This window comes from Salvelinus alpinus, chromosome 30 (assembly GCF_045679555.1).
Source record: "Salvelinus alpinus chromosome 30, SLU_Salpinus.1, whole genome shotgun sequence".
NCBI classification, from domain to species: Eukaryota; Metazoa; Chordata; class Actinopteri; order Salmoniformes; family Salmonidae; genus Salvelinus; species Salvelinus alpinus.
The window spans coordinates 32,120,593-32,247,692 of record NC_092115.1 but is presented as its reverse complement, the minus strand read 5'-3'; the positions used below and the strand labels follow the sequence as shown (position 1 = coordinate 32,247,692).

Here is a 127,100-nt window from a genome sequence, read left to right as displayed (position 1 = left end):
GTGTGTCCAAACTTTCGACTGGTAATGACTAATGAAACAAATACCAAACGTTTTTGGGTGGAATTTTTCTTTAATTGGAGTTGTGCAGTTGTGAGTGAACAGGTAGTACAGGAGGGGACTAAGCACACACCCCTGAGGGGCCCCAGTGTTGAGGGTCAGTGTGGCGAATGTCTTGTTGCCCTCACCACCTGGAGAGTGGCCCGTCAGGAAGTCCAGGATCCAGTTGCAGAGGGAGGTGTTCAGTCCCAGAATCCTTAGCTTACTGATGAGCTTAGAGGGCACTATGGTGTTGAACGCTGAGCTGTAATCAATTAACAGCATTCTCACATAGTTGTTACTCTTGCCCAGGTGGGAGAGGGCTTTGTGGAGTGCAATAGAGATTGTGTCATCTGTGGAATTGTTGGGGTGGTATGCTAATTGCAGTGGGTCTAGGGTGGCTGGGATGATGGTGTTGATGTGAGCCATGACCAGCCTTTTAAAGCACTCCATGTGGGTGCCATGGGGCGATAGTCATTTAGAGAGGTTACCTTGGCATTCTTTGGCACAGGGACTATGGTGGTCTGCTTGAAACATGTACAGTGCCTTCAGAATGTATTCACACCCCTTTACTTTTTCCACATTTTGTTGTGTTACAGCCTGAATTTTAAACAGATTAAAATTGGATTTTGTGTCACTGATCTACACACAGTACCCCATAATGCCAATGTGAAATTGAGTTTGTAAGAATTCTTCGAAATTAATAAAAAACAAAGCGGAAATGTCTTGAGCCAATTAGTATTCAACTCCTTTGTTATGGAACGCCTAAATAAGTTCAGGAGTCAAAATGTGCTAAACAAATCGTATAATAAGTTGCACGGACTCATTCTGTGTTCAATAATAGTGGTTAACATTATTTTTGAATGACTTCCCCATCTCTGTACCCCACACATACAATTAATTGTAAGTTGCCTCAATCGAGTAATGACTTTCAAGCACAGATTCATCCTCAAAAGACCAGGGAGGTTTTTCAATGCCTTGCAAAGAAGGGCACCGATTAGTAGATATGTAAAAAAAGAAAAAGCAGACACTGAATAACCCTTTGAGCATGGTGAAATTTTAATTTGGCTTTGGATGGTGTATCAATAAACCCAGTCACGACAAAGATACAGGCGTCCTTCCTAACTCATTTGCTGGAAAGGAAGGAAACTGTTCAGGGATTTCACCATGAGACCAATGGTGATTTTAAAACAGTTACAGAGTTTAATAGTTGTGATAAAAGAAAACTGAGGATCGATCAACAACATTGTAGTTACTCCACAATACTAACCTAAATGACAGAGTGAAGAGAAAGAAGCCTGTACAGAATACAAATATTCCAAAACATGCATCCTGTTTGCAACAAAGCACTACACAATACCCCATCATTAACATATGTGAAATGGCACGTCTCTATGTTTTGTAGTCAAAAAGAGAGGAAGATAAGTGTTTCCAATTACATTATCAACCAATTAGTAGACAATTAATAACTGGTTAAAAATCACATAATGCACACCGATGATGTCTTTGGAAATAAATCTTCCTCTATATTTGTTAATACAAAACATAGAGACGTACTATTTTCACATATGTTGATGTTGGGGTGGTGCTGGAGATGATGAATACGAAGTAGAATGTTTTTTACATTTCCCTTTAAGTAATACTGCAAAAAATGTGGGAAAGAAACAAACTTTTTTGTCCTGAATATAAAATCATTATGTTTGTGGAAAATCGAACACAACACATCACTGAGTACCACTCTTCATATTTTCAAGCATGGTGGTGGCTGCATCATGTTATGGATATGCTTGCCATCAGCAAGGACAAGGGAGTTTTTTGAGGGGATAATAAGAAACGGAATACAGCTATAAGTACAGGCTAAATCCAAGAGGAAAACCTGGTTCAGTCTGCTTTCCAACAAACACTGGGTGACGAATTCACCTTTCAGCAGCATAATAACCTAAAACACAAGGCCAAATATACACTGGAGTTGCTTACCAAGACAACATTGAATGTTCCTGAGTGGCCTAGTTGCAGTTTTGACTTAAATCGTCTTAAAAATCTATGGCTCTCTAGCAATGTTCAACAATCAATTTGACAGAGCTTGAATAATATTTTCAAGAATAATGGCAAATATTGTACAATCCAGGTGTGCAAAGCTCATAGAGACTTACCCAAGAAGACTCACAGCTGTAATCATCACCAAAGGTGCTTCTATAAAGTATTGACTCAGGGGTGTGAATACTTATGTAAATTAGACATTCTCAATACATTTGCCAAAATGTCTAAAAACATGTTTTCACTTTGTCACTATGGGCTATTGTGTGTAGATGGGTAATTTTTATTTTATCCATTTTGAAATCAGGCTGTAACACAACAAAATGTGGAATAAGTCAAGAGGTATGAATACTTTCTGAAGGCGCTGTAAGTATTACAGAGGGAGAGGTTGAAAATGTCAGTGAAGACACCTGTCAGCTGGTCAGCACATGCTCTGAGTATGGTAATCCATTTGGCCCTGCGGCCTTGTGAATGTGTTTTAAGGTCTTACTCACATCGGCTACTGATCACACAGTCGCCCGGCAACAATCACTGCTCTCATGCATGGTTCAGTGTTGCTTGCCTCGAAGCGAGCATAGAAGGCATTTAGCTCATCTGGTAGACCCTTTACACTGGGAAGCTCGTGGCCTAGTTTGCAAGCCCTGCCACATCCGATGAGCATCATCTGCGTAGTAGGATTCGAGCTTAGTCCTGTATTGACGCTTGGCCTGTTTAGTGGCTCATTGGAGGTCGAAACAGGATTTCTTATAAGCGTCTGCATTAGTTTCCCACTCCTTGAAAGCGGCAGTTCTAGCCTTTAGCTCAGTGCGGATATTGCCTGTAATCCATGGCTTCTGGTTGGGAAAAGTACGTACGTCACTGTGGGGATGACGTCGATGCACTTATTAATGAAGCAGGTGACTGATGTGGTAAATTCCTCAATACCATCGGATGAATCCCAGAACATATTCCAGTCTGTGCTACCGAAGTGCCAGCATCGGTTTGTAGTAAGAAAGGAAGGACTGTCTTAGTACTTCAATATGAGATCCTGTTATTGTTGGTTTCTTTCTTTCACCCATTCTAAGGCTTCATTACTCAGAAAAACGGGGAAACATGACAATCTTGAGAAAGAATCCAGGGTGAGGTGATGCATATGTATGGGTGGGAGCTTTTCTTCACAGGCTCGCACAAAAAAAATGTAAACAAAATGGACTGAAACGTCAGCCCCACATTGAGTAAGGGCAACAATGCGAGGCTACAGTGAAATGGCAAGAATAAGCATTTTCTGAGAGCACCATAAGTGTTCTGAAAACACAGGGAAGGGGCTACTTGTGTGTTTTCTTGACATATATGGGATTGACCACAAGCCCCGAAAGAGTAAAACACACAAATATTTCAGGAACTTCGCAGTTCAGTTCAAATAAAGAAGAGTGTTTATACTTTCAGTAGTACTCTATACATAAACATTATTTCTCTAAATAGGAATATGTGCCAGTGGATTACCATCATTACATCTGTTTTCTCTTACTGCACTATTCTTTATTTTGTAAAATTATGCCTCGAAAAACATGAGCTCCTCACTAATCCTCTCACTTTCCACCTGGTGAATTTGACCCAAATTCACATTTCCCCTGTGCGGCCAGGAGACCGGCTTTTTATTGAAGCCTACGTGTAACAGAGCCCACTGACCTTGCAATGTACTTTGACTTGGGAGAGAAAAAGAGGGTCAATTAATCTTCATTCAGGACAATAACTTTTCTTCAAACTTTGCTGTTGTGTTTTCTGTCTTTTCTTTTTGCTAGAGTAGGGTACTCATTGTTTAGAGTAACAATGCATTTTTTTTCTGTAACTAGGCAAGTCAGTTAAGAACAAATTCTTATGTACAATGAAACCCGGACGACGCTTGGACAATTGTGCGCCGCCCTATGGGACTCCCAATCACAGCCGGTTGTGACACAGCCTGGATTCAAACCAGGGTGTCTGTAGTGATGCCTCAAGCACTGAGATGCAGTACCTTAGACCGCTGCACCAGAGTGGTGTATGCTGTGTCAAAATCCACTAGTAAGGGAGTCTGTAGTTTTGTTGTTTCATTTCATGTTTTAACAAACATTATTTATATAAATAGTGGAAAGTAGTGGTGCATAAACTGTACAGTATATTACTAATAGGCAGTGTGATACTATAGTCAAAGGGAAACATACCTGGGAATTCTGGGAAACTGAAGAAAATTACTATAAAGCTGCCGAGCTCAATCCAGCTGACGGATATAATTTCCCCTCCAGTGCACCCATTGTTGTCCATAATGACAACAAGACATATACAGTTCACATTTGATGTTCCCACATAACAAGGTCATAAAACAACAGGGAATTACAATTTCTTGCCTGTAATCCAAAACGACATGTTGTCATCAGGGGACTTGCTCTGGGGGTTATGCATTGCAGTCACTCTGTGGTCATGTTGATAGTGTATACATACACCGCTGGTAAATTTATATAAACAGGTAGACAAACAGTTCCTATTGGCCTGTGGATTACTAGAGGGATGCTTTTTGGTTTGTGTTTAAGTTGGATGTGTTTAGATGTGATGGCTTCTTGTGCTTGGCTGGCTTGCTTATGTAAGGCATTAAGAACCTGCTGTAAGATCACTCCACAGCTAGCTTGAAATGTCGCTGATGGAACTATCCAATCGGTACCTTAGGTATAGCTCATTTGGTTTGGACGTTGTCAAGAAGGGCAGTCACGTGTGTTGCAAGGTAGAGGATCACTGGTTTGAGCCCTGTATGGAGACAGGGACAGTGGAGGAAGCTAAACTGTTAGCAGCACACTGGTGTCGTTTACACTTACGTTTTTCCATGAGCAGTGGCCCCATACAATCTTATTAAAGGTAGACTCCGCGATATGACGAACATGCAGAAAGTAAACAGCATAGTAGGTCCATTTCTGCAACAACTAAGAGCGTTGAAGTGCGAGGCTCAACTTCGCTATTTTGGTCCCCTGGTTCCACACTGAAACAGTGTGAAGCAAACCCATACAACATGCATAGATACTGTGTGTGACGGTGTGAGAACTAAGTTTTGCAACTCGCTCATCTCAATATCTGCGGTGCTGCTCGTAACGCCATTTTGCTGAGTCTACCTTTAACTTCCCGGTGTGGCTTTTTCGCCTTTATCCAGATTATTCATCAGGTCCAGCTGAAATTATAATATAATGACAGAGCTGCATTTTCCCTTTTCCTGTTTTTCTTTAGTAGTGACAACTCCTGTTGTGAGAATGAGTATGAATCTACTGAGTGCCATAAAAATAGCCCACATTGAAATGAATGACATATTTCACAGACCCATATATTATACACTGTGTTTAGATGAATCTTGCAATCTGTAGGCTATTTGACAGTCCCTGTTATCACTATCAATATCCAGCTACCAGCTCCTGCCTTTAGGGGACCTATTCTTCATAGACAAATCCTATAGAAAACGGCTGAAAGCACCAGACACCAGTCCCTTCCTGCCTTTTGCATGATCCGCCCCAGGTTTTAGGGTGGCCCATTGAAAGCCAGCTGTTGCAGAGCGGGGAGCCGGCCCAACGTTTCTCCTCGTATTTTTTGGTTTAGGAGTCCGACTGGCGCTGGCAGATCGGTGTGTGATTGGAGCAGCGCAGAGATTGCCTGGAGCACAAGCCCGACGCACAGACACAGGCCCCCGAACTATAGTCGCATTGTAGACTGTTTCAGCATTGTATTGGCGACTTTCCGAAAGGCTTGACATCGTCGTGGAATACGACTGCATGTTTTATTTTTAGGATATGTGATGATATGCTTCTCATTCGCCTCTTTTAGGCTACAATAACATTGGAGCCGTGCAGTTTTTGAATTCATTGTGTCCAATCGAAGGGAAAATGTGGATGCGTGCGAGGGGGATATGGGAAAAAAACTATTGATTAATAGTTCCGAACAGCATCTCGCTAAGGAACAGTTTGTCCGGTCCTTGGGGACGCATGGACTTGGAGAGAGAGATACCTGCCACAAGAAACAACACGATCTGTCCCTCGTAATTGGAGCATGCATCGGAACCACGGACGTCTTTGTGTTGCCCGCTGCGTATTCCGAGTTTGAGGGGGGCCTCTAGCCTGCTAAAGGGGTGACCACTCTCTCCGTGTTCCTTCAATGCCAAACCGAAATATTCGTCAAACACCATTTGGGACTGTTCACCTCAAATGTAAGTATTCAAACATTGGCAGAGCATTCCATCATCGCGTCTGTACGCTTGTGAGCCTGTTTGTGATAAAGGTGGGAGTTTTTAGAGGCTGAGTTGAGAAAATAGACACTTCATTCCTTACGATATCGGTGTGGTACAAGTCACTAACTGACATTTTATCGAATTTCACTCCATTTTAAAAACACTTACAGATTGCTTGTTATTGACATCGCTTGAAAATAAACCAGTCTCTGTGAAAATGAGGTCTGTCTGCTACTGCATTCTATAACATACCAGCCTAAAGATTGTACATTCTGAATAAATGAAATAATTGCATTTTACCAGACATCAGTGGTTCTCACATTAAGCGACTCCGGGCCATGGGTTATATACGTATATATAAAAAAGTTGCATGAGGCTTATCCAGATGTGGTTTCTTCAACGGCCATCGTTGCTCTGAATTTGATTCAATTCAAACTATGAATGAGAAAAAAAATCTAGGCTAGTTATACAATGACATGCAATTAATTAATGGATGGATAAGAGGGCTACTAACTGAAATATAGTATTATGTGTTTTATTATGTCTGTCTCGAAATGAGGCGTTCTTGTTCTCTCGGTTGTGATCATTAGAATATATCTCACCTGTGATGCTGAGGTGTTGGGTGAGTCACTGTAAAAGAGACAGTAGCATAGTCACCTTGGATTTGAAAGAAAATGACAATTTATGTGCATTATGGTGGCTTGGCTATAATTATTTTTCTAGGTAACACGCTTTCAATTACAGAAGTGCAGTGACACTGTCAAATAAATGTAACATCGCCCATTACATGTAATCCTGTGGACACAAGGACCTAAGTCAGGTGCTGTCTTCATCGACCTCTCCACTCCACGGCTGTAACATGAGATAATTTCACTGAACATGTATAATTCACAGATATCTAAGCCAACCATGTGTGATGACACGCACACACACGCCAGTGCCTTATCTTATTGCCCCTGAGAGCTCAGCATCTCAGGGCTTGTAAGTAAGCGTTTCACTGTAAGGTCTACACCCGTTGTATTCGGCACATGTGACAAAAAACAATATTTGATGTGCTGCCGTGAATAGAGAGAGGCCTAGGCTACTAAAGGCATCAAATACAGCATTCGTTTAAGGGACAGGTCGAAATTTAGAGGGGAGGGGGGGCTGGCCCAACTCAAGGTGTCATAAAAAAAATGCACCCCCCCAACATTACAAATATTTTCACATGACCCTCCCCTTGTACGGTAAAATAAATTGCACACCCTCCCCTCCTCATAGAATTAACTCAAAATAATGTTTACTACCGCAAATAACAATAACTGTGGCGACCCTGTTTATAACCCTGAATATTGACTTTGCCACATCAGTATGCACGGAGGAGTTCACCCTCCCTGCCTGTTTCATCACACTACGATCAGAGCTGGCTGCAGTCAATGATCAGCTGGGGGGAAATCAGATTTTCAACATTTTGATGCCATATTTATAATTGTATAGAATATATGCAACACGTTTTCCACCAACAGGTTTATGTGCCAATGCACTGCACAACCAATGTACAAAGCATACCGATGTTGGGCACTTCAATATAATGTTTTACTTGTTCAACACCACAATACGTAGACTATTCCAATCACGACAAACATAACATTTATCTCTCCCTGCCTTGTAGGCTTATCCAGTATCGAAGGCTTAGTTTGACAATCTCCGAGTGTCATTAAACTTTTTGGTGTTCCGTAACAGATGTCTCTTTCCATTCACCAAATGGCCACTGCACAGTTTGGATTTTTTATTCAATTATTTAACCTTTATTTAACTAAGCAAGTCAGTTAAGAACAAATCCTTATTTACAATGACGGCCTGCACCGGCCTAACCCCAACGACACTGGGCCAATTGTGCGCCGCCCTATGGGACTCCCAATCACGGCCGGGTGAGGTACAAACTGGAATCGATCCAGGTTCTGTAGTGACGCCTCTAGCACTGAGATGCAGTGCCTTAGACCGCTGCGCCACTCGGGTTGATTTTATTTGTCAGTAGTTAAAAAAAAAAAATGCACAGTACAAAGTTTTTTTAAGTCATCTGTATTGAACAATAAAGTCGGGGACTTAATTCCATTGTGGTCTATTTTTATACATAAATACATATACAATTACAGAGATGCAGACAACAAAATGCTCAACCTCCAGATGAGTATGAGGGGGGATTTTAGGTACGGTTCTTACAAGCTTGTTTTGGCTGGCCTGTAGCTTATTCTTTAGATGTTTGGGGCTGCTGGTGAACCATGATGTGCAGGCATAATCAAAGTGACATTGGACTAGCGCACTTGCTAGAGTCTTTAGGGTGTCTAGCTGGGTTTCCATCCAATTTTGACAGATTTTAATGTGAATATTCTAAAATCTGCATAGAAACAATATATATGCGCAAGAAAATAGCCGCTCGGTAGGATAATTGTATTGTCCCTAAACAAGATCAATAGCAGAGCTTTTTAAGCTGAATGTACCATGTCTTCGCTGTCATTTCATGCGCAATGATGTGGCTTTTATGTGTGGTATGATTGCTAGTTAGCCTATTGCACATCTGGACAAATGATCTACCAACCACTATTGTCACTATGAATGATGGATAGACAGGTAGACTATACTGACCTGTGGTATAGTAAAAGTTAGCGCTTAGAAAAGCGTAGTTTATAAATTATTAGTCTAATAAACTATATATAACAGAGGTGATGCAGTAGCTTACCTGTAGACACAACACTCAACTCACTACAGGGAGTAAATGTTGTTTGTGTTGGCCCATTCCATTTTCTACACTGGTGATGTGGCCTATTTAACTTAGTCAAATCATAATGGGGAATGCACTTGAAAATATAAGCATTTTTAACAAGGTTATTTGATAAAATACTGGAATGGCCTATTCGTGATGGTAAAATCGAAATCCTGTCTAATTTGTTTTCAGTACCGGTCTAGAAACCGCAGGAGCATCATTTACTCATGTCAGAGTTGGGATGGGGAATTCACTGGGACAAATGTCCCATTGCCCCCCTTCTCCCTACTCCTCCGCTCCCCCGCCCCAGACGCTATCTCTGTATGTTGGTCCATTTGTCCAGGCCCGGGGTCTCCAGGGGAAGTGCCATCTCATCTCACATCAGCTTGAGTGCAAATGGCTTCAATGTATGCTAGTGTGATTTCTCGTGGTTTTTCGTAACTATCAATTTACATATCAAAGTGGCTGCATTTCAATGGCAAGAACTTGAGCTACCTTCCCCCAACCAGTTTTGTCCGGAGAGGAGATGGGTGGTGGTGTGCTATAGAATAAAAATGTTGTTGTTTATTGCAGACAACTGTACAACATCAATATTCTGTGTGTGTGTGTTCTTGTGTTGGATTGCAAATGCATATTTAGTTAGGATTGACAGAGTTGGTAGGCCGCCATAATTCAATCCAAAATCCCCAAAGTAAGTAGCAAAAATAGAAAACTACTCGTTGCCGTGTTCACTTGGGGATTTTGGTAGGAGCTTATTTAAATATGTTGACTTGTGATTAATTTTTACAAAAATGTTAAAACTAGAACATGATTTAAATTAAATTAATTTAAACCTTTACAGCTCACTTTTAGTTTGCTATTGCCTCACATAATAAAAGTATAAAGTAGGGCTATACTTGGGATGAACACCAGAACCCCTCCCCTCAGCTCTTTTATAAAGATACCTCAAGGTGTAACTGCACAATAGGCCTACATGCTTTAAGTGCCATGTTGTGTCATTAGTTTTGTAAAAAAATATATAATTATAATAATTCAAGCTAAAAGGTCAATAGATTTTTATTTCAGGGCTGCTGTGTAACGAAACACAGTTTTTGTTAATTACACGTTTTACTGTAAATCAATACAGATTTCTGGATGCCTCTTCGAGAGCTTTGTGTAAAGCACTGTTTTGAGCAACCAATGGCCTCTAATGTTTCTCTGTTAAAGAGATAATGTTTATTTTCAATGCAATGCAGCTGTTGCTCTTCTGTGAAAGAATGCCTTGCTGAGTGTGGTCTTGCTGTGTTTATTTAATAAAAATGTTTCTTTAATATCTTATCAAACATTACCTAATAGGGATGTCGAACACAACTCATTCTTTCCATTTTCTTTCTATTTCTTCTGGAATTTACATAGCTCAAACCCATTATTTGCAGCTCAGGTTTCTATAAATCAGGGTGACCTATAGAGGAAGGAAGGTCCTAAAAATGGACCCAACTCGTGTATCAAATCAAATATACGGTTCTCTTAGCTACCGCACGGCGAGCGGTGCCGATGCACCAGGTCTGGAACCAACAGGACCCTGAACAGCTTCTACCTCCAAGCTATAAGACTTGTAAATATATAGTAAGTCTCAGTAGCTATTTTGTTAACTATTTAACTATCTGCATTGACCATTTTCTTGCACTAACTTTTATGTCTCATCACATATGCTGCTGCTACTCTTTATTATCTGTCACTTTATTCGTAGTTATACTGAACAAAAAACAAACAACATGCAACAATTTCAAAGATGGGTGGGCCTATGCCTGGCAGCCAGGCCCACCCACTGAGGAGCCAGGCCTCGCCAATCAGAATGGCTTTTTCCTCACAATAGGGCTTTATTACAGACAGAAATACCCCGACACACACACACACACAACCCTCAAACAAACGCGCAGGTGAAGTAGCCGGATGTTGAGGTCCTGGGCTGGCGTGGTTACGCGTGGTTTGTGGTTGTGAGGCCGGTTGGACATACTGCCAAATTCTCTGAAACCAAGTTGGAGGCAGCTTGTCATAGAGAAATTAACCTTCAATTCTCTGGCAACAGCTCTGGTGGACATTCCTGCAGTCAGCATGCCAATTTCATGCTCCCTCAAAACTTGAGACATCTGTGGCATTGTGTTGTGTGGCAAAACTGCACATTTTAAAGTGGCCTTTTATTGTCCCCAGCACAAGGTGCACCTGTTTAATGATCATGCTGTTTAATCAGCTTCTTGATATGCCACACCTGTCAGGTGGATGGATTATCTTGGCAAAGGAGAAATGCTCAACAACAGGGATGTAAACAAATTTGTGCACAGCATTTGAGAGTAATAAGCTTTTTGTGCGTAAGTAGGATTTTTGTGATTTTTTTATTTCAGTTCATGAAACATGGTACCAACACTTTACATGTTGCGCTTATATTTTTGTTCAGTGTTTATGTACATACCTACCTCAATTACCTCGTACCCCTGCATATCGACTCGGTACTGGTAACCCGTGTATATAGCCAAGTTGCTCATTGTGTGTTTATTACTTTTATTATTACATGTTTTACTTTTTCTATTATTTCTCCATTTTCTTTCTCTCTATTGTTGGGGAGGGCCTATAAGTAAGCATTTCACTGTTAGTCTACACCTGTTGTTTACGAAGCATGTGACAAATACAGTTTGATTTGATTGATAGGACCTCAATCTGCAGTTGCTACAACCATTTTTTTTCACGTATAAATGAATGATATGTACCCATTGATTCATGACGAATATAATGTATAAATGCATCATTAGCTTAGTTCAATTGTCGTACCCCATCAGTACCCAAAATATAAGCTTGTTTTACTCCAATGTTTGTAAACCAAGGTAAATGTGAAGAAACACTATATACAGTGCCTTCAGAAAGTATTCACACCACTTGACTTTTTACACATTTTGTTGTGTTAGACTGAAATTAAAATTGATTAAATTGAGACTGTGTTACTAGCCTACACACTTAAAAAATTTTTTTTTTAAATTAAAATTAAAAGCTGAAAAGTCTTGAGTCAATAAGTATTCAACCTGTTTGTTATGGCAAGCCTAAATCAGTTCAGGAATAGAAATGTGCTTATCAGGTCACATATGGACTCACTCTGTGTGCAATAATAGTGTTCAACATGATTTTTGAATGACTACTTCATCTCTGTACCCCACACAATTATCTGTAAGGTCCCTCAGTCGAGCAGTGAATTTCAAACACAGATTCAACCACAAACACCAGAGAGGTTTTCCAATGTCTCGCAAAGAAGGGCACCGATTGGTAGATGGGTTAAAAAAGAAAATGCAGACTTTAAATATCCCTTTGAGCATGGTGAAGTTATTAATTACACTTTTGATGGTGTATCAATAAACCCAGTCACTACAAAGATGCAGGCTTCCTAACTCAGTTGCCGGAGATGAAAGAAACCGCTCAGGGATTTCACGAGGCCAATGGTGACTTTTTAAAACAGTTAAAGTTTAATGGCTGTGATAGAAGAAAACTGAGGATGGATCAACAACATTGTAATTAATCCACAATACTCACCTAAATGACAGCCGGAAAAGATGGAAGCCTGTCAGAATCAAAATATGCATCATTTTTGCATTAAGGCACTAAAGTAAAACTGCAAAAAATGTGGCAAAGAAAATACTTTGTCCTGAATGCAAAGTGTTATGTTTGTGGCAAATCCAACACAATAAACGGAATAGAGCTAAGCACAGGCAAAATCCTAGAGGAAAAACAGGTTCGGTCTGCTTTCCAACAGACACTGGGAGACAAATTCACCTTTCAGCAGGACAATAACCTAAAACACATGGCCAAATATACACTGGAGTTGCTTACCAAGATGACATTAAATGTATGGCTGTCTAGCAATGATGAACTACCAACTTGACAGAGTTTGAAGCATATAAAAAAAGTCTCTTAGAGACTTACAGAGGGATTCAAAACTGTAATTGCTGCCAAAGGGGATTTCTAACAGGTATGAATGCATTCTGAAGACACTGTAGCCTCAACATGGTTAAAACTATACTTTTGATATCATGTATGGCCAGTCCTTGCTTCCATCCTTGCATCCATAGATCTGTCTATGAATTTGAGAGTGGTTAGCTTTTTACAGAAACAGGGGCGGGGATTTCAATTTATTGTTTCAACTGCTGATTGCCAGTTTAATAGCGAAGAAACCTTGCTGTCCCAAATGGCACCATATTCTCTATATAGTGTACTACTTTTGACCAGGGCCTATAGACCTCTGGTCAAAAGTGAACTAAACTCAGCAAAAAAAGAAACGTCCCTTTTTCAGGACCCTGTCTTTCAAAGATAATTTGTAGAAATCCAAATAACTTCACAGATCTTAATTATAAAGGGTTTAAAACTGTTTCCCATGCCTGATCAATTAACCATAAACAATTAATGAACATGCACCTGTGGAACGGTCGTTAAGACACTAACAGCTTACAGACGGTAGGCAATTAAGGTCACAGTTATGGAAATTTAGGACACTAAAGAGGCCTTTCTACGAACAGCTGATTGCCCTCGCAGTGGCAGACCACGTGTAACAACATCTGCATAGGATCGGTACATCCGAACATCACACCTGCGGGACAGGTACAGGATGGTAACAACAACTGCCTGAGTTACACCAGGAACGCACAATCCTTCCATCAGTGCTCAGACTGTCCGCAATAGGCTGAGAGAGGCTGGACTGAGGGCTTGTAGGCCTGTTGTAAGGCAGGTCCTCACCAGACATCAACGGCAACAACGTCACCTATGGGCACAAACCCACCGTCGCTGGACCAGACAGGACTGGCAAAAAGTGCTCTTCATTGACGAGTCGCGGTTTTGTCTCACCAGGGGTGATGCTTGGATTCAGGTTTTTCGTCAAAGGAATGAGCATTACACTGAGGCCTGTGGAGCGGGATCGATTTGGAGGTGGAGGGTCCGTCATGGTCTGGAGCGGTGTGTCACAGCATCATCGGACTGAGCTTGTTGTCATTGCAGGCAATCTCAACGCTGTGCGTTACAGGGAAGACATCCTCCTCCCTCATGTGGTACCCTTCCTGCATGCTCATCCATACATGACCCTCCAGCATGACAATGCCACCAGCTATACTGCTGGTTCTGTGCGTAATTTCCTGCAAGACAGGAATGTCAGTGTTCTGCCATAGCCAGCGAAGAGACCGGATCTCAATCCCATTGAGCACGTCTGGGACCTGTTGGATCTGAGGGTGAGGGCTAGGGCCATTCCCCCCAGAAATGTCCGGGAACTTTCAGGTGCCTTGGTGGAAGAGTGGGGTAACATCTCACAGCAAGAACTGGCAAATCTGGTGCAGTCCATGAGGAGGAGATGCACTGCAGTACTTAATGCAGCTGGTGGCCACGGCAGATACTGACTGTTGCTTTTGATTTTGACCCCCCTTTGTTCAGGGACACATTATTCCATTTCTGTTAGTCACATGTCTTTGGAACTTGTTCAGTTTGTGTCTCAGTTGTTGAATCTTGTTATGTTCATACAAATATTTACACATGTTAAGTTTGCTGAAAATAAATGTAGTTGACAGTGATAGGACGTTTCTTTTTTTGCTGAGTTTATATTAGAGGTCGACCGATTAATTGGCATGGCCGAATAATTTGGGCCGATTTCAAGTTTTCATAACAATCGGTAGTCGGACATTTTGGACGCTGATTATGGCCGATTACATTGCTATCCATGAGGAAACGGCGTGGCAGGCTGACCACCTGTTACGCAAGTGCAGCGTCAGAAGGACCTTGTGGCTGCAATGAGCCAAGGTAAATTGCTAGCTAGCATTAAACTTATCTTAAAAAACAATCAATCTTCCCGTAATTACTAGTTAACTACACATGGTTGATGATATAACTAGGTTAACTAGCTTGTCCTGCGTTGCATATAATCAAACCGGTGCCTGTTAATTTATCATGGAATCACAGCTTTATTCAACTTCGCGAAAAAAGCACATTTGTTGCACAAATGTACCTAACCATAAACATCAATGTCTTTCTTGAAATCAATACACAGAAGTATATTTTTTTTAACCTGCATATTTAGTTAAAATAAATGTATGTTAGCTGGCAATATTAACTAGGGAAATTGTGTCACTGTTCTTGCGTTCAGTGCAAGCAGAGTCAGGGTATATGCAACAGTTTGGGCCGCCTGGCTCGTAGCGAACTGTGTTTCTTCCTAACCAAGACCGTAATACATTTTCCAGAATTTTACTTAATTATGACATAACATTGAAGGTTGTGCAATGTTACAGCAATATTTAGACTTAGGGGGTTGCCACCCTTTCGACAAAACACGGAATGGTTCCGTATTTCACTGAAAGAATAAACGTTTTGTTTTCTAAATGATAGTTTCCGGATTTGACCATATTAATGTATTTCTGTGTGTTTATTATATGTAAGTCTATGATTATTTGATAGAGCAGTCTGACTGAGCGGTGGTAGGCAGCAGGCGGCTCGTAAGCATTCATTCAAACAGCACTTTACTGCGTATGCCAGCAGCTGTTAGCAATGCTTGAAGCACAGCGCTGTTTGACTTCAAGCCTATCAACTCCCGAGATTAGGCTGGCAATACTATAGTGCCTATAAGAACATCCAATAGTCAAAGGTATATTAAATACAAATGGTATAGAGAGAAATAGTCGACGCGTCATAATTCCTATAATAACTACAACCTAAAACTTCGTAACTGGGAATATTGAAGAACTGGGAATATTGAACCACCAGCTTTCATATGTTCTCATGTTCTGAGCAAGGAACCTAAACGTTGGCTTTTTTACATGGCACATATTGCACTTTTACTTTCTTCTCCAACACTGTGTTTTTGCATTATTTAAACCAAATTGAACATGTTTCATAATTTATTTGAGACTAAATAGATTTTTTTAATGTATTATATTAAGTTAAAATAAAAGGGTTCATTGTTCATTCAGTATTGTTGTAATTGTCATTATTACAAATATATATAAAAATCAGCCGATTAATTGGTATCGGATTCTTTTGGTCCTCCAATAATCAGTATCGGCGTTGAAAAATCCTAATCGGTCGACCTCTAGTTTATATAGGGAATAGCAAGCCATCTGGTACGCAACTCCAGAGGCAGTGGATGTAAAAACGTATAAAGCGGTGCGTCTGTTTAGGGGTCAGTGGCCCTGATCATCCTGCCTCCCGGTCGTAAAGTGAACGCAGTACTCCACACACACACACACACACACACACACACACACACACACACACACACACACACACACACACACACACACACACACACACACACACACAGAGAGAGAGAGACTCACCTGCCATCTTCAATCACAAGGGGCCGGTTTGACAGCTGTCTTGTTATGTTTCTCTGACACACTCACTGTCAAAAGCTAGGAACAAACAGATGGAGACTGAGCTAACGGGAGGAAATGAAGGCGACAGGGGTGTGAGGAAGACGAGGAAGATGGGTTTGTTTGATCAGTATTTAGTCTTAATCGCGAATGCCCATCATAGCTTTTTCATCATCCGTCTTCCTCCTTTTTATATCCACTTAGATAAATGGACTGAGACTGGAACAAATTGCATTGTGTTAGGTTAGCTGACCAATTCGATTTAATGTATTCCTTTGGTATTTCTATTGAGAACAGGGCATCGGAAAGGGTCAAAATCTCCCTCACCACCCTCTGTGCTTTAAATGACAGTTAACTTTCCCCCACTGCTTCTTAAATGGATGTTTAATGATATGTTGAGGCCCTGGAGCTGAGCTATAGAGCAAATCAGCCCTGGATATGTTCACACCAAACAGCTCCCTCCTTACTTACCCTCCCTAGTCCTTTCAATACGGAACGCTTTCCCCACTGTTAAGAAAGCAAACCCCCTTGGTGTTGTTGAAGTCCTCGTCTTCCAGAGGGGAGCGGAGGGGCTGGTCGTTTTTTGAGTGATGGATGATTTTTGGGTCCGTGTTTAACCCTTTGGAGTGTGTAAAGCTGTCCCAGTGGGATACGTGTCGCTGGGGTGTGATGGATGGGCAGGTGTCCAGAGGCTCCAACTATCAAGAGATTAACAATGACCTGTGAGTTGCCTGGACCACCTTCAGAGATGCTCTGTGATGCTCTACCACCACTGGACTGGAGGGCATTAGAATAAGAAGACACTGCTCTGAGTCTTGTCTCAGGGGAATGGACACGTGATGTGCTTTATTTGGTGGTCTGACATACCTTCAGGTCACAGGAAGTGTGGCGCTTATAGAGGTCAGGTGGTATGCTTTTGTCTTGGTAGGGTGTATTAGGCTGAGGCCCATCTAAGGCCTGCTACGAATTATGGTTTTTGTTATCAATGATTTCTAGAAATGGCAAGTTTAGAATATGCAGGTCCCACACAATTGGAGTCATGTTTCCCTTTCCTTTTTGAAGGATTGTTCATTTGATTGAACAGACAGACTTACATAAAACTGGACTTAAAGTGTCTTCTCCCAGGACTCTGCATGATTATCTTTGTTAATTTTGGCCATCGCCATCGTTCTTTGCCATCACCATCCACACAGGTTTTAACATGCATCATAACTGGAAATGAGTCTAAACATAAATAAAAAATGCATTGATATGAACATGTATGCGTACATCATTAGCATAAATTCTCTCATCGCATGAAGGTTTGTATTTTAATATTTGCATACAAGTAAGACAAAGAATTTGCTTATCTGAGAGCCAGTCACATTCCATCAAACCAATGTTATTCCTTTGAATTCATCTCTCGGGCCTGTTCTCATGATAGACACATTGAATTTCTATGTAAAATTGTTTCAGAGGATTTGAGCAAATAGCTGTCGGACTATAATTTTTTTAACAGACGCCATGGGCTTTCTGGTCACTGACACACCACCATAATCCAAATTCAGATATAATTATTTTTGGGGTCTGTTTGAGAATTATATATTTTTTGTTATTTTAATTGTTGCGCTTCATTCACACATTGCATAATAAACTCAGCAAGAAAATAAACGTCCTCTCACTGTCAACTGCGTTTATTTTCAGCAAACTTAACATGTGTAAATATTTGTATGAACATAACAAGATTCAACAACTGAGACATAAAGTGAACAAGTTCCACAGACATGTGACTAACAGAAATGGAATAATGTGTACCTGAACAAAGGGGGGGTCAAAAGCAACAGTCAGTATCTGGTGTGGCCACCAGCTGCATTAAGTACTGCAGTGCATCTCCTCCTCATGGACTGCACCAGATTTGCCAGTTCTTGCTTTGAGATGTTACCCCACTCTTCCACCAAGGCACCTGCAAGTTCCCGGACATTTCTGGGGGGAATGACCCTAGCCCTCACCCTCCGATCCAACAGGTCCCAGACGTGCTCAATGGGATTGAGATCCGGTCTCTTCGCTGGCCATGGCAGAACACTGACATTCCTGTCTTGCAGGAAATCACGCACAGAACGAGCAGTATGGCTGGAGGCATTGTCATGCTGGAGGGTCATGTCAGGATGAGCCTGCAGGAAGGGTACCACATGAGGGAGGAGGATGTCTTCCCTGTAACGCACAGCGTTGAGATTGCCTGCAATGACAACAGGCTCAGTCCGATGATGCTGTGACACACCGCTCCAGACCATGACGGACCCTCCACCTCCAAATCAATCCCGCTCCACAGTACAGGCCTCGGTGTAATGCTCATTCCTTTGACGAAAAACCTGAATCCAAGCATCACCCCTGGTGAGACAAAACCGCGACTCGTCAGTGAAGAGCACTTTTTGCCAGTCCTGTCTGGTCCAACGACGGTGGGTTTGTGCCCATAGGCGACATTGTTGCCGGTGATGTCTGGTGAGGACCTGCCTTACAACAGGCCTTCAATCCCTCAGTCCAGCCTCTCTCAGCCTATTGCGGACAGTCTGAGCACTGCTGGAGGGATTGTGCGTTCCTGGTGTAACTCTGGCAGTTGTTGTTGCCATCCTGTACCTGTCACGCAGGTGTGATGTTCGGATGTACCGGTCCTGTGCAGGTATTGTTACACATGGTCTGCCACTGTGAGGACGATCAGCTGTCCGTCCTGTCTCTCTGTAGCGCTGTCTTAGGTGTCTCACAGTACGCACATTGCAATTTATTGCCCTGGCCACATCTGCAGTCCTCATGCCTCCTTGCAGCATGCCTAAGGCACGTTCATGCAGATGAGCAGGGACCCTGGGCATCTTTATTTTGATGTTTTTCAGAGTCAGTAGAAATGCCTCTTTAGTGTCCTAAGTTTTCATAACTGTGACCTTAATTGCCTACCGCCTGTAAGCTGTTAGTGTCTTAACGACCATTCCACAGGTGCATGTTCGTTAGTTGTTTATGGTTCATTGAACAAGCATGGGAATCAGTGTTTAAAGCTTTTATAATGAAGATCTGTGAAGTTATTTGGATTTTTACGAATTATCTTTGAAAGACAGGGTCCTGAAAAAGGGCCGTTCATTTTTTTGCTGAGTTTATAAACAGAGAGAACTATTTTTCTATTCCTTGTAGGTTGAGCGGAAGCTTATTTACTTTGTGTGTGCATTGTCCAAGTCCCGAACATAAATGTCAAGATATTGCTGGCATTTGACGTGAGGAATTTTTTCCATCAGAAGACTGTTATTGCCAATTTCAAATATATTTTTGGGGGGTGGAAAACAATGCTTCCATATACACAGCATCACTATCACCTGTGGTCTTCAGAAACCCCCCTTTCCTCTCCCCACCATGTCTAATGTCCATTTTGCTGTCTGTTTGTGCCACACATGGGGCTCGAGATGGAACCATTATGTTTCCAATGTGAGGAAGCCATTGTCAAAGTCCTTGAACGTTTGATTGGCAGCCCCCTGTCTGTCACCCAATCTGAGATACTATGAGCACCAGGAAATGATGGGAAGGCAACAAATGGAACCGATTATCCAGCTGGCGAGTTCACACTTTCAGTCTTTCATACGGCTCTGTCCATTTTTCTGTCTTTTACACGGCTCTGTCTATCTTGGTCCATGATAGTGGTTGTTAGCCTGCACTGCACTGAACTAGAATGGCCTGATAGACAGCTCTCTCATTGGATATTTATTGAATGAATGTTGTTCACTGCCCAGGTTTTCTGTGTTTGTGTTAATCCAAGGATACTGTTTTTCAGAGAGATTTTTGCAACCATTACCGCCAACAATCAGATGATATCATCTATCTTATTTTGCGCTGATTATTTCCTGTGGGTTGTTGTGGCCTGACTGGCCTCATAACACAGAATTCACTCTTAATTCTATGTACTTGTTTCTGCATGATGTTTGGAAAGAATAACATCCCAACCCAAATGGCATACTGAACAAACCGAACAAACCAAAGCAATTGTCCCATTCAGAGTCAGAGCCAGACTCCTTCATTCCCCCCTTTTTCCCTTCCTCGAGTTGTGATGATTTGTTCCGTTTCAAAAGCGTCCTGAAGACCGAGAGGCTGCAGGCAGAGAGAGATGAGAGGGAAAATGAAAGAGAGAGGTGGTAGAGAGAGAGAAAGAAAGGGAGGGAGAGAAAGAAAGAAAGAGCTAGCGAGAGCAGGGCTCTGTTGTTGATCAGCCAAGCAAATCAGATCTTGATGATATTTGGAGAGCAGAGTTGTGATTGCTGATTGCTCTGGCAGTTTTAATTAGAGAGTCGTAAGCAGCCTGTCTTCTCTCTGCTGAACACAGTTAACTATCAAACATACCTAAATGGAACAAATAATTACTTTGTTGATGGTTAGAGTAACAGAAAAAAGTGGAAATGTTTTTTGGCTATAGGCCCTAATTAAATATTTAATTTTATGTGATTGCAAACAGGATTTTGTAAAAGGTTTTGAGTAGATGATGTACTTGATGTATAGTATATGCTATTTACCTCATGGTAAATGTGCTGTATATAACCCTACCATACCCATCTTAATGAGGGAAATAATGTCATATCAAGCAGAATAAAACGATGTGAAGAAACATGAAAAGATTTCTTTGAAGTTTAGCATACCATACACCATGCCTATAGGAAACCCGAGCTGAATCTTAAACCCAAACCCTTTCCAACCAATCCTTGCTTGCTATAGATTGAACAAGGCTTATTTTCAGCATGCAGGTTTGTGTCATGCGCTCCTGGACCTTTTGTTAGGACATTTTAATTACAGCCGAGCCTGGGTGTAATTGATCTGGGCTTAAAGGGATTTCTCTTTTCACTGAGAAAGGCCTAGTTGTTAATACAGGCCAGTGAATGCTTCCACCTCCACTTACAGCCTATACTTCAACTGTTATGGTGCACACAAAGAGATGCACCGCAATAGGCTGGTCTTTCATTCACTTCCAGTGCCGTTATTTAGTTTAATTTAGTTACTCCTCCAGTGGGTAGCTAGCTTAGCAGTTAAACCAGACTGAAGGCTGCGCAGTGTATAGCTGGCTAGCACAGAGTACATTCACTTTACAGTTGTTTAGTAAGGCAGATTCTGTACTTGATGTGTAATGAGTAAATTGGCCTCAGAGGAGTAGGTAACCCATCAGAGTACCGTTGGAAGTGAGACTTCGTCTTCGCCCAGTTCATCTTTAACTGCAGCAGTGTCACATCTGTTAGGAATGAACTTACATTTACATTACATTTAAGTCATTTAGCACTTCCTCCTCCTTTGCCACCTGCAGTGTCCTCCTCTTACGTTCCTTCTCTTACGGCGCACGTCTTCGCGGTTTCCGTGTTGTCACCCACCATTTTAAATGTTTTATCAGCCTGTTAGATAATGCTTCCCGATGACGGTGAATTATTGATGGCCTTGTTCCTATGAGTGAGACAGGGCAGGCTTTTAACTCTCTGGGCTGCCTGCCTGCCGCTGCCAACCTGCTGGGTGTCTTCAGAGGTAACTAAGGGACACTATACAAACACCCAAAGGAATGATGTAGGCCTAATAGAAGAGGAGGAGAAAAAAGAAGGGGGGGGGGGCTGAAAATACAATAAAAAGAGGGCAGGGCGTCTTCTGTTCCAGACCCAGTCTTCTTTTACAGTAATGGGCTTAGTTACAGAATAAGACCAACTTTGCAGCGAAGGAAAAGCTTTGAATCCACTGCAGGTCTCTTGCTTTGTTTGAAGCATTGGGCTATAGCTGTTTCTTATTTCTCGATTTTGTCTGTTGTCTGAAAGGACAACAAACAATTTTTGGGGGGATTCAAAAGATTTACATGTAAAATTGTGTGTGTGTGTGTGTGTGTGTGTGTGTGTGTGTGTGTGTGTGTGTGTGTGTGTGTGTGTGTGTGTGTGTGTGTGTGTGTGTGTGTGTGTGTGTGTGTGTGTGTGTGTGTGTGTGTGTGTGTGTGTGTGTGTGTGTGTGTGTGTGTGTGTGTGTGTGTGTGTGTGTGAGAAACTCAGCTTACAGTAAAAAATATCCATAAGAAAATGGGCTGGTTTAAGTATGACCCAGCGGTCTCTTGTAGGAATCTCTTTGAAAGCGAGAATTAAATTATTAGCCAGGTCAAACCAGTTTCTTATTTCCTCTAGGAAATGCATATGTTTTATACAGGAGGGTTCAGGATTGGCAATGAAATACAGTAGCTCTAACTTTTCCCTCCCCCAGCTAACTAGCTAGCTCCAGTGTTACTAGTTTACATTCAATAGATATACAGTACCAGTCAAAAGTTTGGACACAGCTACTCGTTCCAGGGTTTTTCTTATTTTTTTCTATTTTATACATTGTAGAATAATAATGAATACATCAAAACTATGAAATAACACATATGGAATCATGTACTAACCAAAAAAGTGTTAAATCAAAATCTATTTTATATTTGAGATTCTTTGCCTTGATGACAGCTTTGATTTGTTTTTGGTTACTACATGATTCCATATGTGTTATTTCATATTTTTGATGTCTTCACTATTATTCTACAATGTAGAAAATAGTAAAAATAAAGAAAACCCCTTGAATGAGTAGGTGAATCCAAACTTTTGACTGGTACTTGGGCTTACATACTCCTTTTGTCACACACTACATTCTACCTCACTGAGAGTGTAGATCAGGGATAATCAACTAGATTCAGTCGCTTGCCAATTTTTTTTCCTTGAGTGGAACATAATTACAAATAATTTCTAGACTGTAATTTGACCGCAAGAAGCCGAAACAGATATGTTTGACTATAATATAATAATTTCAAACCTTGCTTACATTTGTATAGGATCACATGTCTCTTTAGTATGAGTGGGAACAGTTTTCTTAAATTAAAATCACTTGGAGCGAATTTCCATGCGTTTTTAATCTTTTATGTCCAACAAAAATAAACAAAAAACTATTTTTGGGGGGCTCAGAAAACTAGAGGGGGCAAATAAAACCCCACCTGCGGGTCACCAGTTGGGGAACCCTTGTGTAGATAGATAGGTAGAGGCACAGTGTAATACAGTGCCTTCAGAAAGTATTCACACCCCCTAACTTATTTCACATTTTGTTCTGTTACAGCCTAAATTGAACATTTATTCTTTATTCTAACATTTATTCTCATCTACACACAATACCTCATAATGACAAAGTGAAAGCATGTGTTTTGGAATATTTGTATTCTGTACAGGCTTCTTTCTTTTCACTCTGTCATTTAGGTTAGTATTGTGGAGTAACTACAATGTTGTTGATCCATCCTCAGTTTTCTCCTATCACAGCCATTTAACTCTACAACTATTTTAAAGTCACCATTGGCCTCATGGTGAAATCCCAGAGTGGTTTCCTTCCTCTCTGGCGACTGAGTTAGGAAGGACGCCTGTATCTTTGTAGTGACTGGGTGTATTGATACACCATCCAAAGTGGAATTAATAACTTCACCATACTCAAAGGGTTATTCAATAAATGCCGGTTCTTTGCGAGTCGTTTGTAACCCTCGCTGGTCTTTGTGGTTGAATCTGTGGTTGAAATTCACTGCTTGACTGAGGGACATTACAGATAATTGTATGTGTGAGGTACAGAGATGAGGTAGTTATTCAAAAATATTTTTAAACATTATTATTGCACACAGCGTGAGTCCATGCAACTTATTATGTGACTTGTTAAGCAAATGTTTACTCCTGAACTTATTTAGGCTCGTCATAACGAAGGGGTTGAATACTTATTGACTCAAGATGTTTCAGTTTTTGATTTTGAATTCATTTGTAAAAGATTCAAAAACATAATTCCACTTTGACATTATGGGGTGTGTAAGGCCAGTGACACAAATGTAATTCATATTAAATTCAGGCTGTAACGCAACGAAAGGTGGAAAAAGTCAAGGGGTGTGAATACTTTCTGAAGGCACTGTATATTTAACCTTAGTAGGTGTAAAGTTCCTACCACATTACCTGCAGGGGAATCTATCTGTTCATGTCCTGCAGCCAATGTTCTCACCATGTTTTCACATTTAGCAAACGATTGTTTGTGTGTGTACATGCGCGTTAATGCCCGCATCCGTGTGTATGTGGAGGAGTGCGTGAGCGAGAGAACAAGGCGTGGAGGAGGGTGTATTTTAGTGTGAGTATATGAAGAACTGACTGATTGAAAAGAAGAGCTCTGTGTGACATTTCAGGGGTTGAGATGCTGCTCCTCTAACTGACCTTCACTGTTTAACTCACTGTGGGAAGGTCAGCCTGTTAATTTCACTACCAAGCTGGAGAGGGAGGGAGGGAGGGAGAGAGGGAGGGAGAGAGGGAGGGAGAGAGAGAGGGAGGGAGGGAGAGAGAGAGAGAGATCTAGTATTGGATAATGAAACTGACATTTAAAGGCTTTTTCCACTTTTTGATTCTGATTATTTTGATTCTGATTCTTCATGGAACAGAGAGAGGGGTGTAGTATCGGTTAAGGAAACCATAGAATTAGAATACTGAAATGGACATTAACTTTCTTATGATGGTCCAAAGGTCAACCATGGTTTGCCAGTGCTCTGATAAGATACTGTGTAAAACAATGAATGTGAAGAATGTGTCTGCACTGTATGTGTGTCAGCTAGCTAGCCAAACAGTTTTAGATGAATGATTCCAAATTAACTCCCAATATGCCAACAATCCATTCAAACAATGCAGTCAATTCACAGCCACTACACTGGTTCAAATCAGTTGATGATAGGACATAGACAAGTTGTAAATGCAACAAGCACTGAAATTGTATCATATAATAGCACTCAAAGCTTTCCAAGAAAACATAATCTGAGACATGTGTGGTCTGTTTAAATATATTTTAGAGGCAATTTATACAGAAAATTGGTATATAACCTGTATAAACTGTATTTATAATTATATTATATTTTCGGTTGACTATAATTTCATTACACAATTTCTGATACATCACATGCCTTACTATTATTTTCCTGCATAAGTAAAATCAGGAAATGCATCACCTATGCCTCTACTGCCATTCATTCCAATTAGACTAGTTTAGAATTTCTCCCTGGCCAAGATGGCTGCCATTTTCGCCCCATTATGGAACTTTGAGGGTTAATGACATATGCACCTCTAGTAATTTAATAGAATCTCTATGAATGAAACTGACATTTAAAGGCTTTTTCCTCTTCTGATTATTCTGATTCTTCTTTTTCTTCTTCAAATTCATAGATTACATTGTGCTCATTAAGCCCCTGTAACCTTTTAGAAATGGGTCTGGATGAGAAGCTAAAGGCTAAAGATGAGGAGGAATATTTTTAACAGGACATTTTTAAATGTAACATAAGTCGATGTAATGTCAAGACAGGTTCCGAACTTAGTAATTAGGCAATGATAATTCTGCTGGGTAAATATTGTAGTAGTGATGGTGGAAATTATGATGATGAGGATAGTGTTGACTGACTTTTTATAGTTCCCACACTTGTTTCTGCTCATTCAGTACAATATAATTCATACTCCTCTCTGCCTTTCGTACATCAATTTCCCACTCCTATTTCTGCCAATTAATTTTAATTTGTCCACTTTCTGCTAACCACAATATTTGACTTTGCTGTTTTCTCTATTCTAGTGATTTTCTAAAGGCTACCTCTCTCCTCCCTCTCAATTTTGCCATCCTTCCCTCAATTTCGCCATCCTTCTCACCATCCTTCTCACCAATCTTTCTCTCTCACTCTCTCTTTCTCTCTCTGTGCCCGTTGGCACTCTTTATCTATCATTTCAATCTGTTGGCAGAGAGCCTCGAAATTCACCAACCAACTGTCGTCGACCCTATGAATACCATGCAGCTACCTGTTCATGTTTTTCCCCGCTCCCCCCTTCCTGCCCCTGTCCCAAAAATATCTTATCAGCTCCACAGTGCTGAACCCTCCTCCCACTTGACTGTCATGCCTGGCGAGCGCCTATCTCCATCACTGGCAGCCATGACAAGTGCTCTGTCTGCACCACTGACAGAGCTAAGGAAGTGACATAATTTCCCTTAGGAGAGGGGGAGGGGTGGGGGTAGCGGGGGGAGGGAGGAGCGCAGCCCTAACCCTGACAGACAGGGACAGTTAAGACAAAGTGTTCCTGGGTAGCGTTGGGATGCATAGAGGACAAATAATTATCTGGGGGTCTTTATTTTATCAGTCAGTTCCTGTAGATCCCAACTAGAACACACCCTAACCTAGTGTTGTCACGATACCAGAATTTTGACTTCTATACCGTTAACAGGGTTAGTATCATGATACTCGATACCAAAATGATACCACTGCATAAAAGAAGGCATATTAGCCAAAGTCACAAAATGGCAGTTGATCCAGATTGATGTTTTGAGTTCAATATCATTACATTTTAAATGTTTGATTTTTGAATGTGCCCATTAATTAAGCAATTATAAAATCATGCAATCACTTTGACTTCTCTAGCAATCTAACTACATAGCATAATGGTAATCATTTATTTGAATGGTAAATCTCTTGATAAATTGGGTAAATCAAGAAGTAGCCTATAGGCCTATTCACAATACAGGTGAATGCATATTCAGTAGGCGTGTAGGTGTGTGTGTGCATGTGTTGAGTTATTGAGATTGTTTTGGCTGATTCCATGGGGCTACAGATGAAAAACAATCTGTTTTCCTTCCATTTGGGACCGATTCTGCATTTGGTTAATGATGTTTGTCCCCCATGAGACACTGTAGACGCGGAAGCCTATTTCACTTCCTCAAAATCCCCAGAATGAATCTAAGATAACTCAAGAAATCTGTAGTTCGTTTTGGCCGAGGATGTTTTAGTTGCACAATTTTATATCTCACTAAGGTTTTTGGTGCAGTATTTCTCAAGTAAAAAAATGTGCCACGTGTTTTCTTATGTAAACAGTCGGAGCTGCAGGGCAGGCCTGTCTCACTGTCAATGCTATTGGACAGAGAGAAATCACCATAGCTCTTCACCCCATGTTAGTGGGCAAATGGACATCGTCTAATCAAAACCTAACCCTAATTATCCATGGTGTGACCCACGGGTGTTCCAAACTCTGCTTTAGAAAAAAATGACTTTAAGACCCAAATGATCCTATTTACACTTTGCAGTGTAACATTTTGACACTAGAATAACTGTTTCGGACTCATACCGATGCCCCATAGGCCGTTTTCAAAGGGATTTGTTGCTTTTTGAAGTCAGTCACTCTTTAAGACTCAGCAGCATACCACCCTGCATCCCACTGCTGGCTTGCCTCTGAAGCTAAGCAGGGTTGGTCCTAATCGGTCCCTGGATGAGACTAGATGCTGCTGGAAGTAGTGTTGGAGGGCCAGTAGGAGGCACTCTTTCCTCTGGTCTAAAAACAAAAATATCCCAATGCCCCAGGGCAGCGATTGGGAACATTGCCCTGTATAGGGTGCCGTCTTTCGGATGGAATGTTAAACGCGTGTCCTGACTTTGGTCACTAAAGATCCCATGGCACTAGGGCCTCCTGAGTGGCGCAGCGGTCTAGGGCACTGCATCACAGTACATGAGACGTCACTACAGAACCTGGGTTTGATCCCGGGCTGTATGACAACCGGCCGTGATCGGGAGGCCCATAGGGCGGAGCACAATTGGCCCGGCATTGTCTGGGTTAGGGGAGCGTTTGGCCAGTGGGGGGCTTTACTTGGCTCATCACGCTCTAGCGACTTCTTGTGGCAGGCCGGGCGCCTGCAGGCTGACCTCGGTTGTCAGGTGAACAGTGTTTCCTCTGACACATCACATAAGCAGCGCGTTTTGGCGGGTCATGTTTCGGTGGACGCATGACTCAACCTTCGCCACCCGAGCCCGTTGGGGAGTTACAGCGACCAGACAAGATCAAAATTGTGGAGAAAAAGGGGGTAGGGGTGTTAACTCTGGTGTCCTGGCTATATTCCCAATCTGGCCCTCATACCATCATGGCCACCTAATCATCCCCAGCTTCCAATTGGCTCATTCATCCCCCTCCGCTCCCCTGTAACTATTCCCTAGGTCGTTGCTGTAAATGAGAATGTGTTCTCAGCCAACTTACCTGGTAAAATAAGTGTACAAAAAATAAGAAAAAAAGACCCATGACTTCACTCAGTCAGTTCGAGTTTCAACCAAAGATGATCTTGACTTGGAGAGATGTGAGGCGGGGGAGACTAAGTGAATTAATTACGTTTTCGGTGACAATCAGCTTTGAAATCAGCAATATTTTGCATTATGGTTTGCATATTATCATACAAAAAAGTACTGGGTAGTGAATTGTTAACTTCAGCTGTAAGCTAGCAAGCAAAGTTAGCCTACAAAGCTGGAATATTCCGGTGTCTTCTAGCAATGTAAAGTGTTCTAGCCTATAATGGACATTATTTTGCAAACAGTAATTAACAGTTTCAACATTTCTACATGCCGTGTTGCATTAGTTAAGTGTGTTAACTTCTGTGCAGTATAAGTGGTGATATAGCCCAGACTCCCAGTGAGACTTGATCCTCTCTCAATCAATAGACGACGTGAGACACATTTGAAGTACCGAAAGTAACAACAATTCTAGTTCCACACCATTTGTCATGTTCTTGTTTATAAAAAGTATCAGAAATCAGAAGTGTCAGTATACATGTTGTTATTTCTTTCTTGAGTGTAGGCTGTTGTTGTGGGGTGGACAGTTCCCCAAATTAGTTAGTCAGAGAGGGCGAAAGGACTGAAGCATTGTGCCTGTGAGGTCCAGAGTGGAACACATACAGAACACACATGCCCACATCTTTATTTCAACTGAAAGCTTCAAGCTTACACCAGTCCAGGACTACTTACTTGCTCTAGTTGTGTCCCAGTCTCACTTGATATGTATATATGCACTCTTTATTTCTCTCCCCGTCCCTGGCACTAACAATTGAAAATAAATTAACATTCCTGCGGCTTTATTTTGTCCTTCTCTAAGCCTGTTGAGAATACTGGGGGGCGAACCCAGCAGGTCAAGCCATACTCACAAGCTGTCAATCATTCCCAGTGACCCTCCCGCCCATTTCTTTTTCCTCCCTTCCCATTCTTCTCTCCCTCTCCTCTCTCTCTCTCTCTCATCTATTCAGTTACTACCTTCTTAGAAAACCCTGGACCCCCACTCTCGCTCTCTCTAGACTCTCTCTCTTTCGCGCTCTCTCTCTCTGGGCTACTCTTTTGCCGGTCTCCTCCAGCTTGAGGCAGCCACAAGCTTTGTCAAAGAAGCTTCACATTCATTCAGCCTGCTGCTGCCCCAAACAGCCTCGTATTTCATGCTAGGACATGTGGCCTGTCTCTTTCCATCCATTTATTCTAATTACAATTTAATTGCTTGCCTTCCCCTTTGAAATGCTTGCTTGTTTTTTCTCTCCCTATCATTCCTCTGATAACATGAAACATTTGTTTGCACTGTGGTGTTTTTTCTCGATCCTCCAGACTGATGATACATTTGTCTCCTCGCTCTTCTCGCTGTCTATGGGTGGGAGAAAAAGAAAAACAGATGTTCTCGATGTTTGCACGTCATTTTTCATCCCCTGTGATGGATTCTGGGTGTCTGGGATGATATACTGTTAATAGAAAGAGCAAATACAGGAAGAGATTCATTCCTATTCCTTTATGGGGGAACATTGAGCCAAAAAGTACAGATGATGAGTTAATAACTTCTAACGATTCTAGAAGATTTCAGGGTTATTATTAAAGTTGGTTAATGTAGCTGGTGACAGTAAGTCATAACTGGGTTTGGTATACAATTATTACTATAGCTGCTGCCATGGCGATGATGGTATTAGAACGAGATGTGGTTATTCCTTCCTGGTCGAGTAACAAGTAACCTCAATAATTCCCTTGCTGCTTGGAGGAGCTGTGCTGTAGATCATTTGTCCACATAAACACACCATCTCCCAGGGGTTAACTACGCCTCACTTACCTCTTTAAGTCATTTTCTGCTCGAGGAAGCCACCCAGCACCTACCGCAATCTTCCCTTCCTTCCCCGACGTAAAACTATGATACGTCTGTCAGCACTCGCAGAAACCGTCTTCATGTTAATCTGCTAATCCTTTTATCTCAAGTCTGACCAAATCCAGTCCAGAAACCCCGCCAAACAAAACGGCTGGTTGGGGGGGGTGAGCTCCTCAGCTAGCTTAAGGGAGAAAGGGAACATGTTACTCAGCGGGGCGACGTTGCGGGTGGGTCTGAGTAGTACTGAGCAGGAGGAGAAAGGGGCCCCGGGGCAGGCTGTGCGGGAGGCAGGGAGGGAACCCCAGGCTCTGCAGGCCCCTCGCCCCCTGGTGTCTAGTTGGAATCAGCGGTTGAGCCAGCCCAGCAGGGCAGAGGGGTTAGTAGGTAGGGGGTATTGGGGAGGGGTTTACCCTCTACCCCATAAACCCCCTGTCTCTCCAGTCTCCACCGGTCAACCACCATGCGTCCTTCCTTAAACCCCCTGCCTCCAGGACTCATATTTGCGGATGATAAATGTGTAAAGCGCTAGGGGAGGGCGGCACAGTCACGTGTGGCCTCGGTTGGAGGAGGGGGGTAGGGGGGGGGGGGACTGAATGGAAACCATTTTTCTGGTCTCCTGCCTTAAATGCATGTGCAGGGTGACAGGACAGCCCTCACACGTCACTCAGACACCAGCGTACCAGCGATTATTAGCAAGGCTCATGTTGTTTTGGGCCGCTCTGAGATGGAGTAGCGTTTCCACTGCCGCTCCACTGTGTTATCTGATCTGGTGGCCTACTGCGGCTAGATAAGTCATTTCCGAACAAATAATCACATCTCACTCTCTCTATCTCTGTCTCTGTGTCTGAAAGCACCACCTATCTTCTAACTGATATATCATCATAGCCTCGTGTGTGTTAGCTTGGCGCCGCACAGTACAACAGTTTGTGGCAGATTTGACCTCAAAGCAAGATAAATTACCCTTGGGTCTGTAGGCTATGTGCACTATGTTTAGTTAGCCTGTTCAAAACAGGACTCTCCAGCCACCCATAGAGCCATTTTAAAGAATGAATCCATAATGGAGATTTAAATGATGACTCTGTATGCTAATGCATATAGAAGTTCCCAACACAATGTTTTCTATGTGTGTGCTGCCATAAATATATCTTAGCAGTGCATTAGTGGAGCCCAGAGAGTGATCAGAACCGAGCGCTGCGCTGCTCAAATTTAGGTTCATTATAAAATAATCAGGGTAGTTGATAAGTGTCTCTGGAGAGGAGAACACAGAAACGCAAATGATCCTCTCGTGGCGTCCTCCACACTTCAAAGTGTAAAATGCTGCGTACTGTGTTCATGATGACACGTCTGTATGGACAAGGTCACATTCTGGAAGTTAAATATAGATAGTACATCATGAACTAGGTTAAGTCATGTGTACCGGATAGTAGTCTCCTTGGTGTGTTTGTTTTGTTTTTGTGCAGGTCAAGGTGTGTGTATGTGTATTTGCTTGCATGCGTGTGTGTTTGTGTGTTCTTGTTTGCTAACATGTACACTACCGTTCAAAAGTTTGGGGTCACTTAGAAATGTCCTTGTTTTTGAGGGAAAATAATATTTTTTTGTCCATTTAAAATAACATCAACTTGATCAGAAATAGATTGTTAATGTTGTAAATGACTATTGTAGCTGGAAACGGCTGATTTTTAATGGAATATCTACATAGGGGTACAGAGGCCCATTATCAGCAACCATCAACGTGTTCCAATGGCACGTTGTGTTAGCTAATCCAAGTTTATCATTTTAAAAGGCTAATTCAATTACAGGCTCAAATTGGCAAGAAACAAATAACTTTCTTCGGAAACTATTCAGTCTATTCTTGTTCTGAGAAATGAAGGCTATTCCATGCGAGAAATTGCCAAGAAACTGAATATCTCATACAATTCTGTGTACTACTCCCTTCACAGAACAGCACAAACTGGCTCTAACCAGAATAGAAAGAGGAGTGGGAGGCCCCAGTGCACAACTGAGCAAGAGGACAAGTACATTAGTGTCTAGTTTGGGAAACAACGCCTCACAAGTCCTCAACTGGCAGCTTCATTAAATAGCACCCTCAAAACACCAGTCTCAACGTCAACAGGCAACTCCGGGATGCTGGCCTACTAGGCAGAGTTGCAAAGAAAAAGCCATATCTCAGACTGGCCAATAAAAATAAAAGATTAATATGGGCAAAATAACACAGAACTGGACAGAGTAACTCTGCCTAGAAGGCCAGCATCCCAGAGTCACCTCTGGTGTTTTGGGGGTACTATTTAATGAAGCTGCCAGTTGAGGACTTGTGAGGCGTCTGTTTCTCAAACTAGACACTCCAATGTACTTGTCCTCTTGTGCAGTTGTGCACCGGGGCCTCCCACTCCTCTTTCTATTCTGGTTAAAGCCAGTTTGCGCTGTACTGTGAAGGGAGTAGTACACCGCATTGTACGAGATCTTCAGTTTCTTGGTAATTTCTCGCATGGAATAGCATTCATTTCTCAGAAGAAGAATAGCTGACGAGTTTCAGAAAAGTCTTTGTTTCTGGCCATTTTGAGCCTGTAATCGAACCCACAAATGCTGATGCTCCAGATACTCAACTAGTCTAAAGAAGGCCAGTTTTATTGCTTCTTTAATCAGGACAACAGTTTTCAGCTGTGCTAACATAATTGCAAAATGTTTTTCTAATGATAAATTAGCCTTTTACAATGATAAACTTGGATTAGCTAACACAACGTGCCATTGGAACACAGGAGTGATGGTTGCTGATAATGGGCCATATGTACGCTTATGTAGATATTCCATAAAAAATCTGCCGTTTCCAGCTACAATAGTCATTTACAACATTAACAATGTCTACACTGTATTTCTGAATAATTTTATGTTATTTTAATGGACAAAAAATGTGCTTTTCCTTCAAGAACAAGAACATTTCTAAATGACCCCAAACTTTTGAACGGTGGTGTATATGTGACATAGCCTCTATCCGGCGTTTTTGACTTGTATTCTAACAAGTCTCTCTGGTGTGTGGAGGGCGTCTTCTGGTAGTTGAGCCTAACCTTAGCCGAGGCAGACAAAGCTGGCTGGGCTGTTTGTGGTTCCCTTCAAGATAAGGAAGAAGCAGACAAAAGTACCTCACAAAGAAGCTGTGTCTCTAATGGTGTCCTGTCTGAGTCTGTGTGAGCGTGTTGCCTGAGCAACAGGGTCCTCTCTTGTGGGTATAAGGCAGTAGAGCTCTGGGGAGGAGATCGAGGGAGGCAGGGAGTGGAGGGATAAACGGGGTGAAGGTAGTCAGTGTAAACACTAATTCGCTACATGGAAAAGATGAGCCTATAGCCCAGGGATGAGTGCTCTGTCATCCTCTCTTCTACCCAAGAGTATTTCCTGTCAGAAGCGAATAATAAACACTAACGGTAGTCTTGATAGACTGAATAGCTCCAGTATTTTGTCAAACCTCTCCATTTGCCTGTCTGCATGGACTGAATATCTCACTATCTGACTGGTTTGACTGATGAATGTTTGTGGTCATTTTGGCAGATGCATATATCCGAAGTGACTTACTGTTATCACACATTTTCAGTATACATTTGTCTCGCCATGAATATTCACCATTTGTACTGTGTGTTGAATATTTATGGTAATGCATCGCTCAAACCCATCTTGAAAGATGGCAGCAGTGATGACATAGGCTTTGTGATGATGATGTTGTCTCGATTTGCAGCAGTACCCTCCCCCCCCTCCTTTTCACCCCAATCTTCCTCTCTGTATTTTCAGATGAGAAGATGACTGGTGAGGCTTCTCCTAAAACCACAGATCGCTGACTACTCCAAGACTCCTCTGCTTTTTCGATTCTATATCCTACAACCACAGTTGTTAACTAAAGGGCATCTGGAGACCTCTCCACACCCAGCAACAATGGCTCCTGCAGCGTGGAGGTGTTTAGTTCTCCATTGTCTACTGCTCACCCTAATTCATTTCCATTGTTCAGAAGGTAAGTCCTTACATGTCTGGATTTGAGTCCGATACATGATGTGTGTGTGTGTGTGTGTGTGTTGGCATCTTTGTGTGTGTGTGTGTGTGTGTGTGTGTGTGTGTGTGTGTGTGTGTGTGTGTGTGTGTGTGTGTGTGTGTGTGTGTGTGTGTGTGTGTGTGTGATTGTGTTCCATGAAAGTATGTTTGCAGTCTTCTAATGGGAGTGAAGAGTTGTGTTATATGGTGAATTCACTTCCAAGACATTTTATCATTGAAGGTTCACAATAGCACAGGGACTGAGTTGTAGATCTGAGTGCAGTGCACCGAGGCTTTTGTAATTCAGAAAACTCCATTCGTTTTTATATGCAACTTGATAGGATGATTCTGTTCAGTCCTTGCACCTGGAGGCTTCAATCAAAGGAGATGGCATTTTGCCTAACAGAAGAGTTTTTGGAAAGAACTACTAGTGTTTGTCTGTGTGTTTTTTATACTACCCAAAGGCATCTTGTGATGATCTTTTCTTTTCCATGCCTTACTTTAGATTAGTACGTTTGGCTGTCATTACAAGTTTGTCAAACTATTCTCTCTGATATGTTCCCATCGGAGGCATTAATATCGGTTGGTTGGTATTTCTGCTTAATGACAATCATTACATGTCTGTTCGGTTTTACTCTCATTGTACTCAAATCACATGCTAGCGTGCCAAACATTGATTACAGCCAAACGTCAAAGCGTATCAACTCCTGAGATTTCTTTTGAAATAAATATCTCTTTGTCATGTTTTTATTTCACACTTTCATAGATTTCAATAGTTTTTTTTGGTTTTATATTTAAATCTGACTGTGAAAGATGATTTGTTAACTAAAAAGAGATGGGAATAGAACAGTCAAGGCAGGCACAAACATTCAGAAGGAGATAGACTCACTTTGTAGATGTATAGCATTTGTAGACGATACTAAATAACTCAAATCTTTTTCCCAAGAAAAAAAACGACCTCAGAAAAGTTTGAAGAATGGGGCTCTGATTTGAGCTGCGAGATGGTCTGGGCTGAACGGTCCCGGTGATTTTCTTTTCAGGGGAGTTCCTGCTTTGGTATGCAGAAAGTCAAGGTTTTGGGTTTCACTTGACGAAGGCGAGGGATCTCAGGCCTATGAATGCAAATTTGCCCATTTTTATCAAAGAAGGAATGTGTGTGGGTTTTCACATTGAAAACTATGTCGGATCCATCCGTACGCCACTGACCTTCACCCTGTGTGTGCGTGTGTGTGTGTGCCATTTTTTTAAGCATTAACCACATTTCCATGGATGTCCGACCTACAAAAGGCCCCCTCTTAAAAATGACTTCCTCTTTTCAGTGAGGAGGAGATAGTATTATGACGTGACCATGTACACCCAAAACAAAAACATTCCTTGTGCTTTGAAAATCTTTAATGACAGAAAAAAATGAAAAAAATTATTGTTTTGGGGTTATTGAATGCTTATTCTAGGTTTTTGTAACTAGAGGAATGGAGTCAGCACAAATACTTGTGACTGTCCCCTCATTCCATCGAGTTAATTAACGTTTATGAAAAATGCCATTTGGTGGGTTTTCTTATTAGCATAATAGGGACATCATTGGAAGCCATGGTTCAGTGCATGTGATTTTTATATTCAAATATAGCTTTCTGTTTCTCTCTACTTATGCGCAATGCTTTTAAAAAGTTCTAGTAATCACTTCCGTTCTATATTTGCACTCTTTTTTTACTGCTGCTTTTTCAAATCATTATCTAACTTGTATGGCTATATATTGACTAAGTATATCATTCCTGGAGCAGCAAACTGGGTCAGGGATGGTATCATGTTACTCAAGGGTGGTTTTAGACCGCCCAGCCTGTAGATATGAAGATAGAAGTTGACAACCAGATTCAGACCTAGCCAAGCAGCCAACCCTACAAAGGTAGGGCCGAGTTCCTCTCACAATGGCAGTTATTATGAACTTCAAAGAAAAGAAGCCAAGATTTGGGGGGGGATTATGTTCTGCGGTTTATTTTGTGTAGATATTGTGTAGACGTTGTTCTGTTGTTAATACCAGGAGTGGAATAGGCCCCTCAACCGAAACATCCAAACATGTATGAAACAGAAAGAAGAAGATAAAGTGTTTTCTCTTCTTTGTCTGTGTCATCTCTTTGTGTAGATGGGGATTAAGTATAATTCAGGAAACACTGTTTGTTTTGTTCCCAACAAGTGTTTGGATTGCAGGCGATATACAGTTTCTACACCAGGTTCTGTGTATTTGACAAGCATATTAAACTGAGGTGTCAATGTTTGGTCTATTCAAATACCAGCCTTTGTGAAAAGTGCCTAAGGGCTAAAGCAGACAGTGGTGTAATTATTGTTGACCTTGTTTATTCACATGACCCTTGTACATATTGAGAATTAGAGACTAACTTTTTCAGTCAGTGAAAATTGCCAAAATTTAGGCACTCTTATTCACTCCTAGTAGACATGGAGGGCTTCCAATTTTACTTAAACTGTTTGCACATAATTTGAAATTTCACATGCATTAGACTGCATTGCTTTCAATAGCAGATCTTGCCTAAAAGTTATTATATTATTCTATCAACTCCCATACTTGAGTGATTTTATCCTATCAAGATGGTTATAAGGGTCAACTATAGGTCCCAACTCATCAAAATGATTGGACTCAAGCCATAAGTAAGCCATGGCTGTGTATTGATGGAATGGTCTCCAATGTGCCACACTGGTATTTCCAGTTGTCAGAGTGGAATGAATGGAAAGAAAGCATCGAGCCTCGATTCTCCACACTGGCCTCCAGCCATAAACGTCCAGTCTGTCATCTGACTGATATGCTTGGTTTTGTGTTTTTATAATTCCTATCTGAACGGTACGGGTCTATGGCAGGGCTATCATGAATTATCAGTCGAGCCCTGGGAGATTCACAGATGACTGGCGAGACTGCGTGCTGTGAACATGCACACAGAACGCCCTCTGATTTATCCCTTTCCCATGGCACGTTCTGGCCCAAATGGAAGTCTTCCGTGAAACAAGCCGGGTTTTATCGTTTGGACTTTCATCTAGCCGTGACCGCATGGGGGGTGTCGCTGAGAGATGGATCTTAACCATCACATTCACATTCTCAAAATGTTTATTATACTGCAGTCATCATTATAATTCAGTCAATATTGGCTACAGCATATGCTTTCCCACACAATCCTTTCCCTCACAATGCTTTCTCACTATGTCCATCTTCAAGATGAAATGTGTATTTTTGAATGTAACCTTGCAGAATTTCCAATGATTAGGAGAAGCTGGTAAACCTAGATACGATTTGTCCAAAAAAAATGTAATTAAAATGAGAAAAGCTATATTGAACAGCACAGGATTTAGCATTTCATTCTGCGAAAACAAAACACAATATCACCCTTGATGGGGTAATTTAGATTAGCAGTGATTTCCTGAGTGGGTCTTGGGAAACCAAAAGCAGCAACAAGAATGTTCCCGTCTGTCCGTACGCACAACTATGATTTAAGAGTGCAGGCCTTTGGGAGAGGAGAGGCCTAGCTTGCTTTTATTGTGTATTTAGATGTGATTGTAAAAATCCCTGTTATATGGCCCTATGATGAACAGACACTCAATCTATTAGGTTGGAAGTTAAGCCTCCTGACAGGTTGATTTCATTTGCTTAGCATGCCCCTAAATCTTGTTTGCTGGCAGCGACACAACCCAGCTCAATTCACACCCTCAACGTCTCAAGTGGATATAAACACACTGGACCAGATCCCTGCCTCACTTTTTCCACTCAAATGTGAGATCTACAGTTAAAGTAAATGGAAGTTCCTCAGACTCAAACAACCCAACTCAAATAATGGTGGTGGCAAACTAATATTGTTCCCAGTGGTATATACAGTAGAGAGGAGTTTCAGTTTAATTGAACACCCCTGCTTGAATGTAAATTCTTGGAGTTGGTTTTCACAAGTCACTTCCTTCCCAGGCCTTACAAATGTCATGACAAAGTAATGCATTTAATCAAACGTTCATGTCTGCAAAAACACGTAGGCTGTCTTTTTTTATATTCAGCATTAATCATGTATGAGACTTTAGAATAAGGAAGATGATTGAAGGTAATAGCAATATGTCCAATTTTATTACAGTATAATTTCCAGTTCATATGGTAATATTTACATAGAGATGAATTGAAGCCAAGAGTATGTCACATTGTATCAACAATATACACAACATATAGCAAATACTAGACAACAAATAAGAACAAAGAAGATTTATTACAGGTGAGACCAAAGACAAGAATAGCAATGATCAGTGTAAACAATGCAATCTGTCCTATTGCGGCATGACTATTTCTACTTGTGCTATTGAATATTTTAACTTGGCATTGTCAGCAATTTTCTCCTTCATCATGACATAGATTTTAATGTGTCCGGGAGAGTTTACTTTAGAAAACATACTGTTTTTAAAAGACAATTCTCTTAAGGCACTTGTTGGATGCTTGTTTGATGGGGATGGCGCCGGAGGGGAAGGCAGCCGTCTTATCGGCTCTTAACTAACCATGCTATTTTGTTAGTTTTTTTTGCGTTGTTCGTAACTTGTTTTGTGCATAATATTGCTGCTACCGTCTCTTATGACCGAAAAGAGCTTCTGGACATCAGAACTGAGATTGCTCACCTCAAACTGGACGAAGAGTTCTTCTTCAATGAGTCAGACGGGAGGGATATAATACAGACACCCGACCAGGCCCAGATCCCTGTGATTCGCAGGAGAAGGAAACTGAGATTTCGTGGAAAGAGATCTGGGTGCCTTGTGAGGATCAGGCGACGAGTGGCTAATCTGCCCTTGCCTTCCGTCCTGCTAGCTAACGTTCAATCGATGGAAAATGAAAGGGGCGAATTGAAAGCACGTTTATCCTACCAACGGGACATTAAAAACTGTAATATCTTATGTTTCACCGAGTCGTGGCTGAACAACAACATTAAGAACATACAGCTGGCACTCATACACTCTATCTGCAGGACAGAACAGCCGCTTCTGGTAAGACACGGGCCGGGGGCCTATGCATTTATGTAAACAACAGCTGGTGCACGATATCTAAGGAGGTCTCGAGATTTTGTTCACCTGAGGTAGAAGTATCTCATGATAACCTCTAGACCACACTATCTACCAAGAGAGTTTTCATCTGTATTGTTCATAGCTGTCAACATACCACCACAGACCGATGCTGGCACTAAAACCGCACTCAATGAGCTGTATACCGCCATAAGCAAACAGGAAAACGCTCATCCAGAGGTGGCGCTCCTAGTGGCCGGGGACTTTAATTCAGGGAAACTTAAATCAGTTCTACCTAATTTCTATCTGCATGTTAAATGTGCAACCAGAGGGAAAAAAATTCTAGACCACCTTTACTCCACACACAGAGATGCGTACAAAGCTCTCCCTCACCCTCCATTTGGCAAATCAGACCATAATTCTACCCTCCTGATTCCTGCTTACAAGCTAAAATTTAAGCAGTGACTCGGTCTATAAAAAAGTTGTCAGATGAAGCAGATGCTAAACTACAGGACTGTTTTGCTAGCACAGACTGGAATATGTTCCGGGATTCTTCAATAAGTGCTTTAAGGACGTCGTCCCCTCAGTGACTGTACGTACATACCCCAACCAGAAGCCATGGATTACAGGCAACATTCACACTGAGCTAAAGGGAAGAGCTACCGCTTTCAAGGAGCGGGACTCTAACCCAGAAGCTTATAAGAAATCACACTATGCCCTCCGACGAACCAAATTATCAATACAGGACTAAGATCGAATCATACTACACCGGCTCCGACGCTTGTTGGATGTGGCAGGGCCTGCAAACTATTTACAGACACAATCCTACCAGACGAGCTAAATAACTTCTATGCTCGCTTCAAGGCAAGTAACACTGAAACATGCATGAGAGCATCAGCTGTTCTGGACGACTGTGTGTTCAAGCTCTCCGCAGCCGATGTAAAACCTTTAAACAGTTCAACATTCACCAGACCGCAGGGCCAGATGGATTACCAGGACGTGTACTCCAAGCATGCACTGACCAACTGGCAAGTGTCTTCACTGACATTTTCAACCTCTCCCTGTCTGATTCTGTAATACCAACATGTTTCAAGCAGACCACCATAGTCCCTGTGCCCAAGAACACTAAGGTAACCTGCCTAAATGACTACCGACCCATAGCACTCAGGTCTGTAGCCATGAAATGCTTTAAATGGCTGGTCATGGCTCACATAAACACCATCATCCCAGAAACCCTAGACCCACTCCAATTTGCATACTGCACCAACAGATCCACAGATGATGTAATCTCTACTGCACTCCACACTGCCCTTTCACACCTGGACAAAAGGAACACCTATGTGAGAATGCTATTCATTGACTACAGCTCAGCGTTCATTTACATTTACATTTAAGTCATTTAGCAGACGCTCTTATCCAGAGCGACTTACAAATTGGTGCATTCACCTTATGACATCCAGTGGAACAGCCACTTTACAATAGTGCATCTAAATCTTTTAAGGGGGGGGGGGGGGTGAGAAGGATTACTTTATCCTATCCTAGGTATTCCTTAAAGAGGTGGGGTTTCAGGTGTCTCCGGAAGGTGGTGATTGACTCCGCTGTCCTGGCGTCGTGAGGGAGTTTGTTCCACCATTGGGGGGCCAGAGCAGCGAACAGTTTTGACTGGGCTGAGCGGGAACTGTACTTCCTCAGTGGTAGGGAGGCGAGCAGGCCAGAGGTGGATGAACGCAGTGCCCTTGTTTGGGTGTAGGGCCTGATCAGAGCCTGGAGGTACTGAGGTGCCGTTCCCCTCACAGCTCCGTAGGCAAGCACCATGGTCTTGTAGCGGATGCGAGCTTCAACTGGAAGCCAGTGGAGAGAGCGGAGGAGCGGGGTGACGTGAGAGAACTTGGGAAGGTTGAACACCAGACGGGCTGCGGCGTTCTGGATGAGTTGTAGGGGTTTAATGGCACAGGCAGGGAGCCCAGCCAACAGCGAGTTGCAGTAATCCAGACGGGAGATGACAAGTGCCTGGATTAGGACCTGCGCCGCTTCCTGTGTGAGGCAGGGTCGTACTCTGCGGATGTTGTAGAGCATGAACCTACAGGAACGGGCCACCGCCTTGATGTTAGTTGAGAACGACAGGGTGTTGTCCAGGATCACGCCAAGGTTCTTAGCGCTCTGGGAGGAGGACACAATGGAGTTGTCAACCGTGATGGCGAGATCTTGGAACGGGCAGTCCTTCCCCGGGAGGAAGAGCAGCTCCGTCTTGCCGAGGTTCAGCTTGAGGTGGTGATCCGTCATCCACACTGATATGTCTGCCAGACATGCAGAGATGCGATTCGCCACCTGGTCATCAGAAGGGGGAAAGGAGAAGATTAGTTGTGTGTCGTCTGCATAGCAATGATAGGAGAGACCATGTGAGGTTATGACAGAGCCAAGTGACTTGGTGTATAGCGAGAATAGGAGAGGGCCTAGAACAGAGCCCTGGGGGACACCAGTAGTGAGAGCACGTGGTGAGGAGACAGATTCTCGCCACGCCACCTGGTAGGAGCGACCTGTCAGGTAGGACGCAATCCAAGCGTGGGCCGCGCCGGAGATGCCCAACTCGGAGAGGGTGGAGAGGAGGATCTGATGGTTCACAGTATCGAAGGCAGCCGATAGGTCTAGAAGGATGAGAGCAGAGGAGAGAGAGTTAGCTTTAGCAGTGCGGAGCGCCTCCGTGATACAGAGAAGAGCAGTCTCAGTTGAATGACTAGTCTTGAAACCTGACTGATTTGGATCAAGAAGGTCATTCTGAGAGAGATAGCGGGAGAGCTGGCCAAGGACGGCACGTTCAAGAGTTTTGGAGAGAAAAGAAAGAAGGGATACTGGTCTGTAGTTGTTGACATCGGAGGGATCGAGTGTAGGTTTTTTCAGAAGGGGTGCAACTCTCGCTCTCTTGAAGACGGAAGGGACGTAGCCAGCGGTCAGGGATGAGTTGATGAGCGAGGTGAGGTAAGGGAGAAGGTCTCCGGAAATGGTCTGGAGAAGAGAGGAGGGGATAGGGTCAAGCGGGCAGGTTGTTGGGCGGCCGGCCGTCACAAGACGCGAGATTTCATCTGGAGAGAGAGGGGAGAAAGAGGTCAGAGCACAGGGTAGGGCAGTGTGAGCAGAACCAGCGGTGTCGTTTGACTTAGCAAACGAGGATCGGATGTCGTCGACCTTCTTTTCAAAATGGTTGACGAAGTCATCTGCAGAGAGGGAGGAGGGGGGGGGAGGGGGAGGAGGATTCAAGAGGGAGGAGAAGGTGGCAAAGAGCTTCCTAGGGTTAGAGGCAGATGCTTGGAATTTAGAGTGGTAGAAAGTGGCTTTAGCAGCAGAGACAGAAGAGGAAAATGTAGAGAGGAGGGAGTGAAAGGATGCCAGGTCCGCAGGGAGGCGAGTTTTCCTCCATTTCCGCTCGGCTGCCCGGAGCCCTGTTCTGTGAGCTCGCAATGAGTCGTCGAGCCACGGAGCGGGAGGGGAGGGCCGAGCCGGCCTGGAGGATAGGGGACAGAGAGAGTCAAAGGATGCAGAAAGGGAGGAGAGGAGGGTTGAGGAGGCAGAATCAGGAGATAGGTTGGAGAAGGTTTGAGCAGAGGGAAGAGATGATAGGATGGAAGAGGAGAGAGTAGCGGGGGAGAGAGAGCGAAGGTTGGGACGGCGCGATACCATCCGAGTAGGGGCAGTGTGGGAAGTGTTGGATGAGAGCGAGAGGGAAAAGGATACAAGGTAGTGGTCGGAGACTTGGAGGGGAGTTGCAATGAGGTTAGTGGAAGAACAGCATCTAGTAAAGATGAGGTCGAGCGTATTGCCTGCCTTGTGAGTAGGGGGGGAAGGTGAGAGGGTGAGGTCAAAAGAGGAGAGGAGTGGAAAGAAGGAGGCAGAGAGGAATGAGTCAAAGGTAGACGTGGGGAGGTTAAAGTCGCCCAGAACTGTGAGAGGTGAGCCGTCCTCAGGAAAGGAGCTTATCAAGGCATCAAGCTCATTGATGAACTCTCCGAGGGAACCTGGAGGGCGATAAATGATAAGGATGTTAAGCTTGAAAGGGCTGGTAACTGTGACAGCATGGAATTCAAAGGAGGCGATAGACAGATGGGTAAGGGGAGAAAGAGAGAATGACCACTTGGGAGAGATGAGGATCCCGGTGCCACCACCCCGCTGACCAGAAGCTCTCGGGGTGTGCGAGAACACGTGGGCGGACGAAGAGAGAGCAGTAGGAGTAGCAGTGTTATCTGTGGTGATCCATGTTTCCGTCAGTGCCAAGAAGTCGAGGGACTGGAGGGAGGCATAGGCTGAGATGAACTCTGCCTTGTTGGCCGCAGATCGGCAGTTCCAGAGGCTACCGGAGACCTGGAACTCCACGTGGGTCGTGCGCGCTGGGACCACCAGATTAGGGTGGCCGCGGCCACGCGGTGTGGAGCGTTTGTATGGTCTGTGCAGAGAGGAGAGAACAGGGATAGACAGACACATAGTTGACAGGCTACAGAAGAGGCTACGCTAATGCAAAGGAGATTGGAATGACAAGTGGACAACACGTCTCGAATGTTCAGAAAGTTAAGCGTTCAACACCAGAGTGCCCTCAAAGCTCATCACTAAGCTAAGGACCCTGGGACTAAACACCTCCCTCTGTAACTGGATCCTGGACTCCCTGACAGGCCGCCCTCAGGTGGTGAGGGTAGGCAACAACACATCCGCCACGCTGATCCTCAACACGGGGGCCCCTCCTGTACTCCCTGTTCATTCATGACTGCACGGCCAGGCACAACTCCAACACCATCATTAAGTTTGCTGATGACACAACAGTGGTAGGCCTGATCACCGACAACGATGAGACCGCCTATAGGGAGAAGGTCAGAGACCTGACCGTGTGATGCAAGGACAACAACAACTCCCTCAACGTGATCAAGACAAAAGAGATGATTGTGGACAACAGGAAAAGGAGGACAGTGCACGCCCCCATTCTCATCGACAAGGCTGTAGTGGAGCAGGTTGAGAGCTTCAAGTTGCTGATCTATGCATAGTCACTTTAATAAGTCTACCTACATGTACATATTACCTCAATTACCTCGACACCAGTGCCCCCGCACATTGACTCTGTACCGGTACCCCCTGTATATAGCCCCGCAATTGTTATTTCACCCCCCTCTTCAAAGGGGGTGACGCTCTAGACCCAAACAGTTATAGACCTATATCCATCCTGCCCTGCCTTTTTAAAGTCTTCGAAAGCCAAGTTAATAAACAGATCACTGACCATTTTGAATCCCACCGTACCTTCTCCGCTGTGCAATCCAGTTTCCGAGCTGGTCACGGGTGCACCTCGACCATGCTCAAGGTACTAAACGATTTCAATACCGCCATCGATAAAAGACAGTACTGTGCAGCCGTCTTCATCGACCTGGCCAAGGCTTTCGACTCTGTCAATCACCGTATTCTTATCGGCAGACTCAACAGCCTTGGTTTCTCAAATCACTGCCTCGCCTGGTTCACCAACTACTTCTCAGACAGAGCAGTGTGTCAAATCGGAGGGCCCGTTGTCCGGACCTCTGGCAGTCTCTTTGGGGGTACCACAGGGTTCAATTCTCGTGCCGACTCTTTTCTCTGTACATATCAACGATGTCGTTCTTGCTGCGGGTGATTCCCTGATCCACCTCTACGCAGACGACACCATTCTGTATACATCTGGCCCTTCCTTGGACACTGTGTTAACTAACCTCCAAACGAGCTTCAATGCCATACAACACTCCTTCCGTGGCCTCCAACTTAAACGCTAGTAAAATAAATGCATGCTTTTCAACCGTTCGCTGCCCGCACCCGCCCGCCCGACTAGCATCACTACTCTGGACGGTTCTAACTTAGAATATGTGGACAACTACAAATGCCTAGGTGTCTGGCTAGACTGTAAACTCTCCTTCCAGACTCATATTAAACATCTCCAATCCAAAACTAAATCTAGAATCTGCTTCCTATTTCGCAACAAAGCCTCCTTCACTCACGCCGCCAAACACACCCTCGTAAAACTGACTATCCTACCGATCCTCGACTTTGGCGATGTCATTTACAAAATAGCTTCCAGCACTCTACTCAGCAAACTGGATGCAGTCTATCACAGTGCCATCCGTTTTGTTACCAAAGCCCCTTATACCACCCACCACTGCGACCTTTATGCTCTAGTTGGCCCTCGCTACATATTCGTCGCCAGACCCACTGGCTCCAGGTCATCTATAAGTCGATGCTAGGTAAAGCTCCGCCTTATCTGCTAGGTAAAGCTATCACATCATCAGCTCACTGGTCACGATAACAACACCCACCTGTAGCACGCGCACTAGCAGGTATCTCTCACTGGTCATCCCCAAAGCCAACACGTACTTTGGCTGCCTTTCCTTCCAGTTCTCTGCTGCCAATGACTGGAACGATTTTCAAAAATCGCTGAAGCTGGAGACTTATATTTCCCCTACTAACTTTAAACATCAGCTATCTGAGCAGCTAACTGATCGCTGCAGCTGTACATAGCCCATCTATAAATAGCCCACCCAATCTACCTACCTCATCCCCATATTGTTTTTATTTACTTTTCGGCTCTTTTGCACACCAGTATTTCTACTTGCACATCATCTGCTCATCTATCATTCCAATGTTAATTTGCTAAATTGTAATTACTTCGCTACTATGGCCTATTTATTGCCTTACCTCCTCACGCCATTTGCACACACTTTTTTTTTCTCGATTGTGTTATTGACTGTACGCTTGCTTATTCCATGTGTAACTCTGTGTTGTTGTTTGTGTCGCACTGCTTTGCTTTATCTTGGCCAGGTTGCAGTTGTAAATGAGAACTTGTTCTCAACTAGCTTACCTGGTTAAATAAAGGTTAAATAAAATACAAATAAAAAATGTACTGCTGCTCTTTAATCATTCATTCTTATGTATTTTCTTAAGTCTGCATTGTTGGTTAAGGACTTGTAAGTAAGCATTTCACTGTAAGGTTGTATTCAGCACATGTGACAAATAAAATGTGATTTGATTTTATAGGAAGAAAGGGGATCTTGGCTTTATCAAAGGGAAAGTAGGCTATATTGCATCCGTAGTGTCTGTGAAGAAAATTATTGCTATTTAGAGAAGAATTTGTTGCTGACGTTCACTTTACACTGCAGTCGATTTTGTACGAGTTTATAATTAAATTTTGGGCAGCAGTGAATATGATATACACCCCAGATGTTAATTATTTAAAAAATAAAAATTATATAACAATAAAAAGGAGTGAAGTAATTGAAATTAATTATGATAGGGTGAGTGTGTGTGTGTGTGCGTGCGTGTTTGCTTGCATATTTCTGTCAGTTGTGTATTTGTGTTATAACCTGTGCAGGATAGGTTAGTCTACATACTGATTACTATTCTCTGTGTGTGTGTATTTGTGTCTCATTGGGCTTGATTTATTTCCATTATGTTTTATTAGCAGCAGCACTCTTGTTTGTGTACCTCTGTCTGCTAGGTCTGTACACTCTAGATGGTGAACGAACACCACTCTGTAGCATGTAATAGTAAATCCCCCAAGGCTAGGGAGGCTGTGCCATGGAGCATGACCACATTTTCTGTCCAGGAATTAAATGTCACCTCGGGGTGGGTCACCTGCAAACAAAAGGGCTGCTGGGCGATTTGCAGGTATAAACAGGCCAAGATAAGGAACCCTTCTACTGCGGTGCAGGAAATTGAATAAGTGTGGTTAGAGATGGAATAGTCCCCCGAAACAGGGGACTGAGAAACAGAGAGACTGAGAGAGAGGCACAAAGAGCGTTTTTGTTTGCCTGGTACGTTATCAGCATATTCCTCCGTTGAGTGCGCAGGGCTGCCAGCCCGCAATGGCTCCTCATCGAAGTGAAGGAGGGGGGCAGGGAAGCAGGAAGCTGTCTGTCATCAAGGTCTCCCCATCTGGCCAATCTCTTATCAGTGGCCAGGCTGCTTGTTGCTCGTATTGACCGGTGGAGGAGTGGAGGGGGCAAGGTCATCACAGTCATCACACTCTAGTCAATCAGTGGTCAGTCAGACAGTGTTCCAGAGATTGTCCGCCTGTTGGGTTGGGCTACTGCATTGGAATGTGTCTGGATTCTGTTTGTCTCTCACTTCCTTGACCAAGCTCTAAAAGGGTCACCTACAACGACCGTATATGGGATGTTGGAATGTGATTTCTATAAAATGATTATACAACGGGTGGGTCTAATCCGGAATTCTGATTGGTTAAAAGTGCATTCCAGCCGGTGTCTATTGCACAAGTTTCCACTGGCTAAATCTATGACGTTAAAATGCCTATTTACTCTGTTCCATCTGACTGTGCATCTCATCAGCCCAGGCAGGGAAGTTATCCTCTACAGGATTGATGGGTCCCCCTCGGGACGGTTGAGCTAACGTAGGCTAATGCGATTAGCATGCGGTTGTAAGTAGCAAGAACGTTTCCCAGGACATAGACATATTTTACATACACTCAATTAGTATTTGGTAGCATTGCCTTTCAATTGTTTCACTTGGGTCAAATGTTTCGGGTAGCCTTCCACAAGCTTCCCACAATAAGTTGGGTGAATTTTGGCCCATTCCTCCTGACAGAGCTGGTGTGACTAAATCAGGTTTGTAGGCCTCCTTGCTCGCACACGCTTTTTCAGTTCTGCCCACAAATTTTCTATAGGATTAAGATCAGGGCTTTGTGATGGCCACTCCAATATGTTTACTTTGTTGTCCTTAAGCCATTTTGCAACAACTTTGGAAGTATGCTTGGGGTCATTGTCCATTTGGAAGACCCATTTGCGACCAAGCTTTAACTTCCTGACTGATGTCTTGAGATGTTGCTTCAATATATCCACATAATTTTCCGTCTTCATGATGCCATCTATTTTGTGAAGTGCACTAGTCCCTCCTGCAGCAAAGCACCCCCACAACATGATGCTACCACCCCCTGCTTCACGGTTGGGAGAGTGTTCTTCGGCTTGCAAGCATCCCTCTTTTTCCTCCAAACATAACAATAGTAATTATGGCCAAACAGTTATATTTTTGTTTCATCAGACCAGAGGACATTTCTCCAAAAAGTACGATCTTTGTCCCCATTTGCAGTTGCAAACCATAGTCTGTTTTTTTTATGGCATTTTTTTACATTTACATTTACATTTAAGTCATTTAGCAGACGCTCTTATCCAGAGCGACTTACAAATTGGTGCATTCACCTTATGATATCCAGTGGAACAGCCACTTTACAATAGTGCATCTAACTCTTTTAAGGGGGAGGGAGGGGTTAGAAGGATTACTTTATCCTATCCTAGGTATTCCTTAAAGAGGTGGGGTTTCAGGTGTCTCCGGAAGGTGGTGATTGACTCCGCTGACCTGGCGTCGTGAGGGAGTTTGTTCCACCATTGGGGTGCCAGAGCAGCGAACAGTTTTGACTGGGCTGAGCGGGAACTGTACTTCCTCAGAGGTAGGGAGGCGAGCAGGCCAGAGGTGGATGAATGCAGTGCCCTTGTTTGGGTGTAGGGCCTGATCAGAGCCTGAAGGTACGGAGGTGCCGTTCCCCTCACAGCTCCGTAGGCAAGCACCATGGTCTTGTAGCGGATGCGAGCTTCAACTGGAAGCCAGTGGAGAGAGCGGAGGAGCGGGGTGACGTGAGAGAACTTGGGAAGGTTGAACACCAGACGGGCTGCGGCGTTCTGGATGAGTTGTAGGGGTTTAATAGCACAGGCAGGGAGCCCAGCCAACAGCGAGTTGCAGTAGTCCAGACGGGAGATGACAAGTGCCTGGATTAGGACCTGCGCTGCTTCCTGTGTGAGGCAGGGTCGTACTCTGCGAATGTTGTAGAGCATAAGTGGTTTTTAGTGGTGACTTCTTCCTTGCTGAGCGCCCTTTCAGGTTAAATCGATATTGGACTCGTTTTACTGTGGATATAGATACTTTTGAATCTGTTACCTCCAGCATCTTCACAAGGTCCTTTGCTGTTGTTCTGGGATTGATTTGCACTTTTCGCACCAAAGTGCGTTCATCTCTAGGAGACAGAACGCGTCTCCTTCTTGAGTGGTATGACCGCTGCATGGTCCCATGGTGTTTATACTTGCGTACTATTGTTTGTACAGATGAACGTTGTACCTTCAGGCGTTTGGAAATTGCTCCCAAGGATGAACCAAACTTGTGGACGTCTACAATTTATTTTCTGAGGTCTTGGCTGATTTCTTTTGATTTTCTCAAGATGTCAAGCAAAGAGGCACTGAGTTTGTAGGTAGGCCTTGAAATACATCCACAGGTACACCTCCAATTGACTCAAATTATGTCAATTAGCCTATCAGAAGCTTCTAAAGCCTTGACATCATTTTCTGGAATTTTCCAGGCTGTTTAAAGGCACAGTCAACTTAGTGTATGTAAACATCTGACCCACTGGAATTATGATACAGTGAATTATAAGTGAAATAATCTGTCTGTAAACAATTGTTGGGAAAATGACTTGTGTCATTCACAAAGTAGATGTCCTACCGACTTGCCATAGTTTTTTAACAAGACATTTGTGGAGTGGTTGAAAAACGAGTTTTAATGACTCCAACCTAAGTGTATGTAAACTTCTGACTTCAACTGTAAATTATTATTATTTGAATATGTTGGTAACCCGTTGTATAGAAGTGATAATGCCCTCGAAGCCGGTGTTTGGAGGATATGCCTAAAAACACCCGTGCCAATATATCCTCCAAACACCGACTTCGAGGGCATTATCACTTAATTGTACTTGTCAGGAGTTGATTGTAACATGATTGTATTGTATGTCAGGACTCGAATTGGACCTTCACTGTAATGATATGGTAACACATTAGTATTTGTTTTCATTAATATATAGTGTACGGCTTTCACGTCTGTGTTTTTGCATGTATGTGCATGTGGCGTATTTGTGTGAGCGTTTGCTTGCGGCATGCAAGAGAGTGTTCCCCTATCATCTGTGTCTTTTCCTTATCCAGCGAGTGATGCACAGAAGTGGGTTGAGTGCCTTGCTCAAGGGCACATCGGCAGATGTTTCACCTAGTTGGCTGTGGGATTCGTACCAGAGACCTTTCGGTTACTGGCCCAACGCTCTTAACCGCTTGGCTACTTGTAGTCCCCCGGTGCTGGTTAGTCCCCAGTCAGCCCTACTGTTCCAGCCTCGTTATTAAGAACCGATTTAATCCCTGTTCCAGTCACAGTTCCTCCTGACATACTCTGTCAATGTGCCGTACTGAGGGAGCCTCCTGGGCCGGGCTCAGAACACACAAACACACACACGTACGCACACACGCATGCAGGGCCATGTGATGAGGACGGGACCCCCCTTAGGGAAGCACCTGACTGGTTCCGGGACTTGAAGCAGAAAGCCCAGCTGGGGTTTAAATGTGAGGGGTTATGAACGGGGCTTTGGCTTTGAGGACGTTTAAGGATGCAGCACAATCATTCAGGGGAGATAAAGAAACTACGCCCTTGCTACACACAGGGGAGATTTTCCTTCTATATTCTCCTCTTTCTGTGTGTTTCATCAACTCTGTGGAAAACACATGCAATAATATGCTAGGCCAGCTTGCAGCAGTGAACTAATTATTGATTCTCTCCCTTGTGTATACTGAATAGGTTTTTCATAAACTCAACCAAAGCCTTTTGCGATTTTAATGTTTAACGCCTGTGACACATATTTGTGTCTTTGGACGCTGAGACTCTTTGGACGCTGAGACTTCACTTTGAAATGTATACCAAACAAAAAACATTGATTTCACAGTTTGACAAACCATAACTCTATGCACAAGGATTACTTTTAACAATTTCCACTGAACATTTTACAAAAACACGTTTACAGGTAGAACTGTGCAGATAGAAAGTTTGGTAACAGAATAAAACGGAGGGAGATTTTATCATAATTATGTTACTAAAATGTGCATCATTGCATCTCCATGTTTTGTTTTATTTACTGTGTTTCAACGTTGTCATTGTGCATAGAGTTGTATGGTTTGTTAAACTTTGAAATCAATGGTTTTTGTTTGGCATACTGTTTTAAAATGAAAAATGGGAGTCTCAGCGTAATTCTGTCACTGTGGAATTGCCCATTTCTATTTCCTTTACAAAAAAAACCGTTTGATTTGCCGAGCTCTAATAATCCAACAGGCGTTTGGTTTGGATAAAGATTGACAAAAGGAGAAATTTTTCTAAGACATGTTTTTAACATGGTGTCATCCCTGTCATGAAGAGCTTAATTAATGGGTGACCCTGCGTTGGCCTCAGAGGATTAAATGCGTTAGCTATGTAATGATGTTGATCATCGTTCTAAAATGGCTTCCTTTTGATGTGTCTTAAAGGTCAGAGGTCAGGGCAGTCCCATTGACAGAGAAGATGACCTCAGTTTAAACAGGGAATGTTAGATAGTTAGTTATAAACATAGAAATAGAATTTCACCCATCACAGACCCATTGGCGTGATTGGGAATTCCCATTCTTGTAATTCTAGTTCTATGGTTATACTCTTTCGCTTTCCCTCAGATCTTGGAAAATCAGATGTCATCGAGGGATATCTTTAGCTTGAGTTGAGCCTGCTGCTGTCTTTGAAGAACCAAAACAGTCTTTCGCCTAGACGCTACATTGAATTTGTAAACTGTCTGGAACTGTCATGTTTTGCCATTGCTGACTTTGAAGACAACAACAAAATCAGGTTAAGCACTAAAGGGCGCTTGGTGTAAAAATAAGGACAATAGGAGCATCACTCACTCGTGCGTCACTTTTGAAGTGGATTTGAGGTTTAGGTTGGGATTTAAAGGAGGCTTGCAAGTTAGCATGCCTGGAGCACCTGGGCTTGTAAACAGGAGGGAGAAAATAGTGATGAGGGGAAATGGGGATGAGAAATGCCACCTGAGCGTCTGCCGTGACAGGGTCTATCTCAGCCACACACATGTACACACGCCCACACAATATCGCCAATATCTCCAATATTTCCAAGCGCTTAAGAGATGACGGGGGGGCCTGACTCTATCATGCTTTAGTCCCAGTGATATGACAAATCCTTCCCCTTTAGTTCTCCAGAATGAGACACGCATCAACATGCCGTGCATGTAATGCTCTCCTGCAATGCCCACCCACTGTTTTCAGAGGGAAAAAATATAGAAAACACAGTCTTGGAGATGAATGGCCATGGTCATGAATACCAAGAGTGATTTTTGGAACCTGAAGCACCACCATTGTATTTCAACCATATTAAAGAGAGAAATTCCTGAGAGCATGGCTTTCACCACAAATGGACTAAGTGACTTATCCGGTTCTATTTTAGAATGCTTACGGTATATCGGAACCTGGAGGTGTTTGATAGCAGTTATTTGTCTGGGAAAGTAGCGTTTAGCCTTTGGGGTCTGCTTTGCGGTCTTGTCTGACATTGTCTTTAGAAACGATTCCCAGCAAGCTAGAACAGAGACGGAAAGAGAGAGAGGGGGTGGGTGTCATGGGAGATGGTGCCATATGTCCTTGTCGATTGTATTATTGCAGTTTTGGTGGTTGTAATGAAATATGGGCCTGTTGTAGCGGGGTCATGCCTGTACAGAGTATCTCCTGTGCAGATGTTATTTTGCAAGTCCCCAAATCTCCTTCCTCATCTCTCAACTCACTCCCATGTGTTTTAATGTGTGTCTTCCTTTTGGATAGCATTTGTGAGATTGTATCACAGATAGCAAATGGCAGACACCAGCAGCTATGCTATTTATTGTATGCTACTGAGGGATATGAAAAGAGACTTGTATGACATATTTATACAAAATATAATACTTTTCTGTCAGCTTAAGAATGTTGTGTTTACAATTTGAGACTAGTATTATTTAATAAAGAAGGGGTTAATTGCAAGTGCCCTTTAGAAGCCACTGTGATTTTCTTCATAAAAGTACTTTATTTCGAAATGAATTCAGCCTATTGTTTTTTAAATCCTTCCTTGGCCTGCAATCAACAACTTCCATTGAACAGATTAGAAATACTGCAGAGGAGTACAAAGAGAGCAGAATTTGTTTTTTAAAAACATGTTGCTGCTTTGTTCTCACTTGTTAAGTATTCAAATATGCTTTGGATTTTTTTCCTCCTTTTTCTTAATTCCCTTTGGAAAATCGTGACTTCATCTTTGGAAAACATACTGTATGCTCGCTTGCCCTATACTCTCGCTCCGGATATTAGATTATGGAGGCATCCAGCGCAGTTGGGAGGAATGCTTGACTTTGGAAGATTCCCTGAGACATAGGCTACCAGTAATATTGAAGAATAAAACAACCAAAAAAGGCAAACAATTTTGAAGGACTCACGCTGTGTCAGCGGTGGGGCCACTCTTATTCTTCTAAAGGGTTACACCCTGCTTTATCCTGTGGAGAAAGCGTCCCTGTCAAGCCTAGGCCCAGAACAATGGGGGCCAGCCTGGGGGAACAGGTCCATTTGCATGCAGCTGTTTGACGTTTCCACGACCACAAAGACCAATCAAAGAGGCCTTAATGGAGGATGACAAGCGTCAACCAACGCCTAGCTGTGCTCTGTCTGTCTGTCTGTGAAGGCTCTTGCGGCCCTCGCCACTCTGTCTGTATCCCCCCCACCCCTCCAAAACTGGCCCACTTTTTGCCAGACTGATCAAACATTCCGGTACTCTTGCGGCTCCTCAGCCTGAGTCTGAAGTCCTCGTGGAGAGCAGAGGAGGGGAGTTTTGGGGGTTAAAGGTTGTATAGGATAGGCCTCTTAAAGGACAAAACAATCCTGGGAAAATGAGGGGTTAGGATGAGGGGCTAAACATAACTGTGACTGTGTGTCATGGTCTGGTGCTCTGGCCAAAGCCAATAGCTTTATATCAAACCTCAATTGTCTTTTTATTTTTTTCTCTCTTTTTTTCTCAGGGGTTTAAAAGCATCAGACGATGGCAGCGCGCCACTGGCTGGGCCTGTATTTTTCAGATGCACCCATCTGCGCTGTGGTGCCACTTTCAATTTCAAGGGTGTTGATAGAAAACAAAATATGTATTATGGAAAGGATTGTTGCCAGTGAATTATAGGCTGCGTACCGAAAAAAGGAGAAGAGTCTCCACACTTCCATAATACAACACATTGTGAGTCCGTATTTCCCCCCCGTCTGCCTACTCTGTGCTCACTTGAGCTCAAATAGCAGGCTTACCGTTGGCTGGTCAGGGGGAGGAATCTGAAAAGCCTATTTTCTTTCCCCCAGTCAGTCAGTCAGTCACTGACCAGAATGCCTGATAAGGCGTCGCCGTGTCAACAGGGCCAGGAATAGGGGATCACAGCCAATTATGGCACAGAGAAAATGCATACAGCGGTTTCCATGGCAATTCAATTGCGCATTCTATTTAGTATATTATATACTGGCCTGCTGGATGCAGCCGTAGGATTAAGACTGTGGCGTTTATGGAATTTCGGGTAACGATTAATTGTCATGCAAATGACAACAGTTATAGTGATAATTGTATTTTTGTTTGTTTTGAGCTTGTAATGTATCATAATGCCCGCTCAGCCCAGTCAAAACTGTTCGCTGCTCTGGCACCCCAATGGTGGAACAAACTCCCTCACGACGCCAGGTCAGCGGAGTCAATCACCACCTTCCGGAGACACCTGAAACCCCACCTCTTTAAGGAATACCTAGGATAGGATAAAGTAATCCTTCTAACCCCCCCCCCTTAAAAGAGTTAGATGCACTATTGTAAAGTGGTTGTTCCACTGGATATCATAAGGTGAATGCACCAATTTGTAAGTCGCTCTGGATAAGAGCGTCTGCTAAATGACTTAAATGTAAATGTAATAATGCATCTTTGAAAAATAGCTACGACTTACCTAATTAATACAACACAGCGTTGGTGACACCCCCATCTAAAAAATGTATACGCTTGGCTGCTTGTAACTTTTGGAAATGAAGCTTCTTCTGACTATGCCCGTAAAATGATTGCAATTTTACCCTTTTCATGTAAACATGAATAATTGCTATTGGGTAAACTATCTACTTGAAAATAAAGTTGAATCCCTCCCCCCTCTGGAAATAAACTTGTTAAGGCGATTATGATGATAAATTTTTTTTGTTCACGTTATTGTTAATAATTCTTGACCTTGGGACTAGAAGGTTATATCGGACATTTTGGTCAAAATTGTGTCATTAACGTAGTTGCTCTTTAGGTGGTCCTTTACATGTGAGATATGTCAGATAAAAATAAATAATATAGTTTATTATATAATTTTTTGGTAAATTATCTGAATGTTCTATCTGCACAAACACCTTTTAACTTGCTGCTATACGGTTCTATCTGCAGCCCAATCACACAATGATGGATTGTCAATCAAAAATAATTGGATGGAGGGTGATATACTTATTGAGCCATGAAAGAGGAAGACATCACAAAAACAGTTCTGAGATCTGGGACTTTAAAAAAAAAAAATTAAAGAACGATTATCTCAAAACCATATATTTTGCAGATAGAACCTTGGGACTCCCAAGTCCTTGATTATTCATATCATAGGTTCTGGTCCTCTTTTTCAATTACTTAGATTTTCTTTCACAATTTTTCTGAAGAATGGCCGTAACGTAAGCTCTTTATGGTCAAAAATAAATAAATACAGGTGTCTTAGAGCATGTTTAAGGTCCTTAGAGAGGCATTGCTGTTTTTGACTAGTTCTATAGCAATATGAAAACCTCCATGGAAGGGTTATTTTACTAAAATTACAAACGTTTTATTGATGACTAGCAAGTAGTTTACATACTTTGGGTGTCAGACACCAGAAACATATATCAGTTTAGTCATCCAGAGCTAAGCTTTAGCAATGCTGCTAGTTCTCCATAGGATATAGTGTATTTGTCATTTTCACTTTAACAAATGTGTGAGGGACATGAATTCATATATTTGACGATGTGACTAGAAAGAAGGGTATTCTCTTGATTTAATCATTACATTTTTTGTACTTTTCTATTGACATAATTGTAACATTCTGTGCCAGATAGAATCTTATGGCTGAAGCCAGATTGACATTTCAGAGCCACAAGGTTCTAGCTGCGATTGCACCCCACTAAAAAATCTGATTTTCAAAAGACTTAGGATTTCGATGCTCTGCACTTCAGGTAAATTTAGGGTGAGGACCAGAATGGGTGATCAAAAGAAGAATTCACTACAAAACAGTTCAGAGATCTGGAATGTGAAAACTTTATTGCTCAATATCTCAGAACTATGCTTTGGGCAATTCATTATCGGTTACGCGATTATACGGTTATTGTGCCAGCCTTATGTACGATGATTTAATGTTAGTCTGAAGGAGCGATAAAGAGAGAGAGGTAGCCTTGCTCCTTTCTTTACACACACACACACACACACACACACACACACACACACACACACACACACACACACACACACACACACACACGATGTGCTATAGATTTTCCCTCCTGTTTTCTGAACTGTTCTGAACTGCAGCTGGCTGCCCGACATGCTTGTGTCCTGTGGCAGTTATTTTCCTACCACTGCAAAGTTGGAACAGAGAAGTCAAACAAAGTTACACAGAGCCATGAGATGAAAAGCTTTTCACACTTCCTCAAGACATTGACACTCATGCACACACACAAATGTTTCTCCCCCCGCGTAAACCATTTAACTTTTAATGAAAGTCTCCAACATTCACAGTGATGTTCCAAAAAAATCGAAGTGGATACATTGTAAATGTGTCATGCCCGTGTGGCACAGTGGTCTAAGGCACTGCATCTCAGTGCTAAAGGCATCACTACAGACACCCTGGTTCAAATCCATGCTGTATCACAACCGGCCGTGATTGGGAGTCCCATTGGGCGGAGCACAATTGGCCCAGCGTCGTCCGGGTTTTGTCAGTGTAGGCCGTCGTTGTAAATAAAAATTTGGTCTTAACTGACTTTCCTAGTTAAATAAAGGTTAAATAAAAATTACAAATAGAGTACCTGTGTTTTCCATTCTGTTCACATCTGTTCACTTCATTTACACAGGCAGACCAATTCTTTTCACTAATTGGTCTTTTGACAAATCAGATCAGCTCTGAAAAATATCTGATGTGAAAAGAATTAAGCTACCTGTGTAAACGCAGCCAAAGAGTTAAGAACGCTTTGAACTAATGGTTATTGAAAGAACATGATGTGCAGTCTTCAAACAGAAAGAAATTACTTTTTACTTCATTCTATTATTTTCCCCCAAAGGAAACAAAACTAGATTTTCTCAAAACATTACAACTTAAAAAAAAGTGATTTTTCATGATACGTATCCAATTACCGAGAGGTAAGTGAGTCATTAATGAGATCCATGCTATCTGAAGGGAGTGGAGAGACCAGGCAATTTGTCCTTGTGTGCGCCCATAAAAGTCAAGATACTCCCCCTTAATTGATATACTGTTGCCTTATGGCCAGATGGATCTATACTGTACTGGGGAAGAGGAGGCAGGCGAGCCCCAGGCTTAATCAATTGCTAGGCCTCAATTGACAGCAGCTGTGTGTGATCAGACCATACAGTAAACTATAGTTCCCTGATAGATGGCCCATAGCTAACTGTTGGACAGAAGGGAAAGGAGGGAGGGGAAGTTACAGTGAGCTACAGTCCACTCTAAAGGAGAGTTTTTCCATTGAGAAACTTTAAAACCCCATGAAATGTATTCTTTCTGTCTGCTTTCTGTAGCCTCTGCCTGTGTGATAAAGCTGTCACTCCCTCCGTGAGGAATGGCCATGAAACCCGTTCATTCGTTTTTGTGGTGAAGTTGAAGCTGCACGGGGTAGTTACAGTAGTTATAGCAGTTAGTTGGACTACGGCACATACATCTCAACTAAGCAGAATCCACAGACCAATTAGCAGACATGTTTATCATCAGTATATTCATGAATGCACATATATTGTAATCTGAAGTGGTCTCATAGCATTCTGTTGTAAAATGGTTCATGCATAAAAAAGCATTTCCTATTGAGAGCTTGTTTGGTGCCTCATGCTTCTAGTCGAGTCTCAGAAAAACTCTAATCTCTTGGCTTACAGGTGCTTTATATCCACGTTGGTATGCAAACCTTTCTCGACACTCGTCAGTGTGTGTCTGCGACATTTGTGGAACCTACACAGAATACCATTATAATAGAGCAGGGCATGGTACCACTACAGGCTAGAATGACAAGCAAATAGACAGACATGTGAGCCGAGGTCGAGGTCTCAGGGTAGTAGGAGTTTCAAGCCGAAATCACTTCAACTTTGAGCCATTCTTTCAAACAATTGCTAATTGCGTCATGCCCTGGCTGTCAAATTGTGTACGGTTGCAATTAGCAGGCGGGTGCAAAGCAAACCTGGGGTGGTTAGTGTTATTACTTGACAATGCAGAGGAGCCAATGGGAGCGCTGAGAAGGTAACAGGCTGAAAAGAGAGACTAATTAGCAGAGTAGTGCAGTGGCAGAAAACACAAATGGCAGCTGAGCTGGCCCCTCAGAGAGGCAGACTGTTGCCGCGGACAACAGTGATTATTGACAGCTCATGAAGTGCTACTGCCTTGCACTTAGTCCTTTAACGGAACACCATTTGCATTTCTGGAACTTGAGGTGTTTTCTTAGGGATTGGTCTCGAAATTAACTGCATACCTGTTTGTTTTCTTTTTTCTTTCCTTCCTATTTTCTTTCTTTAATGGATCTATTTCTTTCTTTCTTTCTCTCTCCTCTGCTTTCTTTTAATATCTCTTTATATGTATTTCCATGGTATTTATGGCTTGACGTTTTATTGCTTTTAGGGGAAAAAGAGAGTAAAAAACAACCTTTTCAATATACTTTGTTGATGGGTGGAACAAAAACTGATCAAAATAGTTAATTTTCCCCAAAGCACAGATATTTGGCTGGTGTTCACATCTGCTGAGCTCCGCATATAGATTTTTCCTCTTCAGTGTCTTCTATCATCGACACTGTAAAATGGATTAAATTACATTGCATGCTGCTGCTGGGAGATTCAGGCTCTTTTCTGCCTCTTGCTCTACTGATAGAAAAGCTAAACAAGTGAAACAAAAAACAAATGAGGGAGCTTGTACCCCTTTGTCGAAACTAACCATTCAAACTTAATCGAACCATGGTCCTGAAGGAGGAATTGAGAGAGAGATTTTGTGTTCTATAGTATTGTGTTTAGGTGTATTTGAATTTGTTTCTTGGGTTGTTACATGGACTTTTATACAATGACTATACAACTTCGATGTCTTTGCCAGAAACAAAGAGACCTTAGAGAAATTGGTAATTCAATTTAACTGTCTTTTTCCTCATCCTTGTTGTACTGTATGTTATGATTCTTCTGTTTTAAACCGTTGTAAACATTGGACAAGTGGTCTGCAGTTACTAATTAAATGGATTGTCTTTTGATGCTCTGCAGTCTGTACTACCTCCTAAGATATCAAATGACTCCATGTTATTGGGTACTTTTGGCTCCTCTTGGCTCCCATTCCTATGAATGCAGTATATTATAGCAGTTTTGTACAGCACTTTACCTAATATCTCTTTTACGCTCTCCCCCTCTCTCTCATCTCCCTATCCCTCCCTCCCTTTCGCCCAGGGTTCGGTCGTGCGGCCCTGCCGTTTGGCCTGGTCAGAAGAGAGCTCTCCTGCGAAGGATATGCCATCGATCTCCGCTGCCCCGGTGCTGATGTCATCATGATCGAGACAGCGAACTACGGCCGCACCGACGACAAGATCTGCGACGCAGACCCGTTCCAGATGGAGAACGTCAACTGTTACCTCCCCGACGCCTACAAGATCATATCACAAAGGTAAGAGTCAACTGTTACCTCCCCGACGCCTACAAGATCATATCACAAAGGTAAGAGTCAACTGTTACCTCCCCGACGCCTACAAGATCATATCACAAAGGTAAGAGTCAACTGTTACCTCCCCGACGCCTACAAGATCATATCACAAAGGTAAGAGTCAACTGCTACCTCCCCGACGCCTACAAGATCATATCACAAAGGTAAGAGTCAACTGTTACCTCCCCGACGCCTACAAGATCATATCACAAAGGTAAGAGTCAACTGTTACCTCCCCGACGCCTACAAGATCATATCACAAAGGTAAGAGTCAACTGTTACCTCCCCGACGCCTACAAGATCATATCACAAAGGTAAGAGTCAACTGTTACCTCCCCGACGCCTACAAGATCATATCACAAAGGTAAGAGTCAACTGTTACCTCCCCGACGCCTACAAGATCATATCACAAAGGTAAGAGTCAACTGTTACCTCCCCGACGCCTACAAGATCATATCACAAAGGTAAGAGTCAACTGTTACCTCCCCGACGCCTACAAGATCATATCACAAAGGTAAGAGTCAACTGTTACCTCCCCGACGCCTACAAGATCATATCACAAAGGTAAGAGTCAACTGTTACCTCCCCGACGCCTACAAGATCATATCACAAAGGTAAGAGTCAACTGTTACCTCCCCGACGCCTACAAGATCATATCACAAAGGTAAGAGTCAACTGTTACCTCCCCGACGCCTACAAGATCATATCACAAAGGTAAGAGTCAACTGTTACCTCCCCGACGCCTACAAGATCATATCACAAAGGTAAGAGTCAACTGTTACCTCCCCGACGCCTACAAGATCATATCACAAAGGTAAGAGTCAACTGTTACCTCCCCGACGCCTACAAGATCATATCACAAAGGTAAGAGTCAACTGTTACCTCCCCGACGCCTACAAGATCATATCACAAAGGTAAGAGTCAACTGCTACCTCCCCGACGCCTACAAGATCATATCACAAAGGTAAGAGTCAACTGTTACCTCCCCGACGCCTACAAGATCATATCACAAAGGTAAGAGTCAACTGTTACCTCCCCGACGCCTACAAGATCATATCACAAAGGTAAGAGTCAACTGTTACCTCCCCGACGCCTACAAGATCATATCACAAAGGTAAGAGTCAACTGCTACCTCCCCGACGCCTACAAGATCATATCACAAAGGTAAGAGTCAACTGCTACCTCACCCAAGGCCTACAAGATTGTATCTCAAAGGTAATAGAGCAGAAAGGTCTCGTTACACAATATAACCTGGAGTTAGTTAGGGATGTGTGGTATGTGATTCTAGAGTCCAGTCTAGTGATTCTGGATCCACAATTTTTCTATCAAAACAAAGTGGTTTGGTTTGGGTGGTAACCCTAATATTACTAGACTAGCATTTGTGTTACCTTTTCAACTGACCAAAAACAGACAATTTACCCACACTTCCTTGACTTTTTAATAATCAGATGTTTTTTGGGGTATTGTTGTGGAACTCTAGACCGTAAAAACTGGACAGGGGGTCATTCGTAGCAACCCTAGACCATATGCTCTATGCATCCCTTCACCAGTACCACTGCAGCTGCTCAATCAGCCAGCCAGCCAGCCAGCCTGTCCGTCTCAAAAGAGTCACATGAACCTCCTTCTTAATCCCTCTGTTTCCAACATTAGTTTTTTGTTCCAACACTCGTACTGCATTGACACAGCCCAGCACCCAGCCCTGTGCAATGCCTCTACCCCCCCTCATAATACCATTCATATTAGTAACACTCTCCCAGGACATTTAGCTGCAATACTGCCACTAGGCTGCACGCACCACTTTAAATTGACTGCTATGCCGGCCCCAGCCCGGAAGTGTGTATTTAAAGGACCCCAGATTAACGTTTCATAAGTCAGCAAGAACCCCGGCTCACCTACCGAAACATGCCACTACCCTGCCCTGACCTGTGTGCTACTGAGTGTATGTAGTCATCCACCTTAGGAAATAGGTCCTGCCTTATCCATCCGCATCCACAAAAATTCCCATGAGCTCTTGAATAGATAATAAAGACGTCCCATATTTAGCTTGTCACGCTACATTTACTGCAGTGTGTGTCTCAGCAGTTGCACACAGACCAGACAGAGACAAAGACAGAGAATGCTCACCGTGTCCCTTGATTTGTCTGTTAGTGCTCACGTGCTGGTTTAGCCGACCTGGGTTCAAATACTATGTGATATCTTTCAAATGCTTTGAGCATTTTCTCTGGCCTGCTTTGAGGTCCAGATGGGTGGTTTTGCAACAATTCTATTGGTTCTATTGCATCAGACAAATTCAATCGAGCCCAGATAAAGTGTTTGGAATTATATCAAATAGTATTTTATCCCATGTCTGCATTGTTGCCTAGGCTAGAACCCACTGAACTCCACTTCAAACTAATCTGTTAACAAAGGCTTTTAGGAGAGTCAGTGGAGGTGGTAAAGAGCCCAGAGCCCGATCATGCTCTACACCACTAAACCTACTGTAGCTTGTGTGCGTTATTCTAATGTAGTAGATCAGAGGAAATGAGACATGACAATAATGAGTATTGATACAATAACCTGGGGTGGTTCAGGCAGCAGCAGGCAGCAGGTCTAAGCCACAGAACAGCCAGCCTGATGATGTGCTAGTCTGAATCCTGGTTATAATGGATGCTGGCTTAAACAATGGAGATAAATACACTGCATAAAATGAGAAATAGGCTGTTGGAGGATTTGTCTGTTACCATGGATGTCACTATGGGTTTATATGTTAAATATTTGTTTGTCGTTTAGCAGACAATCTTATCCTGAGCGACCCCGTGAGAATCAAACCCACAACCATGGAGTTGCAAGCGCCATGCTCTACTGAGCCAAATGGGATAACTGAGCCACACGGGATTACTAAGTATTTAAATCATTTAAAAGACGCCATCAACCCATTGGTCATAAGCAGGAAAACATACAAATATGAATAACACAAAATGATGATAGGTGAAATTATCACTGTTTCAGTGGACAGAAATCAGTGTTAACACATTGTGGAGGTAATGAGTCATTTTTCTAGAAATTAACTTCTTTGGTTTCATCATTTCTGGTGTCATTGGAGTAAAAATCACAAGACTGTAGCTAGCTAACAGATTAATTGCAGGGATTTGGAATGAAGGGGAAGTTCTGGAGAGTTTTTCACACCCTTTCCCATGCAGCACTAATCTCTTCCCTCAGAGTAGGACAGGGTAATAGCCCTGGGCAGGGGATAATGACATTTTTCTTCATTATTATTTTCTGACGAAGGGAAGTGGATAAGTGTAGCTCACATAACAGACATCACTGTCTGTCTGCCTCCCAGACAACCTCCTGTAATGTCATTGTAATAGTAGTGATGATGGTGATGATGACAATGATCTGCCGGCTGCAGTTGTACATTTGATGATGGGGACAAACAATTAGACAAACAATTGGAAGAAATAGGAGAAAGAATATGATTAGTCTACCGACCGTACATTAGTTGGAAGTAATTGTCCAATATCTCAATGCAAATCGCATACTTATATGCAGGTTGTAATAGGCAGCAAGTGACTGGTTAATGAACACCGCATTTTACGCATGTGTGTCTTATCTGTACGTAATTGTATTACACATGGATTTCCTACAAGGTCACTGGGTCACGGCAAAGTTTTGTAGCAGGTCTGATAACAACCTAATTTGTTCTTGGCTGTCACACTAAAAGCTGTCCTTTTCGGCTTTTGAGGGACAGCTAGGCTCTTTGCTTCGGCGGTGATTCTGAGAGATCTGTCCAACTTGCACGACTTTGCATTTGACCTTCTCAAATATTTATCACTAAACCGGCCTGCAAATTGTTAAGTCGCTATTTTTTGGGGGCTTTAAAAAAACAACAACTTGTCATGGATAACCGTTTGCTTCTGCTGTTGTCGCTGCCTTCTCAATCCTTCAGTCTCAAGAGAGCTTGATTGAAGTGGAGACAATTTCATCCTATATTTATACAAAATCGGTTATTCTATTTTCCTCTCTTTCCCCCTCCATCTCTCACTCTGTTGCACTCGCAAAACACACACACACACACAATTGAAACCGTTTTAATTTAAGGGTCGCACATTCTACTTCATAGCCAAGGTCAACTCAAGTTATAAGGCAAATAACTAGCTCCTATAGCAAAGGCTCGGGAGCCTCCCATAGCAAATAATGGTGAGCATTCTGTGTTTCGGTTGACCCGCTTGAAACAGGCAATTACCCTGCCTGTTGTGTACAATTTAAATTGTTCTCTGTGTGGGTGAGTGGTCTCAGTGGGTATATGGGTCTGATAAGGTGACATTCTCATCAACATCGCATAATATACTCCAGACCGGTCTTCAGCTCTTTACACAGTTCTTCCACTCTTTATTTTTATGTCTGTGTGTGTCTCTCTTTATATCTATTTACTGTTTCTCTCTTTTATTTATTCCCCCCAAATGATTCTTCTCTTCCTCCCTCAACTTGTTAAGTTGACGTCGACAATACAGCATATTGAATCAAGGCCCTACTCTGATGAATAGGATTTTTATATCCTTCACCACAGCAATGCTGCAAACTTGATTTGAATAAGTGTGTGGAGGGAAGAGGGATGTGGCTATGTATTATTCATGTGTTTCTCTCACCCTAATACCACTCCTGGGATGTTATAGTAGTTTGTGTCATTGCTGAATTGTTTGTGATCCATCTTTTCCCAGGTGCAATAACCGTACCCAGTGTGTGGTTGTGACTGGCTCTGATGTGTTCCCTGACCCCTGCCCTGGTACCTACAAGTATCTAGAGGTTCAGTATGAGTGTGTCCCATACAGTAAGTATTCGCCCTTTAATTATGCAGTGCTACTATGTGATGTTTCTTCAACGTATTGTTAGGTTTATTACAACCATTACTTATTTAGTGGGATCCTGTTGGGGGGATATGTGTTATCTTGTGTGTAATGTTTGTTTGTAGTCTATTATTAAACAATATACAGTTGATATCAAAACATATGTAATATTTACTTATTTTTCTTTAAAAATCAGACTCTTGTAACATGCAACCTTTTTTCTGTTATGTAATTCAGTGGAGATTTCCTTTCTGAAATAATATTTTTGCTTTACCTCTTCATTTCTCATCAAATGTTCCTTCCTCTCTTGTATCTTTTCCAAATGAACCTCTATGCTTTCTCTCCTTCTAAGTTTCAGTCATTATTGTTCCTTGGTTGTCTCACTAGGATCTTTCCCTCTTCCGTTTGTTGCTGCACTGCTTTAATGAAGGAACTCAATATTGTTCACTTGCAATTGTATTTTTTGGCTCATTAGGGAAATTTCGCCTGTAACATTAGCAACAAGTTATGTTCTGTGGTTGGCCGAAGCAGACTTTGGAATTTAGTTTAGATTTGTGTCTATAAAGTTTTTATGTAAATACTGCTCCATTCAATACTGCCAAAAATAACTATTTTGCTGTTTCTCTAAGAATTGTATCTGATTTTAAACTGAAAAGCGATTTCAGAAACGCTACAATGTTTCTTTATGTCAAACAATTCATTTGAAAGTACTGTGGCCTGATTATTACCGATGCGGTCAGTGACCAGGCTAAGACATATTATTTTGATGGCAAGAAAAGCATGGAATCGTAATCGGTTAAACAGTGTTTGACTCCAGCCCTAACCTGACTGCTTTCATATTATAAGGCCTAATAATGTCCTATTTTTTCCCTCAGTATTTTTCTTGTTCCCCCAAAACAGGCATCTCTTGGTCCTCTATCGATCATATCCTGTAACCTTCTCTACTCGTGTACCTGGTAGTTGACTCACGATAACCTTTCTCTCCCTCTTGCACTCTTTCTTGTTTGCTTTCTTTCTTTTCCAATGCCTAAAATAGAAGTGGAACAAAAAGGTAAATGAGTGGTCCAGTCTTACCCCCCGTCCCCCCCAGCCCCCTGTTATGTGGTGTTCAATACAACCCTCCCTCTTGTCTCCTCTCTTCTGATTGCCTCTCTAGTCTTAACACCCGCCCCAAACCCCCGATAGGGTGTTGATTGCTACTCTGGGAGACAATTAGAATTTCAAAGGCAATTTTTTTAAAGCAGTCTAGAAGATTGAAATATATTTCTGGTCCACATGAACACATAACATCTTATCAGAACGATCATCACTGACTCATGAGGTGGATTACATTAGGAATGATACCCCCGCTTACCTACTTAGATGAGAGTAATTTTTTATTTATTTTTTTTAAATAAAGTTTAGAATTTTCTTCTGGCTTAGTCTTGTTCTGCTTGGCAATACCCTTTGATCGCACCCATAGCACGTGATGGTCACCTGCCTTTCTCATCTAAAACCAATCCATAGGATTCCAATGGGACACTTGCCATGGCCTCCCTCACCCATCAAAGGTTTCTTTTTTTTGTCTGTTATGATGTAGAGTTCCAGCCTCTACTGTTGTTGTCCTGTCTTATCCCAAAGCTCCACCCTCATCATTTTATCCCAGCTTTGCTGCCACCTCCATCCAGACTATGTCATTTGGTCTCTCCACAAGACGTGAAGTCTTATCCCTTATCATTTTGTCTTCTGTGTGCTTTTTCAGTAAGCATGTGCAGTTTGACCATTTACACAGTCAGTGTCACAAGTTGGAATTAAAACAAGTTCCAGTATACACTTCAGCCCTAGTTACCTCTCCCATCCCTTACATGTCTTGCATTTACAGGTTTTTTCCTCCTTTTGTTTAACTTTTTTTTTGTCCCACACAGTCAACGTGTATGGCAGACAGACTCTATAAAGAAGCAAGTCCTTTATTCACTTCTGCACTTTTATTTTTCCCTCTATTCACAAGCAATGGCACTCAGCGCTAGTTCAATGACAGTGCCACACGTCTTTGTCCCACAATCTACTCAGACAGCAGCGAAAACTATACTCACTACAATACCTTGATGAAATATTTGTGTTGATACTCTGCTTATTTTCTTTACTTAAACCCATCTTTCTGTCTCCCTCTCCCTCACAAGTTTTCATTTGTCCCGGGACCCTGATGGAGGTGGGGGAGCCCACGTTTGTGTTTGAGGCAGAGCAACAGGCGGGGTCGTGGTGTAAAGACCCCCTGCAGGCCAGAGACAAGGTCTTCTTCATGCCCTGGACGCCGTACCGCACCGACACTCTGATTGAGTACAACTCCCTGGAGGACTTAAAAAATGGCCGCCAGACTACCACCTATAAACTCCCACATCGAGTCGACGGCACCGGCTTCGTGGCCTACGACGGAGCCATCTTCTTCAACAAGGAGCGCACGCGCAACATCGTGAAATTTGATCTCCGCACGCGCATCAAGAGTGGTGAAGCCATCGTGGCCAACGCCAACTATCACGACACTTCGCCGTACCGCTGGGGCGGCAAGACGGACATAGACCTCGCTGTCGATGAGCGGGGATTGTGGGTAATCTACGCCACGGAGCAGAACAACGGGCGCATCGTGGTCTCACAGCTCAACCCATACACGCTCCGCTTCGAGGCCACCTGGGAGACGGCGTACGACAAGAGATCCGCCTCCAATGCCTTCATGGTGTGCGGCGTGCTGCACGTGGTGCGGTCCACCTACGAGGAGAACGAGAGCGAGGCGCCCAAGAGCCACATCGACTACATCTACAACACCAAGCTGAGCCAGGGAGAGTACACAGACATCCTGTTCCCCAACCAGTACCAGTACATCGCTGCTGTGGATTACAACCCCAGAGATAACCAGCTGTACGTGTGGAATAACTTTTACATCCTGCGCTACGACCTGGAGTTTGACGCGGAGAAAGACCCTGCTGACGGTACGTCTCAGTCACAGTGTGGCCTGTTTCAGATGAGTCCTGACTTGAGATCTGCATGTGTACATTGAATTTCACAAACCTAATTTCAATAGATGATTGCTGTAAAGTTACAAACACATATTTCAGTTTAGTATACAGCCGTTTGTGTTGTGTTTGTGTCAGGTGCTGAACATATTCCTGTGTGTGTGGGGGGGGTGTATATAAGTCTCATGATGACAGATTTGTTTATTTTGAACACAATACAGGTGTGATTCAGAGAATAGTAGGGTTTGGTTAGTCCTGGGGAAAGGCCTCATGAGTAAACAGAAAATTACAGTTATACCTTGGAACGGGGTATAACTCCCTTAGGGGCTTCGCAGTCTGGCACAAGGCATCCGCTGGAAAGCCTTGCTTCCTTTATTACCATAAGGCAAGCTCAAGCACTCCCTCTCCACTTGGACCCTATCAAATTCTCTAATCTCAGGTCTTATCCCAATCCATTATGAGCAGTGGCCTTGTGAACTTCCCTTTAATGCCCCGGAATGGGATTCTGAAATATTGCACACGGTATGACAGAAGGTTATCCCATCCCCACTTTCCTTTCCTTGCCTTTGGATCCGATTCGGACATCTGTTGCTATGGCTACCCGATCAACCGTGTTGTTGACGGCCCCTCATTTACCCGTGATTGAGACAATCTCCATCATTTTGTGGGGGTTGGTGTTAAAACCCAGAGTTAAGGTTCCCGTGTGGCTAGGTGGCGGTAATGCCGGTGAATCATGGCCCGGATGACAAGGTTAGAATAGTGACTTGAGCGCTGTTGAAGAAAAAAATAATAGAAAGGACCATCCGCCGAAATTGATATCTATCAGACGGTGTAGGGTTTTAAATTAATCTGTGAAGTGTCTGAGGAGAGACAGACGTGCGTGTCATCAGACAGGGCTCTTACATCACGCTGTGTGATAATGGGCGTAATTACCTGCCTGTAGCCTCCTTATCCCTAAAAACTAGGCTAAGTCCCCACTAACGCACTGCACTCGACAAGGAACGATCAACTCTATACCATGCTGGCGTGACGTTGGGATGCAGCTTCCTCCTTACCACTGAGAGCTCGGCTAAGTCCCCGCTAACGCACTGTGTAAGTCACTGTGGGGGGAACATGCTACCACGCTGACGTCGGGGGGTTCAAGTTGGAGTAAAACGATATTGAAAACGAAGTGATATTCGGTGAGTGATGGTCCCAGGCTAGATTAACGTTAAGGTTTTGAAATATGATCCCCGACCTCTTGTGTCCAAGGGCAACGTATCCATGGACACGCTGACCACCTGTCAACACGTCTGTTTGTTTTCCCTTTGCTCCCTCTACATGTATATCTGCCCGACAGACAGACACAGACAGACACAGACAGACACAGACAGACACAGACAGACAGACAGACAGACAGACAGACAGACAGACAGACAGACAGACAGACAGACAGACAGACAGACAGACATACAGACAGACGGTGGCCGTGAGCTCTTGACATGAAGGTCAGAGGTTGAGTCTCTCTGTGTGCCCAACCCAACCAAAGCACTCAATTAAGTAGACCGTGTAGAATAGAACAGAATAAATACTAGAATTCTAATGAGCTAGTTCTCCATGGCCGAACTGGCATGTATGTACATGCAAACGGCCCGTTTTGGATGCTCAGGGTAAGATTAATGTAAATGTAATTACCAACTGAATTATCATAACTACCCTCAATGTCTTATAACAGCCACACGGAAAAAGAGAAGAGGAGTCCGCATGGCAGTGCATTTCCAATCAAGGGGCTTTACAGTGATCTGTTATCACAGCTAACGCTACAGCAAACGCAAAGACCAGAGAGCCAGACACAAACAAACTCGCTGGCTCGCATGCGATAGACGTAATGATGAGAACAACCACACAGTACCTACACAGTTGTTGATTATTTGACCCTTTTTAGTTTAAGAATACTTGTTCGAGCTACAGTTCTGCTACTGGAATTGAAACGTATATGTTTGCATTCATAACTGGCCTCTGCATATCATTAAGTGGGGTGGCAGGTAGCCTAGTGGTTAGAGCGTTGGACTAGTAACCGAAAGGTTGCAAGAACGAATCCCCGAGCTGACAAGGTAAAAATCTGTCGTTCTGCCCCTGAACAAGGCAGTTAACCCACTGTTCCTAGGCTGTCATTATAAATAAGACTTTGTTCTTCACTGACTTGCCTAGTTAAATAAAGGTAAAATTAATACATTTTTTTAAAAGTGTAATTTTATGAAACCATTGAACTGCACATAGAGGAAGGCAGATAGAGAAGCAAGGCTATGCCAGCTGCAAGATTCCACTAGGCTTTTGTGAATGGCATAGGTAGGCACATGAAAGTAAATGGTTCATGTTTAGTACAGAGAGGAATTAAAGAACCTGTTCTGCAGGGTGATCCTGTGGTGGTAAAAGAACGACTCTCTCTCTCACTGATACCAACAAGCACTTGAGGTGCAGAGAGAGAACTAATTGTGTTCATTAAAGGAAAAATCCACAAATGACTATAATTTACTGTGTTAAATAAAACTGTGAACAAGTGTTTCACTTTGTCGTTATAATAAGGTTGGTAGCAACATGTGATTGTTGTGGAAATCCGTTGCAGCTCAAGTCGACTACAAAGCCCACAATGCAATGCTCTTTCTATGGGCTGGCCGGCTTGCTAGGGGATACCTTGCACAACTGAATGCATTCAACCAAAATGTGTCTTCCGCTTTTAACCCAACCCCTCTGAATCAGAGAGGTGGGGAAGGCATGCCTTAATCGATGTCATTGGCGCTCGGGGAGCAGTTGTTGGGGGTTAACTGCCTTGCTCAAGGGCAGAACGGTAGATTGTTCCATGTTGCGTATTCAAACCAGCGACCTTTCGGTTAATGGCCTATTGCTGTTAACCACTAGGCTACCTGCCGCCCTAGCAAACATAGCTTCACACAATAATACGAAAGTCAACATCAGCATGTGAAGTAGCTAGTTCACTGTAAAATCGCCTTAACAAACTGCACTATCAATTTAGTAGTCTACAATCTCACCATGTTCAACATGCAGATCGATGTGCCTTGCAGAGTGAAGTCTGACATTCGCAACGGCAATGCAATGCACCCTGGACTGAAGAGGCAGACTAATAGGAGAAATGTGGTGGACCCTCTGTTAATTACACATTTATCGAGGTAGGAATATCGCAAAAATATGATCAATGGCTCGTTTAAGTGAAGACAACCTCCCACATCGGCCAGTGTTGAGATCTGATATGTATGATAGATGTGATAGGCGATTTAAAAGTCATATTCCTATTAACTTCTAGTGCGGTGAGAGAAGATTTATTGTAATGCTACGTCATACCAGCTGAATTTCTCCCTACTTGAACGGCAATAGCTCAGATGTACATAAAAACGTGAAATGAACCTGGGAATTGATGTCACCCAGAGATGCAAAAAAACTATATAAAATTAAAAATATATGTATTTTTCCATATATACAGTTGAAGTTGGAAGTTTACATACACCTTAGCCAAATACATTTAAACTCAGTTTTTCACAATTCCTGACATTTAATCCTAGTAAAAATTCCCTGCCTTAGGTCAGCTAGGATCACCACTTTATTTTGAAATGTCAGAATAATAGGAGAGAGAATGATTTATTTCAGCTTTTATTTCTTTCATCACATTCCCAGTGCGTAAGAAGTTTACATACACTCAAATAGTTTTTGGTAGCATTGCCTTTAAATTGTTTAACTTGGGTCAAACATTTCGGGTAGCCTTCCACAAGCTTCCCACAATGAGTTGGGTGAATTTTGGCCCATTCCTCCTGACAGAGCTGGTGTAACTGAGTCCGGTTTGTAGGCCTCCTTGCTCGCACACGCTTTTTCAGTTCTGCCATCAAATTTTCTATAGGATTGAGGTCAGGGCTTTGTGATGATCACTCCAATACCTTGACTTTGTTGTCCTTAAGCCATTTTGCCACAACTTTGGAAGTATGCTTGCTGTTTAAAGGCACAGTCAACTTAGTGTATGTAAACTTCTGACCCACTGGAATTGTGATACAGTGAATTATAAATGAAATAATCTGTCTGTAAACAATTGTTGGAAAAATTATCTGTGTCGTGTAGATGTCCTAACCGACTTGCCAAAACTATAGTTTGTTAACAAGAAATTTGTGGAGTGGTTGAAAAACGAGTTTTAATGACTCCAACCTAAGTGTATGTAAACTTCTGACTTCAACTGTAGACACACCCTATGTGTTTGAATAAAATCAACTATATGCATTGACCTTGTCTGATGCTTTCAGCGCTCTTTGATGAAATAAGACACAAAAGTAACTTCTATTTTCATTTCCAACTATGTAAAAGATAGCCTACATGAAACCAACAAATAAAAACATTGCAGCCTGCAGGTAGAAAATACATATCCTATGAATCACATTGGCAATGCATGGCCTGTATGCAATGAACTTAAAACATTATATCAACTGTTATCTTGGGTTTGGCCTGAAGCTTGCTCTAGCAAACTTGCCACATTGTATAGAATATCAATACGGAACTGGTCAGATGACACGGATGCTAAGCTACAGGACTGTTTTGTTAGCACAGACTGGAATATGTTCCGGGATTCATCCAATGGCATTGAGGAATACACCACCTCAGTCATTGGCTTCATCAATAAGTGCATCGATGACATCGTCCCCACAGTGACTGTACATACATATCCCAACCAGAAGCCATGGATTACAGGCAACATCCACATCAAGCTAAAGGCTAGATCTGCCGCTTTCAAGTAGCGGGAGACTAATCGCTTAGAAGAAATCCCGCTATGCCTCAGACGAACCATCAAACAAGCAAAGCGTCAATACAGGATTAAGATTGAATCCTACTACACCGGCTCTGACGCTCGTCGGATGTGGCAGGGCTTGAAAACTATTACGGAATACAAAGGGAAACCCAGACGTGAGCTGCCCAGTGACGCGAGCCTACCAGACGAGGTAAATGCCTTTTATGCTCATTTCGAGGCAAGCAACACTGAAGCATGCACAAGAGCACCAGCTGTTCTGGATGACTGTATGATAACACTCTCGGTAGCCGATGTGAACAAAACCTTTAAACAGGTCAACATTCATAAAGCCACTGGGTAAGACGGATTACCAGGACGTGTACTCAAACCATGCGTGGACCAACTGTCAAGTGTCTTCATTGACATTTTCAACCTCTCCCTGACTGAGTCTGTAATACCTACATGTTTCAAGCAGACCACCATAGTCCCTGTGCCCAAGGAAGTGAAGGTAACCTGCCTAAATGATTACCGCCCCGTGGCACTCACGTCGGAAGCCATGAAGTGCTTTGAAAGGCTGGTCATGGCTAACATCAACAGCATTCTCCTGGACACACTTGACCCACTCCAATTCGCATACCGCCCCAACAGATCCACAGATGACGCAATCTCAATCGCACTCCACACTGCCCTTTCTCACTTGGACAGAAGGAACACCTATGTGAGAATGATGTTCATCGACTACAACTCAGCGTTCAACACCATAGTGCCCACAAAGCTCATCACTAAGCTAAAGACTCTGAGACTAAACACCTCCCTCTGCAACTGGATCCTGGACTTCCTGACGGGCCGCCCCCAGGTGGTAAGAGTAGGCAACAATACGTCTGCCACGCTGATCCTTAACACTGGGGCCCCTCAGGGGTGTGTACTTAGTCCCCTCCTGTATTCCCTGTTCACCCACGACTGCATGGCCAAACACGACTCCAACACCATCATTAAGTTTGCTGATGACACAACATGGTAGGCCTGATCACCGACAACGATGAGACGGCCTATAGGGAGGAGAATAGAGAACTGGCAGTGTGGTGTCAGGACAACAACCTCTCCCTCAATGTGAGCAAGACAAAAGAGCTAATCGTGGACTACAGAAAAAAGCGGGCCGAACAGGCCCCCATTAACATCGACGGGGCTGTAGTGGAGCGGGTCGAGAGTTTCAAGTTTCTTGGTGTCCACATCACCAATGAACCATCATGGTCCAAACATGCCAAGACAGTCGTGAAGAGGGCACGACAAAACCTTTTCCCACTCAGGAGACTGAAAAGATTTTTCATGGGCCCCCAGATCCTCAAAATTGTCAGAGACTCCAGTCACCCAAGTTATAGACTGTCTTCTCTGCTCCCGCACGGCATGTGGTACCGGAGCGCCAAGTCTAGGACCAAAAGCCTCCTCAACAGCTTCTACCCCAAGGCATTAGACTGCTGAGCATTTCATAAAATCGCCCCCCCCCCCCCCCCCTTGTACACTGCTGCTACTCGCTGTTTGTTTGCATAGTCACTTCGCCCCCACCTACATGTACCTCAACTAGTCTGTACCCCAGCACACTGACTCGATACTGGTTCCCCCTGTATATAGCCTTGTTATTGTTATGCTTATTGTGTTACTTTTTATTATTACATTTTATTTTTACCTACTTGGTGAATATTTTCTTCTTCTTGAACTGCACTGTTGGTTAAGGGCTTGTAAGTAAGCATTTCACGGTGAAGTCTACACTTGTATTCGACGCATGTGGCAAATAAAGTTTGATTTGATTTACAGCGCCAATGAACTTGGGTCAGACACAGCTGTAGGTTATTTGCACAAGGGATAAGAAGTAATCAGGTGGGCCTATTTTGTGACGTTTCCACTGGATCAGAGCACGCTGAGTGGTTATGGAACGGGAGAGAGGTGGAAAGATTTTTCAGGTACATTGAGGAACTATTGTTATTATCAATGGATGGAAAAACAGACTTTGTTTACTTGCTGTTTGAGGTGACGAAAACATTACTTTGAGAAGCTCCACAGGTCATTAGTGGTGGTGCATTAAGCCAATCAGAAATACTACCAAATCCCCAAATGTGCACATTTATATGCCTACATTTGCGCGCAGGACATGTAGCCTATAGGCCTACTTCTATGCGTAATCAGGTGCATGTCCTTACAAAATTCATAAATTGAATGCAATTAACTAAAACTTGTTTCTCACAGGTGTAGCATAGGTTGTCCGCTCTGCAAACAACGTATCCACTCCGACAATGAGAACGGTAAAGACCTGAATAAGAATATAAGCTATTGAATGCATTAACAGAAATTACCGTAAGCAAAAAAATAAGTTATAGGAATTAACGGTAAATGCACTACTGGTGATATACACCGTATATACAAAAGTATGTGGACACCCCTTCAAATTAGTGGATTTGGCTATTTCAGCCACACCCGTTGCTGAGATGTTTATCAAACATTGGCAGTAGAATGGCCTTACTGAGGAGCTCAGTGACTTTCAACGTGGCACTATCATAGGATGCCACCTTTCCAACAAGTCAGTTCGACAAATTTCTGCCCTGCTAGACCTGCCCGGGTCAACTGTAAGTGCTGTTATTGTGAAGTGGAAATGTCTAAGAGAAACAACGGCTCAGCCGCAAAGTGGTAGGCCACGCAAGCTCACAGAACGGTAGCGCGTAAAAATAATCTGTTCTCAGTTGCAACACTCACTACCAAGTTCCAAACTACACACTGGAAGCAATGTCAGCACAATAACTGTTAGTCGGGAGCTTCATGAAATGGGTTTCCATGGCCGAGCAGCCGCACACAAGCCTAAGATCACCATGCTCAATGCCAAGCGTCGGCTGGAGTGGTATAAAGCTTGCCGTCATGGGACTCTGGAGCAGTGGAAATGCATTCTCTGGAGTGATGAATCACGCTTCACCATCAGGCAGTCCCACGGACAAATCTGGGTTTGGCGAATGCCAGGAGCAGCAAAGGGGGGAACCAACTCTATATTAATGCCCATGGTTTTGTAATGAGATGTTCGACGAGCAGGTGTCCACATTCTTTTGGTCATGCAGTGTTTGTAATGGGGAACTAACAATGAAAGGCAAACAATTCACAAGATGAATTATGAAACAATGATTGTGCACAAATTGGCAGGAGGGAGCGCATTATAGAGTGAGATATGCATTGTGCATCTTAGCCACACTCCTTCTTCTTGGACTGTGCCATCCCCACGGCCTCCGCAATGGATTAGTCTCAGCCTCCGCAATGGATTAGTTCACTGAGATGGCCACGAATAAGACAGGTGTCTTTTGCCATAAAAAATATAGATATATTTGCTACTGCTCGACTAAAAACAATCTTGGTCGACAGCCTATCGACCAAACGTTTGACCAGTCGACTAATTGGTGTCAGCCCTTTTTAAGATTCATGGGGCCCCACAGTAAAAGTTGTAAGTTGAACCAAATCACTACGATTCTCTGCTTTTTACAGAGACCGGTAGTCAGTATATTACCACGACTGTGTCTTCTCCTACTATGCCAACAACCTTTGCATCCACCCTTTTTGCAAAGCTCATCCTACGGGAGCCAGGTAAAGCCGATGTATATGTCTATATTAGGTGTTTTAGGGGATAAGACAGAAACCAAAACAAATGGACCCAAATGTACTGTATATGTTGTGTGCATATATAACTGTATTTGATACCTGTATAATTCCTCAGATATATTCCAAACTCCAAGGATTCATTTGAATTTACTACAGGGGTGTGAGTTTCAGAACACATACATGTGTTGAAGAGTGAAACTCCTCTAATGCTTTCCGAACACACAGACACCAGTGATCATGACGTTGATAGTCCACCTCCTAAGAAGGCTCACTATTTAAGAGATCGTACTGCTCCGACGTGACAATAAAATGTGCCCCTAAGTGCCACCTGTTACAAAATGTGTAGGGACACACTTGCAAGGGTATTGTCTGAGATTCCTCAAAGACATCGACTCGGGTCTTGGCCTAATTAATTCCAAAGACTAATCAGGGGAGCCAATAATTGCCAGGAGCATTTCAAAGTAACAAGGGGAGAAGGGAGAAAATGTATTTGCCTTCGAGGTAGCATTGATCTGAGGAGTAAAAAAGAGGAGTGTTAAATTAATGCCTTCACAGAGAGGAACAGGGCCAATGGAGAACTGTGGGGTTTAGCCACATGGAGAGATCCAACAACCCAAGGAGAAGAAAGGCACAGCTGAGTCGCCGACCATGCCACTGCATACATGGAAAAGGCTAGTTAGTGAGATTCTAATCGACTAGATCTCCTTCTGCCTCACAAAACGTGCTAATGTCATAAAGCGCCTCGTCTTGCCTCGCTCTATCGACGTTCTGCTCATTCAATTTGGCTGCTTATAAAACTCAGTTATGCATATTTATTTGAATGCTTTTTAAACTTTGCATCGACGTGTAGCACGATGAAGAAGCACTTGCTGGGCTCATTAATAAATTGTATCGTGACTGACACACAGTGAGGCTTTTGGGATTGGGCTTTACACTCTTTGAAGCAGAGAAACAAAGGGAATATTTACCAGATCACGTGGGTTGGTCCTTGCCGCTTAGTGGATCAGAAGGAATTAACACATCAGCAAGGAGAGTCATGCAGACCGGAGTCAAGGGTGTGTGTGCGTGCGTGCGTGCATGCGTGTCAGAGGTCAAGGTGCCAGGCGGATAGTTGGAACGACTCCATTTGTTCCTCTTGTTGCCATGGCACAAGTCTTCATGAGTCTGACTTCCTGATTGGTGGATTGGAATGTGTGACTTCAAGTGGACATTTTAAAGAACTGGAAGAGAGAGTGTTCATAGCTGTACAGTATATTTTGTGCTAGCTACCTTTCTCTCTCAAAGTGGCTCCATGGCCTGGTGTCCCTACCGTAGTAATGAGGTGGCCCCAGTCTTCAGTTTCAGCTCTCGTAAATCAGATCACATAGATCCAAATCCTGTCTGGCTGGCAGTGGCAGGGCTTTTTCTGTCTCTTGATCTTTAAGAACAACTGTCAATAACGCCCACAGCAATGCCACAGCAATGCCACAGCAATGCTTGATGTGGTAATCTCCCTAGTCCAGTAAATACAGGTAATAAGCACACATTAGGAGGAAAACAACCTACGCCTTTTCAGTTATTTACTTCATCCACTGTGTGATGGCAGTGGTTTCTGCCTTTTTATGCCAGAAAGACCCATGAGTTATTCCAAATTGTACTAAAGGCAAAGCCAGGAAAAACCTGTCTTCCCAGGGCAGAAAGGGCTATGTGACCTGAGGGTTCACTTAGACCCATTACGGGAGCTACTAGCTACACAGAACTGATGTTCACATCAGCGCGTCACACAGGCTCAAGCAGAGCAGGATGAGACTGCATAAAAACAAGCGGATGTAATATTCATGTCTCCTGGGTTTTGTTGTTTCTCTCTATCATTAGCTACTGGTCTGGCGTAGGGATCTTCAAAAAAGCAACACCACAGTTGTGGCTCACCAGTATTGCTGTTTGCTCCCTTTTTAAGTTTGAGATATTCAGAGAGAGAGGGAGACTGTCTGGCTGACTGGAAATGGCTAAGCTTAAAACGCACGGATGGATGCACACACACACACACGTTGACACTCGCAGACTCGCAGACACACATACACACACACACACACACACACACGCCCACACACTCACTCACCCTCACACCATTCGTTATTCATGGCGTTGCAGTGTAGGCTGGTGGTGCGTTGGTTGTGTCGTGTCCAACAGTTTGGTTACAGGCTGTTTTGGCCTCTTATTGCAGTCCTCATAGATGGCCAGATTCACACTTTGAAAAACACTGTGAATTAAGAGAATGTAACACCGCCACAAAGTTTTGGAGGATTCTGACATTTGGAAGTTCATTGAGACTTTGGTTAATTATTGAATCTATTGTTAATGCCGATGTAGTGGCACTCAGTATTTGACATTTTCATTCAGTTGATCGACTATTTAATCAACCCTTTCATTTCAATGATCATTGATTTCAAAACAAACCTTGAATTGTCGTAAAGACTGAAATAGCTTCTTTCTGCAGAGAGAGAGCGAGAGAGTCACAAGACGTCTGCTTCTTCCATGCCACAGACACACTGATGGCCCGTTATTATGTTGTTTCCCTGTCAAACTTTCTTAAATAACCTTTTCATGTCGTTTTCTCAATTCTTCAGAGATAATGGCAAACGTGTCCTTTCCAGAGGCATGAGAAATCTGGCTTTTCGGGAGTTGGGACTTGGCCTTCAACCAATAGGGCTAACTAGTTATGCCTCTGATCATCTTATTAGTATTTCATTTTTGGAAAGTAAGAAAAGTGCCCTGCGGTGATGTTAAAATATAGAACTCTAACTTCATCTTTATTTATCATTAGTGGAGAGTATTGATTAACCCTTTCCTCACTCCCCTGAAGTGGCCCATTTCTTGCTGGCGATTGTGTATAGTTCATTCTATTTAGTTTTTGCAAGTTCCGACATACATTTTTTTAGTGCACAGTGTTGCCTAACTCTTTATTTGCTTTCTCAATGGCCCCAATTCCACTGCTGTCGATTCCATTATATCTAGTTCATTCTATTCCGTTTTCAAAAGTTCCCGAAATTCCCGACACCGTGCATTTTTCAGAGTGCTACTCAACCTCTGAGCACCTCATGTTATTTATAACAGACATCACTCAACATATGCCACCCAGAGGGTCCTAGCCGTCTGCCTCCCCACCCAGAGGGACTTTAACTAGCTCTTGAGTGAAATGACAGCTAATTGAGGTGGCCCCTCTCTGGCCTGAGTGCTAGCAGAGGACACACAGCTTTCAACCACCATCTGTGAAATGACTCGTCATAATCAAAAGAAAATGATAGAGTGCGGGAGGGCGGTGGATGGAGACATCAAGAGAAATGTAACGGGAAGATGGTCCTCTTTGACAAGTGGTTTAGATTTGGTATATTTATCTTATTTGTTTATTTATTTATCTGCCGCTGTAGAGAGGAAGCGGCCGAGGGGTCAAGTTCAGGCACTAGTAAACTACAACTAGACCAGAGTTCCAGTGCTCATCAGTAGCTATGATAGTCTCCTTAGAATAGTGACTCTGGTATGAGTGTTTTTCTCTCAGTATGGTGTTTTTCGTAGATTCCCTTTAAGTCTTTATTCTCTCACAGCCTCTTGCCTGTCCACAGGGAGAGAGGGAGAGGGAACACCACCATACAACCTGCTGCAGCATGAATGTCAAATATTCATAAGAGACCTCGTCTCAACATCTGTTCACACAACAATAAACTGGACATATGTCAGACGCTCATTTGCATCCCCGCTCAGTGCTCAGAAACATGAGTGACTGAGTAGCTGACCGACAGATGGACGCACAATGAAGGAATGAGTACAGCCCAATTAAACACAGCTCCTGCCAGGGGAGAAAAGGTCATTGAATGAAATGTCATAACACAACAACATTGCAACAAGGCTGGTTGATCCTGGCTGCCATTTTTTTTAAATCCGAAATGTGTCGCTGTCTGGGCCACTTTTTTTCCCTCCCCATTTTTCTGAGAACCGCGGCGTCCGGCTAGATTTAATGCATTGTTGTTTATGCACTCTGAGGTCTTTTTTGAAAAGCCTGTCATAAACACAGACAGACACAGACAGGGCTTTGTAATGAACTTCCAGATTTCACTGAAATGGAAACACAAAACAAAGACGACCAGTCTCCTGATGGTCTGATTAGCTCCAGAGCTCAGACTCTAAATGTGGGCATTCTCACCATTCAGGTCGGGAGGAAATGGAGATATGTGTTTGATGATGGGGTGTCAGATAGCATGATATTGCCTTTTCCCTGAAGCACCATGGGCCTCTGAAGACGGCACTGCGGGACTTTCACAGTAGCAGACCTCATTCTGGGAAGCTGCCTCTTATCAGCGCCAGCGATCGCGTGGCCGTGGATATAATATAAGATCAGTAAGGCAAGAGGCAACCAGTGTAGTCATGCACACAGTCACTGTCTCATATACGCGGGCTGCAAGCACACCCAAGCATGCACGATAAACTGTTTTCTCTGTACTCAATTTATATCTATTTTCCTATTTGCCTCTTTCATTCAAATATACATCTACTGTACATTCACAGTTCTGTGATCACACAAATGGGTAGAGACTGTAAAAAAAGGCTACAGACTACACCTTCTTGGTTACTACACACACCTACACAGATTTTCTGTATAGCTGTGCATTGAATACAGCAGCAGAGCATTATCGCTGAGGTATGGTTTTTGCCCAGAGCATTGCAGTTTAGTTTCCTCACGCCGGCTTTATCAAAGAGAGAGATGAAACGGACAAGAAAAAAGTCAAATGCAGGCAGGCTTTGTCTTCCCTGTTGACATTTAATCAGCCACTCCCAGGAGAGCCAGGCAGATGCTGCTACACTACCTGACCTCTCGTTATTTTGGGGATTGGGTAAAGGTAAAAATAGCTGAGATAGTGTAGTGCAGGGTTTCCCAAACTCGATGCTGGGGTCGCCCCTGGGTGCACGTATTGGTTTTTGACCCAGCACTACACTACTGATTCAAATAACCAAAGCTTGATGAGTTTGTTATTTGAATCAATTGTGTAGTTCAGGTGGGGCCCCAGGACCGATTTTTGTGAAACCCTGGTGTAGCGTTTGCAGGTTTCCTCCTCCTGACTTTGTGCTTTCTGTGCTGGAGCAGAAACAGAACAGAGAGAGGTGGAGGAATACCTGAGTGCTGCAGTCGACTCTGTGTCTCCAGGAATGTATGGGTGTCTCCAGTAGAGCAGCCATCCCTTCTAGTGGTGTGGAACTAAAACAGTGAAACTACCTTGAACTTTCCCTGCTGTCTGATGTATGTCTGAAATGTATGAAGGGAGTTCAAGGTAAGGCTGGGTTTTATGAAAGCTATAACCACCACTCTCTCATCCTCTCCTAGTGCCAACTACAAAAGATGTCTCCCTCTCATCAGCCCTGCCTGAGACCACCACTCTCATCACCACCACCACGTCCACAGTCAAAGGCCCAGTTAACACCACGATTCCGGCTGACCCCAGGGATGGGAGAGAGAGAGAGGCGGGTAACCCAGCGGAGGACCCCCATGGGACAGCTGACCCCACCGCCCCAGAGATCCCCCCCACCCCCAGGCGCTTCTGTGAGGGAACAACGAAGAGAGGTATTTCCTGGCCCCAGACACACACTGGAGTCACCGTGGAGAGACCCTGCCCCAAAGGAACCAGAGGTACTATCAGGAACCAGGAGGGCGGGGGGGAGGGAGGGAAGGTGTGTGTGAGGTGTGTGTGTGTAGTCCTCTGTGTATGAATGTGTTAGTGTTTATTAGTGTGTTTAGACATTGTCTTTCACATAGCCTACCTTACATTGGACAAGGTCCCAAGATGTGATATTCATTACCTACAATATGCTAATAGGGCCAAACAGACAATATAGGAAGATAAAATAAACAGTAAGAGAATGTACAATGTGGTGGCATAAGGGGATGTATATTATCATTGTTTTTTCAATAATATGGAATGCAGACATGCAGGACATCAAGGCGTACAAAGAATTCAGTAATATATACGGTACAGAGCAGTGGCGGTCAATGCAGTTTAAGATGAGGGAGGATGATTTTCTTTTCATGAGCATTGCTTTATTTCTATTACAGCATATTGGATGACTCTCATTCATATTCCATTCACCCAGTTCAATGTAACAGTGATAGGTTTAGGCTACTACATGATACTGAATGTCCCCTATACCTCTCACACTCTTGCATGCATCTAGCTGATATAGGGTGTAATCATTAGCCCAACATCTGCAAATTAGTGTTTCTGTTGGACATATTCAGGTATGTTTATCCCTGTTTTGTTCCATTTGCTTCCATTTTTAAGATTTTTTCCCCCAACAGAACTGGCAAAATGAATACATCCCTGATCACGTGTAAACATAGTTCACTTTCATAGCAGCCACATTTTATTCCCTCTTGCATCTATGCACTCTCCTCCTCTAATCTTTTCCCTTTGCTTGTGGACTTCAATGCACAACACATGACCAGCTGTATGTGACCAGGCGAGAAAATCTTTACAAGCCAAACCATATCAGAACCGCTACACACAGCCTACATCGTTGTCACCATATTAGCTAAAGTAACATCGTAGTCAACAATTAACCTACAATTGTGCTGTGATGTTAGTGTACAGTCAGTAAGCAGTTTAGCACTTACACCGGCAGGCCCTGGTGGTAATAAATGAGTAACACCAAATGCTTACCTTAACTTGGAAGAGTTCCAGTGTTGTGTTGGATACTCATAGCCAGCTAGCTAACATAGCATCCCTCTGTTTGAGCAGGGTGTTTGAGTAGGCTAAACTAGCAAGTTGCATTTGCTAGCTAAGTGAAACTGAAATGGAAAAAAATGACTCTCTTTTGCTTCTCCTTCATTTTGTAAGAAATGAATTTGTTCAAAACTGTTAAAGTATTGTCTTTCTCTCTCTTTGAGTCAACTACTCACCACATTTTATGCACTGCAGTGCTAGCTAGCTGTAGGCTATGCTTTCAGTACTAGATTAATTCTCTGATCCTTTGACTGGGTGGACAACATGTCAGTTCATGCTGCAAGAGCTCTGATAGGTTGGAGGACGTCTTCCAGAAGTCATAATTGCTGTGTAAGTCTATGGAAGGGGATGTGAACCATGAGTCTCCTAGGTTTTGTATTGAAGTCGATGTACCCAGAGGAGGATGGAAGCTAGCTGTCCTCTGGCTACACCATGGTGCTACCCTACAGTGCTGTTGAAGCTACTGTAGGCCTTCATTGCAAAATAGCGTGTTTTTATAAATCATTTGGTGACGTGATTATATTTAGTATCGTTTTATCTAAAAAGGATAACTTTTTAAATGTTACATTATTTAATTTAATTTATAAAATTCAATGAGGAGGATGGGCCTCCTCCGAGGAGCCTCCACTGGTACAGAGCATCTAATGGCAACTTTATTAATTGACAACCAGCAATTAGACCAGTGGTATATTCAAACCTTTTCAACAGGGAACCCATTTTTTACTGATAGAATTTCTGGGGACCCATTTTTTCCCCCAAGAATTTCTCGCGACCACACCCTACCCCAAATATAATTACACAACCTTTTAAAATCTGTAAAATGTATGTGGATTTTTACTTCAACAAATAACCTTAAATTCATTTCATTTTCAAAAGAAAGCAATAAATAAATGTACTTAATACATTTTTTTGGGGGGGGGACCTCACTGCAGTTCCCCTGTCATAACCCCAACTTTGAATACCACTGAATTAGACTATAAGAAGACAGACAATGATTTCTACAGTATATAAAGATGAACTGTATGAGAATATCTCACTGTTCAGTGTCCACTTTTAGACAGTACAAAGCTGGCAACCTTCCTGGTTCCTACTGGTCAGCCACTTTTTGCATCATTGCTTTTTTGACCGCGGCTGACCTCAGTTGTTTGTTTTTCCTGAGGAACTTGTTGAGAGGAGGACAGGAATGGTAGGAGGGTGAAGAGTTGGCCTTACCTCTGTTAAATACATTTTTATTTAACCTTTATTTAAACAGGCTATACTCATTGTGATGCAATTTCTTTTGCAAGAGAGAACTGTTCGAGATGGCAGTGGTCAGCAACGTTACAAAAATGTGCACAAATAAATGCACACATACATTCAAAACAGACAATAGGGTTGTGTAATGGTTGTCTTTGTTGTGCGTTTCTCCAGGCATCGCCTCCTACCTCTGCACGATGGCAGGGGGGACCTGGAACCCAAAGGGACCTGACCTCAGCAACTGTACCTCCCACTGGGTCACTCAAGTGGCACAAAAGGTTGGTCAACAATGTCCCCCCATGGCTCTGGTGACAGCGAGGGAAGGAACAAAACACATCAACTTTCCTCTTCTACTTTATCTGAAAGGGCACAGTGTATCTGTCATTGTATGGCATCTTGTTGGTTTCAACACTAAATAAGGGGCTTGCCCATACATACACCGTATTTCACTGAGTGCCTTATAGATGTAAACAAAATACACATTTAATGCACATTTGTTTATATTTTTCTTGCACACTGTGGATTGCTTTCTGTGGGCTATAGCTAGCAGCATTAATATTGATTTGAGTTTAAATCAGTATGTGATACATTACCTGTACATTACCTGACTCTGTGATGCCTATCATCCAAAGATGTTTCACAAATGACCATGAGCCTTTTCCTGCTGTGCTGTTTTCTTCCTTTATCCACATTAAATCACTATTATAAACTGGGTGGTTCAACCTCTGAATGCTGATTGGCTGACATCCGTGGTATATCAGACCGTATACCACGGGTATGACAAAACATTTATTTTTACTGCTCTAATTACTTTGGTAACTAGTTTATAATAGCAATAAGGCACGAGGGTTTGTGATATAGGGCCAATATACCACGGCTAAGGACTGTGTCCAGGTAATTGCTTAAGAACAGCCCTTAGCCGTGGTATATTGGCCATATACTACACCCCCTCTTGACTTATTGCTTAAGTATCCATTGTTAGCACATAGTTAACATACCACATACCAGGTACAGTATTTAGTAGGAAACAAGTAATTAAAAGCTTAAACAGGACCTTTAATATTGCAGTTTTCCCTCCAACTCCAGATCCGTAGTGGGGAGAATGCGGCTAACCTAGCCAATGAGCTGGCCCACCACACGCAGGGTCCAGTGTTCGCCGGTGACATCAGCTCATCAGTACGTCTCATGGAGCAGCTGGTGGACATCCTGGACGCTCAGCTCCAGGAGCTATGCGAAAAGGACTCAGCTGGGCGTAGCTTCAACAAGGTAATATAAAACAATTTATGTCATTTAGCAGACGATTTGAGTGCATAAATCTGAGTATATGTGACCTCAGGTAGGCTAGTTAGTACGAGAGCCGTACATTGTATAAACATATACGTATACATACGTATATCTCTGGGTGGGTAGTATTTCCTCCTCCTCCTGCCCTCGCTTTGCTCCACCTTTGACTCTACATAGGTTAAGCCACTCATTAGCCCTCCCCGCACTTCTCCTTCCAGGTGAGGTTAGGGGGAGGAGGGGGAGGAGAGGCCGGCCCAGCCCATAGGGGGAGCTGTGGCTGTGGAGAGGGAGGAAGCTCATTCTTCCAGCACCACCTCTTTTTAGTAATTACTGGGTTCTGAAACGCAGCCTTCTCACCTGGCAGCTCTGACTTAGAGCTGATGGATAGCAGCCCCCCGCTAGCCAACACAAATAATAACACCTCTCCACCATCACACACTTCTAAAACCAAAGTTGCGCCCCTGGCGACAGTCATATGGAAAAATGTATTACGGTTTTACAGTGCTATTCAGAACCTAAAAGTGAAATGATTTGGACCAAAAGGCACCAGGGTAGTGTTGTCTTTGTTACTTTTGGGTTAGCTAGTCCTAGACTGAATCTTTCTGTCTATGTTCTGGCTGTACTCTCTTAAAACTGCACAGTACTATACTCCTGCAGCCACGATGTAGCTAGCTGTGGGAATAATGAAGCAGTTTCCTTTGACGGAGACGGAGACCATTCAACAAAAGGCTCGACAATAAAACCCAACGCCGTCATACTGTTATAACCTCAGTGCCATGGAATCCAAATGACCATCTCCTGCTTTGTTTATTTTCTCAGTGCTTTATAAAACATCGTTAATGCAAAGCATAGGAATTTTATCTCAGCGATTCCCCATCTACAACGCTATGTTGTACAGCTCTGTCTTGGCCGGCCAAGCCCTTGTAGTTATGTAAGCTAGATACAGCTTCCCGAAACACATTTTAGAATGTGCTGCATAATATACAGTGAGCTTCTTATTTCATCTACCTAACATAAGGTTTATATATTATAATTTCCATCCTGATTCAAGTTGGATAAGTGGTGTATTTTAGGATATCTGTTTTCTAAAGACATAGACTAACCTCCTTTTCCCTCCAAGCTCTTTTGCTTCCTAATAGTATGCCTCTTGTTCTTAATCCTCACTTTGTGTTAAAAAGCTTCAAAAGAGAGAGAGGACTTGCAGGGCATATATGAAGGTACTGTATACCTGCTGGTTCCACATAGACACCGTTGCCTCTTAAAGTATCCACAATATGCTCAGTAGCATGAAACATTGGTGTCTGTCTGTCTGTGATTATCTGCTGGCTTGTCTGTATGCACAACACATCTGCTTCTCCACCTGTCTCTCTGCTTGTGCATCTGCCAACCTGTCTATCTGCCTGTGTGTCTGCTAGCCTGACGGTATGTCCATCTATCTCTCTACCCCTCAACTCACCTGTCTGTCTGGTCTGTCGATCTGCCTGCCTGTTTGTCTGTCAATATCTCTGCCTGTCTGTCTGTAAGTCAATATCTCTCCTATCTCTTATCTCTCTCTATTCCCCTCCCTCTTTGTGCGTTGTATGAGTAATTGCCTTCCCACGGCCGTAATTGTAGCTCCCTGTCAGCCAGAAGTTTGATCAAAGTGGCAGTGTACTCAGTTTTTCACTTGCTTACGCTTTACCATTTCCAGGCTCTCCTTGTTCCTCCTCTCGCTGACAAAAGTGCCAATTTTTGTGTTTGTTTGATGGATTCATTTTCAGTCCCATTAATGTGTTTGTGTTCATATAGGATTTGTTGGGTCTTTTCATTCCTTTCTCTCTTCATGCCATTTTCCTTTCCTCAGAGTTTATAATCTGAGAGCAGGTCCTGTTGAAAGAAGCGGTTCTGGCGTAAACACACAGTGGGCCTGCCTTGCACGAAACAAACCAGCCTTCTCAGACCTCTTGTCTCTCTCTTCAGTCTCTATATTTGACTGGTGGGAGCATTCTTCACCATGCGTTAGGGCTGTTTTTACTGAGGTCTCTTTTACTGTGAGAAATTGGGATACACTGCATGTCACCGTCAACTTGATTTAAGGGTGTCTTCTTTATTCATCAATAGGCAATGTAAGTGAAGTCAGCACCACCACCACCACCCAAGCATTTCCTGCTCACTGTAGGGCATCTTGGGTAACACCCTTGTGATTGGTGTGTGGTGGGGCCGCCACCCAGGCGAGAATTATATTAATTAAAGAGGACTCAATCAGAACAGAGGTTTTTTTCTTTCTTCTAATGCTGCCACAAATTAAGGACATCGATTATTTGTATTTATTTTTTGTTCCTCATTCTTCATGCCTACAAGGAAGGGGGTACTCACCAGGAGGGTGGACCATTGAGTGTTGATTTGTTTGTCTGGGGTGTAACGGCATTAGCCCTGAAATCACTACTGCTACTCTGACTCCTTCACTCTCTTCCTATCCTATCCAACTCTGACTGGGCTGTAGGCATATCATAGCTCTAGGTAATAATGGTAGCCAGCCGTGTGGTTGGTTTACTTGTTGTGGTGATTGGTTAATCATCAGTCTGGTGTGATAGCGAGGGACTACAGTGTTTATTCGCCCCACTGGTTAATCCAGACAAAAGGGTAATTGTGCCTATGGTCAATTAGCGTGCGTGTGGATGATAATCACAGCTTTGCACTAATTGGTACATTGAGTGACTGTTGTTATTGGCTAATTACCACTATAGTGTAGCCTGGGCCTCTGCTGTGGTTAATGTCACTTGTGGTTAAATTGTCACTGGTTTATCGGGTCATGGGTTGATATGGATTTGTGGGGAAATTATGCTGCTGGATATGTTTATCTGTAGGGGTAGCGCTGCTGTGTGGGTATGGATATCAGCTATATGGGAGTCATCAATGGGCTAGCGTTAGTGCTGCTGTGTGGGAATGGATATACAGTGCATTCGCAAAGTGTTCAGACCTCTTTTTTCCCACATTTTGTTACGTTACAGCCTTATTCTAAAGTCGCAACAAAAAATGATCCCTCATCAATCTAACCACAATACCCCATAATGACAAGCAAAAACTGTTATTTTTTTATTTTAGCAAATGTAAAAAAAAATATATATATATATATATAAACTGATATCACTTTTACATAAGTATTCAGCCCCTTTACTCAGTACTTTGTTGAAGCACCTTTGGCAGCAATTACAGCCTTGAGTCTTCTTGGGTATGACGCTACAAGCTTGGCACACCTGTATTTGAGGACTCTTCCATTCTTCTCTGCATATCCTCTCAAGCTCTGTCAGGTTTGATGGGGAGCGACGCGGCACAGCTATTTTCAGGTCTCTCCAGAGATGTTAGATCGGGTTCAAGTCCGGGCTCTGGCTGGGCCACTCAAGGACATTAAGAGACTTATCCTGAAGCCACTCCTGCATTGTTTTGGCTGTGTGCTTAGGGTCGTTGTGCTGTTGGAAGGTGAACCTTCGCCCCAGTCTGAGGTCCTGAGCGCTCTGGAGCAGGTTTTTATTAAGGATCTCTCTGTACTTTGCTCTGTTCATATTTCCCTTGATCCCGACTAGTCTTCCAGTCCCTGCCGCGGAAAAACATCCCCACAGCATGATGCTGCCACCACCATGCTTCACCATAGGGATGGTGCCAGGTTTCCTCCAGACGTCACGCTTGACATTCAGGCGAAAGAGTTCAGTCTTGGTTTCATCAGACTAGAGAATCTTGTTTCTCATGGTCTGAGAGTCCTTTGATGCATTTTGGCAAACTCCAAGTGGGCAGTCACGTGCCTTTTACTGAGGAGTGGCTTCCATGTGGACACTCTACCATCAAGGCCTGATTGGTGGAGTGCTGCAGAGATAGTTGTCCTTTTGGAAGGTTCTCCCGTCTCCACAGAGAAAGTCTAGAACTCAGAGTGACCATCGGGTTATTGTTCACATCCCTGACCAAGGCCCTTCTCCCCCGATTGTTCAGTTTGGCCGGGCGGCCAGCTCCAGGAAGAGTTTTAGTGGTTCCAAACTTCTTCAATTTAAGAATGATGGAGGCCACTTTGTTCTTGGGGACCTTCAATACTGCATAAATGTTTTGGTACCCTTCCCCAGATCTGTGCCTCGACATAATCCTGTCTTGGAGCTCTACAGACAATTCCTTCAACCTCATCGCTTGGTTTTTGCTCTGACATGCACTGTCAACTGTGGGACCTTATATAGACAGGTGTGCACCTTTCCAAATGATGTCCAATTAATTGAATTTACCGCAGGTGGACTCCAATCAAGTTGTAGAAACATCTCAAGAATGATCCGTCAAAAGAGGATGCTCCTGAGCAAAATTTAGATTGTAAATACAGTACCAGTCAAAAGATTAGAAACACCTATTCATTCAAGGGTTTTTCTTTGTTTTTACTATTTTCTACATTGTAGAATAATAGTGAAGACATCAAAACTATGAAATAACGCAAATGGAACCAAAAAAAGAGTTAAACAATTCAAAATATATTTTAGATTCTTCAAAGTAGCCACCCTTTGTTTTGATGACAGCTTTGCACAGTCTTAGCATTCTCTCAACCAGCTTCACCTGGAATGCTTTTCCAACAGTCTTGAAGGAGTTCGCACATATGCTGTGCACATGTTGGCTGCTTCTCCTTCACTCTGCGATCCAGCTCATCCCAAACCATCTCAATTGGGTTGAGGTCGGATGATTGTAGAGGCCAGGTCATCTGATGCAGCATTCCATCACTCTCCTTCTTGGTCAAATAGCCATTACACAGCCTGGAGGTGTGCTGGGCCATTGTCCTGTTGAAAAACAAATTATAGTCCCACTTAGCACAAACCAAATGGGATGGCGTATCACTGCAGAATGATGTGGTGGCCATGCTGGTTAAGTGTGCCTTGAATTCAAAATAAATCACTGACAATGTCACCAGCAAAGCACCATCACACCTCCCATTGCTTCACAGTGGGAACCACACATGCGGAGATCATCCGTTCACCTGCTCTGCGTCTCACAAAGACACGGCGGTTGGAACCAAAAATCTCACATTTGGACTCATCAGACCAAAAGACAGATTTCCACTGGTCTAATGTCTATTGCTTGTGTTTCTTGGCCCAAGCAAGTCTCTTCTTATTATTGTTGTCCTTTAGTAGTGGTTTCTTTGCAGCAATTCAACCACGAAGGCCTGATTCACGCAGTCTCCTATGAACATTTGATGTTTAGATGTGTCTGTCACTTGAACTCTGTGAAGCATTTATTTGGGCTGCAATCTGAGGTGCAGTTAACTCGAATGAACATCCTCTGCAACAGAGGTAACTCTGTGTCTTCCTTTCCTGTGGCGGTCCTCGTGAGAGCCAGTTTCATCATAGCGCTTGATGGTTTTAGCGTCTGCACTTGAAGACACTTTCAAAGTTCTTGAAATGTTCCGTATTGACTGACCTTCATGTCTTAAAGTAATGATGGACTGTCGTTTCTCTTTGCTTATTTGAGCTGTTTTTGCCATAATATGGACTTGGTCTTTTACCAAATAGTGTTATCTTCTGTATACCACCCCTACCTTGTCACAACAATATTTGTTTTTATTTAACTAGGCAAGTCCGTTCAGAACAAATTCTTATTTACAATGACGGCCTACCCCGGCAAAACCCGGACGATGCTGGGTCAATTGTGCGCCACCCTATGGGACTCCCATTCAAGGCTGGATGTGATACAGCCTGGATTCGAACCAGGGACTGTAGTGACGCCTCTTGCACTGAAATGCAGTGCCTTAGACCGCTGCGCCACTCAGGAGCCCTATAACACAACTGATTGTCTCAAATGCATTAAGAAGGAAAGAAATTCCACAAATGAACTTTTAAGAAGGCACACCTGTTAATTGAAATGCATTCCAGGTGACTACCTCATGAAGTTGGTTGAGAGAATGCCAAGAATGTGCAAAGCTGTCATCAAGGCAAAGGGTGGCTACTTTGAAGATCTTAAATATAAAATATATTTGTTTAACACTTTTTTGCTTACTACATGACTCCGTATTGTATTATTATTTCTTAGTTTTGATGTCTTCACTATTATTCTACAATGTCGAAAATAGTAAAAATAAAGAAAATCCCTGGAATGAGTAGGTGTGTCCAAACTTTTGACTTGTACTGTATGTAAATAAGGTATTTCTGTTTTTAATTTTAATAAATGTAGGAAATTTGTCTAAAAACCTGTTTTTGCTTTGTCATTATGGGGTATTGAGTGTAGATTGATAACAAAACATATATGTAATCTATTTTAGAATAAGGCTGTAACGTAACAAAATATGGAAAAAGGGAAGGGGTCTGTATACTTTCCGAATGCACTGTAGATAAGCTACATGGGAGTCATCAATGGGGCTAGCGTTAGCGCTGCTGTGTGGATATGGATATAGATAGATATGCTAAGGTACATGGAAGTTGTGAACTCCCCTGCACAGGGTCACAGTGACCTCCATTTTGATCAACATTTGATACTTTTTCTCGTGAGGGTTTGGAATGTTTTGCTTACTTGCTGCTTATCAGCCAAGCAGGAAATGAAAGGATTGCCATTGAAAACAAGCAGAATTATGCCCTTCTTTACTTTGACTGCTACCCATGAAACAAATGGATTCATTTTCTTGATAACATTTTCCCCTCTAGGAAGGAAAAGCTGCACATTTCAAGGCCATAATGACCAGATCCTGTTATGGAATATATTTATTGTTAGCGAAGAGGAAGATAATTGCTCTTTGGGAAAAATAAGATATTAAAGAACAGGAACTGAGAGAGTACTATTGTGGAATAACTGCTCCATTCATTTGAAAAACATTTGGTTTGTGTTTGAACTTCCCCTCTGGCACAGTTTTGTTATTCAAAAGAAAATAAATGGGTCTAAACCAGGGAAGTGGGGAGACAACATCCTGTAGTTTTTATTCTGTGACCACCATGCCATCTTTAAGTGATGTTTTAATTTGAATGAATCTTCATATCATCTTTTATTTCCAGTGACGTTATTTGTTGAATTTTTTGGGTTGTCGCTTGTCCTTACTTGCCATCAGCATCATATGCTTTTCTTGCCCCCTTTCTGCCTGTATGCTGCAGGCATTAGTAGAAGTTATGAGGTATACATTTTTTTTTTAAAGTGACAAAGGTCTGACATTTGACTTGTTTCCACGGATACAGGCCATTGTGGATACGGTTGACAACCTCCTGAGGCCGGAAGCCCTGAAGTCCTGGGAAGACATGAATTCCACGGAGCAAACGCACGCCGCCACCATGTTACTGGATACCCTGGAGGAAGGAGCCTTCATCCTTGCCGACAACCTGATTGAACCCGCTGTAGTCAAAGTGCCTGCAGACAACATAAGTATGTTTTTTTTTCTACCCCCCCTGCCCATCACTCGTAAAAAGGAAAAACTAGACAGACACGTCTGCCAGTTACAATCCACAGTTTTAATTTTTATTTTCCTTTGTATTATCTCCCCCTGTCTTGGAAGAAAATTACTTTGACCTCAGTACTAAAATTGCCTTTTTTTCTACAGTTTGTTATGTTCAAGGAAGTGGAAGTTAACATTCACAACCATTCTGTAGAAACATACTTCTGCTAGGCCCCAGGGCTTCTTTTCCATGGGCTTATTCATTCTAGACAAGAACCTGGACAGCTATTCCTCCAGGAGAGAGGCAAAGTGGTTTTTAGAAAGACCAAATTTAGTTGAAGTCACAGTAGGAGGTTTGATGTCTCGCTCAGCGCCAGGCAAGCTAATATGTTCTCACAGGCAGTTTATTAGCAATGTGATCTCATTCATTTAAGTCAGCTTTGTGCAGTGAACTGTCATTTTCCCTACACAAGCCTCTTTGTTGCCATGGTTATGAGTTCCCCGCTGCCTTTTTCTTGCATAGTTAAGTAGGGGCATTGAATTTGTTCTGCAAGATGAACTGTCTGGTCTTCTCATGGAAAATCAATTGAATCATTTGATACACTACATGACCAAAAGTATGTGGACACCTGCATGTCGAGCATCTCATTCCAAAATCATGAGCAGTCGGCGTTCCAATTCATCCCAAAGGTGTTCGATGGGGTTGAGGTCAGGGCTCTGTGCAAGCCAGTCAAGTTTTTCCACACTGATCTCGACAAACCATTTCTGTATGGACCTCGCTTTGTGCACAGGGGCATTGTTATGCTGAAACAGGAAAGGGCCTTCCCCAAACTGTTGCCACAAAGTTGGAAGCACAGAATCGTCTAGAATGTCATTGTGTGTTGTAGCGTTAAGATTTCCCTTAGCCTAGCCCGAACCATGAACCACAGCCCCAGACCATTATTCCTCACCCACCTAACTTTACAGTTGGCGCTATGCATTGGGGCAAGTAGTTTTCTCCTGGAATTCGCCAAACACAGATTTGTCCGTCGGACTGCCAGATGGTGAAGCGTGATTAATCACTCCAGAGAACGCATTTCCACTGCTCCAGTCCAAAGGTGGCGAGCTTTACACCACCACCTGTGCGGCTGCTCGGCCACGGAAACCCATTTTATGAAGCTCCCGACTAACAGTTCTTGTGCTGACGTTGCTTCCAGAGGCCGTTTGGAACTTGGTAGTGAGTGTTGCATCCAAGGACAGACAATTTTTACGTGCTACACGCTTCAGCAATCGGCGGTCCCGTTCTGTGAGCTTGTGTGGCCTACCATGTAGCGGCTGAGCCGTTGTTGCTCCTAGACGTTTCCACTTCACAATAACAGCACTTACAGTGGACCGGAGCAGCTCTAGCAAGGCAGATATTTGACAAACTGACTTGTTGGAAAGGTAGCATCCTATGACGGTGCCACGTTGAAAGTCACTGAGCTCTTCAGTAAGGCCATTCTACTGCCAATGTTTGTCTATGGAGATAGCATGGCTGTGTGCTCGATTTTATAAACCTCTCAGCAACGGGTGTGGCTGAAATAGCCGAATCCACTAATTTGAAGGGGTGTCCACATACTTTTGTATATATAGTGCATTCTATACAGTAGCTATGTCCTCTAACCCTGCCTTAACCCTTTGTCAGTAAATGGTAATTACAAGCGGATAACAAAAACCAGATGTACTGCAGCCAGCTAATGCAAAATGTAATCGTTTGCCTATACACGCCATGTATAGTTAATCGTTGCGAACAGGCTCTGTTTATGTGCTTTTAGCACACAGGGCCTCAACAACAGATATAAAATAAAATAAAAAAGTATTTCTACTAGTAGTAATATAGCTAGTAGAACTATCCCAATCTCTGACAATGCTATGTGAAGACTGAGGCCCCGGGACAGTCTTCTCTGCAGCTCGCCTGATGAGCAGCAGGAGAGAAGCCCAAAAGGATCCTTACTCCTAATTAACATAGTTTCCTGATTCAGGCTGAAACACAAATGGCACCTTGAGGCGAACGTCAAGGGCAGGAGGAGAGAAAAGGGAGGGGTAAGGGGGGGGGGGGGGCGTTTAGGATAGAGGGAAAGAGAGAAAGAAGGAAGGAAGCGAAGGAAAGGAGAAAAAATGTCAGAGGGAGAACAATTCCTCATCTCTGAGTGTCAAAAGCGATCTGTGGTGAGGAAGTTGAGGCTGGTTCTGACAGGAGGGAGTGTGCTGATACGTGCGTCCTCCTGACCCCTCCGTAATTCCACACATCAAAGAGAGAGAGAGAGAGCCATCCGGCAGCTGGCACAGCACAGGGGAGAGGAGAGAGAGAGAGAGAGAGAGAGAGAGAGGGAGGGATAGAGAGAGTGAGAGAGAGGGCAGGGGGTTTGCTGCAGGAATCTAGCAGGCTTTTCAGAGATTTGCTCACTGGCGAGGCCAGAGTTATCTGAACCCACAGGGGGAAGAAAAAGCCCAATGATATTTTTTATCTTATGAATATTTGACATTCATGCTTCAGCAGGTTGGGTGGTGCTGTTCTCTCTCTCTCTCTTTCTCTCTCTCTCTCTCTCTCTCTCCATCTCTCCATAAGGAGCTCTGTAGGCCAGGGTTACGGGGAGCAGCTTAGATCTTTTTTATAGTAAATAGTGCTGGATGGGATATTGACAATGAGATTGGATTCTCTAGCTGGAACACTTGATCTGGTTCCTCCCTTCTTTCACACTTCCCAACCTTTATATCGGAGCTCTATTAAACACTGCGTGTTGCTATTGAAACGTGACCTATCAGTTATGTATACCACTACCGTTCCCTTCTTCCCCTCTCCTCCTCTTCCCCCTCTCTCCGCCTCCTCCTGCTCCTCTCCCGCTACCTCCCCTCTCCTCATCCTCTTTTAGTGATGGATGTGTATGTGCTCAGTACTGATGGCCAGATGCAGGACTTCAGGTTCCCCCAGACCAGCAAGGGTGGAGCCTCCATTCAGCTATCTGCAAACACAGTCAAAGTCAACAGTAAAAACGGTAACAAAGGGGGAAAAAATGTATGAATAAAATGAATTAATGTGATCATGCTGAAGGAGCATTGCCCTGCACTGTAACAGTGGCCGAAGTATAGAAATTAGAAGCAATTTTATACATTCACAATGCCACCATAAATCTTATTCTAATGTATTTTTTCCCAGGTGTGGCCAAGCTGGTGTTTGTCCTCTATAAGCACCTGGGCCGGTTCCTCAGTACAGAGAACGCCACTCTCCGAGGAGGAGGACATAACCTTTCCGACCTGACCGTCAACTCACACATCCTGGCCGCCTCCATCACCAAGGAGTCCAGCCGTGTGTTTGTGTCCGACCCCGTCATCTTCACCCTGGAGCACCTCGACGTGAGTCCCCCTTCCCCTTGGACAAACCTGGAGCTCTAGAGTCAGGCCGTGGTGTGGTTGAGTGCAGGGGGAAATAGTGAGAAAGAGAAATGGCAGTGTAGTCTTTAGTAGTTGTGGAGGATAAATGCCAATTTCATAAGATACAGCTAGCACGGCTGTGAAATATAAGTAGGTGTCAGATCTGGAAATCCCACGGTATATACGCTTCTGTTAGTTTACATAGAAAAGCTATCGTGTTTGTCATGCTATGATATGTCAATATACTGTAATTGTTTATAATTGCACTTGACACGACAGACAAGGTGGATCCGTCCATAGGCCGAAGCAGGCTAACTTGAGTGCTACCTTGTGTATTCCAGTATTTAGCGTTTTGCTACCGTAGTTATTTGCCATGGCAGGCTCGTCTGCCTGCTGTTGTTGACCTTTGATGGAAAATGACATATGCATACAGTATATATATATATATATATATATATATATATATATATATATATATGTAGGAAGCATATGTACCCTAAAGTAATCTGTTAATTGTTTTAAACAATGCGTATAATGTGGTTTGTGGTATTTAAGAGGTTTCCTTGTTTTTTTGTTTTTTTGCTAATTGAGAACTATTACAAGCCTAACTTTTAGCTAGTTGTTTTAAACAATGTTCATGTTTTTGTTATTTTGTTTCTTTTTTTTCTGTAGAAGGAGCACTACTACAACCCCAACTGCTCGTTCTGGAACTACTCTGAGAGGAGTATGATGGGCTACTGGTCCACTCAGGGCTGTAAGCTCCTGGACACCAACAAGAGCCACACCACCTGTTCCTGTAGTCACCTGACCAACTTCGCCATCCTCATGGCCCATCGAGGAAATGTGGTGAGTGGCCTTCTGTGGGTTTTTCTCATGTTGTGTGGTTGGACTCTACTGGATGTATGTAATATGTATGTATGTATGTATGTATGCATGTATGTATGTATGCATGTATGTATGTATGTATGCATGTATGCATGTATGTATGCATGGATGTATGTTCCCATCTAGGGAACATGGTGAGTGGGTGGTTCTGATTTAAACTGAATCCCAAATCAACCCCTAGGCCCTAACCCCCAAGACACTTGTGTAGATTGGAGATGTGTAAGCAATATGGTGAAATTTCCCAAATACTCTGTGGAATTGAAACCATATTGCGGACACCTATCCAATCCTCTCAGATCTCCATAAGGAGCTAGGGGTTGATTTGGGATTCAAGGACACTCGTAGTGGCTCTGCCCCCCCCTTCCCCCCCATTGTATGTATTTTATGTACGTAAATATGGCTAGAGTAAGATAGTCAACTCGGAGGCTGATTAGATTTGAGGTGGGGGGTTGGGGGTTGAGGGTTGAGGGAATAGGGGTTGAGGAGAGGAATGCTGTTAATGTATGTGGAGAGAAACAGAAGGAGGCTGTCACTTACTTTGCCGGGAGTAAAAAGCAAGAGATCGCAGACACAAGATAGTGAAAGTTAGCTCTGCCATTATTGGAAATAAATTACATTTTACCTATGTTCCGTGACTAATAGCACTCACGCACACGCATATCCTACACGGGGAAGCGTACACGGCAGCCCGGTGTCGTGCTTCTTTATTTTCCATTTCCACTCGACGACGTGAAGTGGGTGAGATCCATTCGCAAGCAAAATGCAATTACAATCCAATTACATGATAAATATCATGTGCTGGGAGCATCTACCCAGTAATAAACGTGGAACATAAGTTTGTGGTGTATATAATAACATGTCCCGACTCATGAACTCTTCCCACGTCTTCCCCTCGCAAACCCCGAACCTTAAAACCCTTCACCACAAGGAAAAACCAGAGCCTGTGGTTTAAGCCATCCCTCAGTCACACCAACCCAACTACTCACCTCAACTACAACTCCTCCTGGCCTGCCCTTAATAAAATTAGTCATGTCACGGAACGGATTACCTCATGTTCAGACCACTATCCCTGAGTGATATTCTGTATGGTGAAGGCTTCTGTTTTTGCATATGGTCTTGTAGCCTACATGTCCATATTGTACTGTGTTCATTTTCCTGGGTTGTGACACACACTGTAATCAACCCTTCACCCAGCGACGATACAGAGCTTTGTGACAGCTTACTAATGACTTTTTACATTGGCCCGGCACATGTACAAGGAACTAAAGACATGTCATCTGTTTCCTACAGTAGATGTTGAGTGAAATCCCTCAGTGAGTCAGGACATCATGTTATGTCAAGGTTCATTGATGGGGACATGAAGTCTGTCATGTTTTAGGTTTCCCGGCAGGTTATTAAGTGTAAACCCTCCCTGCTGGGTTGCTGTGTGTTTCTCATTGGTTAACTAGATGTTGAGTTAAATCTCTGTATAAATCTCTGCTTATGTCATATTAGCTCCAAGTTATTGGGTTTACTTAAGATTATTTAACGCATACTGATACATGTTGGGAACGGCATTTGTACAAAGTGGCCTGAGCCAGGAAGTTGGCGGCTGTACTGTGCTAAATACTGTTGTCTCGGGCCTTCCTACTCATTGTATTCCCTGACCATCTGAATAAAATAAAAAGGTGATCACAAAAAAAAAAGCTTTTGGGGTGTGTTTATGTCATGTTAGGTCCTAGATTGGTCAGGTTCTTGGTTCTAACCCCCTCTGTGTCTCTCTGTCCTGTCCACCAGGTGGAGGGGAGCGTTCATGAGCTGCTGCTGACGGTGATAACGCGGATGGGCATTGCTGTGTCTCTGGTGTGTCTGGCCATCAGCCTGTTCACCTTCTGCTTCTTCAGGGGCCTGCAGAGCGACCGCAACACCATCCACAAGAACCTCTGCCTCAACCTCTTTATCGCCGAACTCGTCTTCCTCGTGGGCATCAACATGACTGAACCCAAGGTAAGGAGTATGGGCCCCCCTCGAGTATCGGGGTGGGCTTAGATGCACAATTATTTTGTTCCCAGGGGAATATGCTCCAGTTATCTATTCCTACTCTTCCATTGACTCAATGCAGTTTCAATGCCACTGTCCTTTTACCTCTGTGTGTGTGTAACCTCTAAATGTGTCCCCCTCCCAGCTGGTGTGCTCCATCATCGCGGGCGTTCTTCATTTCTTCTTTCTGGCGGCGTTTGCCTGGATGTGCCTGGAGGGCGTGCAGCTCTACCTCATGCTGGTTGAGGTGTTTGAAAGCGAGTTCTCCCGCAGAAAGTACTATTACGTCTCCGGATACCTCTTTCCCGCCGTGGTGGTGGGAATCTCGGCCGCCATCGACTACCGCAGCTACGGTACACAGAAGGCGTAAGTAACACTCAATGTCATCTTTAGGCAGAGTCTTTGTGATCTTGCTTGACTCCGAATGCAGTAGTTTATAATATGTTTACGCTAGGGCTGTCAAACGCTAAAAACATTTTATTGAGTTAATCGCAGGATTTGCTGTGATTAATCGTAATTTCAGAATTTGCTCGAATTGAGCTGTAATTTAAAAACATTTTATACAAATGCATTACAAGATATTGACGTCTTGATTTTGTCCAAAGTAATGGTAAGCAAAATCAAGTATATTGATGAAGCACACTTTCTTTAACCTCAATGTCAACTTATTTTGACATCGCATTGTTGTTTTTAGCTGTATAGATGATGTATTTTGGATGTTTTCAGTGTATTTTTAATGCTTTCAGACAACACGATTTAATAAAAAAACATTTGCACTAAAAATTGCACTAAAATTACAAATAGTTAGCACAAGTTAACTGATTTACTCTGACAGCCCTATTTTACCCACATCCAGTAACCTTCAGGTGCAGGGTACGAAAAGTTGAGTCAGAAGAAGACCTTGAAGTGGAAACGTTACACAATAAAACTGTGGGAGCATTCAACAGTATCTATCTTCCTTTCTTTGTGCAGAGAGCATCAGGTCTCCCAGGCCAGCCAGCTCCATATCAAGACTCCTTTTCTTCCCCACAGTGCTAATGAGAGCTACATCACAGGCCCTAGTCTCCCTCTGCCTCCTGGCAAATTTATACCCTGTCAGAGAGGAAAGAGAAAAGCTGTGAGCAAAACCACTACATTAATGAATTCTCTGGCTGGTTGGTTGTGCTGGTCTGGTATTTTCTCTGAGCTTTTTTTCTCTCTCGCCTTTGCGTCTTCAAACTTTTATTCTTCAGTGGCCTTTATCCAAGAACAAGCCTTATGATTTGTTGTAAGCCTTCCTTAAATGTTTTTTTTTTTTTTTACATTTTGTGGCTGTAGTGCAACGGTCCCTGAATTTGAATCAACATATTCTCTGATAATACATACAGTAGCTTCAGCACAACAAATCTTGTTGGAACTATTTGTGACCACGTTTTGACTGTGTTTAGAGTCTAACGTATAGCCAGACTGCTCTCTCAATTGTAGACATTGGTAGCCTCTGAAGTCGTGCAGGCAATACCAGTGCTGTTGTATGGCTCGCAGCCAGAATGTGTTCAAGGTCAGGTTCTCTCTCTTCTTTGGTCAAGAAGGTAAATAAATCACTATTCTATTGCTGTAGAAGCTATATAATCATGTCATCTATCTAGTCTAGAAGCCAGGCTAGTTAGTGATCAGTAGGATACGATGTAACAACTGCCGCTGTGTTCTTAGGATGTAATTGCAGAGATGTTACAGTCACAGTGGGAGAGCCAGAATAGCTCATTTGCTCTTGAGGGATGGCTATCACCTGATCACATGACCATGTTCCATTGCAGCTGCTGGCTGAGGGTGGATAACCACTTCATTTGGAGCTTCATAGGACCTGTCACCTTCATTATCATGGTAAGCCAAGTTATACTTTGTGTGTGTGTGTGTGTGCGTGCGTGCGTTGGAATGTAAATCCGGTATGTGTGTATGTTTCATACAGTATGCCTGCGTCTCTGTTTTAATATGTCTATCTATCCAAAAATAAATGTTTTCCTCAAAGAAATGTGAAGTGGGAAAAAATACTTTTTTTTTCTTTTTTCGTCTGGTCACTTAGCTCTTGCTTTCGCTGATCAATTTGCGTGAAAGGAAAGTGGTCCATTATATCTGACATGAGGACATCAGCAGTCATTCAGCTGTAAAATCCTATGAAATCAGTCTAGTCAAGTGAGCAGCAGTCAACAGCTTAGCAGTTTTTTTGGTGGAAAGAGTTGCGCAATTCCTCCCTTTCACACACTCAGTCGAGGAGGAGGAGGATAAGAGACAATCTCAGGCATGAAGGTCATTTGCTCAGTTAGACAAAGAGGGGGTTGAGGGAGATGGGGAGAGACGGATGAACATGGAAGTAATGAGTGGGTGGGCCAGACAGCCATTACCCACAACCCCCTGGCCCTGCCGAGGATCATGACGCATCTGCAGCCAATCCCTGTTCCACGGAAATCTCCGTCTTCACCTCTTAATATTTCATGCAGGCTGCATGGAGTTCACACACACACGTACAGTGGGGAGAACAAGTATTTGATACACTGCCGATTTTGCAAGTTTTCCTACTTACAAAGCATGTAGAGGTCTGTAATTTTTTATCATAGGTACACTTCAACTGTGAGAGACGGAATCTAAAACAAAAATCCAGAAAATCACATTGTATGATTTTTAAGTAATTAATTTGCATTTTATTGCATGACATAAGTATTTGATCACCTACCAACCAGTAAGAATTCCGGCTCTCACAGACATGTTAGTTTTTCTTTAAGAAGCCCTCCTGTTCTCCACTCATTACCTGTATTAACTGCACCTGTTTGAACTCGTTACCTGTATAAAAGACACCTGTCCACACACTCAATCAAACAGACGCCAACCTCTCCACAATGGCCAAGACCAGAGAGCTGTGTAAGGACATCAGGGATAAAATTGTAGACCTGCACAAGGCTGGGATGGGCTACAGGACAATAGGCAAGCAGCTTGGTGAGAAGGCAACAACTGTTGGCGCAATTATTAGAAAATGGAAGAAGTTCAAGATGACGGTCAATCACCCTCGGTCTGGGGCTCCATGCAAGATCTCACCTCGTGGGGCATCAATGATCATGAGGAAGGTGAGGGATCAGGCCAGAACTACAGGGCAGGACCTGCTCAATGACCTGAAGAGAGCTGGGACCACAGTCTCAAAGAAAACCATTAGTAACACACTACGCCGTCATGGATTAAAATCCTGCAGTGCACGCAAGGACCCCCTGCTCAAGCCAGCGCATGTCCAGGCCCGTCTGAAGTTTGCCAATGACCATCTGGATGATCCAGAGGAGGAATGGGAGAAGGTCATGTGGTCTGATGAGACAAAAATAGAGCTTTTTGGTCTAAACTCCACTCGCCATGTTTGGAGGAAGAAGAAGGATGAGTACAACCCCAAGAACACCATCCCAACCGTGAAGCATGGAGGTGGAAACATAATTCTTTGGGGATGCTTTTCTGCAAAGGGGACAGGACGACTGCACCGTATTGAGGGGAGGATGGATGGGGCCATGTATCGCGAGATCTTGGCCAACAACCTCCTTCCCTCAGTAAGAACATTGAAGATGGGTCGTGGCTGGGTCTTCCAGCATGACAACAACCCGAAACACACAGCCAGGGCAACTAAGAAACATCTCAAGGTCCTGGAGTGGCCTAGCCAGTCTCCAGACCTGAACCCAATAGAAAATCTTTGGAGGGAGCTGAAAGTCCGTATTGCCCAGCGCCAGCACCGAAACCTGAAGGATCTGGAGAAGGTCTGTATGGAGGAGTGGGCCAAAATCCCTGCTGCAGTGTGTGCAAACCTGGTCAAGAACTACAGGAAACGTTTGATCTGTGTATTTGCAAACAGAGGTTTCTGTACCAAATATTAAGATCTGCTTTTCTGATGTATCAAATACTTATGTCATGTAGGAAAACCTGCAAAATCGGCAGTGTATCAAATACTTGTTCTCCCCACTGTACATTTGTATTATTCACACAGAAGACACGTGTAAATGTGTACATACTGTGTTTATACAGCACATGCCGTTCATAGATACCCAAGAAAAAGTGCCGTACATAGATACCCAAGACAAAGTGTGTTCTGGTTTCTGTAGATAGTGGGATGCGGGGGCAATTAAGGACATGTACAGTTCGGTGCCTCCCTGCCTGCCTGCCTGCCTCCCTGCCTGCCTCTATGCCTGCCTACCTGCCTGCCTGTCTCATTAGATCTGTGTCGACACTGGTAGCTGTGTTAATGCATCTCCAACCTCTCAACTCATGCAGACCTAAATCGGCCCTAGTGGCTAGGAGACAAAACTCCACATCTCTCTGATCTAAACCCCCTTATTTGTATTTTCTCCTCTCCCTCTATCCCTCTCTCTGTCTCTGCCCTCTTTCTGTCTTTCTTCCCACGTTATTGGTTTATTTTTTAAAGGGAAGTACATAGCTACGGCTCTACTGGTCTGGTGTATTCATGTTTTAGAGTGAACAGCTTTCATAAAATTCAGCCCACAAATATATTGTATTTAATAAACTTGGGACCGTATCTCTACTAGAACAGTATTGCTTTGTGTTCTCGCAAACCCAGGAAGTTTTTGTCATTTATTTTCTTTCATAAAGATTGGTCAGGTTTCAGAATAAATAGGCTGGGGGCAGATTATGGTGAAGATTTTAATAACTTAAAATGCAAGTTATGTTTTTTTTTTATAGAAGTATAAAAAATAATATATAATATTTACTGAATAGTTTTTTTGGTGAGGTTTTAATGTGGTAGTGACTGAGCCAAATTGAAGTCCCCCCCCTGCTTATAGAAAAAACATCCTGAAGTCATGGAAACCTTTCTGAATGTATAGCTTAGAATATGGAGCTGTTTTTCCTGGCTCTAGACGTTTGTTTAAAAAATATGGCGCTCTGCTCTGTCTTTTCCACCCTCTCTCTGCTCTGTCTTTTCCACCCTCTCTCTGCTCTGTCTTTTCCACCCTCTCTCTGCTCTGTCTTTTCCACCCTCTCTCTGCTCTGTCTTTTCCACCCTCTCTCTGCTCTGTCTTTTCCACCCTCTCTCTGTTCTGTTCTGGCCGTATTAGATTTACATTCTCGCTCTCTCTCGCTCTTGCTCTCTCTTGCTCTCTCGATGAGGAATAACACTCTGCGTTTGGCACCCGCCTGCTTGGCTAAGTAAGGCCTGAGGTTGTGCGTTGCATCAGCCATAGGAGTGGGAAGGGGCTTCCAAGGCACTTTATCATAGCCAGTTTTAGTGGAGCTGGAGACCGAAGCTAAGCTACAACCTCTCTATTCTCACTTTTGGGAGGCTGTCTGTTTTACCATTTGCACTGAAGCTTGAAAGTTTCATATCCCTCTTGTTAAGACGTACTAACGTTGACGCTTGCGATTGTGCCAAAATCACTACAGGTTAAGTATAATTACCATGCATGATCTCAGAAAGTCACTAAAACATGCAGGTGACATGCTGCTAGTTACATTTCAAAGAGTTTGTCCTGTGTCTGTGTGCAAATCACCCTTTTTGTGGTTTAAGTTGCCACGAAATGTAGGCGACATGCATTGCTGCTCGTACCATGGAATGAATACCACGCTCCACTGTGATGTGTTAAGCTCGCTGTGCCTCTGTTCTGACAGCTCAATCTCATCATCCTGATGGTGACCATGTACAAGATGGTGAAGCACTCCACTTCCATGAAACCCGACTCGACCCGGCTGGGCGGTATCAGGTGAGAGGGGGGGGTCTCTGGAGGTGATGTGAAAGCTGGTATTACTGGTTGTGTCAGCTCAGTTTTAAGTGAGAAAACAAAGCTTTGTGTGCTGTCCTATTCCCAGCCATGGCCTTGCTTGTGCAATATTAAAGGGTGAATTTGGTGTATTTGACCTTAGAATTACATCTCAATAACCCATAACTGGAGTGGACAAATATATTTATTTCAGATTCTATTCTCACGTGTTGCCTTTTTAGTTGTTTATGAGGGCAGTGTTTGCGCTATGCAGGGTTTATATTGCCTCTTTTATTTATTCAGAACTGCATCCCTGACATCTTGTATTAGTTGCTCCTGTGTTGGCATCATTTTCAGGTTCCTCTGGAACCCTAGCTCAAGTATATATGATTTAAGGGTGGGGTGGAGGAACTGGAGCTGTGCCCATATCTTTATTCAAACATCCACTCAATCCAGCGGATTGGATAAAAGACAAGTCCCTAGCCAGTTTCTGTCCTAAAATACTTGTCAAACAATAACTCTGAGACAGAATGACATGTGCCATTCCTGTGTTGTGTTTTGGACTTTTTGTAATAAAATATTTTTTTATTCATTTTGTTTTTCGGCTTTTAATACCAGCAAAATTGTTTAATTGACCTCTGAACCGTGCTATCCTGGTTAAGAATGTAATTTAAAGAGAGCCTACGTTCAAAGATAGTGGCTAATTCAAACAAATCATTTATTCAAAGGACCCAAAACTCATTAACTGTCATTAATTGGAGTCCACCTCTAATCGACCACTTATTTACTCCCGCAAAGTTAGATTTGGTAACTTTCCACAAGACTTTGAAATGATCAGTTAGTTTACTTTTAACAACCATAAAGAGCCAGCATTTTTCAAATAATGAAAAATGTGCACAATGACACAAAAGCATAACTAATCTGTAGCATCTCTATCCTTAGGTTTGTATTCTCTAATGTCCTTGGATTTTCTTTGAAACTCAAAGACGTGGTACAATGGTGTCTGGTTTTCACTGGTCTCCTCTTTTCTCTTTCTTGTCCAGGGTTGCTCACTCTTTTTCTCCTGTGCATCGATGGCTCCCTTTGCCAGCCATTGCCAGAGGGAACTTACCATTGGTTATCTGATTTCCTCTAGGCTTTTCCTGGACCTCCTGTGAGAAACCTGCTGTGTTTGCTGTTTCTGTTTAACCAGCCAACCCTGAGGAAGGCCAAGGAAACGTAGTTAGTTTGACTCTGTCAGAGACTCTGTGGAAGTTCTCATTCAAAATCTATGTATCAGCTTTTATGAGTTGTACTGTATATACTGTACAACATGTCCAGAAGGAGAAATAGAGATAATAGCACAGCCTCCTTCTTTCCCCACAGAACAAATCCCTAGGAACCAAACAGAGAGAAACTTCAAATCAATGAAAGATGAAATTAGGGAAGTTACCTAGTTTATTATTAATGATTGTGAACAATAGTGTGTGTGTGTGTGTGTGTGTGTGTGTGTGTGTGTGTGTGTGTGTGTGTGTGTGTGTGTGTGTGTGTGTGTGTGTGTGTGTGTGTGTGTGTGTGTGTGTGTGTGTGTGTGTGTGTGTGTGTGTGTGGTTTTTTTTTTCAGATCCTGGGTGCTTGGAGCGTTTGCCCTGCTCTTTCTCCTGGGTCTGACCTGGTCGTTTGGCCTTTTCTTCCTCAACGAATCCTCCGTGGTCATGGCATACCTCTTCACCATCTTCAACACTCTGCAAGGGATGTTCATCTTTATCTTCCACTGCCTCCTCCAGAAAAAGGTAAGGATTTAATACATATGACATATACGAAGATAATGCTACAACATTTTGTACATCAATGTTTGAATATAAGTTTTCCTCACCAGAGGTGGGAAGTAACCTTTTTTTTATGTCTAGTTTCCCAAAGAAATAAGATAACAGAAGGTATCTATGTGTACTGAAGTCCAATGCAAAATATATACTTTTCAGTCTGCTGTCTACTGCCTCTTGACATTTAAGACCATCTCTGATAGAAGTAACACCTCTGTGTCATATTTGTCCCCGTGCAAAATCCCCCTCCTTATGGTATTTGAATGTGTCATCGTGGTAGATGTGATAGGGCTATCTCCAAAGACACGCCATTTGAACTGCTGCTGTCGGCTAGGTGGCATTTGATAAATATATTTATTTTGTGGCTTTTTGTTGCAGGATAGAGGCAGCTTCCTCTCTTTTTCTCTCTGGAGGACCCTGCACTGTTGTGGTGTCTCTGAGTTCACTGTGTCTCTGTTGCTCTGCCCTGATCTTGTGCCCGCTGCAGGTCCGTAAAGAGTACAGCAAATGCTTCCGTCAGTCCCAGTGCTGCGGAGGTCTGCCTTCTGAAGGGTCCCACAGCTCGGCCAAGACAGCCACGTCTCGATCCACCGCACGCTACTCCTCCGCCACACAGGTACAGTACATACTAGGTACAGTACAGCAGCGGGAAGTTGAATTATATATACCTTTTTTTCTGTCCTTTCTTTCTTTTGAGAGGGAAAGGAGAGTTATTTTCCTGTTTTTTTCCCCTTCTCCTATTGCATGCTAGCACGTCAAGAAGCAGCATGAACACTGGAATAAACTTTCTGTCAAGCCTTTCTTTCTATTGAGAGCAGTACTGTAGTATAATTCAGTATAGCTTTATAGTCCCAGGGGGAAATTGGTTTGCGGCATAGAAGGGAAAGGCTTTTTTCTTCTGTTGCATGCTAACATAGAGGGGAGAGTGGTAGTGTTGAGTTAAAGGTGGACATTCCAATCCCCTTGTGTGAAATAGCCTTCCTTCCTTTCCCCTGAGAGTGAAAGGGAGCGCCTACGCCTTGTTGTCCTGTTGCATGCTAGCATGTAGAGGTAACACGGAAGGACATCAGTGTTGAAGGTCATTCCAATACACTGTGTCTGCGTCCAAAATGGCACTCTATTCCCTACATAGTGCACTACATTTGTAAAAAATAATAGAAAAGTGAATAGCGTGCCATTCCGGATGCATCCATTTTGTTTCCTGCATCAGTCTTGGAAGTGGTTCTTGTAATCCGTTGTGTTTGCTTGATGCCTCCACAGAGTTGTGCTCTTTTACTGTTGCATGTAAAGGGAGCTGACGTCGGTGTTAAAAGTTATTCTAATACAATGTGTGTGTTGTTTACCTCCTCCACAGAGTCGTATCAGGAGGATGTGGAACGACACGGTGAGGAAGCAGTCCGAATCCTCCTTCATCTCCGGAGACATCAACAGCACCTCCACCCTGAACCAGGGTAAGACACCGTCCCCTCTGTCCACACTGTCTCTATTTGCACATGCTGTATTCTCTCTGTTATGTGACCTTGAATAGACAACAAGTGCCAGAATAAATCTGGCAGATGCAGATTCAATTTGTATGCATTTAACTTTTATTTAACCAATCAATGATGGATGATGCTCTACATTCAGAGGCAGCTTTTTGATAAACTGATAATTGTTTACTCAATATGGTCTAGTGCTTGTATACGTCCTGATTTAAATCAACCACGAATAACAAATTCAATAAATTATTTTGAACAAGTAAATAAATACACGCTCAAAATTTTTTTAAATGAGTCAAAGTTCACTTCAAACATGTCTTTTGATGGTCGACCTGCACAACTGCTACTTGTTGGATGGGAGAAGTGTTATGTAGCTATTTAGTCTGGCTTCAAGTGGTAGTGATGAGAAGCTGGTGTCTGCTTGTGTGTTCAACTCTGGGAGACCCTGGCTGGCTACACTGACTCACCCTGGCCTGATCCTGCTGATTTTCAGCCATGAGACGGGGGGGGGGGGGGGGGGGGGTAGAGAGACGGGATAAGGAGATAGATACAGAGAAAAAGCTTGGGAGAGAGAGAGACGGGGGGGGGGGTCACAGTGAGGTTTAACACTACACAGCTCCGTTTTCACTCCTCCTTATCAGTGTGTGCCATCAGCATTAAGATAACTCCTAATCGCTCCTGATAAGAGATGAGATATAAGAGATTAGTTTTCAATGACTGGACATTGCTATTAAATATTATACTTTTATACAACGCATGGGTCTAATCCTGAATGCTGATTGGTTAAAACCGCATTCCAGCCAGTGTCTATACTTATGTATTACGTATACTATATACATTTTGGAGCACAGTGATGTCAATAGATGTAGTCCCCACATCATCAGTGTGGTTGTATTGACTATATTATGTCTGCTGACTGCAGAGTGGATACTTGCAATTACTTGTATTATATGGCTACTGTAATCATGCTGAATATTTTGACCATGAATGGTTAATCATACTGAATGATTTGACTCACACTTTATAACCTACTGTTGTGTTTACTTATTAGTCAAATATTTATTTAACAGAGAAAGTATTTGGCAATGTTGTGAGTATAGTACCGGAGTTTTTGGCACTATCTGGTGATAAAGCAAGTGGCTTTGTTTACAACAGACGACTGACGCACTTGTTGCGGATGATTTTTATTGCTTGATGTTCTGTGAAATTAAGTCTGGAGAATGCGGTGTGTAGACAGTATTTAAACATCAGCTACTCAACTAACCAGCACGTTGTATTTACTGAAGGAACACACTGCTGGAACTCCTATACACACCTCCCTTTTTCCTCTGGTCTCTTTTGCTATCTTCTTCTTTTTCCCTTCTTTACTCTCCTGCTTCATCCTTTCTATAATAATATTATGATACTATATAATAATATAATAGACTTTCTCCTCCCTCGCTCACATCTTCTCCCTCTCTCTCTCTCTGTTTCTTGCAGGATTGACTGACAACTACCTCCTAAGTAACCCTCTCTTTTTCTCCTCTCTTCCTCACTCTCCTGCCTCGTCTTTCTTTCTTTTCCTCCCTCACTCTTTCCTTCTCTCTCACAGGGATGACTGGCAACTACCTCCTAACTAACCCTCTGCTCCGAGCCCACGACCCTAACAACCCTTATAACAACCTGCTGGCTGAGACGGTGGTGTACAACACCCCCTCCCCTCCAGCCTTTCACTCGCCAGGTGCATGGGGACCTCTAACCTTTCAATGCAGATCTGTGTTTGAAATGGCACCATGTTCCCTATGGTGCCAGCTTGACAAATTTGACTTGATTAGTGCACTATATAGGGAATAGGGTGCCATTTGGGCAAACATTTGTTTCGTTTTTGTGTCTGTTTGAAACTAATTGAAATAGCGGTACTTTGTGGGGTTGTGGGCCCCTACACAGCATGAATTGTTGAGAAGTCTTACTCTATGTTTTAGAGTTGTCCTTTCTTCTCTCGCTCTCTCTCTCTCATTACCACTTCTCTTTATTTAATCTTTATTTAGCTAGTATACAAGCTGCGCTTTGTAACACAGCATGAGATAAGGTTGAGAATGGTCAATGCTATCTTATCGAGACTACTCCAACATTCATTTATAGGAAATCGAGATGAATTTATTCAGAGTTTATATATTATATCCTATTATTTGCCATTCTCCTCCTTCGCCTTTCGATGATACCATTTTGAGCAGGTTCAATAGCATTCTTTATTTATTTCTTGACTACAAACCCGAATCCCCATTTATTTGAATGCTGTCATTGTCTGTGTAGCGTGACCCAGATACCCTCTCTGTCAGACTAAAGGAGGAAGCCAAGCAAAGGAACAGAAAAACACGGGAGCACATGACGCAATGCAGGCAGAATTATACCCCTCAGATATGCAGAGGCATTTGATGATGAAAGAGGAGCGGATGGAAGGAAAGGAGGCAGCACCCGGATGAATGTGTGGAGGGGGGGGGGGGAGAAGGATACAGGAGAATATACAGAAACTGCAGTCGCTCTGATTTGGCAGGTCGCCCAGTTCACTCGCTTCACAATGAGAACACCGAGGACACTTTCAAGTCACATTTTCTGCCTTTTTTCCCTGGATGAGGTTGGAAAGACTTCGGGAACCTAACAAACCGATTGTCACAAAAATCACACATTTCACGATATCATTATGATTTAATTACCATCATGATATCAATGAAATACCAGTATGATCAAAACACCACAAATGTAAGTGGAATCTACAAATAACACTGCTATGTAGCAAGCAGACAATCCTTTCGAGACGTCATCTTTTTCATGATAGGATAATTACAGTCTAAGCTAACTTATTCTAGTTGAGCAGTGGTGGTGAATGAAGTGACGGTCTAATTAAGCGTTTATTGTATGCGTCAGTGTCATCATCCCTTAACCTGCCGAGACACATCATCAGTCAGTCCTCCCTACAGGCAGATTAGTCATGTGGAAATACACGTGAGACACACAGCCACGAGGGAGATACTCATCCTCAAACATCACAGAAACTATCGTTGGCGACTCACAGTTGAAGAACATGAAAGCACTCAAACATTATTAGTAACTAATTGAAGAACATGAAAAGTTGAAGAATTTGACCTAATAGATGTTGACTGGTTTGGGTGTAACTCTCTAACAGACAGATGTCAAGTAGTGTTATATGATGATGAATCACCCAAGTGTAAAGTATTGAAGAGGCTCAAGTTGAAAATGCTCTAGTCGTTATAGATGAGCCTCCACATCCTGAAGTGTATTAATTCAAAGATAATACAGTGCAGATGTTCATTTGATGCAGTAACGGTAAAGAGAACATCTTGGGCAAATCTCCGTTGGAATCTTTCACAGAATGCAGCTGTCTGGCTACGGCTGTGTCCAGTTAAATTCTGTTCACATCACTTACCCCCCTCCCAGTAGACAATACACAGCAAATTGGCCGGTGTTGATTTTGCTGTGTACCATTTCTAGTGTTGATTCAGGAGTTAAAGAGCAACTGCCCCTAAAAACTGACTTGTCATTCAGAAAACAGGCTGTGGGCATCAATATGAGTCAGAAACATGTATTATATTGTCAAAATTGACTACAAAGTGCCAATAGGATACATTTTGGTCATAAAGGCAATCTAGTCCAAAACAGAGTTTTGTGAGACTTGTAGTCGTGACTGCAGCACAATGTAAATTAAGGTTGGGTTTGTTTCAATCTTGCCCACAGCTGACAGCACAAGTAATCATCAGTTCGTAGTGAAGCAGCACATGACCCTATCTAACTGCCTGTGGTAAATTTGGGTTGACTTTGGATATCTCTATGGGGCTAGTTAGGGACCGTCAGTAAATTACACAATGTACATGGGACAATATGTTAAAATTCCAACAGCTCCAAAGTTCAATGATTTAAACCCCTCAAACGAACTATAAATTGTAGAAATAGGCTATCCAAAGCCAAACCAATTTTGCCCCAATCAATTGATTGATTAATCTTGTGCTACACAAAGACAAATAATATACATTTTCTTAACTAATCCAATCAGTTGGTAAGATTTATTGCACCCGTTACTGAAATGTTTGTTCCAGTTTAAATGGTAGTATTTTCTGTCAAGTTTCCTAACCCTGACAGTCATTCTGAATGCAGGTTGCAGTGAATAAAAATTCCAAGTGTTAAGAATTACACATCACAGCATAATGTGACTTGCAGTCCCGATCTTGTTGGTAAACCAGGAGTTTCCTAACACCATAGTGTTAGGGTAAAACTAGGCCATCAAAGTTAAGCCTTATTATATACAGTATGTCATGTATTGTCATAAAGTTGAATTGTAATAACATTCACCTAGGTGAAAGCCACATTCCTTTAAAAGGAAAGAATTCAACAACCATGTCATTAACAAATACAGTCATGGGGCATAACTCTACAATTCACTCAAAGAAAAGGCACCATGGGAAATATGCAAACTAGGCTTTACACAAGGGATCATCAACTAGATTCACCCACGGGCCAATTCTTTCTTGAGCGATTGGTCAGGGTACCAAAACATAATTACAGATGACTTGTAGAATGCAAATTGACCGCAAGAAGCTCAAACGTATATCATATTTGACTAAAACATAGTCATTTCAAACCGTGCTTACATTTGTATACGATCACATACAGTGGGGAGAACAAGTATTTGATACACTGCCGATTTTGCAGGTTTTCCTACTTACAAAGCATGTAGAGGTCTGTAATTTTTATCATAGGTACACTTCAACTATGAGAGACGGAATCTAAAACAAAAATCCAGAAAATCACATTGTATGATTTTTAAGTAATTAATTTGCATTTTATTGCATGACATAAGTATTTGATACATCAGAAAAGCAGAACTTAATATTTGGTACAGAAACCTTTGTTTGCAATTACAGAGATCATACGTTTCCTGTAGTTCTTGACTAGGTTTGCACACACTGCAGCAGGGATTTTGGCCCACTCCTCCCTACAGATCTTCTCCAGATCCTTCAGGTTTCGGGGCTGTCGCTGGGCAATACGGACGTTCAGCTCCCTCCAAAGATTTTCTATTGGGTTCAGGTCTGGAGACTGGCTAGGCCACTCCAGGACCTTGAGATGCTTCTTACGGAGCCACTCCTTAGTTGCCATGGCTGTGTGCTTCGTGTCGTTGTCATGCTGGAAGACCCAGCCACGACCCATCTTCAATGCTCTTACTGAGGGAAGGAGGTTGTTGGCCAAGATCTCGCGATACATGGCCCCATCCATCCTCCCCTCAATACGGTGCAGTCGTCCTGTCCCCTTGCAGAAAAGCATCCCCAAAGAATGATGTTTCCACCTCCATGCTTCACGGTTGGGATGGTGTTCTTGGGGTTGTACTCATACTTCTTCTTCCTCCAAACACGGCGAGTGGAGTTAGACCAAAAAGCTCTATTTTTGTCTCATCAGACCACATGACCTTCTCCCATTCCTCCTCTGGATCATCCAGATGGTCATTGGCAAACTTCAGACAGGCCTGGACATGCACTGGCTTAAGCAGGGGGACCTTGCGTGCGCTGCAGGATTTTAATCCATGACGGCGTAGTGTGTTACTAATGGTTTTCTTTGAGACTGTGGTCCCAGCTCTCTTCAGGTCATTGACCAGGTCCTGCCGTGTAGTTCTGGGCTGATCCCTCACCTTCCTCATGATCATTGATGCCCCACGAGGTGAACTCTTGCATGGAGCCCCAGACCGAGGGTGATTGACCGTCATCTTGAACTTCTTCCATTTTCTAATAATTGCGCCAACAGTTGTTTCCTTCTCACCAAGCTGCTTGCCTATTGTCCTGTAGCCCATCCCAGCCTTGTGCAGGTCTACAATTTTATCCCTGATGTCCTTACACAGCTCTCTGGTCTTGGCCATTGTGGAGAGGTTGGAATCTGTTTGATTGAGTGTGTGGACAGGTGTCTTTTATACAGGTAACGAGTTCAAACAGGTGCAGTTAATACAGGTAATGAGTGGAGAACAGGAGGGCTTCTTAAAGAAAAACTAACAGGTCTGTGAGAGCCGGAATTCCTACTGGTTGGTAGGTGATCAAATACTTATGTCATGCAATAAAATGCAAATTAATTATTTAAAAATCATACAATGTGATTTTCTGGATTTTTGTTTTAGATTCCGTCTCTCACAGTTGAAGTGTACCTATGATAAAAATTACAGACCTCTACATGCTTTGTAAGTAGGAAAACCTGCAAAATCGGCAGTGTATCAAATACTTGTTCTCCCCACTGTAAATATCTCTATAATGCCAGGGAATACTTTGGAACAGATGTCCAAAATTAAAATCTCTTGGAGTTTATTTGCTTTAAAGTATTTTATGTCCAACAATAAAAAGAAAAATGTGGGGGGCCAAATAAGGCTGCCAGTTGGGGAACCCTGCTTTCCACCATATTCACCCCAAATGACTTACAGTAACAGTGTTTTTGTTTAACACTAATAGGAGTTAATTCTATTCACTGTGAGTGTTAATTCTCGTTTACATGTGAATAACACTGGCAAGTGTGTTGCATTAACACTCAAAATGCAACACTCTAATCAGAGTACCTTTTACACTCTGTAGAGTGGGACCATATATACTCTAAGATAATGCTAAAATTAACTCCTTTAGGTGTTGATTTAAAACTGCCAAATTTACTGTGTACCTGTTTGCATTCAAATGACTACCCATACATAAACAAATGCAAAACCTGCAATGGGGCTTTTCACGCTATTTCTGAATTTTTCCATATTCTCCCTTTCTTTGCCCTCACACTTCTCCCCCATCCCTCCCTCTGTGTTCCCACCTTTCACTTTTTTTCCAAATTCTTTGATGTCTGTTTTCACACTCTGTTCTCTCTACCAAAGAGAGAAAGAGATGCTCCTCATCTCCACGGCAGTGTGTGTCACAGCCCAGCTCCAATTGTATTCCTCCGTCTCCCAGTCAGGTCTATTCAGACTCATTTAACTGAAATCTAAAACTTCAATCTCCCCCTTTTTGCGGAGCTTGAAGCAAAGCAGTAACTAATCTGCAAAATACATCTTTGCCTTTTTTTCATCCTCTTCCTTCGCTCATTTAGGCTCATCCTCCTACTCCCCCTCTTCTTCATCTTCTGCCGACTTTCTTCTAGCCAGTCTTTGGTCTTCACAAGAGGTTTTCAATGTGATCTATTGTGTTCAAAGTATTTCCTTCCCGTCTGGGAGAAGTAGATAGATAGAAACCTGTTAAATCAAATCATCCCCCAATCACATTCTAAGCAGAGAGAGAGAGTAATGATATGATAGTGTACCTGCCATTTTAGACTTTAAGAGGCTGTGATTGCTTGCTGCTGAAACCCCTCCACCTGCCAAGTCCTGGATTCAGTTGTTCACAGGATTTGTTCTCTATAGCTTTCTTAAACATTTTCAAATGATTTCAAATTAATCTGTAAATGAGAGTTGTACTCAAATAAATCAGTCACTTTTTGAGGGCACCCAAATCTGAGACAGACCGACTGAATCCAGGCCTGATTTTTGAAGCCTCCTCCTCGTTTCTCTTTTGTGTTATTTCAAGTAATTTTTGATTTTTTTTAAGCCGCAATAAAAAAGCATATGTTTTACTTTTTTTTGCATATCAGCAGTTCTTAGGCAAGATAGCCTGAGCAGACACACTTGATGTGAGTGGTGGTAAAGTGAGTCTTTGCACCGTGCCTGTGTGTCGTGGTGGTGTTGGGGGCTGTGCTTGTATGGCTCCAGTGGTGAACGAGATGGCCGTATGTCTTTGTTTGACATTACTCCTTCTTTCTTTTTTCTTTTTTTAAGGGTGGAATGAATGTTTTATTCATTGTCACTTTTTTTTATACCTCCACCTCCCCCACCGCTTTTTTCCCTCTCATAACTTCTGTGTTATGATGTTATGTTGATCTTGCTATGTCGTTGTTACCTGGCTAGCTACATTATCTGTGTGTTGTTGCTGTAATGTTCCTTTTTTTAGTTTTTTCCTTTCTCATTTGTGAAATATTGTTCAGGATATCTTCCGTATTGTTTATGATGTTCAGACATGATGATGCTAGATGGAGACACACATGATAGAAAACTACAGTTAAAGAGATTCATATTTGAAGTACAGTAAGCGTCAAAGTATTGGGTAAGTGACAATAACGCATGGTAAATAATGTGTTGTGTGATTTTGAAGTCACTTTTATTGTAAATAAGAATAGAACGTTGTTCTAAAGTTGTCTACATTAATGTGGATGCTACCATGATTACGGATAGTTCTGTTTGAATTGTGAATAATGGTGAGAAAGTTACACGCACAAATATCATACCCCCACGACATGCGAACCTCTCACCATTACAATAACAGGGGACGTTAGCATGGGGGGGTGTGATATTTATGCCTCTGTAACTTTCTCACTCATCATTATTCATGATTCATTCAGTACTATCTGTAATCACGGTAACATCCACATTAATGTAGAGGTGTTTAGAAACATACTATATTCTTATTTACAATAAAAGTGACTCAAATGACAATACATTATTTACCATTCATTTCTATTGGGCACAAAATAATCTGACACACAAGCAAAACAAACAGCAGATGCATCCAACAAGTTTGTAGAGTCACAAGCTTGATGGAGGCATTGCGTGCTAAGAATATGGGACCAAATACTACACTTTTGAAGTGAATTTGTTTTTGGTCCCCTAAAATGGGGAGACTATGTACAAAAAGTGCTGTAGTTTCTAAACGGTTCACCTGAAATGAATGAAAATACCCTTCAATTACAGCTGACAGTCTGCACCTTAACCTCATAGTCATTGTATCATTTTAAATTCAAGTGTTCTGGAGTACAGAGACAAAACAATAAATAATGTCACTGTCCCAATACTTTTGGAACTCACTGTACTTGAACCTCTTTAATTGTATATTTTATGAACATAGAAATTATTATTATTTAAATCAATGTAAAATATCCAGATAGCAAAGGTTGCAAACACTTAACAGTGAGGTGTCCTGAGCAGTATCAAACTGTATTGTATTGTATTATTGATTTGATATTGATTCTTAACTTTAAAACAGTGATATCTAATCCAGGTATCTTGCTTCTCGTTGCAGGGCAGCATTCTCTGACCCACAGCAGGGACATCAGTGCCATGGACACCCTACCCCTCAACGGAAATTTTAACAACAGCTACTCCCTGCGTGACCAGGAAGACAACCAGGAAGACGACTATGAGGACATTGTGGGCGTGGTTGGGGGCGTGGTCCATGGCCCGGGGGACCTGGGGGGCCTCAGCCTGGATGACGCCGCCTTCGAGAAGATGATCATCTCTGAGCTGGTGCACAACAACCTGAGGCCCCGCGGGGCCCCCAAGGGCCACAACCCCCATAGGGATAGCAGGGACAGGAACCAGGCCCCTCTCCAGACCAGGGTGACTGTGGACAGGGATAGGGGTTGTGGGGGTGGAAGCGGCAGCGAAGATGATGCCATAGTGGTGGACCACGCTGAGGCTTCGTCCCCCCAGAGAGGTAGTATAGTCGGGGTAGTAGATGGAGGTCACCCCACCCTAGAGTTGCTGCTGCATCCCCACCATAAGGAGGCGTTAGAGTCCCCACTCCTGCCCCAGAGGACTCACTCCCTGCTCTACAGCGCCCACAAGGCCCCCAGGAGGGCTGTGGAGGGCCCTGGGTGCCACGGCTCAGAGACAGTGGGGGCAACAGGGGACGGGGATTCCCATTCACCCAACAACAACAGGGACTCCCTGTACACCAGCATGCCCAACTTGAGAGACTCTCCCTCAGCCTCACCCTACCCCCCCGATGAAGATGATAACCTGTCACCTTCCCCCAGGAGCGAGGGGGAGGACCTGTACCATAAAAGCATGCCTGAGCTGGGCGACGGGCCCCAGCCACTGTCCTACTACCACATAAACCGGGGCACCAGCAATGGGTGCATCGTACCCCCCAGCGCTGAGGACTGTGTACCCGAGGGAGAGGGCCCCCGGGACGGACAGATGCAGCTCATTACCAGCCTCTGAGCAGATGGATGGAGGAAGGAGGAGAAGCACTTCTCTGGTGTTTTTGCACAGGTTTGAACATATGTATGTGTGTGGGCTTTGGTTGATGTCAAGACTATTGCCAGCCCTCATCGGTCCTCCCAGTCCTCCATCTCTGCACTCCTAATGACCCGTCAGAGCAGGAAGTGAAATGTTTGTGGGTGGTAGGGAGGAAGGAGATGGATTACTTTTTCACACATAAACTCGGTCACACACACAAATATCCTCTGAAACCGTCTGTCTGTCTGTGGACTTGAACTGCTCTGCTCTGCTGTGGGACTACAGAGAGGTAAATGCACAGACCACTACAAGTGTCAGAGAGAAGTCTGTCTGGCGCCATTCCTGTCCAGCCTGCATTTGTATTATATTGAAGAAGAAAAAAAACATGGTTTAGAACTCCGGGTTTAGAACTTTTGGAACGCTGGTGAAGTGTTCCTGGAGGGGATTCCAGAATGAATGAGGATGAGTATCTGTTGGGTCCTGGACTCTAGAACGTTCTAGAGTCATTCCACTAAATAGTGAGGACTGTCAAACAAAGAACCACTAATTCAGACTCAGGCCTTATATTTTCTCTATTGCACATTTAACTGTTGTCAGAGTAATAGCTAAAGAAAATATATTTTGCTGTACCACAAGTGTAAAAAAATAAATATGAAAAAATGTTATGGCAACCAATTATACAACATTTCAATGTTGAGAAGATTATTCTCAAAGCAGGTTGCTCAAATCAGTTTTTTCCTCTCACTTGACTCATTGTGGTATGTTTGAACATAAAAAATCAAATAAAAAAATAATTTTTTTAAAGTCCCATAAGAAACCATACTCACATCTTCGCTTGTGAAGTGCTTTTTGCTTTCATGAATTAAGAGTTTTGCCAGTAATATTTTGTGTTAACACCATGCCAAGCACAGATTTGGCGTGAATTTGGTCGTTGTGTAATTTATTTTACTTGAAAGAAATTGTCAGGTTTCAAAAAGATGTGTCAACGCGATATTTCAAGTTTTACAAGCATATTTCAGCCTTTGACACTAATTAATTTATTAACAGTTATTGAAAATTTGAAAAAGTAAAATGGTTGGGAAGTGTGACTTGTTTCAGCACTGTTTAGGTTCATATCATTTATTTTGTAAGATCCCATTGTCAGCTTATATAAAAATTCAACTCTTGTTTGATATCAAATAAATGTGAGACTTTTTCTTGTTTGCAAATGTCTGACTATTCTTTCTTTCAAGTCCAGACATGGCTCATGATGATGATAACTGTAAGCTTCTGTTTAGACCTGCAGCCATGGAGAGAAATGGCAAAGGGAGAGTCATCACATTTATCCTGCTCAATAACTTTCATTCAAATATTATTGCCTAGTAAGGTCTTGCAGCAAGCAGGTAGGTCCTGGTTCAAACTGGCCACCCAGTTGTTGTTAGTAGACGACGTACGTCTGCTCAGTTCAGCATTTAACTGTGACATACACTTCATTAGGCCACGTGAGATGCCAATTCTCTGTCAGACTTTGGAGGGAGAGCGAAGCGGGGCCCGAGGCCAAGGCAGAGCAGAGTTGAGCTGCTAAGTCCACCATGGCTCCCTGCCGCGGTGTTTGAATGTCAGCCTCTGCGTTTACATAGAGCCATCCAGATCCAACAGGCCCGGGGCCGGGAGACATTGAACAGGTCTGTTAAATATTATATGGAAACTTGGCTTCACGTTTGCTTATAAATCAGATGAAATCCAAAGCTGATGACCAGGATCCATGCATACAGTAGTACAGTCAGGCTCTCTCGGACACGCAGTTCATTTGGACCATATCTTGTCTGTAGAGGCAGCTTTATCGTAAACCGTTAAATCCGAGTGGCACACAATCAAATCCCCCTTTCTGACACCAACAACAACACAACCGGGTACAAGACGTGACGGTGTCATTTTTGTGTCTGAATCCCCCATCTATCTGTGTGTTCCTAGCTCAGGCAAAATAATGATGAATGGAAAATCTGTGCCTCCCTTCTCTCGCAAGGCTTTAGGGGTTGTTTTTTTGTTGCATATATATTGGTTCATTATCTCTAAGTAATCTGTCTGATAAATTAGCTTTCTCACCTTATCACCTTCAAGACAAGTGCTTGGTAATATCAACCAATATACTGGTGATCATGTTTTTCCCCCATGTTGAGTGGGAGGAAGGCTTTTGAGGGGAGCATGGGTAATGCTGTAATATACACTTATGCACGAGGGGGAGGGGTAGGGAGCGGCTCCATTTTCTATTGGGACACAGTCACATGCCATTGACGAAAGAACAAGGACCCTCAATGATGTCACCATTCACGCTCCTAGCCATCAATCGTCCCAGCTTTCCCACCGCGTATTACCTTGGATTAGACTATATATCAGTGATGACACACTATTCGTGAAGCAAATGAGAAGTTGTCGAAGTTTGGTAGAGATGAAAGAACTTTACTAATCAACCCATCTTTAATCTATAATCGGACAATCCTGGAGCTTAGTTTCCACAGGGCCCGGTCGCAAATGAAGGCATAATAAGCCAGAGTCCGAACAGACATGGTGTTTTCATTTGGGTCCGTTTGATGTTGTTCCCGCTGGTGATTTGGACATTATTTCATGTCCATCTTCAAAAGACATCAAACAAGATGCTTCATTCAAACTCAGATCACAGACCCTTTATGGTGTGTGTGTGTGCATCCTAAACGTGATATAAATGAAAATGAACATTCTGTCTATGCCAACATTTTTTTTAAATGATTTGACCATTTCACTACGGTCTTGCTGGAAGAAAAACACAAAGAAACGGTCATATTAGGATGAAAAAGGCGTTCTTGCGGACAAATGTTTGTTAGTGAGGGATAGCAAACTTTAGCCAAAGCGGGAACTATGCATAATTACATTAGTACAGACACAAGCAGAAGGAGTATTATATTTCCTCAGGGCCCCTGTAAATGCACAGCTTACATTCCTCTACATTTCACTCTGCAGCAAAAAGATAAAGAACATCTGAATGTGGCTCTCTGCGTCATTCCATCCCTGCCATCACGCTCCTGCTACACCACTGCATTCTTCATGTGGTGTATGCTATATTTATACAACCAAAAATGTAGGCATCTTTGAATGAAAATAATTGATAGTTAACACAAACAGTAAAACACATGGATATTTCAGTTGGTCACATTTCTGTTGTGGTGAATGTATATGTATTGTGGGTATTGCAATGTATTTGTAAGCCTTGTTTTTATCTGATTGAACAAAAGAAAAATGCATGGTCTGGACAAAACCCGCAGCTCCCACGCTCAGTCTCAATGATTAAGGTTAAACGGTATTAAGTAACAATAACCTTATTGAATCATACCCAGCCTGTTTCTCTGCCTTGTAACCTAAGAATAATGCTGATTTATGTGAAGTTAATGTTGTGTCTTTGTGTTATTTAATGTTCCGCTAATGCATAGCTTTTATCAAGTATCTTTTATTCATTTCAATTGTATTTTGCTGCTTCAAGGATACTGTGACTAAAGCTTAACCCTCTAAAATAGAGACAGACAGGAGGTACAGAGACAGAGAAACAGAGACAGATAGAGAAAAACATGAGACGAGGAGAGAGAGAGAGCGAGCAAGTGTAGATAGAACAGGATCGTAGACTCTTCCACACGGAAGCCTATTATAGGAAATGATGATAATATTTGACTGAGTGTGTACCCAGCAAACCAAAATTAGTTCTGTGAAAGTTCCCAGAACATTCCTTAGGTCGCGATCCATATTCTCATAACACAAAAACTGTCCATCCGTGCTGATGAGTATAGAAAGTTTGTATAAAGCATTTGCCTAATGTTCTTAGAACACACTATTAGAAACATTGTAGAATCATCTGCAAAAAACACAATTTTTGTGTTGATTGTACAATGTTTCTTTTAGGGTGCAAAAAAACATTCACCTGATGTTACAAGAACGTTCCCAGAACACATTTCTTCTGTTCTATAAAGGTTCCCAGAGTGTTTCTTTAGGTTGTGGGAACATTATGGGGATATAAACAGGAGACATGTTCGCAAAACACTAAGACTATCCAGTTGTGCTGACATTCAGATAATGTTTGTATCAGGGTGCACAAAACATTCCTTTGATGTTGCAAGAATGTTCTTTAGTTCTTTAACGAATCCCAGAACATTTAATTAGGCTGTGGGATCAGTGTGGGTACATTACAAGAGAGAGGTTCCCAAAACACAAAATATGCTTGGTTTTGATGACATTCATGCAGTGTTTACGTTTGGTTGCAGAGGACATTCCTATAATGTTCTAAGAATGTTGGCAGAACACCTGGTCTAAGTTCTTTAAAGGTTCCCAGGACATTTGATGAAGTAATGGGAGTAGTTTGGGATGCTGTAAGAATATTTGTGTGATATTCACATAGGTTGCATAGAACATTCCCACAACAATGCACAATGTTACACAATTTCCAAGTAAGTCAGTTTTATGACGTTCATATGTGTTTTAGGTTTAACATAATATTTTATTGATGTTCACGCAATATACATTTTACCTTGTCCTGGAGGTCCTCAGAACATTTAAAAAAACATTTAGAAAATGTTATATTTAAGTTGTGCCTAATATTAGCACAACATTCTTAGCATGAAAAAGCATCGTGCGCCATCGTGCATAAATGTATTTTGTCCCCCCACACCAAGCGCGATCACGACACGCAGATTAGAATATAAAAACAAACTCTGAACCAATTATATTAATTTGGGGACAGGTCGAAAAGCATTAAACATTTATGGCAATTTAGCTAGCTAGCTTGCACTTGCTAGCTAGTTTGTCCTATTTAGCTAGCTTGCTGTTGCTAGCTAGTTTGTCCTGGGATACAAACATTGAGTTGTTAATTTACCTGAAATGCACAAGGTCCTCTACTCCGCCAATTAATCCACACAAAAAACGGTCAACCGAATCGTTTCTAGTCATCTCTCCTCCTTCCAGGCTTTTTCTTCTCTGGACTTGCGATTGGCAACTTTCATAAATTAGGTGCATTACCGCCACTGACCTCGTTCGTCTTTCAGTCACCCACGTGGGTATAACCAATGAGGAGATGGCACGTGGGTACCTGCTTCTATAAACCAATGAGGAGATGGGAGAGGCAGGATTTGCAGTGCAATCTGCGTCACAAATAGAACTGACTTCTATTTTAGCCCTTGGCAACACAGACGCTCGTTGGCGCACGCGAGCAGTGTGGGTGCAATAATTGAATAATATAGATTTCTACATTTATTTTGCAATGCTCACGCATGCGACGCGAGCGGTGTAGTCAGGCTGTTACACATTTTTACACAATGTGTTATTTTTAACAGTTAGTCTGAATTCTTTATTTCAGACTGGATTTATAAATCTGGACAAAATAAAGACATCTTCTCTTTCAGTAGATTTGATCTGAGCCTCAATTTCACAGTTTTTTTTTCTCTCTAAAGAAACATGGGTTAAGAATATGCGGGATTGAACCTGCAATATTCAGCTCTGCAGTCAGATCATAAACCCTCTGTGCCACTGTGTAAGGAGGCCTTCACTGGGTGGGTGCCTGCCATCTCTTTCTAGATGGGAGGGCTAAGTATTAGAAAGTGAAACTATGGATGTGTTTGTGTTTATCCTTTGATATACTGGACAGTGTTATAATCCATATTTAATCAATTTACAGTTATATGCATACTATCATAATTGCACCCTGATCCGTTATTCTTAATTAGTTGTTCGAATGAAGGTATGTGATGTCATTTTGTTGTACTATCTATCATTTTGTTCTCTCTTTGTTCCCTCTCTCTCACTTCACTCTATCTCTGATCACAGGTGATAAGCTGCACCTGTGACAGCGGGGAAGTGTATTTATTTGGGTGCTATGGGGTGGAACTTCAAGTCTCCTGGGTTCTCGGCCTGTGAGAACATGTGAGAGGGTGTCTCCATGAGGAGCCCTTCTGTACTGCCACCCGAACCATGATTCGTTTGTTATTTGTTTTCAGTCTAATTATGGTCATTCAGGACACCTTATTTCTGAGTTATTAAAGGCCCAGTGCAGTCAAAAACATAATTTCCTGTGTTTTATATACACTCACCGGACAGTATATTAGGTACACCCATCTAGTACCTGGTCGGACCCCGCTTTGCCTTCAGAACAGCCTGAATTCTTCAGGACATTCTGCAAGGGGTTGGAAACATTCCACAGGGATGTTGGTCTATGCTGACGGTACATTCATGGTGCTAGCAGCCCATTCCATCTCATCCCAAAGATGCTCTATTGGTTTGAGGTCTGGGGACTTCGTAGGCCGCTCAAGTAAACTGAACTCTCTGTCATGTTCTAGAAAATGTTTTTCCATTCCTTAATTGTCCAGTGTTGGTGATCGCGTGCCCACTGGAGCCACTGTTTTTGGTTGATAGGAGTTGAACCCGGTGTGGTTGTCTGCTTCAATAGCCCATCCGTGACAAGAATCGTCGAGTTTTGTTTCTTGCTGAGCGTTGGGATTGCTTTTTACAAACTGTCTGTTTTTTACAAAATGCCCCAAGCCTGGATCAGGATTCTGTCATGACACAGATGAGGTACTTCCCTGCCGAACTCTACCGTTTTCAGTCTGTCCGGTTTAAAGCCCGTTTTCCCTACGGATGCACAGCGACCTGGGGATTGTGCGTCGGGGTGCCTACTGCTATAGATGCTCACAAAAAAATACAGCGAACTGTACTACAACATTCACTGGTTCTGGGACAGCGCTTGCCTCCCCAACAAATGCAGAAATGAACACCCTGGTGTAAATCTAAGATGCCTAAGATGCCTTTTGGTAAAGTGGCTAGCTCTTTGCACCATACCTCCTCCTCTACTACCCAAAACAACCCCACCTCATTTCGTCTCAGAGCTCTCAGAGGTCCTGGACTGTTTCAACATCACACACCATGTACAGTGTCCCACACATGACAAAGGCCATGTTCTGGACCTCTGGTGCTCGACAGGCTTTGCCCCCAACAAACTGCGTAGCCTAGATCTTTCCATCTCCGACCATCTTGCCATCCGTGTATTGTGGCCGACCCCTTTAGTCTGTCAGCACATCAGTCCTAGAAAAAACAAGCTTCAAACACACAACCCTGATCCTCTTCTTTCCTCAGCCGAGGAGCTGGTGTCTCACTATGACACATTCTTCTCCTCCAGCCTTGACTCTGTTGCCCCTCTGAAAATTCAGACTGCCTCCTTCTCCTTATCTGCTCCCTGGTTTACCCCTAAGCTGCGTTCTTTGAAGTCCACTGGTCGACAACAATTAGAGTTGACAAAGGCTCTATTTCAAATCTGATCTCACAGTCCACTCAGAGGCCTACAAGGAGCATGTCAAGGACTATAAGGACGCTCTCTCCCAGGCCAAATCAGTCTACTACTGCAATCCCAGAAAACTTTTCTTGACGTTAACATACTATTCAGGCCCCTGGATTCCTACCCCCTCATTGGCTCTTTAGAGCTTTGCAATAAGATTCAGGATTTTTTCAGCTAAAAATCAAATCCATCTACCAGCAGCTTCAGCTATTCCCACCCTGCCCCATCCCAGGTTGTGGCTAACACTACCCCCACAGCCCCCCCCCCCCACAGCCCCCCCCCCCAACTGACTGCTGTTTCTCTGCTTTCTCTCCTGTTGATGCAGCCCACATCACAGAGTTGGTCACCAGATCTAAAGTCTCCACCTGTTCACTGGATCTCATGCCCACATCTCTGGTGAAGGCATGTCTACCTTCCCTGTGCCCTCTCGTGGTGGACATTGTGAATTCTTCTCTACTGACTGAAACTGTTCCTCCTTCACTAAAAGTGGCTACAGTCACACCTATCCTAAGAAACAAGGACTGGACCCAGATAACCTGAACAACTACCGGCCTATTTCCAACCTCCTGTTCCAAAACCCTGGAGCGGGCAGTCGCCACCCAACTACAGTGTCACATGACCAATCATGATCTGTATGAACGTTTCCAATTGAGGTTCCGGGCCAAGCACAGCACAGAGACTTCCCTGGTCAAAGTCATCAATGACCTCGTCATTGCCGCTGACTCCTGGCATTTCAATATCCTCATTCTCCGTGACCACTCTGCTGCCTTTGACACTGTCTGCCACACCATCCTCCTCAACCACATGGAAAAGGTTCTGGACCACACTGGAACGCCACTCAACTAGTTCCGATCCTACCTGGCTGACCGGAAGCAGTACGTGTTCTTTGGAGACTCTAAATCTCCCCCAGCCCCTGTCAACCAAGGCGTACCTCAAGGTTCCATGCTTGGACCCCTGCTGTTCATCATCATACATGCTTCCCCTGGGCCAGATCATCCGCTGCCATGGTCTCAACTTCCACCGCTATGCGGATGATGCCCAGGTTTACATGCAGACCAAACCCCTCTCACCTCCCTCCTCCGTCTCTGATCAACTGTCTGCAGGACATAAAAAACTGGATGACATCCAATCTACTCAAACTCAACAGCAATAAAACTGCTGGTGGTTCCCAAGGCTCTCCTCAAGAAAGTGGGTGACTTTGTGATGTCCATCGACAGCTGCACCATCTGCCCATCATCCAAGGTCAGAAACCTGGGTGTCATCCTGGACCACACTCTTTCCTTCAAGTTCCACATCAAGTCTGTCACCAAATCCGCCTTCTTTCACCCCCGTAACATCTCCCAACTCTGACCATCCCTCATAGACCTGGTAGCGGAGATCCTCATACATGCTTTTGTAACATCATGTATGGACTACTTGACCGTTGAGACACGGTAATCTCCTCTTATGCAC

The 127,100-nt window shown here is 43.0% G+C and overlaps 1 protein-coding gene across 6 annotated transcripts; it reads left to right on the top strand.

The window, feature by feature from the left end:
• Positions 1 to 5,644: 5,644 nt before the first annotated feature.
• LOC139560502 (adhesion G protein-coupled receptor L2-like) lies at positions 5,645 to 119,529 on the top strand. 6 transcript variants are annotated; one of them, XM_071377358.1, is made up of 23 exons: positions 5,645 to 6,268; positions 34,117 to 34,333; positions 59,920 to 60,133; positions 64,870 to 64,979; positions 67,155 to 67,958; positions 81,728 to 82,030; positions 84,531 to 84,634; positions 85,443 to 85,622; positions 86,819 to 86,857; positions 92,798 to 92,981; positions 95,883 to 96,005; positions 96,167 to 96,363; positions 97,054 to 97,227; positions 99,043 to 99,252; positions 99,431 to 99,651; positions 101,079 to 101,145; positions 104,908 to 104,999; positions 106,600 to 106,768; positions 107,286 to 107,414; positions 108,153 to 108,249; positions 109,868 to 109,996; positions 115,909 to 115,944; positions 117,387 to 117,502. In XM_071377358.1, exons 2-22 carry the CDS (start codon positions 34,258 to 34,260, stop codon positions 115,941 to 115,943), a joined length of 3,657 nt encoding a protein of 1,218 aa, XP_071233459.1. In that variant the 5' UTR covers positions 5,645 to 6,268; positions 34,117 to 34,257; the 3' UTR covers position 115,944; positions 117,387 to 117,502. The 6 variants fall into 6 exon arrangements, with proteins under 6 accessions (XP_071233459.1, XP_071233458.1, XP_071233453.1 ...); XM_071377357.1 differs by having other exon boundaries at positions 115,906 to 115,944; XM_071377352.1 differs by lacking the exon at positions 115,909 to 115,944 and having other exon boundaries at positions 5,650 to 6,268; positions 117,387 to 119,529.
• The last annotated feature ends 7,571 nt before the right edge of the window (positions 119,530 to 127,100 follow it).

Bases quoted from the DNA above. Each gene is read 5' to 3' on its own strand.
- LOC139560502 (XM_071377352.1), top strand. From the start codon at position 34,258: ATGGCTCCTGCAGCGTGGAGGTGTTTAGTTCTCCATTGTCTACTGCTC. The intron at 34,334-59,919 runs GTAAGTCCTTAC...CCTTTCGCCCAG, and splicing joins TCATTTCCATTGTTCAGAAG to GGTTCGGTCGTGCGGCCCTG. The intron at 64,980-67,154 runs GTAAGTATTCGC...CTCCCTCACAAG, and splicing joins GTATGAGTGTGTCCCATACA to TTTTCATTTGTCCCGGGACC.